General features: G+C 43.5%; 2 protein-coding genes across 35 annotated transcripts; both read left to right on the top strand.

The window, feature by feature from the left end:
- Positions 1-79,802: 79,802 nt before the first annotated feature.
- LOC101793250 (ubiquilin-1) lies at positions 79,803-109,910 on the top strand. Of its 4 annotated transcripts, none has more exons than XM_027448274.3 (11): positions 79,804-80,102; positions 91,225-91,376; positions 93,693-93,808; positions 94,636-94,898; positions 98,340-98,498; positions 98,964-99,204; positions 99,716-99,858; positions 100,837-100,920; positions 103,437-103,552; positions 103,899-104,067; positions 105,343-109,910. In XM_027448274.3, the coding sequence occupies exons 1-11, from the start codon at positions 79,944-79,946 to the stop codon at positions 105,493-105,495; spliced, it is 1,755 nt and encodes a 584-aa protein (XP_027304075.1). In that variant the 5' UTR covers positions 79,804-79,943; the 3' UTR covers positions 105,496-109,910. The 4 variants fall into 4 exon arrangements, with proteins under 4 accessions (XP_027304078.1, XP_027304076.1, XP_027304075.1 ...); XM_027448273.3 differs by having other exon boundaries at positions 105,340-109,910; XM_027448277.3 differs by lacking the exon at positions 100,837-100,920 and having other exon boundaries at positions 79,803-80,102.
- A 5,929-nt stretch (positions 109,911-115,839) lies between these two features.
- On the top strand, positions 115,840-134,227 carry LOC101791000 (heterogeneous nuclear ribonucleoprotein K). Of its 31 annotated transcripts, none has more exons than XM_038169557.2 (16): positions 116,806-116,820; positions 118,868-118,946; positions 119,053-119,132; positions 119,817-119,926; positions 121,212-121,268; positions 122,670-122,713; positions 123,613-123,685; positions 124,233-124,346; positions 126,246-126,374; positions 126,757-127,064; positions 127,423-127,477; positions 130,370-130,420; positions 132,138-132,159; positions 132,237-132,319; positions 132,781-132,950; positions 133,697-134,227. In XM_038169557.2, the coding sequence occupies exons 3-16, from the start codon at positions 119,084-119,086 to the stop codon at positions 133,728-133,730; spliced, it is 1,299 nt and encodes a 432-aa protein (XP_038025485.1). In that variant the 5' UTR covers positions 116,806-116,820; positions 118,868-118,946; positions 119,053-119,083; the 3' UTR covers positions 133,731-134,227. The 31 variants fall into 31 exon arrangements, with proteins under 31 accessions (XP_071886741.1, XP_071886733.1, XP_071886740.1 ...); XM_038169556.2 differs by lacking the exon at positions 116,806-116,820 and adding an exon at positions 117,698-117,780; XM_038169565.2 differs by lacking the exon at positions 116,806-116,820 and adding an exon at positions 117,709-117,780 and having other exon boundaries at positions 119,829-119,926.
- The last annotated feature ends 9,952 nt before the right edge of the window (positions 134,228-144,179 follow it).

Here is a 144,179-nt window from a genome sequence, read left to right as displayed (position 1 = left end):
GACACCCATCTACAAGAAGGGCCGGAGGGCAGACCCGGGGAACTATAGGCCTGTCAGTTTGACCTCAGTGCCATGGAAGATCATGGAGCAGATTGAGTGTCCTCACGCGGCACTTGCAGGGCAAGCAGGAGATCAGGCCCAGTCAGCATGGGTTTATGAAAGGCAGGTCCTGCTTGACAAACCTGATCTCCTTCTATGACAAAGTGACGCACTGGGTGGATGAGGGAAAGTCTGTGGATGTGGTCTACCTTGACTTCAGTAAGGCTTTTTGACACTGTTTCCCACAACATTCTCCTCAAGAAACTGGCTGCTTGTGGCTTGGACTGGCGCACGCTTCGTTGGGTTAAAAACTGGCTGGATAGCCGGGCCCAAAGAGTCATGGTGAATGGAGTCAAATCCAGTTGGAGCCCGGTCACTAGTGGCGTTCCCCAGGGCTCAGTACTGGGGCCAGTTCTCTTTAATATCTTTATCAATGATCTGGATGAGGGCATCGAGTGCACCCTCAGTAAGTTTGCAGATGACACCAAGTTAGGTGCGTGTGTCGATCTGCCCCAGGGTAGAAAGGCTCTGCAGGAGGATCTGGATAGGCTGGACCGATGGGCTGAGGTCAGCTGTATGAAGTTCAACAAGGCCAAGTGCCAGGTCCTGCACCTGGGGCGCAACAACCCCAAGCAGAGCTACAGGCTGGGAGATGAGTGGTTGGAAAGCTGCCAGGCAGAGAAGGACCTGGGAGTGATGGTTGATAGTCAGCTGAATATGAGCCAGCAGTGTGCTCAGGTGGCCAAGAAGGCCAACAGCATCCTGGCTTGTATAAGAAGCAGTGTGGAGAGCAGGTCTAGGGAAGTGATTGTCCCCCTGTACTTGGCTCTGGTGAGGCCGCACCTCGAGTACTGTGTTCAGTTTTGGGCCCCTCGCTACAAGAAGGACATCGAGGTGCTCGAGCGAGTCCACAGAAGGGCGACGAAGCTGGTGAGGGGTCTGGAGAACAAGGCCTACGAGGAGCGGCTGAAGGAGCTGGGTTTGCTCAGCCTGAAGAAGAGAAGGCTCAAGGGCAACCTTATCGCTCTTTATAAGAACATTAAAGGAGGCTGTAGTGAGGTGGGGGTTGTTCTGTTCTCCCACACGCCTGGTGACAGGACCAGGGGGAATGGGCTAAAGTTGCGCCAGGGCTGTTTTAAGTTGGATGTTAGGAAGAACTTCTTTACTGAAAGGGTTGTTAGGCATTGGAACGGGCTGCCCAGGGAAGTGGTTGAGTCACCATGCCTGGAAGTCTTTAAAAGACATTTAGATGTTGAACTTAGTGATATGGTTTAGTGGAGGACTTGTTAGTGTTAGATCAGAGGTTGGACTCAATGATCTTGAGGTCTCTTCCAACCTAGAAATTCTGTGATTCTGTGGTCAAAAGGAAGAGGGTGGTCTATGAAAAGTAGAAAAAGGTCCTGTCCTCTTGGGAGGAGTATAGATGTGTTGTCAGCGCCTGCAGGGATACGACGAGGAAGGCTAAAGCCCACCTAGAGATGAGGCTTGCGAAAGAGATAAAGGATAACAAGAAGTAAAGTGCCAACCCGTTCTGTGGTGTTTCCTGGGAGTCTCCCCCTTTTTGTTTACTTAGCAGTGCTTTCAAGGTGCGATGTGTGTGCTCTACAATGGCTTGACCCATTGTCCTGGTTTCAGTTAGGACAGAGTTAATTTTCTTCCTAATATCTGGTAGAATGCTATGTTTTGGCTTAGGATGAGAAGAGTGCTGATAACACGCTGATGTTTTAATTGTTGCAGAGCAGTGCTTATACCAAGCCAAGGACATCTCAGCTTCTCGCTCTGTCCTGCCAACAGGAAGACTGGGGGTGCAGTAAGAGCTGGTGGGGACAGACCCAGGACAGGTGACCCAAACTAGCCAAAGGGGTATTCCATACCATCTGACGTCATGCTAAACAGTACATAGGGGTGGCTAGCTGGGGGGAAGAGGGCCAGACTGATTGGGGTTAGGCTGGGCATCAGTCAGCTCTAGTGCGCCTATTTCCAGCGACTTTCAGTACAAGCTTCTTTCCAGCTCCAGTGCACCTATTTCCAGCGACTTTCAGTATGAGATTCTTTCCAGATCCTGTATGACTATTTCCAGGGACCTTCAGTACCAGCTTCCTTCCAGCTCCTCTGCGCTTATGTCCAGCGACTTTCAGTACAAGCTTCTTTCCAGCTCCGGTGTGACTATTTCCAGAGACTTTCACTACGAGCTTCTTTCCAGCTCCTGTATGACTATTTCCAGTGATTTTCAGCAGGACCTTCTTTCCAGCTCCGCTCTGCCTATTTCCAGCTTCTTCCAGTAAGAGCATATTTCCAGCTCTGGTGTGCCTTTTTGCAGCGACTTTCAGTACAAACTTCTTTCCAGCTCCAGTGCGCCTATTTGAAAGGTTTTCAGAACCAGCTTCTTTCCAGCTCCGGTGCTCCTATTTCCAGCAACTTTCAGTAAGAGCTTCTTTCAAGCTCCAGTGCGCCTATTTCCAGAGACGTTCACTATGAGATTCTTTCGAGGTCCGCTGCGACTATTTCCAGTCACTTTAAGCATGAGCTTCTTTCCAGATCCGGTGCACCTCTTTCCAGCAACTTTCAGTACGAGCTTCTTTCCAGCTAAGTTGTGACTATTTACAGGAACTTTCAGTATGAGCTTCTTTCCAGCTCCAGTACTCTTATTTCCAGTTACTTTCAGTATGAGCTTCTTTCCAGCTCCAATGATCCTATTTCCAGCGACTTTCAGTACGCGCTTCTTTCCAGCTCCTGTGTGCCTATTTCCAGCGACATTAGGTACAAGCTTCTTTCCAGATCCGGTGATCCTATTTCCAGCAACTTTCAGTACAAGCTTCTTTCCACTCTGGAGTTCCTATTTCCTACATTTTTCAGTATGAAATTCTTACCAGCTCCAGTGCACCTCTTTCCAGCAAATTTCACTATGAGCTTCTTTCCAGCTCAGGTGCACTTCCTTCCAGCGCCTTTCAGTACGAGCTTCTTTCCAGCTCCAGTGTGTTTCTTTCCAGCGACTTTCAGTACGAGCTTCTTTCCATCTCTGGTGAGCCTATTTCCAGCGACATTCAGTACGAGCTTCATTCTGGCTTCCGTGTGCTTATTTAAAGCTAGTTTCAATTTGAGATGCTTTTCAGCTCCGGAGGACCTATTTCCAGCGACTTTAACTATGAACTTCTTTTCAGCCTAGGTGCGTCTATTTCCAGCAACTTTCAGTACGAGCTTCTTTCCAGATCTGTTGCGTCTATTTCAAGAGTTTCAGTATGAGCTTTTTTCAGCTCTGGTGTGCCTTTTTCAAGCGAATCTCAGGACAAGATTCATTGCAGCTCCGGTGTACCTAATTCTGGCAACTTTCAGTATGAGCTTCTTTCCAGCTCCGGAGTGCCTATTTCCATTGACTTTCAGAACAATCTTCTTTCTGGCATCCATGTACTTATTTTAAGCTAGTTTCAGTATGATTTGATTTCCTGCGCTGGAGCGCCTTTTTCCAGTGACTTTCAGCACGATCTTCTTTCCTGCTTCGGTGCACCTACTTCCAGTGACTTTCAGTACGAGGTTTTGCTGAGTTCAGCCAAACTCAGCGGTTTGCTGAGTTCAGCCAAACCTATCTTTATGAGGGGATCAATGTCCCTGTTCCTGTCCTGGTCCCTGTTCTGCTAGCCTGTCCCTATTCATTCTTTTTTTGGTTTGTTTTTCTCCATGATCTTTTTGTTTCCCCCCCTTTTTTGTTTTAGAAGCATAGCTTTTAGGGTACTGTGGGCCTGTTCAATAATTGTTTGACCCATGGGGAGATTGAGGTATACCCGTCAGATGTTGAATACCCCACTGTTGAAAAAAGTGGGTTGCATGGGTCCCATATCAAGGCCGATTTAATCATTTTTGGAACTCCTAATTTCGCAAAAGCTGACAGAAGATGTTTACACACATCCTTTGCCTTTTCTCCTGCATGAACAGATGCAGCAATACAATCAGAAAAGGTATCAATTGAAACATAAACATAGCAAAGTTTTCCAAATTCTGGCGTTTAACAAGTAATCCTTTAATTATATTGTTATTAATGTAATGTTATACTTGGGGAGCATAGTTGGAGATGGTAATCCTGGTTGAAGTGCTCCCATATCTTCCATGACTTCATTAGTTTTTCTCAGATCATATGACAGTCTCCATTTCCCATTCCTTTTCTTGATTACAAACACCAGAGAGTTCCAGGGCTAGTTGTGGGAACACGACTCACTTTAAGTTGCTAAGAAACTCGGCCTTCGGGCCCTAGGTATCCTATTCCTCTCGGATCGAAGGGAAACAGATCTGGCTCCTTTTCAGGGCCTTTAGGGCCTGGATCAAAAGGCACATTCAGGTCACCAGGAGGTGTAACAGCAAAAGCCTGCATTGGCTGTAACAGCAGAGGGAACGATGGTGTAGCAGTCAGATCAGTAAATGAGCCTGCAGCTCCCTTACTGTCTGACATTTCAAACGTTCCTGATTGTGGTCCCACATGGCTCTTTAAGGCCTCAAAGACTGCTCACCAGGTGCCAAGCAATCCCGAAATAACCTTATTGTTTTTAGTTGCAGAGTCCCACACCTCAGCCTCAATTTGGACCCATGTTTCAGGATCATAAACTGTCTGATTCATAATAAAGGAAATAATCTGTAAGGTTACCAGGACATTTTTTGTTTCTAAGGACATATGATCCCCAAAGTGCGCAACTGCTTACCTTTGGCCAATGAGGGACAGCTGTGCGCACAGGTTCACTTCTCTCAGCTTGAGCTTCTTTCCATCTCGAGTTCGCCTATTTCCACCGACATTTAGTACAAGCTTCTTTCCAGCTCCAGTGCGCCTATTTCAAGTGACTTTAAGTATGAGAGTCTTTGCAGATCTGGAGCGCCTATTTCCATCAGCTTTCAGAAAAAGCTTCTATCCAGTTTACATGCGCCTGCTTTAAAGCGACTTTCTGTACGAGCTTATTTCCAGCTCCCGTTCTATTTCTAGCAACTTTCAGTGCAAGCTTTTTCAAGCTACAGTGCGCCTATTTCCAGCGACTTTCACTACAAGCGTCTTTCCAGCTCCAGTGTGCCTATTTCCAGCAAGATTATGTGCAATCTTCTTTCCAGCTCTGGTGCACCTATTTCCATAGGCTTTCAGTACAAGCATCTTTTCAGCTTCCGTGCACCTCCTTCCGGCAACTTTCAGAATGAGCTTCTTTCCATCTCTAGTGCTCTTATTTGCAGTGACGCTCAGTACGAGCCTCTTTCCAGCTCCGGTGCGCCTATTTCCAGTGACTTTCATTGCAAGCTTTTACCAGCTCTGGTGCGCCTCTTTTCAGTAACATTCAGCACGAGCTTTCCAGCTCCGGTGGGCCGATTTCCAGCAACTTTCACTACGAGCTTCTTTCCAGCTCCTCTGCACCTATTTCCAGTGACTTTCAGTATGAGCTGTTTTCCAGCACCGGTGCGCCTCTTTACAGCGACTTTCAGTGCGATCTTCATTTCAACTCCTGTGCATCAATTTTCAGTGACTTTCAGTACGATCTTCTTTCCAGCTCCAGTGCGCCTATTTACAGTGACTTTCAATACGATCTTCTTTCCAGCTCCTGTTTGCCTATTTCAAGCAACTTTAATTGTGAGTGTCTTTGCAGCTCTGGAGCGCCTATTTCCATTGGCTTTCAGAAAAAGCTTCTTTCCAGATTCCATGCGCCTCCTTAAAGCGACTTTCTGTATGAGCTTATTTCCAGCTCCCGTTCTCCTATTTCTAGGGACTTTCAGTGCAAGCTTTTTCAAGCTACAGTGTGCCTATTGCCAGTGACATTCTGTACGAGCTTATTTCCAGTCCTGCTGAGCTTCTTTCCAGCAACATTCAGCACAAGATTCTTTCCAGCTCCGGTGTACCTATTTCCAGGGACTTTCTGTGTGATCTTATTTCCAGCGACTTTCACAAGGAGCTTCTTTCCAGCTCCCTTGCGCCTATTTCCAGCAACATTCACTATGAGCTTCTTTCCATCACCGGTGTGCCTATTTCCATCGGCTTTCAGTACAAGCATCTTTTCAGCTTCCGTGCACCTCCTTCCAGCAACTTTCAGAACGAGCTTCTTTCCATCTCTAGTGCTCTTATTTGCAGTGACGCTCAGTACGAGCCTCTTTCCAGCTCCGGTGCGCCTATTTCCAGTGACTTTCATTGCAAGCTTTTTCCAGCTCCGGTGCACTTTTATACCTTTTATAAATATTCCTTTTATAAATATTACTAAATTCCAATTGAGTTGAGACTTCATTTATAACAGACACCAGGGTTCTTTTAGGATCAGTAACTGCTACTACTTTATTGATGACATAACTTCATTATCCCTTATCAAGGAAAGGCTCCCTTCTTATACCATTCACCCCACAGCAGTCCTTTTCCACTATTAGTTGGTCAACAACTTAGCAGGACAACAGCAAACACCCAGCAACTTCCATGCTTTAACAGCTGGAGAACAAGTAACCTGAGACAGCATGTTGTCTTCTTAATCACCCTTCTTTGTTCCCTCTAAACTCTTTACATTCCTGATGGCCTCATCGTTAAGAGTCTAATGTTATCACCAACCTTGGGGCTTGTGGACCCCCATGGCCACACTCCCACATAGGATTCTGTGATGGTCTGAGATGGCAACTGAAGTGCTGAACCTTATGCCACACCCCATCATGATTTTAATATTTTTTGTTGTATTATGCTAGTTGTTAATAATTGCTTTATTCATCAGTGTTTGGAGGATGTCTAGACAATTTCCGATGCTGAAAGAACCCCTTTGTTTGTACAACATTGTTTAAATTCTCAGTTTAAATAATTGGGTACATGAAAACAAAGAAATAACCATTGTCTGTTTATAGGCACAGTGGCAAGTGGTTTATAGGCACAGTGGCAAGTGACACTACCACTCTGTGGAGAGAGAGATTGATTTTATGTAGATAGGCAGTGTTATAAGTTAGACCACACAATTTACTGGTCTATTGAAATTAATTTATTAATCAAGTAAGCAGACACAAGCAAAACAGCGCTGGTTGGCTGGGGAGTCTCCGCTCCACCACGGCACGCAACTTCCCCTTTCCGGTGTTGCTGTTTTATAGCATTGACGTTCCGGCTTGTCGAGACTTGTCGACTTGTCAACTTGTCGAGACCTGTTGACCTGTCGACTTGTCGAGGCTTGTCGACTTGTCGAGACCTGTTCTGAGATTGCGCAGTCTGTTGTTGGGGGTCGTTATTCTTCCTCCTGTGATCATGCGTTGTGCTTGTGTTCAGGTGGGGGCAAAACAGGATGTCTTGCGGTGGGTGTGTGGTATCTTCCTCAGAATCTTTGTTTTAACAAGGATGTTTACCCAACCCCCCTTCCCCATTTGTCCCCATGTTACAATGCCATGAGTTGTGAAACCTTATCTCCTCAGTAGATTCTTTAAATTCTCAAGGACAATGAACAAACCCCTACTAATTTATCACAATCCCTCCTTTTTCTTTTTCTAACATATTTTGTTCATTGAATTTTTGCAATATTTGCTTGCTGAGCATCAAAGTTTCTGCGTCATCCTCCTCCTGCTCAAGAGATTCATACTTAGCACGCACAAGCATAAGATGAGCAGCTTCTAATCGACTTTTCACAATTGCGATTACTCGATTGAATATACACGGTCCAAAAGTCAGTGTTAATATAAGTAACAACAAGGGCCCCGCTATGGTTGATAGCAGGGTAGTAAGCCAAGGTGAGTAATTAAACCAGGATTCATACCAATTCTGATGAGCCTCATTTTCCCTTTTGCATTTTTCTAATCCTTCCCACAATTTAGTCCTGCACCTGCAGCCCCGAGGGCCATTAAAGTGGCTAAGGTGATGGCCGTAATAGGCTCCCTCTTTACCAGATGGTATTCAGCCACTGTGTGATGGGTATACATATACTCTTCAGTGTGGTATAGAATCCTTGGTATAATGACCACCTGTACACAAAAATCATGAGATGTGCTAAACAATTTTAAAGATAGGCAAGGAGTGACTACCAATGATGAACATACCCACCTAGTGTTATTTGCAGGAATTAACCATTTGTGTGTTTGGTCCATTTATTTATTTATTTATTTATTTATTCAGTGGCATGGCACATATTTTTATCTCTAGGAACTGTGCCGATACATCTACCTTTTCCCGTAACTTGAGTCAAAGTTATCCCGATTTCCTGACCCCAACTGCACTTGGAAGGATTTGACTCGTTTGAATATTCAGACCTCCCCATATCTCCTATAGCTTCATAATATGGGGGCTTAACACTTAACATAGCCAGCACCCTTCAGTTATCTCAGAATTAGTTCGATTTAGTACCTGGAAACTAGCATTTATAACTTTCCACATACTACTCTTGGGTACAACCCCTTTCTTTATTCACAATGCTTGGAAGCAGTGTGGGAAAGGATAACTCTGTCGACTTAGAAAACACTGTAGTAGGTTGGGCAGTCCCAGGTATCTTTACAGTCTGGACAACCAAACCTTCCCCTATTAACTCTTTATTAGTCCCGACTGCCTTGGAAGTCTTGGGTTTTTCCTTCTTTATTAGTATGAGTCCTCCCCTATCTGTTCCGTGTTCGTAAAATCTGACATTTTTCCTAGTACCCAGCTAGTATCGTCCGAGTTTGTTATATTTATATATAGAACCTTGCAAATTTCCTTATTTCTGTGGAAGGTTCCTGTATACCCTATACCATGCCTTCGCCACCTGTAATAGAGATCCAATTGTCGGTTACAACCTTGCAGCCCATATCCCACTTGTAAGAATTTATCACGACCAGCCCCGAGTGTCCAGTCTGTAGCAATGGTTTCACACCCCCGGTATGCACAATAATACAAGTTCAGGCATTTACAGTACCCCTTTCCTGGGTTAGAACTTGGGCAGAAATAAAATCCCATATATTCCCAGCACTGGGGCCTCGAGATCAGCTGACATAGTGTAGAAGTAAAGCTTGGCCCCCTCAATGTTATCTGGGTTGCAATAACCTGTTGATCTTCGAATCGACTTAAAGTCCATTTAAAAGGTTGGTGGGGGTGGTGTTGAGTCACTATGCAGGATGAAATCACTGCGAGAACCCCCAAATACCGATAGGAATGGCTGAGGCCCATTTCTTTCCCCACTTATTCACTCCTCTGCCTCACTCGTCAGTTGGGTTGCAGCCAACTACGAGGTTTTAGTTCTTCTCGGCAGCAGTAGTGTTCTTCAGGGCAGAGCCTCTACCTTAACCCACAGTACCTATCGAGTTCGTCGCAATGTGAGCTTCAGGTCTTTGTTTCCTGGAGCGATCTCCCACTTCTCGTCACAGATGGGTCCTTTAACACGGCTGGCATGTGTCCATCCTTTCTCCGCAGTCCGGACGACTGTTTCTGTAGTAAGCAAAACAACATAGGGGCCTTCCCCATCGTGGTGTTAAAAAAGTCTCTTTCCAAGTCCTAATTAGAATTGAGGGTGATCAAGTGGTAATTCCAAGTCATAGGGCATACCATATAGCATTTCAAAAGGAGAAATTCCTACATCAGTTCTGGGCTGCATCCATATGTTTAACAGTGCAAGGGGTAAACATTTTACCCAAGAAGCCTTAGTTTCCAGCATAAGTTCATAGAATCATAGAATCATAGAATATCCTGAGTTGGAAGGGACCCTTAAGGATCATCAAGTCCAACTCTTGACACCGCACAGGTCTACCCAAAAGTTCAGACCATGTGACTAAGCGCACAGTCCAATCTCTTCTTAAATTCAGACAGGCTCGGTGCAGTGACCACTTCCCTGGGGAGCCTGTTCCAGTGTGCAACCATTCTCTCTGTGAAGAACCCCCTCCTGATGTCAAGCCTAAACTTCCCCTGCCTCAGCTTAACCCCGTTCCCGTGGGTCCTGTGGCTGGTGTTAATGGAGAAAAGGTCTCCTGCCTCTCGACACCCCCTTACGAGGAAGTTGTAGACTGCGATGAGGTCTCCCCTGAGCCTCCTCTTCTCCAGGCTGAACAGGCCCAGTGCCCTCAGCCGTTCCTCGTACGTCTTCCCCTCCAGGCCTTTCACCATCTTCGTAGCCCTCCTCTGGACACTCTCCAACAGTTTCATGTCCTTTTTATACTGTGGTGCCCAGAACTGCACACAGTACTCGAGGTGAGGCCGCACCAGCGCAGAGTAGAGCGGGACAATCACCTCCCTCAACCTACTAGCGATGCCGTGCTTGATGCACCCCAGGACACGGTTGGCCCTCCTGGCTGCCAGGGCACACTGCTGGCTCATATTGAACTTGCTGTCTACCACGACCCCCAGATCCCTCTCTTCTAGGCTGCTCTCCAGCGTCTCATCGCCCAGTCTGTACGTGCAGCCAGGGTTTCCCCATCCCAGGTGCAGGACCCGGCACTTGCTCTTATTGAACTTCATGTGGTTGGCGATCGCCCAGCTCTCCAACCTGTCCAGATCCCTCTGCAAGGCCTTTCCACCCTCATTCGAGTCCACAACTCCTCCAAGTTTGGTGTCATCAGCAAACTTGCTCAAAATACCTTCTATTCCTACATCCAGATCCACAGGCAGGATCTATGTATGGAAAAAATGAAGATAGCAATACATTCCCACTCCTTTTCCTAATAAAAGTCATACTGTAATATCTTAGCTGTCATCTGACTTGTAGACATGTAGACATGTGACTTGTAGATAACATTACCTCTATTGGAATAGGTAATATGGGGAATTTGTAACAGAGTAAGCTGAGTAACAGACATACAGCTGGAAAGTAACAAGGCTGAAAACAGCAGGCAAATCTATTTAATCCCAGGTAATTCTGATAGTTTCTAATGAAAACTACAAAATTACCTGGAGACCACTGGGATACCACAGGAAATTTAGGAATGTGGAAGAAATATATACATGAAGGTTATAGATGTGAGAGGTGTGTGACTGCAATTCAAGAGGATGGCATGAATGCCAGTTTGTGGCAGGAGTTTAAATGGAAAAATGCTGCATGGGAGGATTAGTGTGAGGAAGACAGTGTGGTGTCATTTTGTAGCAGCAAAGGAGCTGATCTAACAGCTGATGGTTAGACTTGATGATCTTAAAGGTCTTTTCCAACCTAAATGATTCTAGAATTCTAAATGATTCTAAGAATTACTTTATTAAAAAAAAAATCTTTTTTACAGAAGTATTCAAAGTTTGCAAGCACCAGTTAATCTCAAAAAAACAATACATTTGCACCCAATATTTTCTCACAGTAAGCTTTGAAAATATGAGGATGGATGACCACATATGGTGCTCAGCAGCAACTAAAGGCAGAAAACAGCAGCACAGAGTCCTCACCAGTCCATATGCCTTATTAGAGCAAGGTAGACCTATGAATATTTCAGGCTGTGACACCAACCAAGGGGCTATTTTAAATAACTCCCATTTAAATAGCCCCTATTTTGAGGACAATTAGTTTGGAAACGAAGACAGTGTTTTTCAGGCCCTGGAATAAATTTAGAATAATTTGATTTGCCAAAAATAATATCCATTCAATCTTTTCTTTTCTTTTTTTTTTTTTTTTTCCCCCAAAAATGCTATTCCAGAACAGGAAGAGATATTACAGAAAAAAAAAAAAAAAGTCTGATCTTCTCCAACTTTCTATCATCTGACATGATTGCAGTTATCAACCTGGAGCAATAAGTCACTCTTCACAGCTTTTACATGTTCATTGTGTTATATATGGAGTGGTAATTCGTGTCCAGGAAATGGTTGATATTAATAAAGAAGGGGGAGATTTGGGAGTGTGGCCATGGGGATTGGAAAGCCCGGTGGTTGAGATAACATTAGACTCTTAATGATGAGGCCATCAGGAATGTAAAAGAGTTTAGAGGGAACAAAAAAGGGTGATTCAGGAGACTCCATGCAGTCTCTGGTTTCTTGTTCACCAGCTGGTTCTCTTGTTCTCCAGCCATTAAGGCATGGATGTTTCTGGGTGTTTGCTGTTGTTACATTCAAAGTTGTTTGACCAATGAAAAGTTGTTTTGAAAAGAACTGCTGTGGAGAGAAGGGTATAAGAGGGGAAACTGCCCTCAAGAGAAAAAAAAAAAAAAAGGCAACATGATAAAGTTACGTCTTCAATAAAGAAGCAGGAAAAAGAAGTGAAGAGGAACAGGCTGGCAGAATGGAGACCACGATGGGAACAGGCACTTTGATTGCCTCATGAAGATAGGTTCGGCCAGACTCAGCAAACCACTCAGAGAAGCTTGTACAAAAAGTCACTGGAAATGGGCGCACCGGATCTGGGAAGAAGCTCAAGCTGAGAGAAGCGGACCCGCTCACACAACTGCCCCTTGCTGGTAAGCAGTTGCGCATTATGGGGAATCCTTAGGAACAAAGACTGTCCTGGTAACCTTACAGCTTATTCTCCTTCTTAACAATTGGACAGTTTATGAGCCTGAAATATGGGACCAAACTGAGGTCAAGGTGTGGGACTCTGCAACTAAAAATGGCAAGGTTGCAGTGGGATTGCTCAGCACCTGGTGAGCAGTCTCTGAGGCCTTAAAGAGCCATGTGGGACCACAATCAGAAACGTGTGGCTTACCAGATAGTGAGGGAGCTGCGGGCTCCTTTACTGATCCGACTGCTAACGCCATGGGCCCCTCTGCTGCTACAGCCATCAAAGGCTTTTGCTGTTATGCCCCCTGTTGACCTGAATGTGCCTTTTGACCCAGGCCTCATTGGCCTTGAAAAGGAGATGGATATGCTTTTTTCTTCGATCTAGGAAGAATGGGATACATAAGGCCCAAAGACCGAGTTGCTTGACAACTTAAAGCAAGACATATTGTTCAAAAGGAATGGAAAACGGAGACTTGTTAGTAATCAAGAAAAGGAATGGAAAATGGAGGCTGTTAAAGGATTGTTTGTTACCTTTTCTGATTGTACGTATGTATAGGCATACTTGGGTTTAGTATGTAAAGCAATGTTCTGTTTATTTAGAATGTTTGATGTTTGTGTGTGCTTGTTGGTGGAGCGTAGACTCCTTGCACACCCAGCACTGTTTACTTGCCTTTTATACCTTTTAGAAATATTTGTTTTATAAATATTACAAAATTCAGATTGAGTTGAGACCTCATTTATAACAATTGTAAATTTGAAAAAATGAAATCTCTTATTTCCCTAGGCCATAGTGTATTAGAGTTCTACAGAAGATTAAATTCATCATAGTGTTGTTTTTTTTTAATTGAGGAGCATGTGGTATACATGGATGACAAATCATATCCAAGCAACAAAGTGACATACCCTTTTGTGGTGGTTTCACTCTGATGGTCAATTAAACTACACCACACAGCTCTCTCACTCCCCCTTCAAATTTGGTACAGTATCATGCTTTCTAAAACCAGAGCAGTGGGATTTGCCCCTTCCTCAGACTCCAGTCTTTCTGGTGCTTAAAATTTACCATTGTTTTTGTAGAAGATCCTACATATCTAAATGACGTCTTCTGCACACATAATTATCAGTCTTAACACTGTGCAACTCAAACTCATGCTCTACTCTGCGCTGGTGCGGCCTCACCTTGAGTACTGTGTGCAGTTCTGGGCACCACAGTATAAAAAGGACATGACACTGTTAGAGAGTGTCCAGAGGAGGGCTACGAAGATGGTGAAAGGCCTGGAGGGGAAGACGTACGAGGAACGGCTGAGGGCACTGGGCCTGTTCAGCCTGGAGAAGAGGAGGCTCAGGGGAGACCTCATCGCAGTCTACAACTTCCTCGTAAGGGGGTGTCGAGAGGCAGGAGACCTTTTCTCCATTAACACTAGCGACAGGACCCACGGGAACGGGGTCAAGCTGAGGCAGGGGAAGTTTAGGCTTGACATCAGGAGGAAGTTCTTCACAGAGAGAGTGGTTGCACACTGGAACAGGCTCCCCAGGGAAGTGGTCACTGCACCGAGCCTGTCTGAATTTAAGAAGAGATTGGACTGTGCGCTTAGTCACATGGTCTGAACTTTTGGGTAGACCTGTGCGGTGTCAAGAGTTGGACTTGATGATCCTTAAGGGTCCCTTCCAACTCAGGATATTCTATGATTCTATGATTCTATGATTCATATTTATCCCTCACAGCACATCCTAGAGGGAACATCCATTGGCAGCTGATGTCACCCCATCCCATCTTCCCCACCTCACATGCTCTCTTAGTCATTGTTGTGGTTTAACCTGGCTTGCAGCTAAGCACCACACAGCCGTTCGCTCACCCTCCCCCCTCCCTCTCTGGGATGGGGGAGAGAATCAGAAAAAAATGAAGTCTGTGGGTTGAGACAGAAACAGTTTAAAAGGAGAGAAAAGAAAGGAAAATAATAACAATAATGATAATAGTAGTACTACTCATAATGTGTACAAAACAAGTGATGCACAATGCAATTGCTCACTGCCCACTGACCAATGCCCAGCCTATCCCCGAGCAGCCAGTCCCCCCACCCAACCCATATTAATTGTTCAGCATGACGTCAGATAGTATGGAATACCCCTTTGGCCACTTTGGGTCAGCTGTCCTGCTTCTGTCCCCTCCCAGCTGCTGCTGCACCCCCAGTCTGCCCACTGGTAGGACAGAGTGAGAAGCTGAAATGTCCTTGGCTTAGTGTAAGCACTGCTCCACAACAACTAAAACATCAGTGTGTTATCAGCATTATTCTCATCCTAAATACCAAACACAGCACCCTACCAGCTACTAGAAGAAAAATTAACTATCCTAGCCGAAACCAGGATATGGGCAGCTTCTGGATTCTTCTCACAGAAGACATGACTGCAGCCCCCCACTACCAAAACCTGGCCACGTAAACCCAGTGCACCATGTTGGAGCCATATTCCATGTTCCTGAAGGATGTACCCCGTGGTATGGATCCATATTGGAGCATTTTTCGAAGAGCTGTTGGCTGTGGGAAGCCCACATAGGATCAGATTGGGAAGGACTACATCCCATGGGAGGGACCCCACTTTGGAGCAGGGGAAGAGAGATACTTGAAGGAGCAGCAGAGATGAAGCATTTCAGACTTACTGCAACATCCCATTCCCCGTTGACCTGCGCTGCTCGGAGGGAGGACATAGAAGAGAGTGGATGGGGGTGGGGGTTAAGGCGTTTTAAATTTGCTTTTAGTTTCTCCCTGTTCTAGTCTTTTATCGATAGGCAATTAATCACATTAATCTCCCTATGCTGGTTCTGTTTTGGCTGTGACAATAATTTTGAGTGATCTCAAAATTATTAGAATGATAACCAACCAAACAAGTATTGTCTTTGACTGTGTTCTTCATGGTGTGACTCCACTTTGTTTCAAACCCTTACCCTTACACAAATACTTTCAACACAAAATACCTGCACATTTAAAAATAACACTCCAGTTAGCATCCCTCCAGCAGCTGAAAACATACCGTTTGTCCACAGCTTCAGGACATCTTTGTCTGCTCCTGCGGTGAGCAGCTGAGAGTGGAGTCCCCTCCAAGCAAAACACTCAGGGTGCACCTAGGGACGTTCGCAATGCAGCCGATCCTGCAGCCAAGCAGAGTGTCTCCTTCCTGGCTCACCAAAATGACTCACAGAAAGCTGACTACACAATCAGTAAGATTGTAAAGTAGGTATGTTTACTCAGTTCTGGGCGGCACGGGGGGGGGGGTAGTCCCACCAAAGTTGTGGCAACTTGCTTTGTTTATATCTAGTAAAGAGTTACATATACATGAAGTTTCCGAGCACTCCTATACATATGCATAACCTGTCCCTTTGTGAACAGTCGTCCTTATCTCAGACCCCTTAATTAAAGTCCGAACCATGAGGTTGTTTTGATCTGGTTCTTGGGGTCTGAGAGGCTCCTGTTACCTGGAGGTCTAAGCACAGCACAGGCACAGTACATCACAAATGTAGCACATATTCATTCTTAATCAATTGCTCTTTAATTTCTAATTCCAATGTTTCAGCTGCAGCATACTTGCTCTCTTCCGGATCCACAGGTATTCTACTATTAACATTAATGTTCAAAGCCTGAAAGACCCAGTCCTCCGTGGACCCAAATATCGGCCAAAATACATGGGGTCTTAAGGGTTCTTTTGGTCATTCTATCATATAATACTGGACCATTTTGAATTTACTCTTTCATTTTCTGGGGACCCTATTGTTCCAATTTCTAATCATTATTCCTAATGGACTTTCTGGTAATTTGCTCCCTTTCTTCTGGTCCCTGGTCTTCAATTCTGTCTGACCCATCTAGGAATTTTACTATGGCAATTCCCACAGCCCTTGGTTACCTTAGTAAGAGTGTCTTGCAAGGGGTTTAGGACCTATCACCCACCCACGAAACCTATAGGAATCCCTTCGGTCCTTCACCGGCCAAGTCCCTCACGGGAGATTGGAACTGCGGTTAGAAGACCTCCACACTCACTTCGGAAGTCTCAGTTACACTCTTACACACACAGACAACCGAATCCCACCCAAGCTAACGGTATACTCCTTAAACACTTAGGACTCCGCCGAGCTCCACCACAACCTCTCTCTCACTCCCCCTCTCCTCAAAGAGGAAGGGGGAGAAAATATAACACAGAGAACTCAAGTTTTGAGATGAGAAAGGTTTAATTAAAAGGAAAGGGAATGGGGAGGAAAAACAGAAACAAAAGAAACAATCAGTCCGCACGGAAGCACAGAGAGAGGAAAAATTATTCTCTACTTCCCATCAGCGAGTGGTGTTCGGCCACGTCCTGTGAAGCAGGGCCTCAAACGCGTAGTGGTTGTTCAGGAGGAACAGCCCCCTCCCCCATGAGAGCCCCCCCTTTTATTGCTGAGTGTGACATCAGGTCTTATAGAATATCCCTTTGATTGGTTTAGGTCAGCTGCCCCGGCAATGTCGCCTCCCCATCACTTGCCCACCCCCAGCCTGCTGGCTCTTGGGGGCTTGGAAGGAGTCCTGATGCTGTGCCAGCACTACGCAGCAATAGACACAACACTGGAGTGATATCAGTGCTGTTCCAGCTACGAGTGCAGAGTACAGCACTGTGCGGGCTGCTGCAGGGAAAAGGTGACTCCAGCTCAGACAGACCCAACACAACCTCCACCCCTTATTCCATAACATTTGTGTCACAATCAGGTACAGTTTAGTATATAGATGTTCTCGTCACCATTGTTTTCTGTCCATTGAAGCATTTTTATGTCTGTACTTCTCTTTATTCTATAGGTCTTTTCCCAAAATGCTCATAAAAACTGTTGATGGTTTTCAGCTTCATCTGTCAAAGTGGTCACTCAGGGCAGGCAAAGTTGGTTTTCTTGACACCAGCACCAGCTTAGCTCACATCACTGTTGCACTTGCCCGGTTCCTTGCAAAGTTGACCTGTCATTGGTTCTGCAGTGTCCTCCTACAACACATAACTTGGATAACAGATTAATTTTCTCCCAGTGTTAAATCTCCTTGTGGCACACACTTGATATCCCCATCTTTCTGCATTACCCACCAGGTATACCCTGGTCCTTGTGCAAAGACAATCCCACGAGTGGGTTTGCCTTTTCCCATGGCAGGGGCAACCCACACCGCCTTCCCCATCCACTTCCCCACATGCACTACAGGGACTTTAGCTTCTCCCACAGTGTGTAGGGGTTTTGTTTTAGCAGGACCAGGACGGCTTTCAGACCTCCTGTTGTTAACTAGCCAAGTGGCCTCTGGTAGATTTATATCCCAATGTTTCCACGTCCCAGCACCCAATGCTCGCAGCATAGTTTTTAACAGTCCATTGTACCTCTCAACCTTCCCAGAGGCTTGTGGGTGATAAGGGATGTGATACACCCATTCAATGCCATGTCTCTTGGCCCAGGAAGTGATCAAATTATTTCAGAAGTGACTCCCATTGTCGGACTCTATTCTCTCTGGTGTACCATGTCGCCACAGCACTTGTCTTTCCAGGCCCAAGATAGTGTTTTGGGCTGTGGCATGGTTTACTGGCTATGTTTCCAGCCACCCAGTAGTTGCTTCTACCATGGTGAGTATGTAACGTTTACCTTGGCAGGTTTGTGGAAGTGGTCCGATGTAGTCAATCTGCCAGGCCTCACCATATCGAAATCCAAGCCATCTCCCCATATTCCAGGGAGACGTTACCCTCATGGCTCATTTGATTGCAGCACAGGTCTCACACCGATGGGTAACCTGTGTGATGGCCTCAATGGTCAGGTCCACCCCTTGATCACGAGCCCATCTGTATGTGGCATCCCTCCCCAGATGTCCTTATGTTTCATGGGCCCATCGAGCTACAAACAGCTCACCCTTACGTCCCCAGTCCAGGTCCACCTGAGCTATTTCAATTTTTGAAGCTCGATCTACTTCTTCGTTGTTCTGATGTTCTTCGGTAGCACGATTCTTAGGCATATGGGCATCTACATGACGTACCTTTACAGCCAGGTTTTCTACCCGGGCAGCAATATCTTGCCACAGGGTAGCAGCCCAGATAGGTTTACCTCTGCGCTGCCAGTTGTTCTGTTTCCATTGTCGCAGCCACCCCCACAGCGCATTTGCCACCATCCATGAGTCAGTGTAGAGATATAGTACTGGCCATTTTTCTCTTTCAGCAATTTCTAGGGCCAGTTGTATAGCTTTCACTTCTGCATACTGACTCGACTCACCTTCCCCTTCCATGGCCTCCACAACTTGTCGTGTGGGACTCCACACAGCAGCTTTCCACTTCCGATGGCTCCCTACCACACGGCAGGATCCGTCAGTAAACAACACATACTGCTTTCTGTCTTCTGGCAACTCATTGTATGGTGGTGCCTCTTCAGCACGAGTTACTTCTTCTGTTGGTGCTCCGAAATCCCTGCCCTCTGGCCAGTCCATAATCTCTTCCAGGATTCCCGGGCGGTTGGGTTTCCCCATTCGAGTCCGCTGTGTAATTAACGCTACCCATTTACTCCACGTAGCATCGGTTGCATGATGTGTAGTGGGGATTTTCTCTTTGAACATCCAATGTAACACAGGTAGCCGTGGGGCCAAGAGAAGTTGTGCTTCTGTACCAACAACTTCTGAAGCGGCTCGAATCCCCTCATATGCTGTTAATATTTCCTTTTCAGTTGGGGTGTAATTGGCTTCTGATCCTCGATAGCCCCGGATCCAGAACCCCAAAGGTCGGCCTCGAGTTTCTCCTGGGGTCTTCTGCCAGAGGCTCCAGGTGAGCCCATGCTCCCCAGCTGCAGTGTACAGTATGTTTTGCACAGCTGGTCCAGTACGGACAGGCCCAAGGGCTACTGCACGAGCTATTTCTTGTTTGAGTTGTTCAAAGGCCTGTTGTTGCTCGGGGCCCCACTCGAAAGAGTTCCTCTTTCGAAAGAGTTCCTCTTTCGAGTCACTCGATATAGAGGACTCACAAGCTGACTGTAGCCTGGCACATGCATTCTCCAAAATCCCACAAGACCTAGGAAAGCTTGTGTTTCTTTTTTGCTAGTTGGCGGAGACATAACTGTTATTTTGTTGATCACATCCGTCGGAATGTGGCGACGTCCATCCTGCCATTTTACCCCCAAGAACTGGATTTCCTGTGCTGGTCCTTTGACCTTACTCTGTTTAATGGCAAAGCCAGCTTTCAGGAGAATTTGAATTATTTTCTTCCCTTTCCCAAAAACTTCTTCTGCTGTGTTACCCCATACGATAATATCATCGATGTACTGCAGGTGTTCAGGAGCGTTCCCCTGTTCCAGTGTCGTCTGGATCAGTCCATGGCAAATGGTAGGGCTGTGTTTCCACCCCTGGGGCAGTCGATTCCAAGTGTACTGAATGCCCCTCCAAGTGAAAGCAAATTGTGGCCTGCATGCTACTGCTAGAGGGATAGAGAAAAATGCATTAGCAATATCGATTGTAGCATACCACTTGGCTGCCTTTGACTCTAGTTCGTACTGAAGTTCTAGCATGTCTGGCACTGCTGCACTTAGTGGTGGTGTGACTTCATTCAGGCCCCGATAGTCCACTGTTAGCCTCCACTCGCCATTGGACTTTCGCACTGGCCATATAGGACTGTTAAAAGGTGAATGAGTCTTGCTGATCACTCCTTGGCTCTCCAGATGGTGAACTAACTCATGGATAGGAATCAGGGAGTCTCGGTTGGTGCGATATTGCCGCCGGTGCACAGCTGTAGTTGCAATTGGCACTTGCTGTTCTTCAATCCTCAGCAATCCTACAGCAGAAGGGTCTTGTGAGAGACCAGGCAGGGTAGACAGCTGCTTAATCTTCTCTGTGCTCAAGGCAGCTAGGCCAAAAGCCCACCGGTACCCTTTTGGATCCTTGAAGTACCCTTTCCTGAGGTAGTCTATGCCGAGGATGCACGGAGCCTCTGGGCCAGTCATGATGGGGTGCTTTTGCCACTCATTCCCAGTTAGACTCACTTCAGCTTCCAATACAGTTAGCTCTTGGGATCCCCCCGTCACTCCGGAGATAGAGATGGGTTCTGCCCCTTGGTGGCCTGACGGCATTAGGGTACACTGTGCGCCTGTGTCCACTAAAGCTTTATATTTTTGTGGTTCCGGTGTGCCAGGCCATCGAATCCACACAGTCCAGTATATCCGGTTGTCCCTCTCCTCTACCTGGTCAGAGGCAGGGCCCCACTAGTCTTGGTTGGAGTATCTATCAATTAATTCTTCCAAATGTGAAGCAGAAGTCTCTTCGTCAGGGTCAGGAGTAATACTATTCCTTCTACTGCCTCTAGGGGACTGTTCAACAGAAACTGGGGCAGCAATCCTTCTAGGGGCCCTCTTTGTTGCTGCTGTATCTTTCCGTAGCTCACATACCTGAGCAGCTAGGGCCGAGGTCGGTTCACCGTCCCACTTCCTCATATCTTCCCCGTGGTCACGTAAATAAAACCACAAGGTACCTCGCGGTGTGCGTCCCGGATACTCCCTTGTTTGAGCCGGGGACTGCTGGCGTTTGATGGCCAAAAGATTTTTCCGTCTAGGTGAGGTCGAAGCTATGTGTTCATCTAGCCGTTGGGACAGTCTCTCCACAGCTGAAATGCAGCCCCATACTGGGACAGAGAGATTTTCTTCATATTTATGAAGTTGATTGGACACGTTGTCCACAGTTGTCCCCATCCCCTCCTCCCAACCCATTACTGCCAGTGTGCTGGCATGTGTTGGGGGTGCAGCCCGTACAAACTTCCGCCACATGGACGCTGTGCATTGGACTTCATTGGGGTCTTTAGGTGCCTGGGCGTTGTTTAAATCACTGTAAAGCATCTCCAGCACAGCTAATTCCTGCATCTGCTGGAGGCCCTGATCCATAGTGGTCCATTTGTTTACTTGGTAGACAATATCCTCTTTGTGGGGATACCTTTCTTTCACAGCTGTTAGGATTCGCCTCCAGAGGCTGATAACTTGTGCCTCTCTTCCAATTACTCTATCAATGAGCCTTTCTGTAGAGAGGGATCCCAGCTGCTTGGCTTCATTGCCTTCTAGCTGTTGGGTATTGGCCCCACTATCCCAGCATCGAAGCAGCCAAGTGAGGATGTGCTCACCTGGATGGCGACTGGAGTCTTTTCGTAGTTCTCGCAGCTCACTCAAGGATAGAGACCGAGTAGTTTCTGATTCATCTATGATTTCAGTCTCTTCGTGATGTTGCCGTGATAACGCTGCTTTAGAGCTGCTTGCCTTTTCCTCTTCTCCCTCATCCTTAGGAGGAGCTTCTTCCTGTACTAAACGACCTGATCTCCGTTTCCACTGTTTTGTCTTTACTACAGGGGCGACTGATACCATAGATGGTCGGTCCTCTGGGGTGGTCACAGTGTGTGCTGTCTCATCATCAAATTCAAGAACCTCCCTATCCCCTTGAGGGTGCTGGGCAATGTTAATTGACATCTGATAGGCGTAAGCCAGACCCCAGCAGAGTGCAGCAAGCTGGTGGAGTTCTCTAGTATTGCCAGGGTCAGGGCATACGTCTTTCAAACATTGTACCAGTTTTATTGGATTTTGTACTTGTTCAGGGGTGAAATTTAGAACCATTGGAGGAGAAAACCGTGATAGGTACCTGCCCAAATCCCCCCACACACCTTGCCACCCACAACTACTTTGTCTGGGGACAGGTCCTTGGATAATATTCTTAATAAATTGCTTTACCTTGGGGAAGAAGACAAACACAAGACCTAGTAATAGGAGGATAATATCTGACCAAGGGTATCCAAGATACTGAAAGGCTGCTGTAATTAGCCCACAGGGAGAAAAGTAGAAGGCACCACACCCGATATTATTCACAGACTGACTGCTAGGGGCAAAAAAGAAGGCGCTGTAATTCTTAATATTTTCAATAAGATAATCTCCATGAGACCAGGAGGATAACAATGCCAGGCCTGAATACCAAACAAAACCGAAGGCCAGTATGTTACAGCACAACATGATAAAAAAAAAAACAAGCACAGACTTCAACACTTTCTCCGATCGGATGTAAAGGAAAAAAGAAAACAGAGAGTAGGCTACATACAACATATCCACACAGAAAAGTATTACCAGAAAACCGAGCATTATGACTACCAATATGTTAGTTGTAAATACTTCAATCAATGCTATTGTTATCTCAACCCTCGAGCCCCACGTTGGGCGCCAAAAAGGACTGTTGTGGTTTTACTCAGGTGGGCAGCCGAGCTCCACCACAACCGCTCTCTCACTCCCCCTCTCCTCAAAGAGGAAGGGGGACAAAATACGACACAGAGAACTCGAGGTTTGAGAAGAGAAAGGTTTAATTAAAGGGAAAGGGAATGGGGAGGAAAAACAGAAACAAAAGAAACAATCAGTCCGCACGGAAGCACAGAGAGAGGAAAAATTATTCTCTACTTCCCATCAGCGAGTGGTGTTCGGCCACGTCCTGTGAAGCAGGGCCTCAAACGCGTAGTGGTTGTTCAGGAGGAACATCCCCCTCCCCCACGAGAGCCCCCCCTTTTATTGCTGAGTGTGACATCAGGTCTTATGGAATATCCCTTTGATTGGTTTAGGTTAGCTGCCCCGGCAATGTCCCCTCCCCATCACTTGCCCACCCCTTTGCACTTTGCACTGTGCGGGCTGCTGCAGGGAAAAGGTGACTCCAGCTCAGACAGACCCAACACAGTGCCCCATGCAATAGTCATAATAGTTAGCAGTTATTCTGAAACCCCCCCAGATATCAGAGACTTCAAGGAAAAGCCTACAAATACATTTCCCTTCAAGCTCTCTATTGACACGAATTGCTAAAACATTCCTTTGCAAGATACAAGAACTATATACAGTAACCACTCTGTTTTTCTTAGACTTGTGGTTATACAAGGGTATGTAAGACAGAAGGTCACATTCATCATACCATGCGGCCCTAGCACTGTTCCATACTGACACGAATCAGATGAACATCTCTCACATCCCTGTCTTATTTCATATTTTCTTCCCCTTTGTGAGAAACACTCTGTGGCCAATAACATAGGCTCAGGCGAAGATCTCAGTGAAGTAGCATTATTTTATTCATGATTGCAGTTGTGGGTGTCCCACAAGCAGGAGCGCACCTACCAGTTACATAGCACAATTTATATTCTTTATTTCTCGATGACCGGAACCCTCCCCGCTTTCCCCATTGACTGGGTAGTCCAGATTCACAACCTCTCCAGCACTTTACAGATAATACAAGGCTTTCAGTTGCCAGTCTGTTATCTTTCAAGTTTCTAGTGACTTTTTACTCTTTGAAGTGATAATGTTTCTTCCCTTATCTGACTTGACTTGACACCGTGATTTTCGCTTAATTGCACTACAGAGTCTGGTAGTTGTCTGCATTTTACGAGGTAGTCTGTTAAGCTTTCTTATCCTTGCAAGCATATCTCAATGCCACATTCTTTCCCTCTAAATAATGTAACTCTAAACATTGTAACATCTCTACAAAAAAACAAACAAAAAAACCCTCTTTCTTACATGGTCACATACACCCTGTAAATACTTTTTCGTTGAATATTAATTTAGTACTTGTCTTTTCTTCCCCACACACACACACATTTTGAGCATTAACTCGAGGCTAGGAATGACAAGATCGAGTCCCTTTGGGTTAGGATCGGCAGGGACAACAAGGCTAGTGTCCTGGTCGGGGTCTGCTATAGACCGCCGAACCAGGATGAGGAGATGGATGAGGAGTTCTACAGGCAGCTGACAGAAGTTGCGAAATCGTCGGCGCTTGTACTCGTGGGGGACTTCAACTTCCCTGACATATCCTGGAAGAACAACACAGCCCAGAGGAAGCAGTCTAGGAGGTTTCTGGAGAAAGTGGAAGATAGCTTCCTGACGCAGCTGATTAGTGAACCTACCAGGGGTGGTGCCCTGCTAGACCTTCTCTTCACAAACAGAGAAGGACTGGTGGAGGATGTGATTGTCGGCTGCTGTCTTGGGCAGAGTGACCAGGAAATGGTGGAGTTCACTATTCTTGGCGGGGCCAGGAAGGGAACAGTAAAACCACTGTATTGGACTTTCGGAGGGCTGACTTTGGGCTGCTCAGGACACTAGTTGGTGGAGTCCCATGGGAGGCGGTTCTGAAGGGCAGAGGGGTCCAGAAAGGCTGGGCACTCTTTAAGAGGCAAATCCTAATGGCGCAGGAGCGGTCTATTCCCATGCGCCCAAAGATGAGCCAGCGGGGAAGAAGACCAGCCTGGCTCAACAGAGAATTGTGGCTTGAGCTTAGGAGAAAAAAGAGGGTTTATAATCTTTGGAAAATTGGGCAGGCCACTAAGGAGGACTATAAGGATGTAGCGAGGCTGTGCAGGGACAAGATTAGGAAGGCCAAAGCTCATCTGGAGCTCAATCTGGCTACTGCTGTTAAAGATAACAAAAAACGCTTTTATAAATACATCAACACCAAAAGGAGGACTAGGGAGAATCTCCATCCTTTACTGGATGCAGGGGGAAACTTAGTTACAAGAGATGAGGAAAAGGCGGAGGTGCTTAATGCCTTCTTTGCCTCAGTCTATAGCGGCAAAACCGGTTGCTCTCTGGATACCCAGTACCCTGAGCTGGTGGAAGGGGATGGGGAGCAGGATGTGGCCCTCACCATCCACGAAGAACTGGTTGGTGACCTGCTACGGCACTTGGATGTCCACAAATCGATGGGGCCGGATGGGATCCACCCAAGGGTACTGAGAGAACTGGCAGAGGAGCTGGCCAAGCCCCTATCCATCATTTATCAGCAGTCCTGGCTATCGGGGGAGGTCCCAGCTGACTGGCGGCTAGCAAATGTGATGCCCATCTACAAGAAGGGCCGGAGGGCAGACCCGGGGAACTACAGGCCGGTCAGTTTGACCTCAGTACCAGGGAAGCTCATGGAGCAGATCCTCTTGGGAGTCATCATGCGGCACTTGAAGGGCAAGCAGGCGATCAGGCCCAGCCAGCATGGGTTTATGGAAGGCAGGTCCTGCTTGACGAACCTGATCTCCTTCTACGACAAAGTGACATGCTGGGTGGATGAGGGAAAGGCTGTGGATGTGGTCTACCTTGACTTCAGCAAGGCTTTTGACACCGTCTCCCACAGCATTCTCCTCAAGAAACTGGCTGCTCTTGGCTTGGACTGGCGCATGCTTCGTTGGGTTAGAAACTGGCTGGATAGCCGGGCCCAAAGAGTTGTGGTAAATGGAGCCAAGTCCAGTTGGAGGCCAGTCACTAGTGGCGTCCCCCAGGGCTTGGTGCTGGGGCCGGTCCTCTTTAACATCTTCATCAATGATCTGGATGACGGCACTGAGTGCACCCTCAGTAAGTTTGCAGATGACACCAAGCTAGGTGCGTGTGTCGATCTGCTCGAGGGTAGGAAGGCTCTGCAGGAGGATCTGGATAGGCTGCACCGATGGGCTGAGGTCAACTGTATGAAGTTCAACAAGGCCAAGTGCCGGGTCCTGCACCTGGGGCGCAATAACCCCAAGCAGAACTACAGGCTGGGAGAGGAATGGTTGGAGAGCTGCCAGGCAGAGAAGGACCTGGGAGTGATGGTGGACAGTCGGCTGAATATGAGCCAGCAGTGTGCTCAGGTGGCCAAGAAGGCCAACGGCATCCTGGCTTGTATCAGAAACACTGTGACCAGCAGGGCTAGGGAGGTGATCGTCCCCCTGTACTCGGCTCTGGTGAGGCCGCACCTCGAGTACTGTGTTCAGTTTTGGGCCCCTCGCTACAAGAAGGACATCGAGGTGCTTGAGCGGGTCCAAAGAAGGGCGACGAAGCTGGTGAGGGGCCTGGAGAGCAAGTCCTATGAGGAGCGGCTGAAGGAGCTGGGCTTGTTCAGCCTGGAGAAGAGGAGGCTCAGGGGTGACCTTATTGCTCTGTATAAGTACATTAAAGGAGGCTGTAGAGAGGTGGGGGTTGGCCTGTTCTCCCATGTGCCTGGTGACAGGACGAGGGGGAATGGGCTAAAGTTACGCCAGGGGAGTTTTAGGTTAGATGTTAGGAAGAATTTCTTTACTGAAAGGGTTGTTAGGCACTGGAACGGGCTGCCCAGGGAGGTGGTGGAGTCACCATCCCTGGAAGTCTTCAAAAGACGTTTAGATGTAGAGCTTAGGGATATGGTTTAGTGGGGACTGTTAGTGTTAGGTTAGAGGTTGGACTCGATGATCTTGAGGTCTCTTCCAACCTAGAAATTCTGTGATTCTGTGATTCTGTGATTTCCAAAAAGCAGCATGACTTGTTCTTCCTGTACTTCCTGTTACCAGTTCTCCCACAAACCCACCAGGCTGAGGTTCTTAATGCCTTCTTTACATCTGTATTTAATAGTCAGACCAGTTATCTTCGGGGTACTTGGCCTCCCAACCTGCAAGTCTGGGATACAGAGCAGAGGAATCCCCCCAGAGTTCAGGTGAAAGCAGTTAGAGAACTGCTGCTCCACCTGGACTGTCACTAGTCCATGGTGCCAGATGGGATCCACCCAAGGATGCTGGGGGAACTGGAAGACATGATTGCTGAACCACTTTCCATCATCTATCAGCAGTCATGGTCAACCGAAGAGGTCCCAGATGACTGGAGACTTGCTAATGTGATGCCCATCTATAAGAAGGGTCGTAAGGAGGACCCAGGGAACTACAGGCCTGTCAGCCTGACCTCAGTGCCAAGAAAGGTTATGGAACAAGTCATCTTCACAGAATCACAGAATTTCTAGGTTGGAAGAGACCTCAAGATCAACGAGTCCAACCTCTAACCTAACACAAACAGTCTTCCACTAAACCATATCCCTAAGCTCTACATCTAAACGTCTTTTAAAGACTTCCAGGGATGGTGACTCCACCACTTCCCTGGGCAGCCCATTCCAATGTCTAACAACCCTTTCAGTAAAGAAGTTCTTCCTAACATCCAACCTAAAACTCCCCTGGCGCAACTTTAGCCCATTCCCCCTCGTCCTGTCACCAGGCACGTGGGAGAACAGGCCAACCCCCACCTCTCTACAGCCTCCTTTAAGGTATCTGTAAAGAGCAATAAGGTCACCCCTGAGCCTCCTCTTCTCCAGGCTGAACAAGCCCAGCTCCCTCAGCCGCTCCTCGTAGGACTTGTTCTCCAGGCCCCTCACCAGCTTCGTCGCCCTTCTCTGGACCCGCTCAAGCACCTCGATGTCCTTTTAGCGAGGGGCACAAAACTGAACACAGTACTCGAGGTCTCTTGTCTCTTGTGTTTCCTCTGATGGTAGGCCTTGTTTCTCCTCTTCTGGTGGTGCTGCCTTCACACAAGTGGAGTGAATCCATGATTTGATCCCTTCCACCTTGACTGCAGTGTAGGTGTGGAGCAAGACAGTATAGGGTCCTTTCCACTTTTCCTTTAGAAGCTCGGCTTTCCACGTTTGAATTAACACCTGCTGTCCAGGTTGGAATCGGAGTATTGGAACATCCAATAGAATTGGTAGTCACTCCTGTACATATCTATGGAGAGAAGACAACACGGCAGACAAAGACAGCAAACATTATCTTACCCAACCTTCCCCTTTTACATGCATTTGACTCTCTTCTGTCACTATTTCATTTACTGGGTATGGTTTGCAATATAAAAATTCAAAGGGGGTAACTTTTTCCCTAGCTCTGGGGGTTATCTTAATTCTCATCAAAGCCATTGGTAGGGCTTCTGGCCACTTTAGATGAGCTTCCTGGCAAATTTTAGTTAACTGACTTTTTAGTGTTTGATTCATTCTTTCTGCTTATCCACTCGATTGTAGTCTCCAAGTAGTATGTAAATCCTACTTAATCTGTAACGCTCTTGTTATTTCTTAAACTACTTGTGACATAAAATGAGGTCCATTGTCTGAGGAGAGACCCTCTGGTATTCCAAAGTGTGGGATTATTTCTTTCAATAAACCCTTTACGACTTCCCTAGCATTATTAGTTTGGCATGGGAAGGCCTCTGGTCATCCATTGAACATAGAATCACAGAATCTTAGAATATCCAGAGTTGGAAGGGACCCATAAGGATCATCCAGTCCAGCTCTTGGCTCCACACAGGTCTACACAAAAATTCAGACTCTATGACTAAGTGCACAGTCCAAATGCTTTTTAAACTCCAACAGGCTTGGTGCCGTGAGTACATCCTTGGGGAGCCTGTTCCAGTGCGCAACCACTCAGTTCTCAGTGAAGAACCTCTTCCAGCCTGAACCTCCCCTGTCGCAGCTTGACACCATTCCCTCAGGTCCTATCACTTGCCGCTAAAGAGAATAGACAGAGGCCTGCCTCTCCACTCCCCCTCGTGAGGAAGCTGTAGACCGCAATGAGGTCTCCCCTCAGCTTCCTCTTTTCCAGGCTGAACAGGCCAAGTGGCCTCAGCCGCTCCTCGTACATCTTCCCCTCTAGGCCCTTCACCATCTTTGTAGCCCTTCTCTGGACACTCTCCAATAGTTTCATGTGATTTTTGTACCATGGTGTCCAGAACTGCACACAATACTTGAGATGAGGCCGCACCAGCGCAGAGTAGAGCAGGACAATCACTTCCCTTGACCGATGTGTCCACCAGTAATAGAAGATATCGATATGATCTTTGTCTGAGCAATTCAGAAAAGTCCACTTGCCAATACTCCCCAGGTTTCATCCCTTTTATTTTCTCCCCTGATGGTGGTTTTGGCTGGATCTTGGAGTTGTGGGTACAGCATACAGGACACTTTTGCACTACTTGGTTTGCAATAGTTTGCATTTTTGGTCCAATTGAAAAGCACTTTGGTCTCTCTACCATGGCATCAGCAGCAAAGTATGTTCCTTAATGAAAGTCTTTCATTAGCTGTTCAGTCATAGTTTCTGTTAACAGGATCTGTTCATTGGGGTCTCCCACCATCCATCTTTATGCTTCGTACATTTTATTTTTTCTGCTAGTTGGATCTCTTTAGCGGAATATTGTGGTGAATTAAGTGAAGTCATTTGCACAGGGGACTAACATACCTTGTAGGTCTCCCAGTGCCCTTCTAGCTGCTTCTTTGGCTGCTAAGTCAGCTTTATTGTTCCCTATTATTATATCATGATCACCTTTTTGGTGGGCCTTACAGCACGTTACTGCTACAGCTTCGGGCCTTTGCACTGCCTCCAACAACTGTAAAACTCTGGAACATGCTTGATTGGTCCTCCAGATGTTTACAATAGTCCTTGCTCTTTCCAGATGGCTCCATGAGCATGCAAAAATCCAAAGGCATATTTAGAATCTGAATAGACACAGAGTGCCTTTCCTTCTGCTAATTCCAAGGCCCTCACTTATTTAAGGCAAATAATTCAGCTTTTTGTGCTGAGGTGTTATGGGGTAGTGACTTTGCTTCTACAGTGTCCCAAAGGGTCACGAACACATCCTGCTTTACGCTGTCCCTTTTCCATGAAGCTCCTACCATCTGTAAAATACTCAAGTTCTACATTAGTGATAGGTTTATCCTTAAGGTAAGCTCGACTGGCATATGTGTGCTCAGTAATACCCACACAGTCATGATGGATTTCTCCTGCCTCATCAGCTAGAAAAGCATAGCAGGGTTCAAGGTGCTGACCACAGACAGCTTTATGTCTCCTTGGTCTACTAACACAGCTTGATATTTAGCCATTTGTCTTGGGGATAGCCAGTGGTTTCCTTTGGCTTCCATCACAGATGGGACTGCATGTGGCACAAATACTGTCAAAGGATGTCCCAGAACCAATTTACTTGCTTCTTGAACTAGGAGTGCAGTCACTGCTACTGCCCTCAGAAAAGACAGCCATCTTTTGCTCGTTTCATCTAGCTGTTTGGAAAAGTAGGCCACAGGCCTCCTCCAGCTCCCCAGCATTTGGGTCATTACCCCAGATTCCATCCCCTGTCCATTCATGAACAAACAATTTGAAAGGTTTTTCTGTTTGGCAGCCTGTGGTTTAATTGCCTGAAGTAACTAGGAAAATAAAACTAACATTCACACTTTTAAGGAAAAGGTAAAGCATTGAAGAGGCTTTCAGGGTAGGGCATAACTGCATTACCTGAGCGTTCCCTAGGCTCCCAACCTTAGATGCTATCGTGCTGGGGAAACTTGGTGTGCTAGCCCTAAGGAACAGCACGGAGCGTAGAGTGGAGTGGAGACACCACGGCTAGGCTCTGTAAACAGGTGGGGACTCGATTGTTCTTGTGCACAAAGCTGCACTTTTTGCCACCCTGAGCCAAAGACCTGTCATGTTTTGACAAATGCTGTACCCTAGTGTACTTTTTGCTCATTATAATATCATTTTAATACCAAAACACACCTCCATCCCAAAAGCTACCCACCTCCAAGGTGCGACCACCCCTCACTGAGCATGCGCCCTGAATTTCTCGGAGCCTATTACTTTAAACGGAGACAGGAGAACTTTACACCAATCATAACTAAGATATGCTTGACTAGAGCCACTCAAGCTCCACCTAAAAGATAGAAAATAATATAAATTGGCCCAAGAAAGAGGGGATGTCAGGGAAGATACCACCGTCAGGGGAGATACCATCCCGAGGGAATCCAACATCCTTAGGACCTCCTGACTCCTGGGATCAGTCGACGGGCTGAGCCTCTCTTCCCCCCCCCATTGGGACGACTTTGGGTGAGATATGAATACTTGCTTATAAATCTCTCTAGAGTCTTTGATCTTTTTAACGCGTTTATTTCTAGGCTGTGCACCTGTAACACCTGTAACACCTGTAACACCTGACTATTTCATGCATGATAACTTGCTTTTGAAGACAGTCACTATCGCCGGCAATCCAAAAGAACCTGATTATCTGTTGCTGTAATAAACCATACTTGATTGCATTGTGATAGCTCTCATTAATGCGACTAGGGTGAGGGTGGTTATCCGTGATAGTTCAGTGTTCTGAATCCAACCAGACCCCCAGACGGTTAATGCGTTTTTGGTGAATGTCTGAACGGACCCCCAGACCGTTAATGTGTTGATGGTGAATGTCTGACTGGACCTCCAGACGGTTAACGCGTTTTTGGTGAATGTCCAACTGGTTCAGTACCCTGAATCCTACTGGGCCCGTAACGGTTAATCAGCTACACCCCTTAACGCGACAGTAAAATCCTGCTGACTACGCCAATTTTACTGGCTCCCTCAGCTGCTCCTCTTAAGACTTGTTCTCCAAGCCCCTCACCAGCCTCATTGCCCTTCTCTGGACTCGATTGAGCACCTTGATGTCCTTTCTGTACTGAGGGGCCCAAAACTGAACACAGTACTCGAGGTGCGGCCTCACCAGAGCCAAGTACAGGGGGACAATCACTTCCCTAGCCCTGCTGGCCACACTGTTTCTTGTACAAGCCAGGATGCTGTTGGCCTTCTTGGCCACCTGAGCACACTGCTGGCTCATATTCAGCCAACTATCAACCAATACTCCCAGGTCCTTCTCTGCCACGCAGCTTTCCAACCACTCATCTCCCAGCCTGTAGCGCTGCTTGGGGTTGTTGTGCCCCAAGTGCAGGACCCGGCACTTGGCCTGGTTGAACTTCATACAGATGCCCTCGGCCCATCGGTCCAGCCTATCCAGATACTTCTGCAGAGCCTTCCTAACCTCGATCTTACTGAGGGTGCACTACATCCCCTCATCCAGATCATCAATAAAGATGTTAAAGAGAACTGGCCCTAACACTGAGCCCTGAGGACTCCACTAGTGACCGGACTCCAACTGGATTTGACTCCATTCACCACGATTCTTTGGGCCTGGCTACCCAGCCAGTTTTTAACCCAGTGAAGCGTACACCAGTCCAAGCCATGAGCAGCCAGTTTCTTCAGGAGAACGCTGAATACTGAAAGGACTGTTGTGGTTTAACCCGGTCGGCAGCTAAACACCACACAGCCGTTCACTCACCCACCCTCTCTGCGATGGGGGAGAGAAATGGGAAAGTGAAGCCTGTGAGTTGAGATAAAGACAGTTTATTAGGACAGGAAAATAATAATAGCAATAATAATAACAATAGCAATAATAACAATAATAATAATAGTACTAATAATAATAATGTGTACGAAACAAGCGATGTACAGTGCAATTGCTCACCACCCTCTGACCAATGCCCAGCCTATCCCCGAGCAGCTGGCCCCCCTCCCCCGGCTAGCCACCCCTATATATTGTTTAGCATGATGTCAGATGGTATGGAATACCACTTTGGCCAGTTTGGGTCAGCTGTTCTAGGTCTGTTCCCTCCCAGATCCTGCTGCACCCCTAGCCTTCCCCGCTGGCAGGACAGAGCGAGAAGCTGAGACGTCCCTGGCTTGGTGTAAGCACTGCTCTGCAACAATTAAAACATAGGGGTGTTATCAGCACTCTTCTCATCCTAAGCCAAAACATAGCATTCTACCAGCTACTAGGAGGAAAATTAACTCTGTCCTAACTGAAACCAGGCCAGTCCAAGCTATGGGCCGCCAGTTTCTTCAGGAGAAAGCTGTGGGAAACCGTGTCAAAAGCCTTGCTGAAGTCAAGGTAGACCACATCCACAGACTTTCCCTCATCCACCCAGCGCGTCACTTTGTCATAGAAGGAGATCAGGTTCGTCAAGCAGGACCTGCCTTTCATAAACCCATGCTGACTGGGCCTGATCGCCTGCTTGCCCTGCAAGTGCTGTGTGATGACTCTCAAGATAATCTGCTCCATGAGCTTCCTTGGCACTGAGGTCAAACTGACAGGCCTATAGTTCCCCGGGTCTGCCCTCTGGCCCTTCTTGTAGATGGGCGTTACATGTGCTAGCTGCCAATCAACTGGGACCTTCCCTGATAGCCAGGACTGCTGATAAATGATGGAAAGCGGCTTGGACAGCTCCTCTGCCAGTTCTCTCAGTACTCTCGGGTGGATCCCATCCGGCCCCATCTACTTGTGTACATATAAGTGCTGTACCAGGTTGCCAACCATTTCCTGGTGGATTACGAGGGCAACGTTCTGCTCCCCATCCCCTTCCACCAGCTCAGGGTGCTGCGTATCCAGAGAGCAACTGGTTTTGCCGCTAAAGACTGAGGCAAAGAAGGCATTAAGCACCTCAGCCTTTTCCTCATCTCTCGTCACTAAGTTTCCCCCCCGCATCCAGTAAAGGATGGAGATTCTCCTTAGTCCTCCTTTTCATGTTTATGTATTAATAAAAACATTTTCTGTTATCTTTAATGGCAGCAGCCAATCTGACCTCCAGATGAGCTTTGGCCTTTCTAATTTTGTCCCTTCACAGCCTCACAACATCCTTATAGTCCTCCTGAGTGACCTGCTCTCTTTTCCAAAGATTATAAACTCTCTTTTTTCTCCTAAACTCAAGCCACTATTCTCTGTTCAGCCAGGCCGGTCTTCTTCCGTACCGGCTTGTCTTTGGGCATATGTGGACAGACCTCTCCTGAGCCATTAAGATTTCCTCCTTGAAGAGTGCCCAGCCTTCCTGGACTCCTCTACCCTTCAGAACCACCTCCCAAGGGACTCTGCTAACCAGTGTCCTGAACAGCTCAAAGTGTGCCCTCCGGAAGTCCAAGACTGCGGTTTTACTGATCCCCCTCCCGACTTTGCCAAGAATGGAGAACTCTATCATTTCGTGATCACTCTGCCCAAGACAGCTCCCGACCACCACATCTCCCACCAGTCCTTCTCTGTTAGTGAACAGCAGGTCAAGCGGGGCGCCTCCCCGGTAGGTTCACTAACTAGCTGCGTCAGGAAGCTATCTTCCACGCTCTCCAGAAACCTCCTGGACTGCTTCCTCTGAGCTGTATTGCCTTTCCAGGATATGTCTAGGAAGTTGAAATCCGCCATGAGAGCAAGTGCTGGCAATTGTGGAACTTCTGTCAGCTGCCTGTAGAACTCCTCATCCATCTCCTCATCCTAGGTCTCTTCCAACCCAGATGATTCTGTGATTATGTGATTCTGAGACTCGAGGAAATGGCCATAAGTTGCACCAGGGGAGATTTAGATTAGATATCCAGAAAAAAAAAAATTCTCTCAAAGAGTGGTCAGGCACTGGAATGGCCTGCCCAGGGAGGTGGTGGAGTCACCGTCCCTGGTGGTGTTCAAGAAGCGCCTGGATGAGGTGCTACAAGATATGATTTAATAGCTTAGTGTGTAGTATTGTTCATAGGAGGACGGTTGGACTAGATGCTCTTGTAGGTCCTTTTTTTTCTATGATTCAATGAAAAAAGGGAGACTGGTAGCCTTGAGCTAGCAGAAGAAAGTAAGAGAAGGGATGAAAGGTAAAAAACAAGAAGGAGAAAAACAGCTTCAGTAAGATTCCAGACCAACCGATGGTAAACTTTTGCTCATTAAGGGTCATTAACATATTAAAAATCACACCCATCAAAATGCTAATGCATGCCCATGTGGGATTTGTCCCCTGTGTCGTTGCCGTCCCCCCCACCAGTCCTCTGTAATGTGCAAGCTCAGTCTATCAACTCGATGTAGCCAATATTATACCCATCTACAAAAAGGGATTGAGAGAAGACCCAGGAAACTACAGACCTGTTTGTACTGGTTTCAGTTAGAATTAATTTTCTTCCTAGTAGCTGATGGAATGCTGTGTTTTGGCTTAGGATGAGAAGAGTGCTGATAACACCCCGATGCTTTAATTGTTGCAGAGCAGTGCTTATACTAAGCCAAGGACATCTCAGCCTTTTGCTCTGTCCTGCCAATGGGCAGGCTGGGGGTGCAGTAAGAGCTGGGAGGGGACAGACCCAGGACAGGTGACCCAAACTAGCCAAAGGGGTATTCCATACCATCTGACGTCATGCTAAACAATATATAGGGGTGGCTAGCCGGGGGGAGGCGGCCGGACTGCTCGGGGTTAGGCTGGGCATCGGTCAGCAAGTGGTGAGCAATTGCATTGTGCATCACTTGTTTGTACATATTATTATTACTTTCCTATTATCACCATTGTATTATTATTATTATTATTATTGTTGTTGTTGTTGTTGTTGTTGTTATTTTCCTGTCTTATTAAACTGTCTTTATCTCAACTCACGGGCTTCACTTTCCATTTCTCTCCCCCGTCCCAGAGAGGGAGGGGGGAGGGTGAGCAAATGGCTGTGCATTCTCCAAAACCCCACAACACCTAGGAAAGTCTGTGTTTCTTTTTTTGTTAGTTGGTGGAGACATAGCTGTTATTTTGTTGATCACATCCATTGGGATTTGACGGCGTCCATTTTGCCATTTTATTCCTAAAAACTGGATCTCTCGTGCAGGTCCTTTGACTTTATTTTGTTTTATGGCAAAACCGGTTTATTTTGTTTTATGGCAAAACCGGCTTTCAGAAGGATTTGGACTATTTTCTTCCCTTTCTCAAAAACTTCCTCTGCTGTGTCACCCCACACAATAATGTCATCGATGTACTGCAGGTGTTCAGGAGCTCTAGCGCAGACTGGATCAGTCCATGGCAAATGGTAGGGCTGTGTTTCCACCCCTGGGGCAGCCGATTCCAAGTATATTGGACTCCCCTCCAAGTGAAGGCAAATTGTGGCCTGCACTCTGCTGCTAGAGGGATGGAGAAAAATGCATTAGCGATATCAATTGTGGCGTACCACTTGTCTGCCCTCGATTCAAGTTCGTACTGAAGTTCCAGCATGTCCGGCACTGCAGCACTCAGTGGTGGCGTGACTTCGTTCAGGCCGCGATAGTCCACTGTTAGTCTCCACTCACCATTAGACTTTCGCACTGGCCATATGGGACTATTGAAAGGTGAATGGGTCTTGCTGATCACTCCTTGGCTCTCCAATTGACGAATTAGCTTATGGATGGGAATCAGGGAGTCTCGGTTAGTGCGATATTGCTGCCGGTGCACAGTTGTGGTAGCGATTGGCACTTGCTGTTCTTCGACCCTCAGCAACCCCACAACAGAGGGGTCCTCTGAGAGACCAGGCAAGGTAGATAATTGTTTAATGCCCTCTGTCTCTAAGGCAGCTATACCAAAAGCCCACCGGAACCCTTTTGGGTCCTTGCAATATCCTCTTCTAAGATAGTCTTTGCCAAGGATACATGGAGCATCCGGGCCAGTCACAATGCGGTGCTTTTCCCACTCATTCCCAGTCAGACTCACTTCAGCCTCCAATACAGTCAACTGCTGAGATCCCCCTGTCACTCCACAAATATAGATGGGCTCTGGTCCTTTATAGCTCGATGGCATTATAGTACATTGTGCACCGGTGTCTACTAAAGCCTTATACTTCTGTGCGTCTGACGTGCCAGGCCATCGAATCCACACAGTCCAATAAACTCGATTGTCCCTTTCCTCCCCCTGGCTGGAGGCAGGGCCCCCCTAATCCTGGTCAGAATCTTCTTCGTTTCTGTGTTTGAAGGACTGTCTGCTGGAAGTTGGAGCAGGAAACTTTTCAGAGAATCCCTTTTTCCCGATTGTTTTCTTTTGCAACTCACGTACCCGTGCCTCTAGGGTCGCGGTAGATTTTCCATCCCATTTTCTCATGTCCTCTCCATGGTCTCGTAAGTAAAACCACAGGGTGGCACGGGGTGAGTACCCACCATATCCTCTTCCTTGTGTGGGTGAACGCCTACCCCTGACAGCTGAGACACTGCTTTGTACAGGTACGGAGGAGAATAATCTCTCTTCAAGTTGGTGAAACTTTTCAGAAAGTTTCTCCCAAGTGTTCTCTTTCGGTCGTTGGACACTGGTTGGTTCAGGTGGGGAGGAAGATAGATTCTCTTTGAGTTGGTGGAACTCTTCAGAAAGTTTCTCCACAGCTGAGACACAGGCCTGTAAGGAAGAGGAGAGACTTTCTTCGTACTGCCGGAGTTGTTTAGCCACTTCATCCACTGTGGGTTCCTCATCCTCTTTCCAGGCCATTATTGCCAATGAGCTGGCATATAATATGATGATGGTGCACTCCGTACAAACTTCCGCCACATGGGTCGTGTACAACTGACTTCATCTGGGTCTTTGGATGTTTGTCTGAGGTCTGGATCCTCATAAATCACTTCCCGTACAGCTAATTCCCTCAGGTACTGGATTCCCTTCTCCATAGTGGTCCACTTGCCTGGTAGACATAAAAGTTCTTCCTCGAAGGGATACCTTTCCCTCACAGCTGAGAGGAGACGCCTCCAGAGGCTGGTGGATTGTGCTCCATCTGCAATTGCTTTGTCAATGCCGGCGTCTCGAGCAAGGGATCCCAGCCGCTTGGCTTCCCTGCCGTCTAATTCCACACAATTGGCTCCAGAGTCCCAGCACCGGAGCAGCCAGGTGACAAGCTGCTCACCTATACAGCGACCAAAATCTTTTCGCACATCTCGTAGCTCGCGCTCGTTTAGGCTTCGGGTAGTTACTGTTGATTTTTCGGCATCCTCATCTTCCTCCTCCTGAATCCTTGATGGCCCAGCGTTGTCGTCATCTTCGTCATCTCTATACCTAGATTTGGCAGAAGACTTACCTGGATTGGCAGAAGACTCTCTGCGTTCTAAACGACCTGAATCTCTATACCATTTTTTCACCTTCTCTACAGGGGCAGCTTGCACTGCTACTGCTCTTTTCTCTGACTTTGTTACAGGGTCTGCCACAGAGGTTGGAATACCCTCTGCAGGGTCAACTTGCACTGCTACAGCTCGTTTCTCTGACACGGCCACAGGAGCTGGAGCAGTTGCAGGAACCGGAGCTGGAGCGGTTGCAGGAGCTGGAACTGGAGCGGCTGCAGGAGCTGGGACTGGAGCGGCTGCAGGAACCGGAGCTGGAGCGGCTGCAGAGTCCACCGTAGGGGTCACAGTGGCCGTTGGATCTGTCACAGGGCTTGGAGTGGCCGCAGGGTCTGTCACTAAGTTGATAGCAGTATCAATGGCAGCTCAATAGGCATGAGCCAGGCCCCAGCACGTTACAATGATTTGTGTTACTTTGGAACTGCCAGAATCATGACACCTTTTTTTCAAGCATTCTGCCAGTTTTTGAGGATTTTGCCATTGTTCAGGGGTGAATTTCCAAAACACTGGGGGTGCCAACTGCTCTAGATGCCTGCCCATATCCACCCATACTCCCTGCCACCCACAACTATACTGCCTCCGGGCAGATCTCCGGATGAGCTTCCTAAGTAGTTGTTTAACTTTAAGCAGAATCTGAAGTGCATTCAGGAGGCAGAACAACAAGACTATGGTGGTCTGAGTATCCCAAGAATATTCAATATCTTGGAGAGCTATTGTGACAAGCTCAGGGGATAAGAGGGTGGTGAAGGAGGAAGGCAGAGTGATCCAGGAGGATACAGGGGTAGTGAAGGAGAAAGGGAGAGTAATCAAGTAAGAAAAAATATCTTCCCCTTTCCCCTCCACAGATTGACTCCCTAATGGAGAAAAACAATAGGTATAATTGCTAATAGTTCCCAAGATACAGTTTCCAAAGTACATAGTCGACGATGTTACTGAGTATAAATACCAAGTTAGAGTCATGACCAGATATCTTATCGTCTCATAAGCCATTGCTATAATACTCAGTACCATAATGATCTGAAACCAGGGCCCGGAGAGGATAAACAACACTACAGAGAGCAAATACGGAAAATAATGTACTATAATACTCAATTTGGAAAACAGGCGCAGCAGAGTTGAGATTAAAGCAATCAGCATCATGACAAGTGACTATTAAGCAGGTCTAATGCTTACACCAATTTTAGTTTAACACACTCTGATCAGATCTGCCGTTATCTCAACCTTTCGAGCCCCACGTTGGGCGCCAAAAAGACTGTCGTGGTTTAACCCGGCCGGCAGTTAAACACCACGCAGCCGTTTGCTCACCCTCCCCCCTCCCTCTCTGGGACGGGGGAGAGAAATGGAAAGTGAAGCCCGTGAGTTGAGATAAAGACAGTTTAATAAGACAGGAAAATAATAATAACAAAAATAATAATAACAATAATAATAATAATAATAATAATAATAATAATAATAATACAATGGTGATAATAGGAAAGTAATAATAATATGTACAAACAAGTGATGCACAATGCAATTGCTCACCACCCGCTGACCGATGCCCAGCCTAACCCCGAGCAGTCCGGCCGCCTCCCCCCGGCTAGCCACCCCTATATATTGTTTAGCATGACGTCAGATGGTATGGAATACCCCTTTGGCTAGTTTGGGTCACCTGTCCTGGGTCTGTCCCCTCCCAGCTCTTACTGCACCCCCAGCCTGCCCGTTGGCAGGACAGAGCAAAAGGCTGAGATGTCCTTGGCTTAGTATAAGCACTGCTCTGCAACAATTAAAGCATCGGGGTGTTATCAGCACTCTTCTCATCCTAAGCCAAAACACAGCATTCCATCAGCTACTAGGAAGAAAATTAATTCTAACTGAAACCAGGACACTGGTAGTCTAACCTCAGTCCTTGGAAAAGTTATGGAGAAACTGTCAAACACATTCTGGAGACCTATGAATAGGAGTGTGTTGGTTACCAACAGATGTCTGAAATACTTATAAGCTACTGTATATTAGCCCATAGGGAAAGAAGGAGTAGGTACCATTCCTGATATCATTTAAAATCTGACTTGCAGAGGAGGAAAAAAAAAAAAAAAGTGTAGTTCTTAATATCCTTGGATAGTTCCCAAAGGACAGAAATGATAACAATGTAGGGTCTGAATACCAGATTAGGCTCAAGGATAGTGCTTTACAGTACAGTGTGCTGGAAAACAAACAAACACAGCCTTTAACAAACTCTCTGACCTGATATACAGTAGAAGACAGAATATGGCACAGATCACATAAAACAGGATCACATAGAAAGAATATTAACAGCAAACCAGACAACATGGTAACTAGCAGCTAAGTATGATAAATTTAAGTTCCCCCTAAAGTGCTCTGATTAAATCTATTGTCATCTTAACCCTGTGAGCCCCAGGTTGGGCACCAAAAAGGACTGTAGTATTTTTACCTTTCTGGGCAGCTAAACACCACCACAGATGTCTCACACTGTTGAGATAACAATGATTTAATTAAAGGGAAAAGGAAGAGGAGAAAAACCAAACAAGGGCCACGTGGAAACAGAGAGAGAGAAAAAAAATACTACTTCCCATCAATGAACGATGTTTGGCCATGTCCCGGGAAGCAGGGCCTCAATATATATAGTGGCTGTTTAGGAGGACAGATGTCTTCATAACGAGAGCCCCCCACTTCTCCTTCCCATTTCCCAGCTTTTATTGCTCAGTGTGACATCATATGGTATGGAATATCCCTTTGGTCGGTTTAGGTCAGCTACCCTGGTAATGTCCCCTCCCCACTTCTTGCCCACCCCCTGCCTACTGGCTCATGACAGGGTTGGAGGGAGTCTTGAGGCTGTACTAGTGTTGCTTAGCAGTAGACACAACACTGATGTGATACCAATGCTGTTCTAATGTCCTGGTTTTGGCTAGGATAGAGTTAATTTTGCTCCTAGTAGTTGGTATGGTTCTGTGTTTGGGATTTAGGATGAGAATAATTCTGATAACACACTGATGTTTTAATTGTTGCAGAGCAGTACTTACACTAAGCCAAGGACTTCTTGCTTTGTCCTGCCAGCGGGCAGGCTGGGGGTGCAGCAGGAGCTGGGAGGGGACAGAACCAGGACAGCTGACCCAAACTGGCCAGAGGGGTATTCCATACCATCTGACATCCTGCTGAACAATTAATATGGAGGGGCTGACCGGGGTGGGGGGACGGACTGCTCGGGGATAGGCTGGGCATTGGTCAGCGGGAGGTGAGCAATTGCATTGTGCATCGCTTGTTTCGTACACATTATTATTAGTAGTATTATTACCATCATTATTGTTATTATTTTCCTTTCTTTTCTGTCCTAATAAACTGTCTTTATTTCAACCCACAGGCTTTCTTTTCTTTCTAACTCTCTTCCCCATCCCAGAGAGGGAGGGGGGAGGGTGAGCGAACAGCTGTGTGGTGCTTAGATGCTGGTTGGGTTAAACCACAACGGTCTTTTTTGGCACCCAATGTGGGCCATGAATTGTTGAGATAACGACAGATCTGACCAGAGTGCGTTAAACCAAAATTGGTGTAAGTATTAGATCTGCCTAATAGTTGCTAGTCACAATGTTGATTGCTTTGATCTCAAGTCTGCTGTGCCTGTTTTCTAAATCGAGCTATATAGCACATTACTTACTGTATGTGCTCCCTGTCGTGCTGTTTATCCTTTCCGGGGCCTGGCTTAAGATCATTATTTTACAGTATCACAGAATCACAGAATTTCTAGGTTGGAAGAGACCTCAAGATCATCGAGTCCAACCTCTAACCTAACACTAACAGTCCCCACTAAACCATATCCCTAAGCTCTACATCTAAACGTCTTTTGAAGACTTCCAGGGATGGTGACTCCACCACCTCCCTGGGCAGCCCGTTCCAGTGCCTCACAACCCTTTCAGTAAAGAAATTCTTCCTAACATCTAACCTAAAACTCCCCTGGCATAACTTTAGCCCATTCCCCCTCGTCCTGTCACCAGGCACATGGGAGAACAGGCCAACCCCCACCTCTCTACAGCCTCCTTTAATGTACTTATACAGAGCAATAAGGTCACCCCTGAGCCTCCTCTTCTCTAGGCTGAACAAGCCCAGCTCCTTCAGCCGCTCCTCATAGGACTTGCTCTCCAGGCCCCTCACCAGCTTCGTCGCCCTTCTTTGGACCCGCTCAAGCACCTCGATGTCCTTCTTGTAGCGAGGGGCCCAAAACTGAACACAGTACTCGAGGTGCGGCCTCACCAGAGCCGAGTACAGGGGGACGATCACCTCCCTAGCCCTGCTGGTCACAGTGTTTCTGATACAAGCCAGGATGCCATTGGCCTTCTTGGCCACCTGAGCACACTGCTGGCTCATATTCAGCCGACAGTAAGGTATAACACTGGCTTATGATATGATGAAATTACTGGTAATGAGACTAATCTGGTATTTGTACTCAGCACTGCTGTCAACTCTATACTTTGGAAACCATATCTCAGAAACTATTAACAATTATACCTTTTAACTTTTTTCTTCAGGGAGCCAATTTGTGGAGGGGAAAGGGGGAGATATTTTTTCCTACTTTTTCACTCCCCTTTTCTCCTTCATCCCCCTCTTCTCTTCCTGGCTAGTTACAATAGCTCTTCAAGATTTTGAATACCCTTGGGATGCTCAGACCAGCATGTTCTTATTGTTACGTCTCCTGAATGTGCTTCATATTTTAAGGTTAAACAACTACTTAGGAATGCCATCCAGAGATCTGCCTTGAGGCAGAATAGTTGAGTGGCAGGGAGTGTGGGAGGATATGGACAGGCACCTAGAGCAGAGGGCACCTCCAGTGCTTTGGAAATTCACCCCTGAACAACTGCAAAATCCTAAAAAAAAATGGTAGAATGCTTGAAAAAGGGGTGTCATCACCCTGGCAATACCAGAGATACACAAATCACTGTAGCATGCTGGGGCCTGGCCTATGCCTATTGAGCTGCAATTGATGCCACTATAACCCTAGTGACAGACCCTGCGGCCACTCCATCCCCTACGGCCACTCCAGCCTCTGCGGCCACTCCAAGCCTTATAACAACCCCTGCCACCACTCCAGCCTCTGAAGCCACTCCAGCCCCTGCGGCCACTCCAGCCTCTGCAGCCGATTCAGCCTCTGCGGCCACTCCAAGCCCTGTAACAGGCCCAGCAGTCACTCCAAACCCAGTGGCCATTCCAACCCCTGTGATGGGCCTAGCGGTTGTTCCAACCCCTGTGATGGGCCCTGTTGCTGGGTCAGGGAAACAGACTGTAGCAGTGCAAGTTGCCCCTGTAACCAAGATGAAAAAATGGATGAGAAAGTCAAGTCATTTAGAATGCAGAGGACCTCCTAGTCAGACTGGGGAGGAAGATGACGACGAGATGAGCTACTCTGCAGTGGCTGAGCCATCACATGAATGGAAAGATGAAGAGGAAGATATCATAAAAGCATCAATAACTAACCCAGGCCTATACCAGCATGAGATGTGCGAAAAGACTTCTATTATTGTCCAGGTGAGCACCTTGTCTCCTGGCTGCTCTGGTGCTGGGACAGCGGAGCCAATAGTCTGGAATTAGAGGGCAGGGAAGACAGGCAACTGGTATTCTTCACTGGACGCAGGCAATGCCTGGACGCAGGCATTGACAAAGCAATTGGAGATGGAGCACAAGGCTTCAGCCTCTGGAGGGGTCTCCTGTCAGGTGTGAAGAAAGGGTATCCCTTCAAGGAAGATCTTGTATGTCAGCCAGGGAAGTGGACCACCGCGGAGAGGGGAATTCAGTACCTGCAGGAATTTGCTGTACGGGAGGTGATTTATAGGACCTAGACAACAAACAGATATGCAAATATCCAGATGAAGTCAAGTGTACACGACCCATGTGGCGAAACATTGAATGGAATGCACCATCACCGTATGCCAACTCATTGACAGTAATGACCTGGAAAGACCATGAGGAACCCACAGTGGATGAATTGGCTAAACAACTCCAGCGGTATGAAGAAAGTCTCTCCTCTTTCCTACAGGCCTACGTCTCGGCTGTGGAAAAACTTTCTCGGGAGTTCCACCAATTCAAAGATAACAAAGAGAATACACTGGAGAAACTTTCTGAAGAGGTCCACCAACTTGAAGAGAATTTATCTTCCTCCGCACCTGTACAAACCAGTGTCTCAGCTATCAGGGGTAAGTGCCCTTTTATGCAAGGAAGACAATATATTGGGTACACACCCCATACCACCCTGTGGTTTTACCTACATGACCATGGAGAGGACATGAGAAAATGGGATGGAAAATCCACCTCGACCCTAGAGCCACAGGTACGTGGCCCTTCTTATTAACTTTTATCTCTTTTGCAAACCTCATCTCTAGGTGGGCTTTAGCCTTCCTTGTCGCATCCCCGCAGGCCCTGACAACACTTCTATACTCCTCCCAAGAGGACAGGCCATTTTTCCACATTTCATAGACCTTCCTCTTCCTTTTGATCTTATCGATGAGCTCCTTGCTCATCCACGCAGGTTTCCTGCCCCCCTTCCCCGATTTCCTACTCTTAGTGATGCACCGATCCTGAGCTTGGAAGAAATGCTGTTTAAATGTAGCCCAGCTCTCACATGCACCCTTGCCTTCTAGCAACCTAGCCCATGAGATACTCCCAAGCAGGTCCCGGAAGAAGTCGAAGTTGGCTTTCTGAAAGTGCAGGGTTGCAATCCTGCTTTTAGCAGAAGTTCCATCTGGAACTCCACCATCTCATGGTCACTGCATCCCAAGCTGCCCCTGACCTTCACATCCCTAACAAGCCCATCCCTGCTGGTAAGGACAAGGTCCAGGAGAACCCCCCGCCTCGTCGGCTCCTCCACCACCTGCATCAGAAAATTGTCTTTCCTGTCTTTGACAGACTTCGGCAATCCAGCCAGTTCTTGCTGGTTCCGTTATCTATGCATACAGTCTTTTATTCCCTTATCTTTGGGTCGTTAACATACAATTGTGCTAGCTAAGACCTAGGAATCAACATCCTTTATCTTGTTCCCTGTCTCACAGGTGCTCACATTACTAAATGCATCCTTCATTTCTGATCTAATAATTTGCTTTTCATAGCCCAAAACAAGCAAAGCGTACTCCTCCATGTAGTCTCATGAAGCTGATGTTGGCCATTAATGTTGATAAATGTTCAAACTATTTGTGTTGTTCAAAGTGGCAGAGGTTACTAGATGATAAACCTCAGAATATTAGGATAAAGTATTTTAGCTTCTTATGAAAGAACCATTTGGTCAGAGCTGCAGCTCTGGCCCCTCCCCCAAGCAGGCAGGATCTGTGCTTATGCTGCAGCAGCGCTGACGTGCTGAGGGCAGAGCCAGGTGTGACAAGAGTGGCTTTAAAATGCCAGCCAAGTTTGTCATTTCTGCCATTTTAACAAGGACCTCACACGGATCAGCTGCAGCGAGGGCTCCTGGCATGGAGATGGAAAGAGCCAACCCCTAACCCCCTCCCCCCCAGCTGACTTGTGGAAAACAGACTCCACAACCTGTAAGGTTGTAAAGTAGATAAGTTTATTCAGAACTGGGCAGCACAGGGGGTCACCCCACCACAATTGTGTGCACCCACCATGGTAGTTCATCTTGTATTTATGCAGAAGGGGTTACTCAATTAAGGAAATGCCTATACATATTCATAACCTCTCCCAAAAAGGGTGGTCTTTATTACAATGAGTTCCAAGAAGTCATTTCCATTGTCTCCGCCTTTAACTCCTCCCAACTGCGCATGCACAGTGCAACCTGGTGGTTGTGGGCCGAGGTCCTCAGGATGAAGGCTGTAGGTCTTCCTCGCTATGGACTTTTCACCTCAGCTTAACTGCTTTTCATGACTATTCCTCTAATTAACTACATCCTCTATCTAAAGTCATCATGACCTCCTTGCTAACTAGTATTTACAATGTACATCTCGGTTATGGATATCCCTTACCTTCCGAGGCTATCCTGTCTCAGTACTGCTATGGTTCTACAGTTAACCCTTTAGCATCTATTTTTTACTTCAATCCCCTTTTCTATCTACTTTAGGAAATTCTTTTCCTCCATCCCTACTAACATTTTTATCCCCTGGTCCCTGAGAGAAATACTCTCCATTTTCTACTTTCTGCCTCAACCTGTTATGCTGCTATGCCTGGCTATAGGCTCTTCAGAAGGGACAGGCAGCACAGAAGGGGTGGCGGTGTGGCTCTCTATATTAGAGAGTCTTTCGATGTTGTAGAACTCGAGGCTAGGAATGACAAGATTGAGTCCCTTTGGGTTAGGATCGGCAGGGACAACAAGGCTAGTGTCCTGGTTGGGGTCTGCTATAGACCGACGAACCAGGATGAGGAGACGGATGAGGAGTTCTACAGGCAGCTGACAGAAGTTGCGAAATCTTCAGCGCTTGTACTCGTGGGGGACTTCAACTTCCCTGACATATCCTGGAAGCACAACACAGCCCAGACAAAGCAGTCTAGGAGGTTTCTGGAGAAAGTGGAAGATAGCTTCCTGACACAGCTGATTAGTGAAACTACCAGGGGTGGTGCCCCGCTAGACCTTCTCTTCACAAACAGAGAAGGACTGGTGGAGGATGTGATTGTCGGCTGCTGTCTTGGGCAGAGTGACCACGAAATGGTGGAGTTCACTATTCTTGGCGAGGCCAGGAAGGGAACCAGTAAAACCACTGTATTGGACTTTCGGAGGGCTGACTTTGGGCTGCTCAGGACACTAGTTGGTGGAATCCCTTGGGAGGCGGTTCTGAAGGGCAGAGGGGTCCAGGAAGGCTGGGCGCTCTTCAAAAGGGAAATCCTAATGGCGCAGGAGCGGTCTGTTCCCATGTGCCCAAAGATGAGCCAGCGGGGAAGAAGACCAGCCTGGCTGAACAGAGAACTGTGGCTTGATCTTAGGAGAAAAAAGAGGGTTTATAATCTTTGGAAAAGTGGACAGGCCACTAGGGAGGACTATAAGGATGTAGCGAGGCTGTGCAGGGACAAAATTAGGAAGGCCAAAGCTCATCTGGAGCTCAATCTGGCTACTGCCGTTAAAGATAACAAAAAACGCTTTTATAAATACATCAATACAAAAAGGAGGACTAAGGAGAATCTCCATCCTTTACTGGATGTGGGGGGAAACTTAGTTACAAGAGATGAGGAAAAGGCGGAGGTGCTCAATGCCTTCTTTGCCTCAGTCTTTAGCGGCAATACCGGTTGTTCTCTGGATACCCAGTACCCTGAGCTGGTGGAAGGGGATGGGGAGCAGGATGTGGCCCTCACCATCCAAGAAGAACTGATTGGTGACCTGCTACGGCACTTGGATGTGCACAAGTTGATGGGGCCGGATGGGATCCACCCAAGGGTACTGAGAGAACTAGCAGAGGTGCTGGCCAAACCACTATCCATCATTTATCAGCAGTCCTGGCTATCGGGTGAGGTCCCAGCTGACTGGCGGCTAGCGAATGTGACGCCCATCTACAAGAAGGGCCGGAGGGCTGACCCGGGGAACTACAGGCCTGTCAGTTTGACCTCAGTGCCAGGGAAGCTCATGGAGCAGATCCTCTTGGGAGTCATCATGCGGCACTTGAAGGGCAAGCAGGCGATCAGGCCCAGTCAGCATGGGTTTATGGAAGGCAGATCCTGCTTGACGAACTTGATCTCCTTCTATGACAAAGTGACGCGCTGGGTGGATGAGGGAAAGGCTGTGGATGTGGTCTACCTTGACTTCAGCAAGGCTTTTGACACCGTCTCCCACAGCATTCTCCTCAAGAAACTGGCTGCTCTTGGCTTGGACTGGCGCACGCTTCGTTGGGTTAAAAACTGGCTGGATAGCCGGGCCCAAAGAGTCGTGGTAAATGGAGCCAAGTCCAGTTGGAGGCCGGTCACTAGTGGCGTCCCCCAGGGCTCGGTGCTGGGGCCGGTCCTCTTCAACATCTTCATCAATGATCTGGACGAGGGCACTGAGTGCACCCTCAGTAAGTTTGCAGATGACACCAAGTTAGGTGCGTGTGTCGATCTGCTCGAGGGTAGGAAGGCTCTGCAGGAGGATCTGGATAGGCTGCACCAATGGGCTGAGGTCAACTGCATGAAGTTTAACAAGGCCAAGTGCCGGGTCCTGCACCTGGGGCGCAATAACCCCAAGCAGAGCTACAGGCTGGGAGATGAGTGGTTGGAGAGCTGCCAGGCAGAGAAGGACCTGGGAGTGATGGTGGACAGTCGGCTGAATATGAGCCAGCAGTGTGCTCAGGTGGCCAAGAAGGCCAACGGCATACTGGCTTGTATCAGAAACAGTGTGACCAGCAGGGCTAGGGAGGTGATCGTCCCCCTGTACTCGGCTCTGGTGAGGCCGCACCTCGAGTACTGTGTTCAGTTTTGGGCCCCTCACTACAAGAAGGACATCGAGGTGCTTGAGCGGGTCCAAAGAAGGGCGACGAAGCTGGTGAGGGGCCTGGAGAACAAGTCCTACGAGGAGCGGCTGAGGGAGCTGGGCTTGTTCAGCCTGGAGAAGAGGAGGCTCAGGGGTGACCTTATCGCTCTCTACAGATACCTTAAAGGAGGCTGTAGAGAGGTGGGGGTTGGCCTGTTCTCCCACGTGCCTGGTGACAGGACGAGGGGGAATGGGCTAAAGTTGCGCCAGGGGAGTTTTAGGTTAGATGTTAGGAAGAGCTTCTTTACTGAAAGGGTTGTGAGGCATTGGAACAGGCTGCCCAGGGAGGTGGTGGAGTCACCATCCCTGGAAGTCTTCAAAAGACATTTAGATGTAGAGCTTAGGGATATGGTTTAGTGGGGACTGTTAGTGTTAGGTTAGAGGTTGGTCTCGATGATCTTGAGGTCTCTTCCAACCTAGAAATTCTGTGATTCTGTGATTCTGTGTTTTTTCCATTTTTCATAGTCCTGTGTGGCATCCTGGCACATAAAAAGAAAACACCTAAGTATGCATGGACCCATGCAGAATATTATTACCAATAGTGCAAGTATTTGAAATCCTAATCTGAATAAACTTCTTAGCTGCTCAATTATTCCCAATCCATTAAACCAGCCAATCCCAAGTCTTTACCTGCAATTTGTTCACCCCTTCCTTCAAATGCCAGATGCTGGTATGAATTGATACTGAGTTGTCTGATAAATTCATACAACACATCTCCTCAAAGTCCTCGCAGCCATGCCCCTGTGCCAATAACAGGAAGTCTATAGAAGCTCTGTTTTGCAGTCGCATGTTGTACAGCAGCCTAATTTATTCAGGGTGGCCAATGCCTTAGCTGCAGAAACTCCTGGTGTAAAAATAGAAGCCAAAATTACCTCCTCGCTACTCCAGAATTCTACATCATCCCTACACTTTGGTAAGCATGGAGAAACCTTCACAGTCTCCCAAGCCTATGGTACTCTGTAAAATTGTGGATCTGGGAAGTATTTGGCATTAATAGTGTGAGTCTTTGTGGAGGAATTTTTGAAACAGCAAGGAGGCCATGACTTGCTGCAGCTGAGCAAACCAAGCTACCAGGACGACTATGAGAAGTTCCCATGACAATGTTCCCACATCGCCCGTTTGAGGAATTTAAAAAATATTGTTGCCAGCAGCTGGCTTCAAGGACAAGATCTATGTGACTGCTAATCACAAGGGGGTTGTTTTCTTGCAGTTGTTTTGTCTGAGTGCTTTTGACCAATAATCTTGTGTGAGACACTATCTGCCCCTGCTAAATTTGCTATAAAAGTCAGGCTATTCAGGTAATAAAGAGAGACCATGATCTAACCATATTGGTGTGTGTCGTGACTCCGGCTGTTCTTCCTACAAGTCTTCCCAAACTGCAAGGCTCTCCCTTGATGTGGGAAAGTATACCTCCCCATGCCCTGTCTCCACAGATGAAGAACATTCCTGAAGGAAGCGCTAAAGGCATGTTGCTGGAGCAGGAAAATTTTTTACTAGTATAACTGTACCAGGTTGTACCATTTTATATACTGATAAAGAGGAATTAACGTTTTCAGCCGTCGATCGGTTTCTACCTGTATAGTTAAAATATAAGCAACTGTCCATTTTAAGGGATCCTAAAAGTTCAAGTTCCTGTGGCTCTGCAGGGAGACAGGGTAGGTAAGCACTCCACCCATCCCAATTGTCCACACAGTCATTTGAACTGTCACATAATCTAGAGGGGATGTCAGCAGTGGGCCAAACTGCTACCAGAATCCTAACTAGGCAAGTAGAGAAAGGGTTCCCTGGTGTAGATAAAGAGAGGCACATAGAGTCCTGACCTGTCTTATTCACCAGGGTCACCCATATATTGGTCTTGGGCTGAGGTAGGACCCCAATTGCACTCGCCTGAATGCATGTCAGTCCTATGAACGTCACAATTGTAGCTGCAATCCCCCAGCTGGTTTTGACACCCATCCTGATGCAAGGTCTTTCTTAACTCGAGAATGGTGAATCCAGGCAGGTTGCTCTTTAATTCTGATCACAGTAAAAGTTCTCAGGAGTACCTGGAATGGTCCTTCCCATTGTGGCTCTAGGGTCTTTTCTGTAAGAGACTTTATATACACATAATCCCCAGGTTGTATATCATGTACTGGACTATCCAAACCCCTACTTCAAGTCCCAGCCACGTGTTTCTGTTTTACTGAGTTGTTTGCCTAATGCCACCATATAAGATGTCATGATTTCATCCCCAACCTGTGTGGACATTCAATTCTGTATTCCATAAGGTCATCCATACAAGATCTCAAAAGGGCTTAGTCCTTCCTTTGCTCTTGACTTAGTTCATATGCGCAAGAGAGCCAAGGGAGGGGACTGAGGTCAGGTCAAGTTAGTTTCTTGCCCCAATTTCACAATCCTCTGTTTAATTAAGTGGTTCATCTTTTCTACTCAGCCACTCTACTGAAGGCAATATGGGGTATGAAGTTGCCAGTCTATGCCCAAATGGTGGCTAATTTCTTGTACTACTTTTGAGATAAAATGCGGTCCTCTATCAGAAGACATGGTTGTTGGAACCCCAAAACGCGGTATTATCTCTTCTAATAATATCCTAACTACCTCCCAAGACTTGGCTGTCCTGGTGGGGAATGCCTCTGGCCAACCTGAAAAGGTATCAGTTAATACTAATATCAATACCCCCCCTTTTCTTGGGAGTTCTGTAAAATCAATCTGCCATTGTTTCCCAGGCCCATTGCCTTTCCCAATTTGGCCCATTTCCGGTCTGGGGCTACTCTTGGGATTAGTCTGAAGACAAAGATCACACTGTCGAGTCACTTGTTTCACAATTTCTAGCTACAATATCTCTAATCAGGTGTTTATATAGGGCCTCTGCCCCCCAATGCCTCTTCCTATGTTCTTCCCTTATCAGGAGCCATGTTAAATAGGAGGGAATAATCAGTTTCCCTTGTGGGGCATGAGCCCACCCTTCTTTATTATATGATCCTTCCAAATCTGTGATAAGCTTTTGATCTTCCTTAGTGTATTCTGGTTTATCTTCTAGAGAGATTAGCCCATCAGGGACCAAAGCCTCTTCTGTTCTTACCTTTACCTTGGCTACCTGTTTTGCCTCTCTGTCCGCCAGCTCATTTCCTCGTTCCTACTCTGAGTTCACTCTCTGGTGTGCCTTAATGTGCATAATTGCCACTTTCTCAGGGAGCTGGACTGCCTCCAATAGTTTCAGGATCTCCTCTGCATGCCTGATGTTCTTTCCTTGTGAGTTCAATAAATCTCTCTCTTTTCAGATTGCTCTATGTGCATGTACAACCCCAAAGGTATATCTCAAATTGGTATAGATATTCACAACTTTGCCTCAGGCCAATTCCAAAGCGCAGGTCAGAGCAATTTTCTCTGCCTTTTGTGTCGAGGTGTTTATGGGCAAATGTCCTGAGTCTATCACTTCCTGATAAGTGCTGACGGCATATCCAGCATGCCTTTTACCGCTTAGGACATAGCTGCTTCCAACAGTGAACCGGTTTTCCGTATTCTCCATAGGACTGTCCTTCAGGTCCGAGCGGCTCAAATATGTTGCCTTGATGGTTTCCAGATAGTCATGATGCACTGATTCTCCTAGGTTTCTGCTGAGGAAAGAGGCTGGATTGACAATGTTAGTGACTACTATCACCGCATCATCCTGTTCTACCATTTTAACCTGATATCTCACAAACCTTTGTGGGGAAAGCCAGCATCCACCTTTTGCTTCTAATACTGCAGGTACTGTATGGGACACCAACACATTCATTTTCTGTCCCAGGGTGAATTTTCAAGCTTCCTGGATGTTTAGCACTACGTCCGTGACTTCTCACAAACATCCAGGCCAACCTTTTGTAGTTGCATCCAGTTGTTTGGAAAAGCAGGCAACTGCTCATCCATACAGGCTGAGATCTTGTGCCAGTATTCCTAGAGCAATCCCCTTCTTCTCATGGGAAAAAAAGGAAAAACTGCTTACTCACATTTGGGAGTTCTAGGGCTGGGGCTGACATCAAGGCCTTTTTTAGCATCTCGAAGGCTTATGTGGTTTCCTTATCCCATTCGAGGTGTTTCTGTTCAGTGTTTGTCAGTGCATATAGGGGTCTAACAAGCAACCCATAGTTATAGATCCTTAGTCAGCACCACCCAGTCATTCCCAGGAATGTTCGTAACTCCTTTACTGTTTGCGGTCTTGGAGTTTGGCATATTGCTTCTTTCCGGGCCTGTCCTAAAGTCCTTTGTCCCACACTGATTTCATAGCCCAGATAAATCACTTTGCACTGCATCACTTGGGCCTTCCTTTTGGACACCCGGTATCCCTGGAACCCCCAAAAATTCAACAGACTCACCGTCCAAGTCATACAAGCGTCCTTTGCCTTGGTAGCAATCAGGATATCGTCCACATACTGTAACAGCTTCCCTTCCCCAAGTGGGGCTTCCCAGGACTCAAGATCCTTTGCGAGTTGATTATCAAATATGGTAGGGCTGGTTTTGAACCCCTGTGGTAAGCTGGGTTTTACGCCCACTTTTAGGATTTTCCCATTCAAATGCAAATATTTTCTGACTGGCTTTATGGAAAGGGAGGCAAAAGAAGCGATCCTTCATATCTAAAACAGTAAACCAGGTTAGATCAGGTGTCAATACAGTCAGCAAGATGCATGGATATGCCACTGCCAGGTAAATGTCTTCAGTCATTTTATTTATAGCCTGGAGGTCCTGGACCACCTGGTATGACCCATCAGGTTTACAGACACATAATGTGGGAGTGTTAAAATTGCACTCACATTCCCTTTGTAACCCCAGTTGTAAAAATTTTTCTATTAACTGTTGAATACCTTCCCTATCTTCCTTCCTCAGGGGATACTGTTTGATTCTTATTGGCTGTCATCCTTCCTTAAGTTTGACCTCGACTGATGGAGCACTTTTTGCTTTCCCTGGTACATCAGTGGCCCATACCCTGGGATATACCTGGTTCGTAATTTCTTCGCTGATTCTTCCTTCTGTAGGAACACTAGCTAAGGATAAACTCATTATTTGGATATAATGCTGATCGTTTAACTCCAGAGTGTGAGGAATGTGTTAACAATTCGTGTCCATAAAGAACAATTCTGTTTGAATCCTGTCTGCCTCTGGGTCCTGCACTGGCAATTTAATTCTTGAACCACAGATGCAGTGTGTCCCAGTCTCCCCCTCATTCTAGTCAATTTATCACGTCTTCAGAAAACACTCCTTAAATTTATGAACCTGTTTGCTTTTGTTATTCTGGACTTCTATTTCTAACAGTTACAGCCTTTTTTCCTGTCTTCTTCGAGATTAACTTAACACTGCTATAGATGTGTCTGTGAATGGCTGGGGAAGAATGTTTTAATTACTCGTGAAGCGTCAAATAAGAAAGCTGTTTGTGTTTGATGTCTGGGAGTTTCAGAACAACTGATAACAACTAGTGACTGTTATGGGATACTATGTGGATCTTTGGTATCTGGCCAAGGGGCCAAGAGATTAAGAGGAAGGAAAAAGAAGCTGAAGGACGGTTGGGAGACAAGAACTGCAGAGAATGTTCTATAAACTTGGCATGGTGCCAAGTAAGTACAAAGGGGGAGAGGAAGACTATGAGCCTTCAGCATGAAAGACCCCTAGAGACCCCCAGAGGAGACTGATGCGCATGCTCCAGTAGGAGGGACTGGACCCCGGAAGCTAATTATAATAATCTATTTTTTTAGAAGTAGTAATGAATATGTATTAGTCTAGGTGCATAAAAATCAGCTGCTTGATGTAACTGGTGTGTGTCCTGGTGGAGCGGAGACTCCCGGTGCACCCAGTGCTGTTTGCTTACCTCTATTCCTTTATATTCTTCTAATAAATCCTATTTTTTTATTTAATCCTAATTTGAATCCTGAGCCATTTATAACAAGAGTAATCTCTCCTTTTTCAAATTTAATTGTTGTACCCTATTGTTCCAATAAATCTCTCCCCAATAGTTCTTTTGGGGAGTTGGGCATGTACAGAAATTTGTGGAAGCCCCATTGTTTTCCCAATTTATATCTCAGAGGTTCACAAAAATATGCCTTCTCACTTTGGCCAGTTTCCCCTTTTACCATGATATAATAATTTCCCAGGGGCATCAAGGCTTGGTTTAAGACTGAATACGTTGCCCCTGTGTCAACCAAAAATTCTACCTCCTCTTGCTCCTTCCCTAGCTTCATTATAACCAGTGGATCCGCTAGGGTGGATTCCCCAGGTCCCCATCAGTCTTCCTTCACATAGGCCACTGTTCTTCCTTTCTGGTTGTTTCATCCCTTCTCCTTGCCTTTCCATTTTTCTGGGCCTTCATTTTTCCTGTGGCCAAATCTTCTGCATATTGTGCACTGGTCCCTGCCTAATTGAAACAGTCCTTGTCTAGATTTCCTCTCTTCATCCTCTCTAACAGCCGCCACCACCCTCCTCTGCCCTTGTCTATAATCCTCTTCTCTATTACTGAACACTCTCCATGCCTCATCTAGCAATACTTCCAGGTTTCTGCTTTCTGTGGGATGCAGCCTCTGAAGCTTGTGCCTAATATCACTTGTAGACTGTCCCCAAAACAGAGACTAACTGTTGTATTCCTACCTCTGACCCAGGATCCAGCGGTGTGTTGCAGCACATCACATCCCTTAGTCGATCTAAGAATTCTAATGGTGACTCGGAGGGACCTTGTTTGATTGTGTATAGTGCTGACCAATTTATGGTTTTGGGAATGGCCCTCTGCATTCCTTTTGAAATCTACCCCGATATGCCTGTAACCTCTCCATATCTGTGGATCAATTTGCATTCCATTTTGGATCCTGAAGGGGAAAGTATTCCTTAACATCCCCTCCAGTAGTTGCATAATGATTCTCAGCCATATCTCCTGAAGTTTTTAAAATTAATGGTTTCTCTGTCTCAGTCATGTATTCTAATAATAACTGCAAATCACTGCAATTGGGATTGTGTTGTTTTATAATAAACTGAAAATGTTTGGCTACACGTACCTTGGCAACCTTTCTCCATGCTTCTAAATCGGTGGTGGAAAATGGTACTTTAATTAGCATCGTCCCGCCATCTGACCCTACCGCCTCCTGGAAAGGTGCTTGTAAGACTGTTAGAGTTGACTTTTTCCTGGTATGGGAGGATACTGGGCTATCTGGGGGAGTGGAGGTTCCCTCCAAGTCTGCATCCTGTTCCTGCGATCGAGGGGGAGGCTTAAGCAAATCAGTTAGATCTTGTTCTGGCACCTGGCAGGCTTTATTCACAGAATCACAGAATCACAGAATTTCTAGGTTGGAAGAGACCTCAAGATCATCGAGTCCAACCTCTAACCTAACACGAACAGTCCCCACTAAACCATATCCCTAAGCTCTACATCTAAACGTCTTTTGAAGACTTCCAGGGATGGTGACTCCACCACCTCCCTGGGCAGCCTGTTCCAATGCCTCACAACCCTTTCAGTAAAGAAGCTCTTCCTAACATCTAACCTAAAACTCCCCTGGCGCAACTTTAGCCCATTCCCCCTCGTCCTGTCACCAGGCACGTGGGAGAACAGGCCAACCCCCACCTCACTACAGCCTCCTTTAAGGGATCTGTAGAGAGCGATAAGGTCGCCCCTGAGCCTCCTCTTCTCTAGGCTGAACAAGCCCAGCTCCTTCAGCCGCTCCTCATAGGACTTGCTCTCCAGGCCCCTCACCAGCTTCGTCGCCCTTCTTTGGACCCGCTCAAGCACCTCGATGTCCTTCTTGTAGTGAGGGGCCCAAAACTGAACACAGTACTCGAGGTGCGGCCTCACCAGAGCCGAGTACAGGGGGACGATCACCTCCCTAGCCCTGCTGGTCACACTGTTTCTGATACAAGCCAGTATGCCGTTGGCCTTCTTGGCCACCTGAGCACACTGCTGGCTCATATTCAGCCGACTGTCCACCATCATTCCCAGGTCCTTCTCTGCCTGGCAGCTCTCCAACCACTCATCTCCCAGCCTGTAGCTCTGCTTGGGGTTATTGCGCCCCAGGTGCAGGACCCGGCACTTGGCCTTGTTAAACTTCATGCAGTTGACCTCAGCCCATCGGTGCAGCCTATCCAGATCCTCCTGCAGAGCCTTCCTACCCTCGAGCAGATCGACACACGCACCTAGCTTGGTGTCATCTGCAAACTTACTGAGGGTGCACTCAGTGCCGTCATCCAGATCATTGATGAAGATGTTGAAGAGGACCGGCCCCAGCACCGAGCCCTGGGGGACGCCACTAGTGACTGGCCTCCAACTGGACTTGACTCCATTTACCACGACTCTTTGGGCCCGGCTATCCAGCCAGTTTCTAACCCAACGAAGCGTGCGCCAGTCCAAGCCAAGAGCAGCCAGTTTCTTGAGGAGAATGCTGTGGGAGACGGTGTCAAAAGCCTTGCTGAAGTCAAGGTAGACCACATCCACAGCCTTTCCCTCATCCACCCAGCGCGTCACTTTGTCATAGAAGGAGATCAGGTTCGTCAAGCAGGACCTGCCTTCCATAAACCCATGCTGACTGGGCCTGATCGCCTGCTTGCCCTTCAAGTGCCGCATGATGACTCCCATTCATTTTAGTACATCTTTGTCCAATGCTAAATGCTGAGCAGCACCACTTCAAATTACCTTTAAGTTCTCTAATATTTTCTTGCTTAAGGGTGAGTAACATAGGGTCGTGTGATGGCACCATTCCACAGTCCCTTTGCCACTCTGGATGATTTCGGAGGGTAGAAAACATATCTGCATATGACACTTCATCCCGTTTTCCTTCTCTCCTCAAAAACATTAATTGCAGTATAGTATTATAGTCAATTGATCCAAAGAGTGACCATTTAGCTCCATCCTCAAGCTTATATAGTGGCCATATATGAGAAGTGTAAGGGGCCTCTCTGTGTGATTGCGCGATTGTGCTGTGTGAGTGAGATGCAGCATCGCTGCGAAGCAAGTTCCGATCCGCAGTTCTGTATTCTCCAAGAGGGGAACGGCCAGAGACAAACAAAGCGCATGACAGATAGAAAGGAAGTGCTATTTTATCCAAGTGTTGACTGGTGGTGCCCAATATATGTATCTTGCAAACCTATTTTTGTACTTAAATGTTTTGAGTGTGACAAGGAGGAAGGCAGGAGCATTATCTAAGTAACAGTCTAGAAGTTTTGGTACATTCACTGTGATGTTTGGTCAGTTTCCCAAGTACTGGGGGAGGGGAGGCCTGACTGATCATCAAAGTGGTAAAACAGAGAGAGTCAGTTCTTTGGTGGTTCGGGCTTGAGTCCTGGGAATTTGGTAAGAAGGGGGGAGAGAGAATTTATCTAGGAGGAATATATTTAACACCTGATGGACACAAAATGGCCTTAGATTGGGAACAACCTATCCCCAATACCTTTTTTAACCCCCATATTGATGGATATGTAGGAATATTTTTTTTTTATGTGTGGTCTTACTAACAAAGGACATGAGAAAAATTGACACTCGGCTTGGGTCTTGCTGAAATGTAAATCTTGTGAAAAAAGGTGGTATTGTTTGTCTAGAAGATGGAAGGCTGTGTGTCCAGAGTGTTTTCCCAAAGTCCCGTGGATTTATGATTTGGACATGGCCCATCAAGAATCTGAAATAGTAAAGTTTGTATGTGGAGAGAAAAGTTTAATCCCAGAGAACTGGGACATTTGGGAAGAAGATTGGAAAAAGATGGTAAAAACCTGCAATAAAAGCTTTGCGTGGAAATTGAAACAAGGGGCAGTAACTAATAAGGAATAATAATATTTACTTTTTTTTTTTTAAAGGTGTCCTGGTTTCAGTTAGAACAGAATTTTCTTCCTAGTAGCTGGTGGAATGCTGTGTTTTGGCTTGGGATGAGAAGAGTGCTGATAACACCCTGATGTTTTAATTGTTGCAGAGCAGTGCTTATACCAAGCCAAGGACATCTCAGCCTTTTGCTCTGTCCTGCCAACAGGCAGGCTGGGGGTGCAGCAAGAGCTGGGAGGGGACAGACCCAGGACAGGTGACCCAAACTAGCCAAAGGGGTATTCCATACCATCTGATGTCATGCTAAACAATATATAGGGGTGGCTAGCCGGGGGAGGGGGCCGGACTGCTCGGGGTTAGGCTGGGCATTGGTCAGCGGGTGGTGAGCAATTGCATTGTGCATCACTTGTTTGTACATATTATTAGTGGTAGTACTATTATCACCATTGTATTATTATTATTATTATTATTATTATTATTATTATTGTTGTTGTTGTTGTTGTTGTTGTTATTTTCCTGTCTTATTAAACTGTCTTTATCTCAACTCACGGGCTTCACTTTCCATTTCTCTCCCCCGTCCCAGAGAGGGAGGGGGGAGGGTGAGCGAACGGCTGCATGGTGTTTAGCTGCCGGCCGGGTTAAACCACAACAAAAGGGGAATAGGGAATCAAGGAAATGATTAATACCCATTGGGTGCATATTGGAAGGATATTGTCAGAACTGGGGGCACAGAAAGTAAGAGGACTCTAATTAAGTATTGCAGTCAATGGTGGCCACCATATAAGCTTGAGGATGGAGTTAAATGGCCACTTTATGGATCAATCGACTATAACACTATCTTGCAATTAATGTTGTTTTTGAGGAGAGAAGGAAAATGGGATGAAATGTTGTATACTGATAAGTTGTTTCAGCATCCTGGAGGGAAAAATGTGTAGAATTAAGTTGGCCTCTGACTGAGCATTTGGTGAAAGTACAGGCTGGAGAAAGATAAAAAGAAGTCTTGAGTGGTTGTAAGTAGAGGCTCCTCCAAGGAAAATACCCGGGGCGTGCCTAGGGGTGTCTGCTCCGCAGTCCATCCTGCAGCTGAGCAGACTGTCTCAGAGTGCTATCAACTCTCTCAGAGTGCTACCTTCACAATGGCCTGGGCTATAGAAATCCCTTATCTTCCAGAGCTATCCTGTCTCAGTCCTTGCTATAATTCTATAGTTAACCCTTTAGCATACATTTCTTACCTCACCACATTCATGGACGTTAATAGTAATAGGCTTAAAGACTGTTTTTTATGTTACACATTTGCCAGAATTCAGAAAACTTTCCTATGTTCATGTTTCAATTTATAACTTTTTTGCCTGTATTTTTTGCATCTGTCCATGCAAGAGAAAAGGCAAAGGATGTGTGTAAACAACTTCTGTCAGCTTTTGTGACATTAAGAATCCCAAAAACGAGAAAACAGATAATGGGCCAGGATATGTGGCCCACACAACCCACTTTTTTCAACAATGGGGCATTCAATGTATGACGGGTAAACCTTATTCTTCCATGGGTCAAGTAATTATTGAACAGGCCCATGGTATCCTAAAAGCTATGCTTCTAAAACAAAAAAGAGGGAGTATAAGTATGACCCCCCAGGAAAGGATAGCTAAAGCATGCTATGTTCATAATTTTTTAAATGGATGGACAGAGGAAGGTCCTCCAATTCACAAACATTTTAATCATAATGCCTTAAACTCAGTTACAAGTCATGGTAAAAAAAATTAAGCACCAATCATTGGGAAGGGCCCTACTCTCCAATAACTTGGGGCCGATGTTATGCTTGCGTTTCAACAGGAGCCAGTCCAAGATGGGTGTCAGCACGGTGGGTTCATCCGTCCATCTCATCATCTACCTTAACATGATCACAGCACTCTCCTCAGTGATTTGGATTCCATCTCAACCAAAAAGCAATATATGGGAGGGTCCTGATGGCAGGACCCACAAACAGGAGCTCCAGGAGCAGGAGGGGCAGCCAGAGCCCCCTGTTGGGCAGTACTCAGTGCCTGCCTCTCCCAGGGATGTGATTACAAAGTCTGTTAAAGATAGGATTAATATGCCTGATAGTTTTTCTCTGTGTTTTAATTTGTGTTAATTGTGCTTTCTTTATTTGTGTTAATCATGCTTTCTTTTGGGGGCCATGTGGGTCGACAAGCCCCATGGTTGGTGATAACATCAGACTCCTGATGATGAAGCCATGTAAAGAAGTTAATAAGAAGTTAGAAGGAACAAAGAAAGGTGATTCAGGAGAAGCCTTGCTTTCTCAAACTGCTTGTTCTCCAACCCTTAAGACATGGAAGTTGCTAAGTGTTTGCTGTTGCCGGGCAAAGTTGTTAACCAATGAATAGTTAGTGGAAAAGCACCACTGGTAGAGCTAATGGTATAAGAAGGGAGCCTGTCCTCAATAAAGTAGTTGAAGTTATTGATCCTTAAAGAAACCCTAGTCTCCGTGTGGTCTTTATGCCACAGAGGAGGGTTCTGCCCAACCCTCATCATCTGTTCTTGTGAGGGCTGCCAGGTCATGGTGGCTCCTCCATACCAAAGAGGCTCTAATCGCTTGGCTTGCTATATTGCAGCACATTTCACAATCATGAAGAACCTGTGCTATAGTGTCCAAGGTCAAGTCCATCCTTCAATCACGAGTCCATCTATATATTATATCTCTTCCTTGGTGGTCTGAGGGATCATGGGCCCTCCGAGCTTTAAATAATTCACCCTTATGTTGCCAGTCCAGATCCACCTGAGCCACTTCAATCTCAGCAGCCTGATCCACCTGCTGGTTGTTCTGATATTCTTCTGTACTTGGTCTTGCTGGGATGGAGTTAATAAACACTAGAAATCAGACCTTTATTGTTTCCTCATGGAAAAATAAACACCTATTTAGGATAAAAAACACAGTATACAATTAATTTATATCCTCAGAATTCCCATGTAGAGTTCTGAGTTGTGTTCAAAATTTCAGATTCATAGTACATTCCTGACCACGCCATTTGTCTCAGTTGACTAAATTTTGCTAATTTTTGTTGTTGTTGTTTTTTACAAATCATGGAGGATGGCTTAGTGTGTGATCAGACTCCAGAGCAGTGCACAAAGCCCCCTTCCACTCAGTGTCACCTCTTCTGCTTTGAGGGAAGTTGCAGGGCTGGGGAAGATTGCTTTTCAGCTCTGCCTGGCCATCACTAAGATTTTGGTAGCTAAACTTGGATGCTGTGGGAAACTGCTCCACTTAAATGTTTTTGTAGGTGAGGATAGAAGAGTGGAAAGATCAAAAAGACCCAGATATCTTTTCCTGCATGCTGATAGGAATGGTGGTGGGGATGTGAAGAACTGGAGTTGCCCACCTCAAGTAAAAAGGGAAAGACTCCTGTGAAGTATCTCATTAGATGCACTGCTGCAGGGAGAAAGAAGTGGCTGGAGGAGAGAGGAGACATTAACTGTAGTTAAAGACTGAAATGTTAACCACTCTGGTTCTCTGCAAACGAATGAAGCTTTGAGTGGAAACTATCAGTGTTCCTGTCCTGCTCAATATTAGCAATGAGATGTTTGTTGCTTAATATTAGCAACGGGATGTCACATTTCTCCTAGCTGATGGTTTGAATCTCTCCTTGTACACACTTAAAATGTTTCCCTCCTTTTCTTTTTGAATTTCTGGATAGAGCTGTTGTGTCATTGACATTGCTGTTTGTTATTTGAAAGATAATTAGTATCCTCTTTTGATGACTCATAATCAGAAACTATTTTTTCATTATCAGTTGTGGATCCATTAATATAGTCATCTTTAGGTATGTACTGGATCTGGTTGGGATGGAGTATCTGTAACTTTGGTGAATCCCACGGATCTGATTTTGGTTCTCCCACGTGACTGGTGACAGAACAAGGGGGAATGGGCTTAAGTTGCGCCAGGGGAGTTTTAGGTTAGATGTTAGGAAGAACTTCTTTACTGAAAGGGTTGTTAGGCACTGGAACAGGCTGCCCAGGGAGGTGGTGGAGTCACCATCCCTGGAAGTCTTTAAAAGACATTTAGATGTAGAGCTTAGGGATATGGTTTAGTGGGGACTGTTAGTGTTAGGTCAGAGGTTGGACTCGATGATCTTGAGGTCTCTTCCAACCTAGAAATTCTGTGATTCTGTGATTCTGTGATGCCTATCCACGTAGTGTCTGACTGGGTTCTTTGGGTCAGTTTTTTTGGGTACTAGAGTGACATAACCTATATGACTACTTGGGTATCATGCTGTTGTCCATGAATTTGTTGTGAATGGTGGCATTTTGCTCCTACCATTATTTTTGCCTTCTTCTTTCTACCAGTGCCTCCCAGTGTTCATCTCATTTTTGTGACTTACAATTCTGGAACAATAGAAAAAAAATGATGGGAATTAGAATTTTTTCAGGTTCTGCCTTTAATTCTGTAGTTCTCTCAGTGCAAAACTGGAGTAAAGGTCATATCCACTTTAATTTGCCCAGCTTACTGTATGATTTTCTCAGCTAGTCTGCTGGACTAAAAGCAGTAAGGGATTTAGTTATGGGTATGAAGCAGCAATCCTTTACAAACCTACAAAATCCCTCTGAGGCCAGTTGTAATCTATTATCTCAAATTAGTTCTTTCCAACTAAGAGACTGTGTGAGAAGAACCCCTGAAGCTGCAGCAGTTCCAACAGCTATTTTGGGGGTTTTAATGATGAATATCATACATAACTCTGTAATTGGCTGTCCAGCCCTCTGCAAACTCTGGTCTATGCAGTCCTAATTTCTGTGTCCTGACATCTGTATCATAGTACCTATAACCTCCTGCTCCCATGAAATGAATTTACATTATTCCCAGTGCTGTCAGGGAGATTTCACAGAGTCAAAAATAAGATTTGTTCCAGTAAAAGTATTATGAATATATGTTTGTTGAATCTTTTTGTTTATTTGTTTGCTTGTTTTTGTTTTACCTATTAATATAAACTAAGACCTGTTCTGAGCCATTGTAATTGTTACCACTTTACTGGGTCCGACTGGGATGGAGTTAACTTTCCCTGCAGCAGCCCATACAGTGCTGTGCTCTGCACTTGTAGCTAGAACAGCCCTGATATCACACCAATGTTTTGTCTGTTGCTGAGCAGTGCTGGCACAGCATCAAGACTCCTTCCAACCCTGCCAAGAGCCAGTAGGGGACATCACCAGGGCAGCTAACCTAAACTGACCAAAGGGATATTCTGTACCACATGATGTCACACTCAGCAATAAAAGGTGGGAAATGGAAAGGAGAGGGGGGGTGCTTTTGTTATGAAGATGTCTGTCCTCCCAAACAGTCACTATGCGTATTGAGACCCTGCTTCCCAGGATATGGCCGATCATCACTCATTCGTGGGAAGTAGAGAATACTATTTTTTATCTTCTCTCTGTGCTTCCGTGTGGCCTTTGCTTGTTTTTTCTCTCTTTCTCTTCCCTTTAATTAAATTATCCAAATCTCAACATGTGACTTTTTTGTTTGTTTGCATTTTTTTTCCTCTCTAGCATATTTTCTTCTCCCACACTTCTTCTTCTGAGGAGGAGTGAGAGAGCAGTTGTGGTGGAGTTTCGCTGCCCAGCAGGGTAAAGCCACCAGTTCTTTCTGGCACCCAACTTGGGGCTTGAAGGGTTGATATAACAATAGATTTGATCAGAGCGCTTTAGAGGAAACTTGCAATTGTCATAATTAGTTAGCAGTTGCTAGTCACAGTGTTGTCTGGTTTGCTCTTAATATTTTTCTATGTGATTCTGTTTCATGTGATTCATGACACATTCTGACTTTTGCTATATATCAGATCTGAGAGCTTGCTAAAGACTGTGTTTGTTTTGTTTTGTTTTTCAGTTTGCTGTGCTGTAAAGCACTGGCCTTGATCCTAATCTGGTATTTGGGCCCTGCATTGCTATCATCTCTATCCTTTGGGAACTATCTCTTGAAGACTATTAATAACTACATTCTGTTTTCTCCTCTGGAAGTCAGTTTGTGGATGATATCAGGAATGGTACCACTGCCTTCTTTCCCTATGGGCTAATTGCAGTAGCTTCTGAGTATTTAGAACGTCCATGGGTAACCAACATACTCCTATTGCTAGGTCTCCAGAATTTATTTATTTATTTGTTTGTTTGTTTGTTTGTTTGTCCTAAGGTTAAACAGTTAGTTAAGAATACCACTCAGGTATCTGCCCAGAGACAGTGTGGTGGTGGGTGGCAAGGTGTGTGGGAGGATATGGGCAGGTACCTGTCATGGTTGTCTCCTCCAATGGTTTTGAACTTCACCCCTGAACAAGTGCAGAACACTGAAAAACAGCTTGCTGCGCTGCGCTGGGGCCTGGTCTGCGCCTATCAAACGGTAGTTAACACTATTTAGCACCTTCAAGGGGAGGAGGAGGTCTCTGAATCTGATGACCAGATAGCACACACAGTAGCTAAACCAGAGGGCCAACAATCGGTGGTATTGATTTTCCCTATAGTCAAGATGAAAAAAATTGAAGCACAAGTCAACTCATTTAGTAAGGGAAAAAGCTCCTCCTAAGAGATTTTGGGAGGGAGAAGTGGAAGGGGCAGGAAGCTCTAAAGCAGAGCCATCAAAAAACACAAGGAAGAAGAGACAGAAATCATAAAAGAGTCAGAAACCACCCAATCCCTATCCTTGAGTGAGTTGTGAGATATATGAAGGGATTTCAGCCATCACCCAGGTGAGCACACTCTCACCTGGTTGTTCAGATGCTAGGACACTGGGGCCAATAGACAGGAACTAGAAGGCAAGGAAGTCAAGCATCTGGACTATCTCTCTAGGGAAAGGGTCATTGACAGAGAAATTGTTAGAGAGTCACAGGTTCTCAGCCTTCTGAGGCAACTCCTGTCAGGTGTGAAGGAAAAGTATCCCTGCATGGAAGATATTATATATCACCTAGACAAGTGGATTACCATGGAGAAAGTTCTCCAGCACCTGAGGGAAGTAGCTGTGCTGGAGATGGTTTACAATGATTTGGACAATGACCAGACACCCAAAGATCCCGATGAAGTCCAGTGCACATGGTCCATGCGGCAGAAGTTTGTAAAGGGTGCACCATCATCACATGCCATCAAGCTGGCAGCAATGAGTTGGAAAGATGGGATGGGACTGTGGGATGAATGTTATGTCCAGCCACCTTCAGCGATATGAAGAAAATCTCTCTGCCTCACTACAGGCCTGCATCTTGGCTATGGGGAAACTGTCCCAATAAGTCCACCACCCTGAAGACCATATATCTTCCTCCTCACCCAGATGGACCAGTATATTGGCCATTAAGAGTCAGCATTTTCCTGCTCGAGAGAGAGAGTACCTAAGATGCACAGCACATGGCACCCTGTGGTTTTATCTGCATGACCACAGGGAAGATATGAGGAAGTGGGATGGCAAACTTACCTCAACCCTAGTAGCTTGGGTAGGTGAACTGTAAGGAAAAGAAGGGGTCTGAGAAGGCAAAAGGGGGTGTCCTAGGAAAACAACTGCTCCAGTTTCTGTTGGGCAGTCCCACAAAGGGAGTAGAAGGGATGACGTTACTCTTGACACTGATGAACTCTGCTTCACATTTGCAAGAATTAAGTGACAGATACTCCAAGCAGGACTAGAGGGACCCTGCCTCTGGCCAGGCAGAGGAAAGGGACAACCGGATTTACTGGACTGTGTGGATCTGATGGCCTGGCACACCGGAATCACAGGAGTACAATGCTCTAGTGGACACCAGAACACAGTGTACCCTAATACCATCAGGCTACCAAGGGGCAGAACCCATCTGTATTTCTGGAGTAACAAGGGGATCCCAATAGATAACTGTATTGGAGGCTGAATTAAGCCTAACTGGGAATGAGTGGAAAAAACATCCCATTGTGAATGGTCCAGGTGCTCTGTGCATGCTTGGCATAGACTACCTCAGGAGAGGGTACTTCAAGGACCCAAAAGGGCAACGGTAGGCTTTTCGCATAGCTGCCTTAGAGACAGAGGAAATTAAACATATGTCTACCTTGCCTGGTCTTTCAGAGGACCCTTCTGTTGTGGTGTTGCTGAGGGTCCAAGAACAGAAGGAGATGATCACTACTACACAGGTGCACTAGCAGCAATATCGCGCTAACCAAGACTCTCTGATTCCCATCCATGACTTGGTTCACCAACTGGAGAGCCAAGGAGTGATCAGCAAGACTCTCTCACCCTTTAATAGTCCTATATGGCCAGTACGAAAGTCTAATGGTGAGTGGAGGCTAACGGTGGACTATTGTGGCCTGAATGAAGTCACACCACTGCTAAGTGCTGCAGTGCCAGACATGCTAGAACTCCATTACGAACTAGAGTCAAAGGCAGCCAAGTGGTATGTCACAATTGATATCGTTAATGCATTTTTCACCATCCCTATGGCAGCAGCATGCAAGCCACAGTTTCTTTTCATGTGGAGGGGCCACCAATACACCTGGAATCAACTGCCCCATGGAAACACAGCCCTACCATTTGCCATGGACTGATCCAGTCTGCACTGGAACAAGGGGGAAGCTTCTGGACACCTGCAGCATGACAACCTTGTATGGGGCAACACAGCAGAAGAAGTTTTTGAGAAAGGGAAGAAAATAATCCAAATTCTCCTGAAAGCTGGTCTTCATAGAATCATAGAATATCCCAAGTTGGGATGGATCCATAAGGATCATCGAGTCCAACTCCTGGCTCCACACAGGTCTACACAAAAATTCAGACCATATGACTAAGAGCACAGTCCAAACGCTTCTTAAACTCCAACAGCCTTGGTGCCGTGACTACATCCCTGGGGAGCCTGTTCCAGTGTGCGACAATCCTCTCAGTGAAGAACCTCTTCCTGATATCCAGCCTGAACCTCCCCTGTTGCAGCTTGACACCATTCCCTCGGGTCCTATCGCTGGTGACTAAAGAGAATAGATCGGTTTTGCCATTAAACAGAGTAAGGTCAAAGGACCAGCACAGGAAATCCAGTTCTTGGCGGTAAAATGGCAGAATGGACGTTGCCGTATTTGGATGGATGTGATCAACAAAATAACGGCTATGTCTTCGCCAACTAGCAAAAAAGAAACGCAAGCTCTCCTAGGCCTTGTGGGATTCTGGAGAACACATGTTCCAGGCTATAGTCAGCTTGTGAGTCCTCTATATTGAGTGACTTGAAAGAGAAACTATTTCGAGTGGGGTCCCAAGCAACAACAGGCCTTTGAACAAATCAAACAAGAAATATCTCATGCGGTAGCCCTTGGGCTTCTCTGCACAGGACCAACTCTGCAAAATGTACTTTATACTGCAGCTGGGGAGCATGGGCTCACCTGGAGCCTCTGGCAGAAAATCCCAGGAAAAACTCGAGGTTGACCTGTGGGGTTCTGGATCTGGGTGTATTGAGAATCAGAAGCCCATTACACCTTGCCTAAAAAGGAGATAGTAACATCATATGAGAGGATTTGAGATGCTTCAGAAGTTGTGGGTACAGAAGCATAGCTCCTCTTGGCCCCAGAGCTACCTGTGTTATGCTGGATGATCAAAAGGAAAATCCCCACTACACACCATGCAACCGACGCTACGTGGAGTAAGTGGGTAGTGTTAAATATGCAGCAGGCTCAAATGGGGAAATCCAATTGCACAGGAAGCGATCAATGACTGTCTAGACGGCAGAGATTTTGGAGTATACCGAAGAGGTAATTCGTGTTGAAGCAGCTCAGACATAGAATTAATTGCCAGAACTCATTGAAGAGGTTAAGATTGGAGGCAGTCTGCGCTGTATTAACCACGCCCTGGTTGACTTTGTGATCTTGAGGAATATGGGCCTGGCTAAGAGGAAAGTCAGGAACCTGAACTGACCTGCTGGTCAGACTGAGGCGCAAGAAGGAAATGCACAGGCAGTAGAAGCAATGACATGCGGCTTGAGAAGAGTACAGGGATGCTGTTCAGATGTGCAGGGACGGGATGAGGAAAGCCAAGGCGCAGATGGAACTGAGCTTGGCAAGGGATGCAAAAAATAACAAGAGATTCTATAGGTACATTGCTCAGAAAAGAAAGGCCAAGGACAGTGTACCCCTCTGATGGATGAGATGGGAGAACTCTTAACGACAGACATGGAGAAGGCTGAGGTACTCAACAGCTTCTTGGCCTCAGTCTTCACTGCCAGTCAGGCTTCCCATGTCTCTTGTTTCCCTGAACCTGAAGATGAGGGCTGGCAAGCCACACAAGTCCCTCACAGAGTAAGAGAAGAGCAGGTTCGAGACCACCTGATGAAACCAAACAATTACAAGCCTATGGGGCACGATGACATGCATCCCAGGGTGCTGAGGGAACAGTCTGATGGAGTTGCCAAGCCTCTTTCCATCATAGCTGAAAAGTCCTGACAGGCGAAGTCCTGTGTGACTGGAAAAAGGGAAACATCACTCCCATTTTTAAAAAGGGTAGAAAGGAGGACCTGTGGAACTACAGACTGGTAAGCCTCACCTCTGTGACTGGAACAATCATGGAACAGATCCTCCTGGAAGCAGTGTCAAGGTACATGCAAGACAAGGAGGTGATCTGAAACAGCCAGCATGACTTTACCGAGGGTAAATTGTGCCTGACCAACCTGGTGGCCTTCTTCGAGGGAGTGACTGTATCAGTCGACAAGGGAAGACCAACCAATGTCATCTACCTGGACTTCTGTAAGGCCTTCGACACAGTCCCACATGACATCCTGGTCTCCAAATTGGAAGGATATGGATTTGAAGGGGGTACCATTCAGTGGATAAGGAGTTGGCTTGAAGGTAACATCTAGAAAATGGTGGTCAATGGCTCTATGTCCAAGTGGAGGCTGGTGACAAGTGATGTCCCTCAGGGGTCTGTCTTGGGACCAGTACTGTTTAATATCTTTATCAGTGTCAAAGACAGTGGGACTGAGTGCACCCTCAGCAAGTTTGCACGTCACCAAGACGACTGGTGAGGTTGATACCAAAGAAGGAAGAGATGCCATCCAATGGGACCTGGAAAAGGCTTAAGAAGTGGGTCCACATCAAACTTATGAGGCTCTACAAGTCCGGGATACCCCCGACATGAGTACAGACTGGGAGAAGAACTCATTGAGAGCCGCCCTGCAGAGAAGGACTTGGGGGTTCTGGTGGACGAAAGGCTCGACATGAATCAGCATTGGGTGACTGCAGTCCAGAAGGCCAACTGCATCCTGGGCTGCATCGACAGAGGTGTGGCCAGCAGGTCGAGAGATGTGATTGTCCCCCTCTATTCTGCCCTTGTGAGGCCCCACTTGAAGTACTGAATCCAGGTCTGGGACCCCCAGCACAAGAAGGATGTGGATCTGTTAGAACGGGGTCCAGAGGAGGGCTACGAAGATGATCAGAGGGCTGGAACAGCTCTCCTATGAAGAAAGGCTGAGAGAACTGGGTCTGTTCAGCCTGAAGAAGAATAGTCTCCAGGGATACCTCATTGCTACTCTTCATTTCTTATTGGTGGCTTATAAAAGGGATGGAGAGCAACTTTTAACTTGGGCATACATTGATATGACAATGAGAATGGTTTTAAAATAAAAGGGGAGATTTAGATTAGAGGTTTGGAGGAAATTCTTCACTCAGAGGGTGGTGAGGCACTGTAATATGTTTCCAGAGAGGCTGTGGTTGCCCTATCCCTGGAGGTGTTCAAGACCAGATTGGATGAGGATGGGCAACCTGATCTAGTGGGTGGCATCCCTTCCCATCGCAGAGGCGTTTGAAGTAGATGCTCTTGTGTGGCGTAATGACCACATGGAGGCCAGGGTTCTTTAAGGAATCAGTAACTTCTGTGTCCTAGTTTCAGTTAGGACAGAGTTAATTTTCCTCCTAGTAGCTGGTAGGATGCTATGTTTTGATGTTTTGGATTAGGATGAGAAGAATGCTGATAACATGATGATGTTTTAATTGTTGCAGAGTAGTGCTTACACTAAGCCAAGGACTTTTCAGTTTCTCGCTCTGTCCTGCCAGCGGGCAGGCTGGGAGTGCAGCAAGACCTGGGAGGGAACAGACCCAGCACAGCAACCCAAACTGGCCAAAGGGGTATTCTATACCATCTGACGTCATGTTAAACAATATATAGGGGTGGTACCAAATTCCGTACATGCGTTACATCCATTTGCCATACCTCAAGTGCCTTAACACCCTGTGGATTAATACCCAAACCTAACCCTGGTCCATGATGACTACAGGAAGGGCACGCTCTTACTATTCCTTTCACCTCTGTCCAAGTAAATCCAAGCATTCTCTGAAGACCCTTTGCATTCTGATGGAACATTTTGTGTGACACTCGCGCATGTGCAAAATCACTCTCAGGTCCCGCGGTGGCTATACTCACCAACTTGTCTGCTTGTGAATTACATTCTGCTAACCCAATCGAGAACTGATGACTACATATATGGATAACACAGTAAGGTGCAGTTCTCCCCTGAATGGCACCTCGCAGCTGCAGAAATAATGACAACAATCTGTCCCTCTTAGTGTGCCGTATCAAGGCATCCTCTATCCAGTTAACCACATTGACAACATACAGAGAGTCTGAGACGATATTAATCGGCTCATGCATCCAGCATTGACAAGCCCAAACAACTACAGACAATTCCAATGTTTGTAATGAATCCCCTGTCTCCCCCGGAATTATGTATTTCTCCCAGCTTCCATTCTTGTACCACACACACACAGCCTTCTTACTGCACCTGCATCAGTGTATACAGTGCGACCTACCACTGGTCCCCTTATGCAACAGGTATGAAGCTCTAGAACTTGACAGTCAAGCAAACGACGATGTAGACGAAAGCACGTGCCAGTTAGAAGGGGTGCCTAAGGCAACGCAACCTACCCACTGCATCACTACATTTTCTATCAAGAAAGAAAGAAGGGTTATCATCATAGGGGACTCACTTCTGAAAGGGAGAGAGGGTATGATTTGCTGTCCGAACCCAACCCACAGGGTAGTCTGCTGCTTCCCTGCGGCTCAGGTAGGAGACATAGCTAGGAAAGTCACTCACCTGCTATGGCCCTCTGACTACTACCCATTACTGATTTTTCAAGCTGGTAGTGATGAGTTAGCAAGAAGAAGTCCAAAGGCAATCAAAAGGGACTTTAGGGCTTTGGGGCAACTGGTTAAAGGGTCAGGGACAGAGGTTGTGTTTGCCTCTAAGAAGAAAGAAAGTGTATGGCTGCTGGAAGCAGGGTCAGACAACATGGAAGGACTACAGGGACACTGTTCACATTTGTAGGGAGAAAATTCTTGTGACCAAAGCCCAATTAGAATTGAAGATGGCCAGGACTGTGGAAGACAATAAAAAGGGTTTTTTTAAATATGTGAATAGAAAAAGGAGGACCAGAGAAAACATAGGTCCACTACTTGATGGGGATGGTCACCTCACAAACAAAGACATAGGCAAAGCAGAACCGTTTAATGCCTTCTTTGCCTCTGTCTTCAACACCGATGATGGGCTTCGAGACCCCGGGTGCCCTGAGCTGGAGGACTGTGAGGGTGGGAATGATAAACTCCCAATAGACTCTGAACGTGTGTAGGATTTGCTGCTCCACCTGGATCCATACAGTCCATGGGACCTGATGCAATTCATCCCAGGGTGCTCAGAGAGCTGGATGATGTAATCCAACTTAAACCTCCCCTGGCACAACTTAAGGCCATTTCCTCTTGTCTTTCCTCACTTGGTGCTTGGGAGAAGAGACCAATCCCCACCTCGCTACAGCCTCCTTTAAAGTAATTGTAGAGTGCGATAAAGTGTATGTGCACAAAATATATATATTTTGTGCAATAAAGACATCATACAAATTAGGGAGACAAAGCATATTATGTTTTGAGAAGCTTTATTAAATATTGAAAAATTCACCGTTTTCTCTGAAGAAAGCACAGTTTGAAAAAAGGAATTCGGTAGCATTCAGTCAGCAACTGAACTGAAGTATGAACTTGGGAGAGTTCATCTACCTCTGCATACCCAGATTTCCTAACACAGATGATGTACTCCTGTTTTTCCACCAGTCTCCCCCTTTCTTTATCATATCCTGATGCATTAATAAATGCCCTACAACTTGTAATTCTTCACCCACATACTTATAAAATAACATAAGCAAGTCATAAATGTAAGTTATTCACCTTTGACCTATACAATATTTTGTGTGTCTATAGCTTGCAAAAATGCACATACAGAACATATATTAGTTTATAGTATAATACACATACTTATGGTACCACTGAGTGCACTGAGTGCCACATAAAAATGTGGATTGGATTAATTATGTCTATTATAATCAGCAAAGATTCATAAACTATACAAGGGATGCAAGAATAGGAATTGCTGAACAACTAGATGCCACCAGCAAAATGGCTTGGGAAAACAGAATAGCATTAGATATGATGCTCATGGAGAAAGACAGTGTGTGTGATGCTGGGCAACCATTATTGTACTTTTATCCCTAACAATCCTGCCCCAGATGGCACAGTAACTAGAGCATTGCAAGGGCTTACCACCCTTGCCAATGAATTGGCAGAAAACTTAGGAGCAGACTTCCATCACAGGATGGTTGGAATCTTGGTTTGGTAAATGGAAAGGGATGGTAATGTCCATATTTACATCCTTGATTGTAGTAGCAGGCGTTTTGACAGCCATTGGTAGTTGCATTATCCCCTGTGTAAGGGGACTAGTCCAGGGGTTAATTGAAACTGCACTATTGAAACAAATGACCATGGAGCCACCACCTTACTCAGATAAGATGATGATATTAGAGGAGCTGGAAAGCAAAGAAAGTGAAGAAGAGGAAGATATCTACCAAATTAGACCTTAGAGAAAAGTTTTGAAAAAATCAACAATTTATAAAGAAGAAAAGGGGGGAATTGTGTGAACATAGATATTTTTGCACCAGAATTAATAACATAAGCACAGGAAGTACCAGACATGCTGCTTCTTGGGAATGCCCAATGGGGTGGGTGGGGGGGGGGCAGGAAGGGGGAGAAAGACAAATACAGAATCACACAGAATTTCTAGGTTGGAAGAGACCTCAAGATCATCGAGTCCAACCTCTAACCTAACACTAACAGTCCCCACTAAACCATATCCCTAAGCTCTACATCTAAACGTCTTCTGAAGACTTCCAGGGATGGTGACTCCACCACCTCCCTGGGCAGCCTGTTCCAGTGCCTAACAACCCTTTCAGTAAAGAAATTCTTCCTAACATCTAACCTAAAACTCCCCTGGCGTAACTTTAGCCCATTCCCCCTCGTCCTGTCACCAGGCACATGGGAGAACAGGCCAACCCCCACCTCTCTACAGCCTCCTTTAATGTACTTATACAGAGCAATAAGGTCACCCCTGAGCCTCCTCTTCTCTAGGCTGAACAAGCCCAGCTCCTTCAGCCGCTCCTCATAGGACTTGCTCTCCAGGCCCCTCACCAGCTTCGTCGCCCTTCTTTGGACCCGCTCAAGCACCTCGATGTCCTTCTTGTAGCGAGGGGCCCAAAACTGAACACAGTACTCGAGGTGCGGCCTCACCAGAGCCGAGTACAGGGGGACGATCACCTCCCTAGCCCTGCTGGTCACAGTGTTTCTGATACAAGCCAGGATGCCGTTGGCCTTCTTGGCCACCTGAGCACACTGCTGGCTCATATTCAGCCGACTGTCCACCATCACTCCCAGGTCCTTCTCTGCCTGGCAGCTCTCCAACCATTCCTCTCCCAGCCTGTAGTTCTGCTTGGGGTTATTGCGCCCCAGGTGCAGGACCCGGCACTTGGCCTTGTTGAACTTCATACAGTTGACCTCAGCCCATCGGTGCAGCCTATCCAGATCCTCCTGCAGAGCCTTCCTACCCTCGAGCAGATCGACACACGCACCTAGCTTGGTGTCATCTGCAAACTTACTGAGGGTGCACTCAATGCCGTCATCCAGATCATTGATGAAGATGTTAAAGAGGACCGGCCCCAGCACCAAGCCCTGGGGGACGCCACTAGTGACTGGCCTCCAACTGGACTTGGCTCCATTTACCACGACTCTTTGGGCCCGGCTATCCAGCCAGTTTCTAACCCAACGAAGCGTGCGCCAGTCCAAGCCAAGAGCAGCCAGTTTCTTGAGGAGAATGCTGTGGGAGACGGTGTCAAAAGCCTTGCTGAAGTCAAGGTAGACCACATCCACAGCCTTTCCCTCGTCCACCCAGCACGTCACTTTGTCATAGAAGGAGATCAGGTTCGTCAAGCAGGACCTGCCTTCCATAAACCCATGCTGGCTGGGCCTGATCGCCTGCTTGCCCTTCAAGTGCCGCGTGATGACTCCCAAGAGGATCTGCTCCATGAGCTTCCCTGGTACTGAGGTCAAACTGACCGGCCTGTAGTTCCCCGGGTCTGCCCTCCGGCCCTTCTTGTAGATGGGCGTCACATTTGCTAGTCGCCAGTCAGCTGGGACCTCCCCCGATAGCCAGGACTGCTGATAAATGATGGATAGGGGCTTGGCCAGCTCCTCTGCCAGTTCTCTCAGTACCCTTGGGTGGATCCCATCCGGCCCCATCGATTTGTGGACATCCAAGTGCCGTAGCAGGTCACCAACCAGTTGGTGATAGTATTTAGCAATACTAAATTGCTAAATTGATATTAAACAGAAAAGCATTTACTGGGTGTATGTGACTGTCGTGGTTTAACCCAGCTGGCAGCTAAACACCACACAGCCGCTCGCTCACCCTCCCCCCTCCCTCTCTGGGATGGGGGAGAGAGACGGGAAAGTGAAGCCCATGAGTTGAGATAAAGACAGTTTAATAAGACAGGAAAAGAATAATAACAATAATAATAATAACAATAATAATAACAATGATGATAATACTACTAATAATAATAATGTGATTGTGACCAAGGCCTCAGAGAGCATACGCAGAGATGAGGTGAAAAGTTCAGCCCTGATGAAGACATCTTACTTCATCCTCACGACCCTCAGAGCCCACCAGCACAAGGAACCGCGCAAGAGCAGACAAGAGGAATTTATGGAAATTACTTCTTGTAGCTAATTTTAATACTAAGCGGGGACGGGTTATGCATATGTATAGGTGTATTGGGAAACTTCATGCATATGTACCTCTTTACTGGATATAACCAAAGCAAGTTGCCACGTTAGGTGTGCACGACTTCAGTGGGACTACCCCCTGTGCTGCCCAGCGCTGAATAAACATACCTACTTTACAATCTTACTGATTGTGGAGTCAGCTTTCCGTGAGTCAGGAACAGCACTGATATCACTCCAGTGTCTATTGCTGCATAGTGCTGGCACAGCATCAGGACTCCTTCCAAGCCCCCAAGAGCCAGCAGGCTGGGGGTGGGCAAGTGATGGGGAGGGGACATTGCCGGGGCAGCTGACCTAAACCAACCAAAGGGATATTCCATAAGACCTGATGTCACACTCAGCAATAAAAGGGGGGGCTCTCGTGGGGGAGGGGGATGTTCCTCCTGAACAACCACTACGTGTTTGAGGCCCTGCTTCCCAGGACGTGGCCAAACACCGCTCACTGATGGGAAGTAGAGAATAATTTTTCCTCTCTCTGTGCTTCCGTGCGGACTGATTGTTTCTTTTGTTTCTGTTTTTCCTCCCCATTCCCTTTCCTTTTAATTAAACCTTTCTCATCTCAAAATTTGAGTTCTCTGTGTTATATTTTCTCCCCCTTCCTCTTTGAGGAGAGGGGGAGTGAGAGAGCGGTTGTGGTGGAGCTCGGCTGCCCACCTGAGTAAAATACCACAAAAGGCCAGAAGATTAGCAGCAAGGAAGACTTCTGTCCTTCAAGAAAAGACCACCAAAGTATGCCAGACAACCACCGGAGGACTCCAGTACGGATACGAATAGAGATGGGAACCTATGTTAATGATTCTTCAGAGACCTGATGAATATACAAAAGGCTTATGGGAAATGAAATGAATATGTACTTGTCCCACTAATATAAGCACACTGATAGTAACCGTTGGTGTGCAAGTTAGGTGGAGCTATCCCCCTTGTGCCTGGCATGTGCGCACAGCGCCAAATAAACATACCTGCTTTATAACTATTCTAAGGTTACAGAGTCTGATTTCCGCAAATCAATCCCATCTATCAACAGGTTCTCTATGAAGATCTTATGGGGGACAGTATCAAAGGCCTTCCTGAGGTCCAGGAAGACAATATCCATTGCATTCCCTTCATCCATCAGGTTGGTGTTCTCCACCCCTATATATTGTTTAGCATGACGTCAGATGGTATGGAATACCCCTTTGGCTAGTTTGGGTCACCTGTCCTGGGTCTGTCCCCTCCTAGCTCTTACTGCACCCCCAGCCTGCCCGTTGGCAGGACAGAGCAAAAGGCTGAGATGTCCTTGGCTTAGTATAAGCACTGCTCTGCAACAATTAAAGCATCGGGGTGTTATCAGCACTCTTCTCATCCTAAGCCAAAACACAGCATTCCACCAGCTACTAGGAAGAAAATTAATTCTGTGCTAACCGAAACCAGGACAACTGGGATAGAGTTAATTTTCTTCATAGCAGGTAGTATGGTGCTGTGTTTTGGCTTTAGGATGAGAATAAAGCTGATAACACACCAATGCTTTAGTTGTTTCTGAGCAGTGCTTACATAAGTCAAGGACTTTTCAACCTCTCATACCACTGTTATAAATGAAGAGATACAACTCAATCTGAATTTAGTAATATTTATAAAAGGCAAGTAAACAGTGCTGGGTGTGCAGGAAGCCTATGCTCTACCAACATGCACACTACCATCAAACTTCCTAAATATATAGAACATTGCTTTTACATATTCATAAGAAACCCAAGTACGCCTATACATATGTACAATCAGAAAAGGTATCAATTGAAACGTAAACATGGCAAAGTTTTCCAAATTCTGGCAAGTGTTTAACAAACAATCTTTAAGTCTATTACTATTAATGTCTGTGACTGGGGGAGCATAGTTGGAGTTGGTAATCCCAGTTGAAGTGCTCCCATATCTTCCATGACTTCATTAGTTTTTCTCAGATCATATAACAGTCTCCATTTCCCATTCCTTTTCTTGATTACAAACACCAGAGAGTTCCAGGGCTAGTCGTGGTAACAATACGTCTCGCTTTAAGTTGTTAAGCAACTCGGCCTTCAGCCCTATGTATCCTATTCCTCCCGGATCAAAGGGAAACATATCCATCTCCTTTTCAAGGCCAATAAGGCCTGGATCAAAAGGCACGTCCAGGTTACCAGGGGGCGTAACATCAAAGGCCTGCAATGGCAGTAGCGGCGGGGGGGGGCGATGGTGTAGCAGAAGGATCAGTGGATGAGCCCACAGCTCCCTCACTATCTGGCAAAACCACACGTTTCTGATTGTGGTCCCACATGGCTCTTTAAGGCCTCAGAGACTGCTCGCCAGGTGCCGAGCAATCCCACTGCAACCTTATTGTTTTTAGTAGCAGAGTCCCACACCTGGACCTCAATTTGGTCAGGATCATAAACTGTCTGATTGTTAATAAAGGGAATAAGCTGTAAGGTTACCAGGACAGTCTTTGTTTCTAAGGACGTATGATTCCCCATAATGCGCAACTGCTTACCTTCGGCCAGCGAGGGGCAGTTGTGTGCGTGGGTCTGCTTCTCTCAGCTTGAGCTTCTTTCCAGCTCTGGTTGAGAGAGTGAGTTAGGAGAATACAATAATTCACTAACCTTTTAGAAAAGAATTTACTAACTTTTAGAAAAGGGGGAACTGAGAGAGGGAGTTAAGGGAATCTTATCAAGTAGAGATAGAGTGCTGACAGCATGAAACTAGGATGGTGCAAATTAATTAAAGCAAGAAGCCTTGGGTCCCTTTACCAAGGTCAGTCTCTTGATAAGAGTGTGAGCCTATCTCAAACTGGCAGAAACTGGTCCTGCGGATGGACAAGAGCCAAGGAGTCTGTGCAGAGACAAGAGGTCAACTAGCAGTGACAAGGAAGAGTCATCAATCTTCATCCCCACGACCCCTGACGACCACCACCAGGAGACACTGCACAAGCGCAGATGGGAGGAGTTTATGGAAATGACTCCTTGGAACTAATTTTAATATGAAGCGGGGACAGGTTATGAATATGTATAGGCATATTGTGAAACTTCATGCATATGTAACTCTTTGCTGCATATAACCAAAGCAAGTTGCCACATCAGGTGCGCACGACTTTGGAGGGACTACCCCCCCGTGGTGCTTCCCAGTGATAAATAAACATACCTACTTTACAATCTTACTGATTGTGGAGTCCATTTTTCGCAAGTCACGGCGCCTATTTCCAGTGACTTTCTATACGAGCTTCTTTGAGCGGTTTGCTGAGTTTGGCCGAACCTATCTTCATGAGGCAATCAATGTCCCTGTTCCTGTCCTGGTCCCTGTTCTGCTGACTATCAAGATTGGGGGTTGGAACTATATGGTCTTTAAGGTCCTTTCCAACCCAAGCCATTCTATGATTCTGATGCAAACGTAGTAGTATGCAACTGGTGAAAGCTTCAAGAAACCAAATCTAAAAATGCAGCAGCTCACGCAAAGCCATTTTACTGTGGCTGAATCTGAATCTAACCAATGTCAATAGTCATTATTTCTTTTCCCTTTATAGCACATCTGTATATTTTTATTTTCATTGTGTGTATATACATGAGCTTTAGTTGCAAAATGCAGAAGCTAGCACATGCAACTACCATGTAAAAAGATCTTTTCTACTTTTTAGCTCTGAAAAATGCCATGTCCTGCCTCAGAGCATGCTCAGTAGTAAATAGTTAATCTTGTGCTGCAACAAAATTCAAATTTTTTTGCCCTGTATATACTGTCAGTAAATGTGATATGGCCATGAAAGTGCACAATTTGTACAGCACTGAATGTAGTAATAAATCCTGAGATCTTATTTATATTGAAATAGTTGTTAAAGGGAGCATTACAGAGAACAAATAGGAGCTGCCTGACTTAAAATGGAATAGCAAATCCCTATTAGTTACCTGTGCAGTCATCAGAGAACACAGAAGTAGGAAAGAAAGAAACAGAAGAGAATAAGGAAGAAACCTAGCAAGCAGCTAAGCACCACACAGACGCTTGCTCACTCACTTCTCCCCGCCTTAGTGGGATAGGGGAAAGAATTAAAAAAGGTAAAAGTGTGAGAACTTGTGGGGTGAGATAAAGACAGTTTAACAAGAAAGAAAGTGAGGGAAGAAAAAACAAACAAACAAAAAACACTAAATGATGCACAATGCAATTGCTCACCACCAGCCAATTGAAACCCAGCCAGACCCCTATCAGTGGCAGCCACCCCAGCCAACCTCTCTCAGTTTTATGGTTGAGCATGATGTCACATGGTATGAAACATCCCTTTGGCCAGCTTGAGTCAGCTGTCCTGGTTCTGCCCCCTCCCAGCTCCTTGTACACCCCCAGCCTCCTCACCGGCAGGGCAGTATGAGAAGCAAAAGGCAGTTTATGATCTGTCTTTATATAGGTTCTGAAGCTGTATATAGTTTTTCTCCCTCTTTTTTTTTTTTTTTTTTTTTAAGATGAAAGCCATACAAGGACACGACATGACTTTGTTATTTCATACAAAATCATTGTGCATTATAGTATATGCAAGCAATAATATAATTATATGTATGACATCAACACATTAATAATATTTTTAATATATCTACTTAGAATTTCAATGTACTGAAATAATTTATCTATATCAGAAAATAAATTTAATCTTCCAAGCAAACTTAAGGAACTACTTAGAAATGTCTTTTTAAGATTTAATAAATCTTCAAACTACCACCTTTGGCGCGCAAGCGCGCGGAGGGTAAGTCTACGCCTGGGGAGACAACTCCCCTTTCTAGTAACTTCCCTGATTTGGAGCGTCATCACTGCGCGCCACGACTGAGCTGAGTTGTTTTTGGTCGCCGCTTTGGGAGTGAGGCTGTGGCGCGTAGGATTCGTTTGGAAGTGCGTGGTTGAGCGAGTTAGGCCCCACCCGTCATGTCGGAGAGCGCGGAGAGCCCTGTGGGGGCCCATACTTCTCCTGAGTCCTCTGCTCAGGGTTCCACTGCTGCTGAGCCGCGGATCATCAAAGTGACAGTGAAGACCCCCAAGGAGAAGAAGGAGTTTGCTGTGCCCGAGACCAGCAACATCCAGCAGGTGAGAGGCTTAGGGGCGGCGGGGGGGGCAGGGGCGGCGGAAGAGAGGGGCGGCGGCGTGCAGTCCTGCCCTGCCCTGCCCGGGGTAAGAGCCTTCGCCTGCGGTTTCCACTTATCGCATTGTAGGGTGGAGAGGGCCCTTCGCAATGACAAAACAGCTCCAGCTTATCCGAACTGTTTTTATCGGCTCTATTGGGTGAGTACCGGGGCTGGCCCGGCCTTGTGGAGTGTGCTGCTAACTGAGGCTAGTGGGAGTGGTGAAGAAACCTGCTGCTTTGTTTCCACCACGACTCCTCTTCTTTCTGTTGCGATGCTGAGAGCTGGCCCTGGGAAGTGGACGTAGCTTCTTTTCTAAATTCTGAGTTGCCCTGCTGAGCTGACTCAGTTTGACAGTAGGAGGTTTGTTAGCTAACTAGTGCAACTGTAGAAAACATACTAATGTCATGTATATGATTGCATATAGTGACAACATATTTTTTAAAATTTAAAACTGACTAGAAACAGCGAGTAGGCTATGGCAAACATCTCAGTTTTAGAAAAGCCATGTATTCAGACTGTATATAACTTCCGCTACAAATAGCACAGCTTCTTCTCTGTTTGGTTTTTAGGGTCTGATAACTGAATTGTTAGGGTTTTTGTTCTGCGTTTTTATGGAAGTTAGTATCCAGTTATGCCTTTGGCTCAAGAGAAACAGTGGCACCTACTGAATCATTGATGCTATTTCCTGCAACGCTTATGTTTTCTTTGGAGAGGCTTTCCATGTGACTATTGACCAAGACTTAATTTGTTTAGGGGGCTACAAAACAGAAAAGGTGCAGTAAATGCTGGTATTTCTTTCAAGTTTTTATTCTTGGGGCAGTTCAAGATTCAAATATTTTTATACCAATATTTGGCTTATAAGTGTTCCAGACGTAAGTTTCATTGGTCTGCTCTCCACCTGCCAGATAGGTGAGATTACGACCAGTGAAGATGAGTTTAGCAGCTGCAGTATTGCATGGTATCTGCTACTCTGTAAACTTAATTTCTAGTCTTTTCCACCAAAGATGAAATTGTTGTCTGCTTTTGATTTTGTCCAGTGTTTTCTCAGCAATCTCAATCTGAAATGGGCCCTTTTTCACTTCTCTGTTCTTCATAGACTTGTGAATAGCTTCAATGTAGCTGTTGTAAAATTCTTTGTAGTTACTTAAAAACAAACAAACAAAAAAGAACCCCATATGCTGGATATAACTTAAGGTGGATATAACTTAAGGATCACATTTGTCCTGAAAAGCGGTTTGATCGCAATAAGATTGAGTACTGCAGGAGTTATAAACAAATTCACTTAAGATGTAAATTTTGTAATGTATCTAACCTTAATAAGACTATTTCAAATGTGAATCCCAATGGTAATTTCAGGTTTGTCTAGTAGACAGTTATCTTAAAACTGAAATAGTTAAGATAACAAAACTGTAATTCTTTATTGAAACCAGTCATAAAAATTAATGATTAATATAATGTATTGCTTTAAAACAATTATAGACGATGAAGATATCTTAAACTTTAAACACTTTATTGGTATCCATTTGAGGTAATATTAACAGGTTAGACTTGCAGTTGAATTTCCATTACTGTGAAGTAAGACTGCTGTTGTCCCTGTGGGCCCCCCATTTGCATTTCCCAGACCAAGTTACAGATAGTAGATTGCAGGACTTACAATCTCTGTAGTGTGACTAGTATTGGCTATTTTTCTTAAAATGTCAAAATAATGTGTTAATAATAAGCATCAACAATAGATGTGATATTTCTAGAGCTAGCCCAGAAAATATGTTAGCCTCAAATAAGAAACAAATTGAGTATCTGTTCAAATGCATCTGGGATCAGCAAGTGAATTGTTTTGTTGGTATAGGCAAGCCAGCAATGTCTGCCCTATTTGCAGGTGAGTTCAGGACTTTTTTTTTTTTTCCACACAACTGAATGACTTTTATTTTGCTGTATGTTCCCATAGCTAATATTATGGCTTAGTGACTTGGCTTGTTTTTGTTTACAGTCATTTCAGGATACTGCCAGAACAAAACAGTAAGATCTTAAAGTAAATATTTTAGGTTATTGAGGCTAAATTTAGGGCTACAAAAAATGTATTTTATGTTGCTTCACTGATTGTAAGTCAGGTTTGCAACTGCTCAAAGTTGATGAATTTTTTCATCTGTTTGAAGACTTCAGCAACATAATTTGTTATTGCTGTACCTCTAGAACAGGCATAGGTTAGAATGGAAAAGAACACACAAGTCAAGTACAAAGCCACTGCAGGAGGTGAGTTGATTGTGTCACCCATCTGTCTTTATTTTCTGTGGTACGGCTTGGTTCAGTATTAGGATAAGGACCAAATATTTGCTTACTTGATTTGGTAAGATACTGAACTTAGAGGCCCATACACTGTTCTGTATAAAGACTTGTATTCATGATAGGTAAGGATGAATACCTGTAAGCCTGCTGATTTGAAATACATAGGAGACTTTAGCTCAGTTAGCTCTATTTATCTTTCTTTATGTATTCATGACAATACAGTCTGTGCGATTCCTTGTGTAGTAGGTTTGACTTAAGTGTCTTTTTAGAATCATAGAGTCATTAAGGTTGGAAAAGACCTCCGAGATCATCTGGTCCAACCATCCATCTACCACCAATATCACCCACTAAACCATGTCCCTAAGTACAATGTCCAACCTTTCCTTAAACACCCCCAGGGATGGTGACTCCATCACCTCCCTAGGCAATCCGTTCCAATGCCTGACTACGCTTTCTGAGGGAAAAGAATGTCTCCTAATTTCCAACCTAAACCTCCCCTGGAGCAACTTGAGGCCATTCCCTCTACCCCTATCGCTGGTTATCTGTGAGAAGAGGCTGACTCCCCTCTCCCCACAACTTCCTTTCAGGTAGTAGTAGAAAGCAATAAGGTCTCCCCTGAGCCTCCTCTTCCCCAAACTAAACAACATCAGTTCCCTCAGCCGCTCCTCATAGGACTTGTGTTCCAGACCTTTTACCAGCTTTGTAGCCCTTCTCTGGACATGCTTCAGGGCCTCAATGTCCTTGTAGTGAGGGGCCTAAAGCTGAACACAGTACTCGAGGTGTGGCCTCACCAGAGCAGAGTACTGGGGACGATCACCTCCCTGGTCCTGCTGGCTATGCTATTGTTGATGCAAGCCAAGGTGCCATTGGCCTTCTTGGCCGCCTGGGCACGCTGCTGGCTCATGTTCAGGCGAACATTGACCAATATCCCCAGATCCTTTTCCTCTGCACAGCTTTCCAGCCACTCTGCCCCAAGCCTGTGGTGTTGCATGGGGCTGTTGTGACCAAAGTGCAGGACCCTGCACTTAGCCACGTTGAACCTCATCCCATTGGCTTCTGCCCATTGATCCAACCTGTCCAGGTCCCTCTGGAGGGCCTTCCTACCCTCTGGCAGATCGATACTTCCCCCCAACTTGGTGTTGTCTGCAATTTTACTGAGGCTGCACTCAATTCCCTTGTCCAAAATGTCAGTAAAGATGTTAAAGAGGATGGGCCACAACACTGACCACTGGTGACCAGTTGCCAGCTAGATTTCACTCCATTCACCACCACTCTCTGGGCCCAACCATTCATCCAGTTCTTAACTCGGCAAAGAGCGTGCCTGTTTAGTAAAACTCAGACGCAGAGAGAACAGTCATGTTACAGGCTACTCATACATTTCTATGTATGAATCTTTTCTTAGTGAGTGACTTGAATTGAGTGCTGAGGTGTTGGAATAGGTTATGTTAAAAGCAATTTTACTCTTCTTTTATTCTTTTTACCCGTATCTTTTAATATGAACGTATCAGCATTTGCAGAGTTGAAGATTTTGTTGTAATTGATTCAGAGTTACCATCCACCAACATGTATGCAGGCTGCAATATATCAAATTATGCGTTTTATGAATGCTGCAACTCCAAAACTGAATAACATAGCTTGTTTTATATTCCTTAATTATTAAGCCAACAGTTTGGTTATAGCAACTATGCAATATTAATTTTAGAAACTTGCCAGTTCTTGCAGAGAATTCTATGTTTATCTGAAAATTTCAGGGTAATGTCCATTTGGAAAACTTATATGAATGCAACTTGATTTTACTAAGCATAGGAAGTGTTTTTCAATTTTTTCTCTGTTTTTATTTAACTTCAACCGTTTAATGGAATCTTTCTTCAGTGAGAAATATAGTTTTCAGTAGTAGTAGATATTGTCAGTTTGTAGTATATTCTTTAATTATATACCTGAAAATTCTACTTTCTGTACTACACTGAATTATAAATAAACTTAACTACTAAATTGTGTATAAATGTATATGGAGTGTGTTGGGATTCTGTTCATTTACAAGTGGAGATCTGGTTAGAGTTGTATTCTCTGCGTAAAATTTGAAGGAAGACTATCATTTAAATCCATAAATCAGTGAACTGCTATTCCTATTAAAATATATAGTTGAAAGTTTAAGTCATTAAGGGTATGATTCTATGATTTTATGACTTAAAACAACAGTTCTGAACAAGACTTTATTTTTTCAAATGACATTGTAATAGAACAGCGATTTGAGAAACTGTGGGAACTGTGAAGTTCTGACCTCTAGATATAAACCTTTGCTTTAATGTCTCCAGCACTGTGCTCAAAAGAGAGTTTGGTTTGGGAAGAGTCAGCAACTTCACTGTTTTTTTTTTTTTTTATTGTCATCTAGATAAAGGTTATAACTGTTTTCAAAGCAGTCACAGTTTTAGAGGCCTGCTTTACGTTGTTTTCAGTGGAAGTTGGATGTTTAATTCTATGGGGACTCTTGGCCTAATGTAATCTGATTTTGAAGTGTATCATATTAAACCAAGGTTGAGAGAAATTGAGAAAAAATCTCATAATTCATTTTCTTTAACAGCATTTTGTCATGTGAATGGGCACTAATGCCATCAAAAACAGGAACTATCATAGCATACTGTGGGTCAGCAGAAAGCTTTTGAATCATATAGCAGTAACATCAAAAGATGACAGTTTGGGTTTTAAGCCTTTTTTAGGATAATTTGGCCTAGGAAGGTCCTGTAAAAAAGATAGGACCTTTATATCCATAAAAAAAAAAATCAGATATTTAAGTTAATGTTTGAAGAATGGATCTGTTCTGCAAAATGGCTGTACGAAATAGTCTCCTTTTTAGTCAGCTGTTATACTTAATGTGTATGAAAAGACGTTGGCTTTATTCAGTGACAAAATGTTTGCTAAAACTAGCTGAGCTATGAGAGTGCAAGTTGAATTCTCTCTACTTTTTTTTTTTCAGAACTGGGCATCAATAGAGTGCATCACCTAAGCTTGTCAAAACCTTCACAGATGATCTAGTTGAGCAGGTGTAATAAGTTCTAACTTAATTTGTGGAGCTTGCTCTCTTCTGTTGCTGTTGAACAAAAGAGCAGAGTTTTGTTAGAGTATTGGGTTTTGTGGATTTGAAGATATTTGGCATGGAAGTCATTGAGAGTGTAAACAAAATTGTTTGAGTGCTACTAAAAACATTCTCAAGGTGAAAAATTATTCTGTCCCGTAAAAATAAAATAGTTAATTTGTTTCTGTTAACTCTAAATGTTTTAAATTAAAAAAAAAAAAAAGTAAAATGGTAATCCAGGCAAGGCACTTCAACTTTCAACCAAAAAAAAAAAAAATAACCATGGGAAAACCAACTTGTATTGAAAATGTTTTTCAGGATTTTATTTGTACAGATACACAGATCATAGAATATCCTGAGTTGGAAGGGACCAGTAAGGATCATCAAGTCCAACTCCTGCCAATTCCTGCACTCTCTTCCTTCAGCAAAAAGCATGCTATAGATGCGTTGATCTGTTATTGGTTGTATCTTTGATAACAATAATCAGGAGATTCATTTGCAAAATATTTTAGATGGTAACCTAGATTTTTATATGGTCTTCTGTTGTGGATGAAACATAAAACGGGTGGTTTTTGTTCATATCTTCCCTTTCAGAAGCCGAAAGGTTGTGCTGAATGCAAGTGGTACTGATGAAGAGACCTGACGCTGTTTTGCAGTTCTGTTGGGCTTTTAATGTAGATATGATTCAATTATACAAAACTGTAGCTCAGCATTCACAATAGTCATTATACTGGCTGGAAAGAGATCCCTTGCACATGTGGATCATTTGCATATATTGCTATAGGAGTGTTTTGGTTTGTTTTTGTGGTCACAGTACACAGACACATTCATTTCTTACTGTAGTACTGTTTCTACAGGTCATCTAATTACCATGGCTGAATGTTACTAGAGAATGGGAAGTGTTAATATGCTTTGATACCTGTATATTGGTAACATTTAGTGTGGATAGGCTCTATGATAAGTGTCTTGTTTCCTTGACCTCATGGATAAATATCTATTTCTAAAAATGTGCAACAATGTTTAGGAGTTGAAATAGTGTGGACGTTGATTATACTACAGCATTGGCAATCTGATGGCAATTAAGTTGTTGATAGTAAATGAGTTTGGATAAACTATGTTACTTTTTGATCTGGCACAGGATGGTAGTTCTTTATTCTTATGTGTTATCTCTGTATCAGATTATTAGGATTTATGCTGTTTTTAATGTCACAGTGGTATGTGTATTCTTAAGAATAGTTAACCGGAAACATGCAGAATGGGAAGCAACTGCCTACACAATTTCTCTGCAGAAAAAGACCTAGAGATTATAGTTAGCTGTTAAATGAATCAACACTGTTAATCTGTGTTTTCCCCATATGGATTTTTTCACTTTTTTTTTTTTTTTTTTTTTTTTTTTACAAATTATAATAATAGCTTTCAAGGTGTAGATTCCTTTGGTTTGAAGTAGGGATAAGAATTCATATGGATTATTGTTGCCAGTTTTGATTCCTACATTACAGGAAAATATGGTTGGATTTAAAAATCTAGAGTGATGGGAGTGATTTGATAAGAAAACAACCCTCAAGGAAATATTAGCCTTACTGCAACCTTTTTATTCTGAGGAGAAAAACAATTGTCCGTGGTGGACAGGACAATGAAGAAATAGGATAGTGAAGCACTGAAATAGATTTCTTAGAAGAAAACTATGGAGTCTCTGTCACTGGGGACCTCTTAGAACAGGTTAGATAAACATGTCTGAATAATTTAGGTGAGTAACCCACTTCAGGCAGGAATAGATTAAATGACTTCCTAGAATAGGCTTGCAAGCCTAAATATTACTGTTATAAATGAGGTCTCAACTCAATCTGAATTTTGTAATATTTACAAAACAAATATTTCTAAAAGGTATAAAAGGCAAGTAAACAGCACTGGGTGTGCAAGGAGTCTCCACCAACAAGCACACACGAACATCAAGCATTCTAAATATACAGAACATTGCTTTACATACTAAACCCGAGTATGCCTATACATATGTACAATCAGGAAAGGTAACAAACAATCCTTTCAGTTCCATGACTTAACAGTCTCCATTTTCCATTCCTTTTGAACAGTAGGTCTCACTTTAAGTTGTCAAGCAACTCAGTCTTCAGGCCTTATGTATCCCGTTCTTCCCAGATTGAAGAAAAGCATATCCATCTACTTTTCAAGGCCAATAGGCCTGGGTCAAAAAGCACGTTCAGGTCAACAGGGGGCATAACAGCAAAAGCCTTCGATGGCTGTAGCAGCAGAGGCCGATGGCGTAGCAGTCGGATCAGTAAAGGAGCCCGCAGCTCCCTCGCTATCTGGCAAGCCACACGTTTGTGATTGTGGCCCCACATGCCTCTTTAAGGCCTCAGAGATTGCTTGCCAGGTGCCGAGCAATCCCACTGCAACCTTGTCATTTTTAGTTGCAGAGTCCCACACCTTGACCTCAGTTTGGTCCCATATTTCAGGATCATAAACTGTCCGATTGTTAATAAGGAGAATGAGCTGTAAGGTTACCAGGACAGTCTTTGTTCCTAAGGACGTATGATTCTCCATAATGCGCAGCTGCTTACCAGTGAGAGGCAGTTGTGTGCACGGGTCCGCTTCTCTCCAGCTCCAGTGCGCCTGTTTCCAGCGACTTTCTGTTTGAGCTTCTCTGAGCGGCTTGCTGAGTCTGGCCGAACCTATCTTCATGAGGCAATCAAAGTGCCTGTTCCCGTCCTGGTCTCCGTTCTGCTAGCCTGTTCCTTTTCACTTCTTTTTCCTGCTTCTTTATTGAAGACATAACTTCATCGTGTTGCCTTTTTCTCTCTTTTTTTTTTTTTTTTCCTTTTTCTTGAGGGCAGTTTCCCCTCTTATACCCTTCTCTCCACAGCAGTCCTTTTCAAAACAACTTTTCATTGGTCAAACAACTTTGAATGTAACAACAGCAAACACCCAGAAACATCCATGCCTTAACGGCTGGAGAACAAGAAAACAGAGACTGCATGGAGTCTCCTGAATCACCCTTCTTTGTTCCCTCTAAACTCTTATATTCCTGATGGCCTCGTCGTTAAGAGTCTGATGTTATCTCAACCACCGGGCTTTCCAATCCCCATGGCCACACTCCCAAATCTCCCCCTTCTTTATTAATATCAACCATTTCCTGGACAGGAATTACCACTCCATATATAACAATTACCAATGTAAAGGTTAACTTAGATGTTTCTCTAAGAACTGGAATTGTGTGATCAGACTTCTGACTGGGTGCTACCTGCTACCCAGGCGCAGACTTCTTACTTCTTGTGTCTTAGATGCATTATTTTGGTATCTCTCATCTCCTCCTACACTATAAATCCTTTCAATTAGGGACTTGCCTTCAGAGTATAATACAGTGGGGTTTTCCTTTGTTAGTCCTTCCTGTTATAAGATACTGATTTAATAATAAGTCATTTCAGGGTTAATATTTGGGGTTCCTGTATGGGAGCTGTACTGGGTTTGTGTGGCAACGTTTTGGTAGCAGGGGACTGCAGGGGTGGCCTCTGTGAGTAGAATCCACAAGTTGCCCCATGTTAGAGAAAGGGCCAAATTCAGCTAGCTCCAAAGGGACCCGTCACTGGCTAGAGTCGAGCCACACCTCTGTAAGAGCAGATTTAAGGGGGGGGGGGGGGGAGGGAACTGCTGCGCAACAGCAGCTGGGAGAGTGAGGAGTGAGAAACAGCCCTGCAGACTTCAAGGTCAGTGAAAATGGATGGGGAGGAGGTGCTCCAGGTGACGGAGCTGAAGTTCCCCTGCAGCCTGCGGAGAGGACCATGGTGGAGCAGGCTGTCCCCCTGCAGCCCATGGTGTACCCAATGGTACAGACCCATATTTGGAGCAGTTCTTGAAGAGCTGCTGCCAATGGGAAGTCCATGCAGGATCAGTTCATGAAGGACGGCATCCCATGGGAGGGATCCCATGTTGGAGCAGGGGAAGAGAGTGACCGTGAAGGAGTGGCGGAGGTGAAGTACTATAGACTGACTGCAGCCCCCGTTCCCCTGTGCCACTCGAGGGGAGGAGGTCGAAGAGGGTGGATGGGGGAAGGTGGTTTTAGCTTTTCTTTGTTTCTTGCTTCTCTAGCTTGTTAGTAATAGACAATAAATTCCTCTAATCTTCCTTTGCTGAGTCTGTTTTGCTTGTGACGGTAATTGTTGAGCGATCTCTGTCCTTGTCTCAACCCTTGAGCCCTTTTTATAATATTTTCTCCCCCTTTCCCTTTGAGGAGGGGGGGAGAGAGAGCAGTTGTGGTAGAGCTCAGATGCCCAGCTGAGTAAAACCACCACAGGAGCTCACTAGGGTGTTTGGAATGAGATTATTTTAAAATAACGTTTACCATATTAATTTTAAAATGTTAAATATGTTGAACTTCAGGAGGGTTTCCTAACTGCCTAACATGGGAATAGAAATGTTGTTTTTGCAGAGTTAAATTGTTTAGAGGAAAGGAATGTGGTATTGAGATATGCTTACAGTGATAAGAAAGCTTAGCAGGTGACCTTTGTAAAATGCAGACCACCAGACTCCTTAGAGCAATTAGGTGAAAATCACTGTGTCAAGTCAGATAAGTGAAGAAACATTACCACTTCAAGCAGTAAAAATGTCAAAAGGAATTTGAAATTTAACAGGCTGGCAACTGAAGGCCATGCATTGTCTGTGAAGCATTGGATAGGATAGATTGTGAACCTGGATTACCCACTCAGTGGGGAAACAGGGGAGGGTCCTGCCATCAAAAGGTATATAAACTGTGTTTTGGAACTAGTAGGCGCGCTCTCCTGCTTGTGGGGTGCCCGCCATTGCAATCGTGAGTAAATTACTACTTCACTGAGATCCTCGCCTGAGTCAAGTTATTGGCTATGGAGTGTTTTTAACATCCTTTCAGAAACAGTCTACTGACTAGTCACATTGAATAAAGTGATGTTTTTCTTATCAAGTTATTTCTTAATGTTTTTCTTGAATATCTGCCTTTTCATGTTTTGTGAACTAATTACTTTTTCTATGAGAGTACTTCTCTGCAGAATAGTGAATCTCAGTCAAAATTCAATTGAAGCATAACCTGGTTATATTCCTGGTTAAGAATGCAGGAAGGGATACAATAGCTTACCAGGTTCCATTGTTTTAATGAGGGTATGATTTTAGCTGTCAGCTTAAATATGTGGCTATTCACCATGCCCTGGGCTGGAAGCACATTTCATGTAGCTGTCATGAGTTGGTGGCTCCACTCTCTCACCCAAAGAAGTAACCTTTGACTGTACAGAAAGGAATACTAGTTCTGATTCATGGAAGGCAGCAATATTATGTTCAAGAAGAAAGGGTACTGTTACTTTCAGTGCTAGCACAAATGTGACAAATTGTATCCTCACTATGCCAGCAACAGATAATATGTATTATTCAATATGCCAATAAAACTGTGTTATGGGTATGTGCTTGACTGCTCCACTTAAAGACTTCACTGTGGCTTCAAATTTTTGTTATTACCATCTATATAGTTAGTACTATAGATATGAAACACTTGGCTTCCTTTGTACAGAAAAAAGAATGATTTGATTTCTCTTTTGGACAAAAAAAAGCTGAGAACTTACTGAATTATTTCTAGGTTGTGTAAAGCAGAACATATAGCACAAGTGGATTAGTATAATAAATGTGAGCAACAGTTCTGTGAATTATTAAAAATGTGATAGTTCAGTATTCAATATAATAACTTTTTCTTTAGTTCAAGGAAGAAATTTCTAAGCGTTTCAAGTCCCACGCTGATCAACTTGTTCTGATATTTGCTGGAAAAATTTTAAAAGATCAAGATACTTTGATTCAGCATGGAATTCATGATGGACTCACTGTTCACCTGGTCATCAAAACACAAAACAGGTAACCTGAATTACGAGCGGTCTATTTACCTCTAAGAAATTAAAAATGTTCTTAATTATTGGTGTAATTGCTTTCTTTTGGACAAACCTAGATTTGACTACAGTACATTCAAAAGCAGTACAAATACTCTTGTTATGGAACAAGAGAGGCAACTCAAATTCTGTAAAGTTGTGGGGATAAGGCTAAGGATTCCTAAAACAAGATAAGGATTGAGGAAACAATTCATTGGCAGGCATTCTAGGCACAGGATGAAAAAGTGGTAATAGCTGTGGTGATGCCCATCAATTTAATTTTTTGAAAGTCCTGTTCTGAAAAAGCGATGACAGGACAGATGTCTGAGAATCATAGAATGGTTGAGGTTGGAAGGGGCCCTCTGGAGGTCATCTGGTCAAACTCCCATGCTCAAGCAGGGACACCTAGAAGCAGGTTGCCCAGAACCGTGTCCATGTGGCTTTTGAAGATCTCTAAGCAGGGAGACTAAACCTCTCTGGGCAGCCTGTTTCAGTGCTCAGTCACCTGCGCAGTAAAGAAGTGCTTCTTGATATTGAGACAAAACCTCGTGTATTTCACTTTGTACCTGTTGTCTCTTATCCTGTTGCTGGGCACCACTGAAAAGAGCCTGGCTCTGTCTTCTTCATTTTACCTTCCCTTCATGTATTTATAGATATTGTTCCCCATGAGCTGCTTCTACTCCAGGTTAAACAGTCCCAGCTCTCTCTGCCCTTCCAGTCCCTTGATCAGCTTGGTAGCCTGGACTTTTTCCTGTAACTCTGTCTCTCGTGTGTTGGGGGACCCTGAATTCCATGCACTATTCCAGGTGTGGCCTCACTGGCCTTGAGTAGAGGGGAAGGATCGCCTCCCTTGACCTGCTGGCAATGCATCACTTAATATGTCCCAGGATACCATTAGCCTTCTTAGCAGCAAGGGCACATTGCAGACTCGTGTTCAACTTGTCCATCAGAACCCCGAGATCCTTTTCTGGCAGGCTGCTTTCCAGCTGGGTGGTCCCCAAGCATGTGCTGGTGCCTGGGGTTGTTCCTCCACAGGTGCAGGACTTTCAACTTCCCATTGTTGAAACTCCTGAGGTTTGTGTCAGCCTAATTCTCCAGAATGTTTGGTCCCTCTAGATGGCAGCATGACCCTTAGCATATCAGCTGCTCCCTTTGGTTTCATATCATCCTTGAGTTTACTGAGTGCATAGTCTACCCCATGGTCCAGATCATTAATGAAGATGTTGAACAGTAACAGTACTGGACCCAGTATTTACCTCTGGGATACACCACTATTTACTGACCTCCAACTAGACAAGGTTCCATTTATAACAACCCTCCGGACCTGGTGATTTGGCCAGTTTTTAACTGACTTTGCTGCCTGTCCATCAACAGCTTCTTTACGAGGATCTTATGGAAGATATTGTCAAAGACCTTCCTGAAGTCCGAGAAGGCAATATCCATTGCTCTTTCCTCATCCTACAGGCTGGTTATTTCATTACAGAAGCTTATCAAGTTGGTCAAGCAGGACTTGACTATCAAGTAGGACTTGACTTCAGTGAATTCATGCTAATTATTCCTGATGATTTTTTTTCCTCTTTCACGTGCCTGGAAATGGTTTCCAGGATGAGCTATTCTATCACCTTCCCAGGTATTGAGATGAAGCTGACTGGCCTGTAGTTCATTGGGTCCTCCTCCTTGCCTTTCTTGAAGATAGGAGCAACGTTTGCTTTCATCTAGTCCTTGGGCACTTCTCCCAATCACCACAATTGATCAAAGATGATTGACAGTAGCCTTGCAATACCATCTACCAGCTCCCTCAGCACTTATGGATGCATCCCCATGGACTTATGTCCAGTTTGCTCAATTATTCCCTGACCTGACATTTTTCCACCAACAGTACATCTTCCTTGTTCCTGACCTTTACCCCTGGTTTCTGGGACCTGGGATTCCTGAAGGCCAGTTTTGCTGAATACTTTCTCATCAGTCTATATCAATGCTTCATTCTTTTCCTTGTCTTGTCATTACATTGTTTCTCTATTAAATGGCGTTGTTTATTTTGTGTACTGGGTCTGGCTGGGATGGAGTTAACTTTCTTCATAGCAGTAGTGCTGCTTTGGATTTTTGACCAAAATAGTGTTGATAATGCACCAATTTTATTTATTTTTACTCTTGCTGAACAGTGCTTACATAGTACACGGTATCACTGTCTTCTGTTTCTCACTCTGTCCCGTGTGCCCCCCCTCCCCCCGTAGGCTAGGAGTGGACAAGAGGTAGGAATACTTACTTGTCCAACTTGTAATCTTTTAACTTCTCTCTCCCTCAGATCACAAGATCACCCAGCTCAACAAACGCATGCTACTGGAAGTACTGCTACTGCATCAATATCAAGCAGTAATACCTCAACATCAACTTCAACAAATAGTAACTCTTTTGGCTTGGGTAAGAATGTTAGGTAACATGGTGGGTATCTTGAGTACCTTGATTTCAGGTAATAATCCTGTTTACATTTGAATGTAGCTCCAGGGCTTAAATAAATAAATAAAAATTACCAGTTACAAAAATTTTTGGTATTGGCTGTAAAAGGTTTCTTACCAATAAGTTATAAGGGAAGTTGTTTCCTTATTTTTTATATACAGAACTTCAGGCTTGTGATGTTTCATCTTCAGGTGCCACTGATGATGTATTCTGATAGTAAAAGTAATTAACTCCTTCTAGTCTCCAGAATAAACAGTTTTCCAGATTTACTATTACCTTCTAAAAATGTGGAACTTCTTTGTGTGCTGAGCTCTGCAAAGGAGAACTTAAAACATTATTAGTTCTTGGTACATCGGCAAAAAGAACTCTGCTTTTTGTTTAGGATAGGAAGTATGCATCATATTATGAGATCTCTGTTGGTGGTCTGTCCCTTCTTGGTGGTCAGGCTATAAATGATTTATTAAAAATGTATTGGAAAGTGTTGGGAAATAACCCAAGGCCCTAAAACTCAAGTATCCCTTGTATCTTAGCTATAGTAAAGTAGAATAAAAGCTGTTAGATTTGTAACAACTTATATTTCAGGTGAGGTTTGGGTTTTTAGATGTCTTGTTATGTAATGAAGTAACCTCTTTGTGGATGACTCCTTAACATCATTGCAAAGATGGAATTTCCATTGGTTTTCATTATTTTAAAGTGTGGGATATGTTTACATATTTAGAAAGAACCTGGATGTGTTTAGAAGTATACTAGAAACTGAAAGCTATGATCATATTTTTTCCTTCCTCTTAAAGGTGGTCTTGGAAGTTTGGCAAGTCTGAGTAGCCTGGGTTTAAATGTATCAAACTTTTCAGAGCTGCAAAGTCAGATGCAACAACAACTGATGTCGAACCCAGAAGTGATGGTTCAGATAATGGAAAATCCATTTGTTCAGAGTATGCTTTCAAGTCCTGACCTGATGAGACAGTTAATTATGGCTAACCCTCAAATGCAGCAACTGATACAGAGAAATCCAGAAATCAGTCATATGCTAAATAATCCAGATATAATGAGGCAGGTATGTAGAAAGAACTATTAAGTTCATGACTTTGATTATACTGTAACTGTGAACAAAAGAGCAAAATTGGCTATGCTTAGATGAGTGCTGAAATATCGTTTAAGAATTTAGGCTTGTTAGTGATCTTTTACAAACTTTCTATAGGAAATGTTTTTATTTTTAGTTGCTTGTGTCTGTAATAGGCTGATAACTCAGAAGAATTACAGCATAGTTTTGAAAGATGCTAAAAACCATATAATCATATCTTTTGAGTTTAGAATTGAATGACACTTGAAATCTTCTGTTATTCATCCAACAGTGAGTTTACCAAAAGTAATAATTCTCAAAGAAAAAAAAAAGCTTATTTCCAGTTTATTTAGAAGCAGTTGGGACTACGCAGTTAAAAATCACGTAATGTAAGCTATGTCTTATGTGGCAGAGGGCATCAGGAAACAAAATGGAGGATTTTGAAAATAAAGGAATTGATTTTATCAAGTTCATGTTGTGAGAAAAATCTCAATTTTCTTCAGGCAGGATCTTCTGTGAAGCTGTTTTATTCGCGATTGCAATGGCAGGCGTCCTGTCAATCAGGAGCGAATTTTATTAAACAAATCATAACCTTATATTCCCTATTACCCAATGCTTGATCACCTCCCCTCTTTCCTCATTGGCTGAGTACTACAGATTCACAAGCTACTTGACGCTCCTCTATACCATATATGTACAATTTTTCTATTTTTTCAACCCTTTAATTTCTCCTTTCTTATATTTTGACAACTTGTGTTCATTGTTTTACTGTTCTCACGCTGCTCATCCTGTTTTTCTCAACCTACCTTATTTTAGAACAGTGAGGCCTTCTACCATCTGCTTATCTACTTAGCATTTCTCCTTATTCTGACTACACAACTACCTTGGAATACAGAAAAATAATTCTCTACTGCAAAAACACAACTTATTTTCTCACAATGTTATAAGATGAATGCTGTACCGAAGTTAGAAATGGTAAGAGTATATTGTGCTCAAACAGAGAAGAGAGAAGAAAGAACAGGATGGTACATTCAAGTTTTTTCCCTGCTTTTTTTCAATGCTCTCTGACTCAACTAGCATACTGGTAGCTGTAACAGAAGTTTGACTAAATATCAAATACCACTGACTCCCGCTAAGATGACATCTGGTTTTGGCTTCAATCCTAATTTGAAACAGTTAGAAATTAGTAACTGACATACTGTTAAATGCTGATGTCTCCACTTTAGAATGTGTGCTGGATTTGGCTGGGATAGTTAATTTTCTTCATAGTAGCTTGCATGGTGTTATGTTTTGGATTTGTAATGATTTTTTTTTTTAAAGGAAATTAAAGGTGCACAAGTCCATGGGACTTGATGAGATGCATCCATGGGTCCTGAGGGAATTGGCGGATGTAGTTGCTAAGACACTATCCATCATATGTGAGAAGTTGTGGCAGTCCAATAAATTGGAAGAGGGGAAACCCCCATTTTTAAAAAGGGGGGAAAAAAAGGAAGACCCGGGGAACTACAGGCCAGTCGGTCTCACCTCTGTGCCTTGCAAAATCGTGGAGCAGATCCGTATGGAAACTATGCTAAGGCATGTGGAAAGCAGGGAGATGATTAGTAACAGCCAACATGGCTTCACTAAGGGAAGATGGTGCCAGACAAATCTGGTGGCTTCCTACAGTGGAGTTACAGCATTGGTAGATAGGGGAAGAGCAACTGACATCGTCTACCTGGACTTGTGCAAAGCATTTGACGCTGTCCCCCATGATATCCTTGTCTCTGAATTGGAGAGACATGGATTTGATGGATGGACCGCTTGAAGTGTAAGGAATTGGCTGGATGGTCGCACTCAAACAGTTGTGGTCAGTGGTTCAGTGTCCCGGTGGAGATCAGTAATGAATGGTGTCCCTCAGGGGTCAGTGTTGGGTCTGGCACTGTTTAACATCTTTGTTGGTGACAATGGACAGTGAAATTGAGTGTACCCTTAGCAACTTTGCTGATGACACCAAGCTGTGTGGTGCAGTTGACATTCTGGAGGGAAGGGATGCCATTCAGAGGGACCTTGGTGGGCTTGAGAGGTGGACCTGTGCAAACATCATGGAGTTCAACAAGGCCAAGTGTGAGGTCCTGCATCTGGGCTGGGTCAATACCAAGCACAAATAGAGGTTGGGCAATGAGTGGATTGAGAACAACCCTGCGGAAAAGGACCTGGGGGTGTTGGTGGATGAGAAGCTCAACATGAACTGGCAATGTATGCTTGTGGGCCCAGAAAGCCAGCCGTATCCTGGGCCGCATCAAAATAAGCGTGGCCATCAAGTTGAGGGAGGTGATTCTCCTTCTCTACTCTGCTCTCGTGAGACCCCACCTGGAGTACTGTGCTCAGCTCTGGGGCCTCCAGCACAAGAAGGACATGGAAGTATTAGAATGACTCCAGAGGAGGATCATAAAGATGATCAAGGGGCGAGAACACCTCTCCTACAAAGACGGGCTGAAGGAGCTGGGGTTGTTCAGCCTGGAGAACAGAAGGCTCCAGGGAGACCTTACAAAAACCTTCCAATACCTAAAGGGGGTCTATAGGAAAGCTGGGGAGGGCTTCTTTGTCAGGGAGTGTAGTGATAGGACAAGAAGTAATGGCTTTAAACTAAAAAAGGGTAGATTTAAATTAGATGTTAGGAAGAAGTTCTTTGCTGTGAGGGTGGATGAGGTATTGGAACAGGTTGCCTAGAGAAGTTGTGGATGCCCCATCACTAGAAGTGTTCACGGCCAGTTTGGATGGGGTTTTGAGATGCCTGGTCTAGTGGGAGGTGTCCCTGCCCACGGCAGGTGGGTTGGAACTAGATCTTAAAGGTCCCTTCCAACCCAAACCATTCTGTGATTCTATGAAAACAGAGCTGATAACACACCAGTGTTTTAGCTGTTGCTGAGCAGCCATTTCACAGAGTCAAGCTCAGTTCTGTTTCTCAAACTGCGTGCTAGTGAGTAGGCCAGGGGTGCACAAGAAGCTGTGAGGGAAATGCAACCAGGACAGGTGACCCAAACTGGCCAAAGAGATATTCCATACCATATGACATCATGTTCAACTGGGGGGAGTTGGCCGGAGGGGTCTTCTGTTGCTTGGGGTGTGGCATCAGTTGGCTGGTGGTGAGCAATTGCATTGCACATTACTTGTTTGTTTTTTCCCTTTGGCTCTGTTTTTGTTTTTAACTTATTAAATTGTCTTTATCTCAACCCACAAGATTTTTGTTTTTTTGTTTTGTGTGTGGGTGTGTGTTTTCTTTTGTTTGTTTTTTTTTTTTTTTAAACTTTTGCACTTCAGATTCTGTTCCCCTCTATCCTGCTGCAGGGGGGAAGTGAGTGAGCAGCTATGTGGTGCTTAGCTGCCTTCCAGGGTTAAAACACAAAAGAATGAATTTTCTTGTATTGATACAAGTTAAATGTTCTACTTCCTTAGACACTAGAACTTGCTAGAAACCCTGCAATGATGCAGGAAATGATGCGAAATCAAGACCGAGCCTTGAGCAACCTCGAAAGTATACCAGGTGGCTACAATGCCTTGCGACGTATGTACACGGATATTCAAGAGCCAATGTTGAATGCAGCACAGGAACAGGTGAGAAATGATTGCAAGGACCATTGAAGGATTTTTATTTTTTTAATATTTATTTTAATTTATTTTTTATTTTTAATTCTTGGAATTATAAAATTCTGAGGTCTATGAAGGGTGTGTTTAGTAACTTGCAACTTAAGGTAGGAAGAAAAAGGCTTAGAAACAAATTTCCAAGTTGGAAACCACTATGCAAGATATAATCTTGCTGTGATCTAAGTACTAACATAGTAACTGCTGCTTTTAAAATTAAGTGTGATTAACTTTTTTGCTGGAGTTGATATCTCTTTCTATGTTGGCATTTTTTCAGAATATTTACACTGGCTTATTTTAGGATGGTGAGTATAGTTGATCAAGAGCCATCAACATTTGTTTTCATATGTAATTTTGGAAAGGTAACTTGCTGTTTCTAGCAGTATTACAAGTAGGTGACTTTAATAGTTTATATGTTTGTTTCTCCTTTCTCTGTAGTTTGGAGGTAACCCATTTGCTTCCTTAGTAAGCAATGTATCATCTGGAGGGGACATTCAGCCATCTCGTACAGAAAATAGAGATCCTTTACCAAATCCCTGGGCTCCTCAGTCCAGCTCTCAGAGTTCCACGACTGCCAGCACCAGTGGTGAGAGCAGTGGCGGTAGTAACGTTGGAAATAGCACCTCTGCCAGTATGAGACAGAGCTCAACCATACCAAATTTGGGACCTGGACTAGGAGGTGTGTCTGTTAATGCAATTCTATGTGTTTGTACATATTAAGGAGTTTGCTGAAATGATTGCTTTATTAGAGATGTTTTGATTTAAAGTTTGTATTGATATTTATTTTCACAAAACATTTGATTAATGTCAAAGTCTTCTGTAGAAAAGCAAACATGAGAAATAAATGAAGAGTATTAACAATACTCGTGTACTCTTAAGTAGGGAATCTGTAGATGAATGCTATTATTTTTCCTGGATGGAGACAAACAGGAAAACAACTAATAATGTAGATACTTAGTGGAACTGCTTGTTGGATACAGCCTCTGGCTTCAATTTGTTTCTAGGGCAAATGCATCTGCATAAGGAAAACCACATTGAAATGTATTTAATGGGCTAAAGCTCATAATAAAAAACAAAAAAAAACAAAAACAAACAAAAAAAAACAGTTGTATCTCGGTTTTAGGCAGTCTGATTCATTTGATTATAGTCAGGATGTTTATTAAATTGACCTTCTGCTTTTTTTTTTAAAGTTGGTATGTTCAACACACCAGGAATACAGAGTTTGTTACAGCAGATAACAGAAAATCCACAACTTATGCAAAATATGTTGTCTGCACCCTATATGAGAAGCATGATGCAGTCATTAAGCCAGAATCCTGATCTTGCAGCACAGGTAAATGCTTCTGGTGTAGCAGTGTGTTGTGTGCATTGAAGCAAAAAAAAAAAAAAGTAATTGACTTTTTGATACAGTTTTATTTTCACAAGAGTGATAGTGTAAACTTCCCAATGATTACTTGTCTGTTGTGAATGGCCCAGTCAATGCCAGACTAATTGAAATTATTACCTGGTTACCTTTAACAATCTGTTGTACTAAACTTCTTCATTTGTAGTTGGACATCATGCCAAACACTCTTCTGAAACAGCTTGTAAATTTGTGTATGTTTCATACAGCCCTAAACTTCTGTGGCCTAGCATGAAACCTAGTTATACAAAACAAATGCTTTGATCATAAATTAAGGTAGATCTGTTAGTAAATAAATACCCACCCTAGCTTGGGAGGACAGAAATGGAGGGGAAGGAGTTGTTGCCATATCTAGTTGTTATTCTGATTTTCATTTCTCATCTGTGACCCTTGCTCACTATAAAAGTGGTGATACTTACTGCTGTTTTATGAATGGTATTGTGCTTTCAAATTTTATAGTGCTTTCAAATTTTCCTTAGAGCAGTAAAAGTCAAATCTTGAACTAAGATTAAAAAAAAAAAATAAATCTCTTTTGTATATTACACACTAGGAAAAATCCCTTGCTTTTTGCAGATGATGTTTACAGGGAAAACATTGTCTGTACTGGGGCCTGACCAGAGAAGGCTTTCCTTGTAGCTTAAATGAGGTTGCTTTGGCAAGGATCTAGCATTCACTTTAAAAATCTTAAAAAAAAAAAAAAAATCTGATGATTTCAGTTAGTCTTCAAGCTTGTGGTTCATTGTTTCATAACAAGTTTTGACCAAAGAAGTAGTAGGAGATAATGAGATTATTTTCATAGACTATTATCTTGTTCTCTGATTCATGTGTAGTAAATACTTGTCTTAAAATCCACTCTAGTACTTACTCTTTGATCTACTGTTTGAAAAGTTAAATATTTTTGTACTGTAGATGATGTTGAATAATCCTTTATTTGCTGGAAATCCTCAACTTCAGGAACAAATGAGACAACAACTTCATACTTACCTACAACAAGTAAGATGAAATACTACCTGTTGTTAGTAAATGTCTGCAATTCACAAGCAATTTTTGCAGTAAACTGGTGCCTTTCCTTGATTTCACTCAAAGCTAGATTGTTGCATATGGTTCTCATTAGCTTTAGACGCTAAGTTGCATTGTCCCCTGATAATTAAATGCTTGATTTATTTCCTCATCCCTTTCAAGTTAAGCCTGACTTTTTTAGTGGATGATTTTCTGTGATTAGCACAACTACTTTGATCTGCTCTTGTGCCTTTGCTTAAAAAGACTTGTTCTTACTGCACACCAGCTAGAGAATACTTCTGTTTGCTACATAATTTGTTTTGCTACTAAGGTAAGTCTTACCTGTGCTTTTCTCATGCCTTCTCCATCCTGACCTAAAAATTTTGGGGTAAAAAAGACCTTATGGCATGCCTTGAAAGAGACAAATTGTGAGTTAATTCAAAAGAAGCAGAGTGGGTTCTGAAGATATTTGCCTGTAAAGATTGTCCTACCACCAGCTTCTCCTCTTACATCATTGTGGTTTCAGCCCCAGTATCTGCTTGACTTCAGTTGTCACAGTGTATATGAGGGCTGTGTCCTCTAAATAAGAGTTAACAACATTTTTTAGGAATTGAAAATGTAACTCTGCATGAGTTCCATCATTAGGCAGTCCTTGCAAATCAAAGTAAATGTGTGTTGACAGGATCTTATTGCAGGTAGGCAGTGTTATGAGTAAAATAAATAATAATAACATAAATTACAGTAGCAAGTTCAGTGTTAAGAAGCAACTGTTTACGTTGCTTTAATGACATGAATGGCTGTAGCATTTCATAGTGCTACTGCTTTGTGATGACTCAGTAGTGCCTGAAGAGCTAATATCACATTTATATTTCGAAATATGTGAATAAATGCTGATTAATATATCATGAAGAGGCAGCAGGAATTCTTTGTTTCTTTTTGGTAAATCTTTACATCAATATCGCCTTGGGATTTATCTGCACAGCTAGTATTCTTTGGTGTCTTCTCCATGTTATATCAGATGATCAACAACATTAATAGAGGAAGTAAACTAGAGAACTACCTGTGTGTTCTCCGAATGCTGACAGCATTGCAGCCCATACTTCCATCACTCATCTGTTTGTATTATATTATGGGATTGGGTGACGGAAGCCATGAAATGTTCCTCTGTATAATTGAAAGCACTTATTGCAATAAAGGTTGCTCGGCACAACTAGGAAAATGCATATGAGCTACTCAGTCTACTCCTTTTACATGATTTTTAGATAGATTAATAACATTAATAGAGATCCAAGTCACCTAAGTGCTCAAAGAATCATTGGGTCACGATTTTCTTTAAAGCAACTCCACATATCAGACAGTAAGTCATGGCTTAACGGTTATTTTCGTGAATAAGGTAACCACAGCAGCTTGCTTCAGCAAACCTAAAGTGTATTCTTCCTTTAAAGGTTTGGATTAACTTTACTAGCTATACGTTTATTTATTATCCTCTGACTTTTAGCTATCAGGAAGAGACAGGAAGAATCTGAAAGACAAGTTGTTTAAAAACTTGCTGTGCTCTGGTCTCATTACATACCCATATTTCAGGATGGAATCAGTGTTTGATCTCTGTACCCTATTCTACTATTCTGTTTTGAGAAAAATTAACATTAATCTGTGCAGTTCATTGTGAATCAAAAAATTTTTTTGCAGCAGAAGGAATTTGGTTTAGTTACTAAGTGAAGGCTGATGAAATTAATCAGCCTGTCTGGTATTTGAAGCAGGTCTGGCTACTAAGACTGCCTCACTTATGACTGAAACAAATAACTTTTCACTGCAAGTGGCATCTCTAAGCAGAGGTGAGCGTAACCCAGTAGTTTTGGTTTTGTATCTAAAATAGTCCAATTTTGGGACATCTAATTTCAGATGTCAGAAGGATTTGTCTTTTAGATCATCTGTGGATGCGAAAGATGGTTTTTAGCTGAATTTTTAGTAGAGTGAAGGTCTTAGAACATTATATGTTTGCTAGTATGTTTTGCAGAGTGTTCGCGTGTCTGTAGGCAGTAATGCTGCTACAAATATGAACAGGTGCACAAATTATCATGGTCAAACTGTTGTGGTCTAAATTTAGCTAGAAAAAGATGTTTTATAACTTTGTATTAGATACCTACTAGTCAAGTTTTGTTGTATTCATCCTTGTTGCTTATCGGTATTATGATATGAAAACCAATTTTAAAATTATGTTGGACTAATACACTCCTATAGCTTTAGAAGATGGTAAAGTCTACTAGAAGGGGTAATGAGAAATACTTCTGTTTATGTACTCCTTATTTCAAAGGAGTCTGGAGAGCTCATCGATCATTTCCTGTGAAAATTTTCTCAAAAAAGAAAAATATCTGAAGGACTTCATGTAACTAAAGTTGAGAAACAGCAAGTTCTGAAAGGATGTCAAATTCTATATAACGTCTAGTGATAAAGATTAACTTTGAACGTCTATATATTTTTAAATTTGTGAGTTTCTCTCTTGTTCTTAGATGCAGAGTCCTGACACATTATCAGCTATGTCAAACTCTAGAGCAATGCAAGCTTTGCTACAGATTCAGCAGGGCTTGCAGACGCTAGCAACAGAAGCACCAGGACTTATACCAGGGTAAGAATTGATCATACAAATTTATACAAGAACTTTTTTCTTGTGGTTTTTTTTTTTCATTTTTTTTATCTTTTTTATAAAATGTGTAGAGGTTTATCCAGTTTTAGAGACTATTCCTCTTGCATTTTTTTAGTTTCGTTAAACTTGTTTTAGAATCTGTCACACTTCTGTTTGCAATGCGCTTTCTAGCAATGATGGCCATGGTCTTTGTCTTGGTGCTTTACTTCAGTTGTCATCCACTCTTTATTTGACAAGATTTTTACTCAGTAATTGGATACAATGGGAAGAAACATTACAAGTAAGCTATTCTCTATATTTTTGATGTATTTCTCTGTCACTTGTGCAGATTTAATCCTGGTTTAGGTGGATTTGGAAGCACTGGAGTTCCTACAGGCTCCACTGTACCTAGTTCTATTCCCAGTGAAAACACTAGTCTAGCATCAGGGGCCATTGAACCTGGTCACCAACAGTTTGTCCAGCAAATGTTGCAGGCGCTTGCTGGTGCAAATGTTCAGGTAAGTAGATTTACTATATTCTAGTGTGTGTGTTTTTGGGGGTGTGGGATGTTTTTTTGTTGTTGTTTGGTTGGTTTTGCTTTTAATCCCTCCCCTGTGTGCGCCACCATAATACTTCTGGTCAAAGGAGAACAGAGGAAGTTTAAAAGTGGTGTTGTAGCTGTGCAAATAAATGCTGGAAAAAATATCAAATTTGAGTAAAAACGTCCTCTGAACGGTTGATTGTTGTACACTTATCTTCATACCCTTGAGTTTCTGAAATGCCTGGAAAGAAGCAAATTAAGGTGTTAAGGGAAGACTGGTTCACTGGTGAGTGAAACATGGGCTCAGACAAGAAAATAATGTAAGTGTACTGAACTCCATTATCTCTGTGCTTTATATCTGTGTTTCTGGTTGTTACTCTGTAGCTGTGACAGACTCTGTCCCACTCTTCAGAATAGCCACACTCAGGTTATTTGGGGTCTGAATTTGTAGCTTGCTTCCCTGACATCCTGCAGGTCAAGACTGCACAGTGTGTACATTGTGTTAATGTACCAAGTGGAGTTCAGGCTTTCCAGAGGACTCCAGAAGTTGACTAAAGGTGACAGCTTTGCAGGTAGCTGTAAGGTGGTAAGACTAGTTTTAAAGAGGGCATTCCCATAACAATGAAGTAGTATCTTAAGAGTGCTGTCTGTGTGAAACAGCATCCTTAGTTACACTGTGGTACATATCCAGTGTAATGGTAGACTGCTGGTGAAAGAAACGTTCCTGCTCTTGCCTCTTCTGTTGCCTTAGGCTGAAGTTTTTCTAACTAGAATTTTGGTAAATTTAGTCAATAAATAATTGGAGCATTAAAGAGGTATTTTTTATGTCAAGAAAAATAAAATAGCATACAGCATTCACTGTTGCCAACGCTGAAATCACCAAAATCCTACTGTCACTAGATGGGACTGGTTTAATTTTAAAACAAACAAAACCTGCACACGTCTTTAAGAAACCGTTCTCAGGATATACTTTTACCAGACCTAATTTTTGTTCCTCTTTTGTCAAACAAGTAGATGTCCTTATAGTTCAAAAATGTCATGTAAGTATAGATACTCTTAAAATTTGAAGCTAGTCTGATTTGTTCAATCAATAATTCAGTTGTGAATTGAATTTGTCATGGTCTAGTTTGGGGATCTTGAGAAAGATGCATTCAGAAATTGTTATTAAAGATGAGGAGTGGTTCAGAACCAACTATGTACTTTGTCAAATGTGTATTATACTTTTATAGCTTTAAATTTTTCTTCTTAGCAGTTACAAAATCCAGAAGTTAGATTTCAGCAACAACTGGAGCAGCTGAATGCAATGGGCTTTTTGAACCATGAAGCAAATTTACAAGCTCTAATAGCAACAGGAGGAGATATCAGTGCAGCTATTGAAAGGCTGCTTGGCTCTCAGCCTTCATAGCAGCATTTCTTTAATTTGAAAAAAATAATAATAATTTATTTTTGATAACTGCTCTTAAATCTTTAAAATAGTTGCTTTATTTCATTCTGACTCTTGGGATTTTCTTGTTATAACTAAAATCAGTTATGTATTTTTAAGGTAAAATACAGTAGTTTTCTTCAAATGGGGAATTGATGTGTTTTCACTTGATTGTTGCATGCATCACTTTGTTCTGCATTACTGTTAATTTTTCAAACTATCAGCTTTCATGGTTGGTTGAGCAGGTTTTGTTTGACTTGCATCTGTCCAATTTTTTTTAGTACTAAACCATTAGCCTTCAGTAGTAATTTATGCAAGATACAAATTAAAAAGGAAACAATTGAAGCTATAATTTGTGGATACCAATGCTGCTTATGATTATTTCAGCATGTATTTTTTTCTAGCAAAATTCTGCAAGATTTATACCACTTGAGTACCATTTTTGCTTTTATTTGTGTAAAGTATAAATATAACATACAATGGATACAGCTCATTTCTAGAAATTTACATGTTACAATAGAATGGAATTATAAATAACCAAACAAGGACAGGAGAAAAAAAAAGTATGACATGGTTTTTAGAGTAGAATCTTCCAGCATCTTGGTAAACATCTCAGAAAAAATGCTTGGGCAAGTTTGTTTAAAATATACTAGAATTGCTGTTCTAGTGGTATCTTATGTTCTAGTGGTATCTTTACATCTAACTGTAAAGAAACTTGCATTGTAACATTCTCATTGAAAAAATGTTACGGATTACATTACCTTTCTGCAAATTAACAGAGAACTGCCTTTTGCTCTGAAACTGCTTCTAAGGTTGTTTTTTTTTATTTTTTCCACTGAGATTCTAAAGTATTATGATTTGTAACTGGAAACATTACTTTCAGTACTGTCATGCTGTCATGTGATATTCTAATTACTTCTAACCACCATATGAAAAATACTGTACATCTTATTTTTTATTGGTAGTTACCTCTTGCGCACAGGTAATAAATGAATTTAAAAGTATTTAAGCATATTGTTTTGATGTGTGCAATTGGTGATTATCTGGCATTCAAGGTGACTGATGAGCTTAATATAGTTGTCATTTGAGTGTTAGCTCTGGGAATATTTACAGACTGGGTTGAGATTAGCAAGCAGTACTTGGAGTATGAAGTGGAGGGCAGAGAAGAATATGATATTGAAGACTTTTTTTTTTAGGTAAAGTGGAGGTAGTGAAATAAAGCATTCTGTTGTGTGTTACTGAATGGGATTTGCTTTTTATTGGTCTTTGGTGTCAGTGTAATTGTGATCATTCTGATTTATTTCCTGTATTGCATTAAACACTTAATCTGAACAAACTTTTCTTTTGGTACAAATATAAATCCAGTTTGCTCTAAAAAACATTGTCTGCAAATTGTTTACTGGTCTTTGGCTCAAAGTTGTTAATAAGTGAAATGAAGTATTAGTTTTAACTAATAACTGAAGTATTACAATAGTAAATTATTGTTTCTTTATATTCTAATGGAATATAAAGGAGGGTGTTAAGCATGCTTTCTTCTCCATACAGTTAAGTTATTAAAACTCTTGGCAAAGCCAAGCATGCAGATTTTTCAGGAAGCAATTGTGCTGCATTCTTCTCTCAGAAGTTTGTCTGTCCAGTAACCTTGTTTCTTCAGCAATAATTGATCAAATGCTGCTGATGTTTTTTGGGTAAAGTTTAAAAAAAAAACAAACAAAAAAAAACACTCAGTTGTCAGGTGTCTGGATCAAAGTCTCATACATACAGCAACAAAGAATATTAAACACAACTGAATTAAAATAGAATCTCCTGGTGATTTGAGTTTTATATAGTCAAAACCTTTTAAAATACTTAGTTCGGGTGGGAAATTATTACTTTTGTTTCTTAGCCAATGATAGTAAACGTGCAAGGACCTTCACAGTGCCTTCTTTTTGGGTAGGTAGCTTTCATTGTACTGGGTACAAAGGCTGTGATAGGGAAGTAATAGCAAGTATCTGTAGATAAATCACAATTTTTTCACAGTTACTTTCATAGTTACACTTAAGATCTTTGAAGTAACTAATCTGACTTGACCTTATAGTATGCCTTATAGGAACTTTGCTTTAAAACAGTAAGATCTCCAGTCATTCAGAAGGCATATCCTTCTAAAAATATAATCTGTAACTTGTGAAAAGGCCGCTGTCAAATTGAAAGGGCAAGGCTGAGATATGGAAGGGAGTGATTTTTGCCAAGCTTTACTATGATACTAAAGCACTTAATCTGTTTTACATGAGCATTCTTTTGAGACAATATCTAGTTCATCTATGTAATTAAAACAGAGATATGCTATTTTAAGTCAAATTGTTACAATTTAAGAAAAAAGTGGTTTAACCTAAATTGTACGATGAACCCTTGAGCTAAGCTTACTTCTTGTACAATCAATGTTTAACTATGTCACTAATTTAACTATGTACTTATTGTCAACTAGTAATGACAATTAGTAATTGAGTAGCGGTAAAACATTGAAACATCGTTAGTGTGGGAGGAATTTTGGTTTTGTTGGAAAAGACTTTCACTGTTAAAAGTGGCAGTAGGTGGAATATGGTTTGTAGTAGGAGTAAAATTTTATTAAGTCTTTAATAATAAATGATGCATCACACTTGTTGGTTTAATGGCATAATAGAGTAAGCAATCATCAAGATTCTACCTCCTGCCCCATCACACTAGGCTTTTAGGCGCTCACTTTTGAAAATGTCTGATTTCTTTTTGGGTATGAGGGCTTGAAATTTAATATTACTGCTTGATAATCTCTCATGCAGCTGCTTTCCTATCACTGTGTAGTTTCCTGAATTATTTAGTTTTCTTGTGTCTGAAAAAAAAAAAAAAGCAAGCATAAATCTGCATTTAATAGTGGACATTTTAGAAAAGCTCTTTGTAAAATTGTGTATTGGGAAAATTATGAAGATTTCATTAAAAGCAAAGGTACCACAAGAGGGTGCCATTTCTTTAATTTTCATAGTGACTAAACTAGCATGGCAACAATAATAAAAAAAAATCTATATACAGCTGTACATGGGGACAATTCTATTCATGTAGAATCTTTCTTACACAAATCATTTGCAGCTTTTTCATAAAGTTAGGCTGAAGAGGCATCTATTGTGTATTAGGGAATAAAGAGCTTTTTAAAGAAGATATTAACGTTAAATTCTGTGAGTTGTGTAACTGACTATATTCAGGATTCTGATCACAGAAAGCAAAATATGTATTCAAAATAGTTTGATCTTGTGTTTTAAAGCGTGAATGATGTGTTGGTCAGCTGATTTAAATCTCTAAAAATAAACATTCCTAAAAAAAGAATCCAGTCATACTGTCCAAGATGTTTAGGCATTTGGTAATTATTGAAACTAATAATCTAGAAAATCTTATACTGTAATCATTATCAGTATATTCTGTGGTTATGCTGTCTGGAAGAAGCTAATGTCAGGTTCATTATTGAACTGGATTCTTGAAATTTATCTTTATACAGATAGTAGAAAAACAACCATAATTTGAAACAATTTTCCCAACTCTATTATTCGGGGCTTAGTTTACCCATAGCGATTATTATAATACCTTAGATTAGTGAAAGCATAATGTTTTTACTAGCTGCAGAATATTTTATACTACTACATAGGTTACTGTTTTGGAATACAATGGGGAAAACGCTTAAGGTAGTGATGCAAATCTTTTTTCCCTCTTTAACTAGAACTTATTAATGATGGCAGTTCTCTTACGTCTTCAATATATCATGCAATGCACAAAACCAGGGAATCTTGTCTTAGAAACTAAAGAAGTTAATTCAAAATTGTTTATAAAGTTTATTTGAAATAGTTGAGAGAGGGAGTTAGGAGAATCTTAATAAGTATAGAGCGCTGACGGCATTAAACTAGGATGCTACTTAGTGTCTTTGCTAACTATGGTGCATTGTGCAAATTAATTAAAGCAAGAAGCCTTGGGCCCCTTACCAAGGTCAGTCTCCTAATAAGAGTGTGAGCCTATCTCAAACTGGCAGAAACTGGTCCTGCAGATGGAAAAGGGCCAAGGAGCAACTGAGTCTGCGCAGAGACAAGAGGTCAAGGAGCGGTGACGAGGAAGAGTCATCAATCTTCATCCCCACAACCCCTGACGACCACCACCAGGAGACACTGCACAAGTGCGGATGGGAGGAGTTTATGGAAATAACTCCTTGGAACTAATTTTAATATGAAGCGGGGACAGGTTATGAATATGTATAGGCGTAGTGTGAAACTTCATGCATATGTAACTCTTTGCTGCATATAACCAAAGCAAGTTGCCACATCAGGTGCGCATGACTTTGGAGGGACTACCCCCCCCCGTGGTGCTTCCCAGTGATAAATAAACATACCTACTTTACAATCTTACTGATTGTGGAGTCTGTTTTACACAAGTCAGTTTGGTGAGCCAGCCAGGAGACACTGCTCAGCTGCAGGATCAACTGTGGAGCAGACGCCCTTAAGTGCACCCTGAGTATTTTCCTCAAAGCAGCCTCTGCTCTCAGCTGCTCACTGCGGGAGCAGACAGACCTCCTGAAGCCACGGACAAACGGTATGTTTTACAGTACAGGAAGGGCCTGTAAGTTGTACGCGTGGCCGGGGTAGCTGGTAAATCGCGCAGAGACGTCTGGCATGAAGCATAGTCCCCATATGGGAGGAGAGCGCATGACAGCACATGACAGACCGAAAAGAAGTGCTGTTTTATCCAAGTGTTGAGTGGTGGTGCCCAATATACGGTCCCAACGGTGCACCTTGTAATCCTATTTTGTTCCTAAATGTTTTGAGTGTGACAAGGAGGAAGGTGGGAGCATTATCTAGATAACAGTTTAGAAGTTTTGGTATATTCACAGTGGTGTTTGGTCAGTTTCCCATGTATTGGGGAGGGGGACTGACTGATTATCAGAGCGGTAGAACGGAGAGTCACTTCTTTGATAGTTTGGGCTTGAGCCCTGGAAATTTTGGTAAGAAGGGGGAGAGCGAATTTATTTAAGACCCCCATATTGACTGATACGCAGGAGTAATTCCTTGCTTTGTGTGTGCTTACTAACAAAGTGCATGAGAAAAATTGGCATTCGGCTTGAAATTCGGTCCTGTTGAAATGCCACCTTTTTCACAAAATTTACATTTTTTGTCTAGAAGACGAAAGCCTGAGTGCTTCAGGTGTTTTCCCAAAGTCTTGTGGATTTATGATTGGAACGGGGCTCCAATTGTGGTTTAACGGGGTCAGCAGCTAAACACAACACAGCCATTCACTCACCCTCCCCCCTCCCTCTCTGCGATGGGGGAGAGAAATGGGAAAGTGAAGCCTGTCAGTTGAGATAAAGACAGTTTATTAAGGAAGAAAAATGCTAATAACATAATAACAATAATGATGATAATAGTACTACTGCTAATAATGTGTACAAAACAAGTGATGCACAATGCAATTGCTTACCACCTGCTGACCAATGCCCAGCCTAACCCCGAGCAGTCCACCCCACCCCAGCTAGCCACCCCTATATATTGTTTAGCATGACGTCAGATGGTATGGAATACCCCTTTGGCCAGTTTGGGTCACCTGTCCTCGGTCTGTCCCCTCCCAGCTCTTACTGCACCCCCAGCCTGCCCGTTGGCAGGACGGAGCAAGAAGCTGAGACGTCCCTGGCTTGGTGTAAGCACTGCTCTGCAACAATTAAAACATCAGCATGTTATCCGCACTCTTCTCATCCGAAGCCAAAACATAACACCCTACCAGCTACTAGGAAGAAAATTAACTCTGTCCTAACTGAAACCAGGCAGGACATCTATCCACCCCTTATTCCATACCATTTACGTCATGCTCAGGTTACACTCTTTCCCATACATTCTAATTAATCACCATTTTCATCTAGGTTTTATAGTGATCATGGTAGTGATGACATAGAGTATTATACATGTATAACAATTAACATGATACAATTCAACTCATGGGCTATTCTCACCCAGTATTAAATCCCCTTGAGGTACACAGTGGACCTCTCTGTTCTTTTGCATTACCCACCAAGTGCATCCAGGTCCCTGAGCAAAAACAATCCTACGGATGGGCTTGCCTTTTCCTGAGGCAGGAGTAGCCCAGACTGTCTTACCCAGCATGTTCCTTACATACACTACAGGAACTTTATCCCCTTCTACAGTACATAACAGGTTTGATTGAGCAGGTCCAGCTCGGTTGGCAGATCCCCTAGTATTGACTAACCAGGTGGCCTTTGCCAAATGCGTATCCCAATTTTTGAATGTCCCAGCACCCATTGCTTTCAACAATTTGTCTTTAACAATCCATTGTATTGCTTGACTTTCCCGGAGGCTGGTGCATGATAGGGGATGTGATACACCCACTCAATACCATGCTCTTTGGCCCAAGCGTCTTTAAGGTTGTTTCAGAAATGAGTCCCATTGTCTGACTATTCTTTCTGGGGTGCCATGTCGCCATAAGACTTGCTTTTCAAGGCCCAGGATAGTGTTCCGGGCAGTGGCATGGGGCACAGGATATGTTTCCAGCCATCTGGTGGTTACTTCCACCATTGTAAGTACATGGCACTTGCTGTTGTGAGTTTGAGGGAGTGTGATGTAATCTGCCAGGCCTCTCCATATTTATATTTCAGCCATCGTCCTCCATACCAAAGAGGCTTTGACCGTTTGGCTTGCTTGATTGCAGCACATGTTTCACAGTCATGAATAACCTGTGCTATGGCATCCATGGTCAGGTCCACCCCTCGATCACGAGCCCATCTGTATGTTGCATCTCTGCCTTGATGACTTGAGGTGTCATGGGCCCATCGAGCTATAAATAATTCACCCTTATGTTGCCAGTCCAGGTCCACCTGAGCCACTTCAGTCTTAGCAGCCTGATCCACCTGCTGGTTGTTTTGATGTTCTTCAGTAGCCCGATTCTTGGGCACATGAGCATCTACGCAGCGTACCTTTACAACCAGGTTCTCCACCCGGGCATCAATTTCCTTGCCACAATGCAGCAGCCCAGATGGGTTTGCCTCTGCGCTGCCAGTTGTTTTGCTTCCATTGCTGTAACCACCCCCACAGGGCATTTGCTACCATCCATGAATCAGTGTAGAGACAGAGAACTGGCCACTTTTCTCGTTCAGCAATGTCTAAAGCCAGCTGAATGGCCTTCACTTCTGCAAACTGACTCGATTCACCTTCTCCCTCAGCAGCTTCTGCAACTCATCGTGTAGGACTCCATACAGCAGCCTTCCATCTCCGATGCTTTCCCACAATACAACAGGACCCATCAGTGAACAGGGCATATTTCTTCTCATTCTCTGGTAGCTTGTTGTACGGTGGGCCTTCTTCAGCATGGACCACCTCCTCCTCTGATGATATCCCCAAGTATTTGCCTTCTGGCCAGTCCACAATCACTTCCAAGATTCCTGGGCGACTGGGGTTTCCTATTTGAGCCTGCTGAGTAATCAGTGCAACCCACTTGCTCCATGTACCATCAGTTGCATGATGTGTAGAGGGGACCCTTCCTTTGAACATCCAGCCTAGTACTGGCAGTTGGGGTGCCAGGAGGAGCTGCGCTTCAGTACAGACCACCTCTGAAGCAGATCGAACTCCTTCATATGCTGCCAATATCTCCTTTTCAGGTGGAGTGTAGCGGGCCTCAGATCCTCTGTATCCCCAACTCCAAAACCCCAGGGGTCAACCTCAAGTTTCCCCAGACTCTTTCTGCCAGAGGCTCCAGGTGGGGCCATTCTCCCTGGCTTCGGTATAGAGCACATTCTTTACTTCTGGTCCTGTTCAGAGTGGCCCAAGGGCTACTGCATGAACTATTTCCTGCTTGATTTGTTCAAAGGCTTGTCTTTGCTCAGGGCCCCATTCAAACTCATTCTTCTTACGGGTTACTTGGTAGAGCGGGTTTACAATCAGACTGTAATTTGGAATGTACATTCTCCAAAACCCCACAACACCTAGGAAAGTTTGTGTTTCTTTTTTGCTAGTTGGTGGAGACATAGCTGTTATTTTGTTGATCACATCCATTGGGATTTGATGACGTCCATCTTGTCATTTTATTCCTAAAAACTGGATCTCTCGTGCAGGTCCTTTGACTTTATTTTGTTTTATGGCAAAACCGGCCTTCAGAAGGATTTGGTCTATTTTCTTCCCTTTCTCAAAACTTCCTCTGCTGTGTCACCCCACACAAAGATGTCATTGATGTACTGCAGGTGTTCAGGAGTTTCCCCCTGCTCTAGCGCAGACTGGATCAGTCCATGGCAAATGGTAGGGCTGTGTTTCCACCCCCTGGGGCATTCAATTCCATGTATATTGAACTCCCCTCCAAGTGAAAGCAAACTGTGGCCTGCACTCTGCTGCTAGAGGGATGGAGAAAAATGCATTAGCGATATCAATTGTGGCATATCACTTGGCTGCCTTTGATTCCAGTTCGTACTGGAGTTCTAGCATGTCTGGCACTGCAGCACTCAGTGGTGGCGTGACTTAGTTGTGTGCGCGGTTCTGCTTCTCTCAGCTTGAGCTTCCTACCAGCTCCGGTGCGCCTATTTCCAGCAACTTTCTGTACGAGCTTCTTTGAGCGTTTTGCTGAGTTTGGCTGAACCTATCTTCATGAGGCGATTAATGTCCCTGTACCTGTCCTGGTCTCCGTTCTGCTAGCCTGTCCCTATTCATTCCTTTTTCCCACTTCTTTATTGATGACATAACTTCATTATCTCGTGTTGCATTTCCATGTTGAGGACAGGCTCCCCTCTTATACCCTTGCCCCACAGCAGTCCTTTTCAAAAACAAGTTTTCATTGGTCAAACAGCTTTGCCTGGCAACAGCAAACACCCAGCAACTTCCATGCCTTAAGGGCTGGAGAATAAGCAACCCAAGAAGGTAAGGTGTCTCCTGAATCACCCTTCTTTATTCCCTCTAAACTCTTTTACATTCCTGATGGCCTCATCATTAAGAGTCTGATGTTATCACCAACCATGGGGCTTGTCGACCCCCATGGCCACACTCCCACATCTCCCCCTTCTTTATTAATATCAACCATCTTCTTGACATGAATTACCACTCCATATATCACAGAATGGTATTATATTTATTAATAACCTCACAAGGAGGAGCGTGCACTGTAATTAATGCTAGTTGCTGTATATATGTAGATCAAATGGGACGAATTTGACTGATCTCAAAAATATTTAAGAAAAAAACAACATGGCCCTACATAGAGTTGCTCAAGATGACACTTCCTGAGGATTTAGAAACATTTGGGAGAGACTAACTTCGTGGTTACCTGCATAGAATTGACTCAAACAACTATTTGTTGATATCATAATAATAATGGCATTGTATATCTGTCATTCCCCGTGACATCCGAAGAAGAATATTGTACCTTAATGTTGGAAAAACTCGAGTGCGGTATGTGAAGAGGTGCAAAAGCAACAATAGAAATAAGAAAAGAAGAAGGGGAAATTGTGACAAAGTTGTGTTTTTGCAGTCAAACATGTTTTTGAAGTAGAGTGTGTTTTTGCAGTAGAAAACTAACCTTCTGTATTCAAAGGCAGTTGTGTAGTCATAACAAAGAGAAATGCTAAGTAGATAAGTGGACAGTAGCAGGCCTCACTGTTCCAAAATAAGGTGGAAGACTGAGAAAAACAGGATGAGAAGTGTGAGAACAGTAAAAAAAACAAAGATCACAAGTTCTCTAAACATACGAAAGGAGGAAAAAAAAAGGAAAAAGGTGAAATTAAAAGGTTGATCCAAAAAAAAGTACATATACGGTATAGAGGAGCATCGAGTAGCTTGTGAACCTGTAGTACTCAGTCAATGAGGAAACAGGGGAGGTGATCAGGTGTCGGGTAATAGTGAATAAAAGGTTGTGATATGTTTACTATAACGCGCTCCTAATTGGCAGGATGCCCACCATTGCAATCACAAATAAAACAGCTTCAGAGAAGATCCTGTCTGAGGAAAATTATTGAGATTTTTCTCACACTGTGAAAATTAAGTGTACTATCTTCATCTTTCCCATCCTCAATACATCAGGGACAGTGTCCTGGTTTTGGCTGGGACAGAATTACTTTTCTTCATAGGGGCTAGTATGTGCCATGTTTTGGATTTAGGAGAAAAATAAGGCTGATAGCACACTGATGTTTTAGTTGTTGCAGAGCAGTACTCGCACTAAGCCAAGGACTTTTTAGCTTCTCATACTGTCCTGCTAGCGAGGAGGCTGGGGGTGCACAAGAAGTTGGGAGGGGACAGACCCAGGACAGCTGACCCGAACTGGCCAAAGGGATAGTCCACAACATAATGACATCACACGGAACAATAAAAACTGGGAGGGCTGACCGGGGAAGCGGCCGCTGCTTGGGACTGGGATAGGCATCTGTCAGTCGGTGGTGAGCAATTGCATTGTGCATCACTTGCTTTGTATGTATATATAGTTATTATTTTACCTTCCTTTTCTGTCCTATTAAACTATCTTTATTTCAACCCACGAGTTCTACTTTTTTCCTCCGATTCTCTTCCCCATCCCACCGTGAGGGGGCGGGGTGAATGAACAACTATGTGATACTTAGCTGTTTGCCACGTTAAACCGCAACAGACAAGAAGGATAACTCCCTGATCCCGAGAGAGGCTAAGCCCATCCCCCTTCACCCTATCCTCAACTGAGCCACTCAATTGAATTATCCAGGGCAGGGGTAGAGGCTAACGAGCAGGCAGTACTAGCAAGGCAACCCCACCTCTCAAGTTACAGGTGGGCGAAAGAGGATAGAAGAGAATATAGCTGCCCTTTGTGCACAACTCCAAAAAGCCCGCGCGCCTCGACAGCCAATAGGAGGCATGGAGCCACGCGCGCCTTTAAATAGTCGCAAGAAGCCAGCCCCACCCTCCTAGCGCTAGGGGACGACTACAAGGTGGAGTTTTCACAGACGCCATTTTTCCCCCCACAACTGAGATCGGTCTCACTCTTCTTTAGCGCTTTCTGTTGATCTCCGCCATTGTTGCTGCGTTTATTGTGGTTCCTGTCAGGCAGGTAATAATAACCTAGGCATGCTGCAGCGGTACGGGGTGAAGTGCGCCCATCTCCTCATGATACCCAGGTCTGTGTCACTGTGGTCCACACGGAGGGTGGGGCCAAGTGGAGGCCACCCTCCACCGTGACGGACAGTTGTCTTACCTAATGGGACCGCGGAGAGTCCTCATCGATGGGGGCGGAGGGGGAGAAAGGCGACTGGGTTAGTTGTCTGCGCAGTGCTTTTGGATGCGTGTATGTTAGTGGTGAAGGCTGCTCACCTTTCAAGTACGTGGTGGGCACAGATATGCGTGACTCGTGCATGTAGCTGATGAAGGTGGGGAGGGGGTGTTCGCGCGCTAGGGGGAGGGGCGGCTGAACGGAGTGGGGCTCTGATCGCTCACCTCAACGTTGCTATGTGACGCAACGATGTGGGAGGCCTGAGTCGCCGCCGGGCCTCGGAATTTTTGTCCGTTCCTGTAAGGAGAGCGACAAGACAGTGCTGTTTGGCAGGGTAGTGGATTTGGGTAGGCCTGGGGACTGCAGCGTGAAGGAGGGAGTCGGGAGTAATGGTTCTTTAGGAAATAAGGAGTGGCTTGGACTACCTGTGAACCCACAGGGATCCACCTATCCTGAGGGAAGGGCGAGAAGGGTGATCTCTCGCTGCAGGCAGCTGCCGCGCTTCAGTGGCCTTGGCGTAGGCACAGCGGCCTAGCAGGTGCGGCTCCCGGAGTGCCTGTACGGTGGAGGCCGGCAGCACTAGCGGGTGCGCGCTAAGGCTAGCGGAGCGGCTTTGGTCTTCCTACGCCTACCTTAGGTAGCTCTGCCTGGGGCAAACTGTTGGGGATTATGGTGGACAGATGGGAAGGGGGGGAGGGCGTTCTCGGCTGCGGCCTGTACGGAAGCGACTGCAAGATCGGTTGGGGGGCGCTCTGCAGCGGGGACGGCTTCTTTCGGGTGTGATCACGGCAGTGGTGTGGAGCTTCTCTCGTGGCCGAGCTGCTACGCAATGTCGGCCCCGCTTGGGTTCGAGCCTCTGGGTGCCTCCTTTGTGTATCTCCCTGGGTAGAGTAGTAGAAGTCTTGTGACCACGTGGTGAGGGTTTATCGGGTTCTGGCTCCGCCTAATACTGGGTAGGCGCCATTACAGCGGCCGCCATTTCTGCTTATCCCCGCCACTGGGGAAGTGGGGTTCGGGCTGCGGGGGTTATGTGACGCTGCCTCTTCCCCCCGCCTGGGAGCAAGCTGGGTTCGTGAGTGCTCCTTGGCGGGCGGGCTGTGCGAAGGCGACCACTGGCCCGAGCAGACTGTAGAGCAGTCTGTAGAGCGCGGTTCCTTCCCGGACTACAGAAGGGAGGGGGGAGGGTCTGGCAAGATCGTCCCTCCCGGAGGGTGTGGGATAGAGACGCACTGGCATCTTCCAGCTCTTTTCTCGTGTCTGTTGGCGATGGTGATGCCTTTCTCCTTTAGTAACCATTTTATCCTCTCGATATCTTACAAAATAAAATAAAAATAAATTTATATTAGTCAATTTCTCCAGATAGTTAACATTAAGTGTCTGGAAATACTAGCATGTGCTGGGAAGGTGGTCTCAGCCCTGGTTGGTTGTAGAAGAGCGCGTCTGCTGTTAATCTGCACAAACAGGATAACTGTTACAAGGATGTTCTTAAGTGAAATGTATTGGTTCTTCTTTGTGGATGTGGGAGTTGAGTGTCAACTATTTGTTCAGGCCATGGAAATTGATAACTAAAGTCCAGAAGGGGGGAAAAATAGCATTTTTTTGTTTGGCTGCATGAATGCCTTTTTAAAGAGAATATGTTGTCAAATTGTTCTGTGTGGGCTTCTGATGTGTCTCACACGTATTCTCATGTGGACTTAACAAAAATAAATCACAAATGAAGTACCTGTTTCACAAAATCAAGAGTTTAGCTACTTTGAGATTCTTGGTGCATGCTTGCAGAGTCTTGTACATAACTGCAGTATTTTTTAAAAAAAAAAAGTAATATACTGGCAATAGCAACTGAATACTTATTGATGATTGAATACTTATTGATACTGAATACTTAATAATGATCTGAAAATCATTATCAGTAAATGTTATTTCTTAAAACTAGCAAATGCCTGGAAACTGAGCGAGTCCAGAATTGTTCAGTCTGAGTTTACAGACTTCAGTATTGTTTCTTCTCTTAGTGATGTGTTTGACCTTGTTATGTTTTCCTCGCTCATAGAGAAAAGCTTTGCAGCAAAAAATTCAGGCCAAACCCCTGCTTTTGGCTGTAGTGGGAATCAGAGCTGTAAGTGAACTGAGCTATGGTTGGTCTATGCTGTTTTCATAGGCTTTTGAAGCAGTAGGTTGTTGGGTTTTGATCCTGTCCAGAACGCTTGCATTTTGCTCTACGAACATATATAAAACCAGTAAGTTCTAAAAGCAGATATCTTGTGTTTTGTTTTTCATTTTAATACAATATATGTTTTGATTTTTTTTACAGAATAGATGTATTAGTTTTTTATTCTACAACAGGTTTTATTTGATCATCTAAGAGTAAAAGGTAATGGAGACTGAACAGCAGGAAGAGACCTTTACCAACACAGAGACAAATGGTAATTTTTTAATGGTCTGTTCACTTATTTATTTTGGAGTAAGAAAAACTTTTTAAATCTGTGTTTCCACTTAGTTTGGAATGTTTTAACTATATCAAATGTGTTTGTATCAGTAGTATTTTTGCATTTAATCTTTTAAGTATTCAATATAGCTATACATAGTTCTTGTATTATGAAAGTATAATTTTTCTTTGGGGTTTCTTTAGGCATGGTATAAGTAACTAAAAGTTATAGCTAAAGAGTTGAAAACACTTAGAGTTGGCGTGATTACTGAATATTTAGCTAAAATATTTAAAATACTGCTTTTCTATTGTTATACCAATATTTCAGTATTGGACAAACTGTTTCTAACTTTCTTCTGTTAAGATTTTCACACTTGCCAATTTTAAAATAAATACTTGGTAGTTGATGCAGTACTGCTTTAAACAAAGTGCTGTAAATTTGTCAATAAGACTGAAATTCTCATTTCAACTGTAGCTCATAGATCTAGAATGGGTCTTCAGTAATTAATTCATATGTAGGCTGATGAAGTAAAAACCTGTTTCTTTGAGTGTGTAGATGTTTGAAGTTAGAGTTGGGCTAATAGGAAAAGAATGCTTCATTAAGAATATAGTGTATAAGCTTGATGTACGTACCATGGTATTGTGAGTTAGAAAGTTAAATATATATTTGTGGTGTTTCTGGACCTGTCTATAGGAAAACGTCCTGCAGAAGATATGGAAGAAGAACAGGCCTTCAAAAGATCTCGGAATACAGATGAGATGGTTGAATTGCGCATCCTGCTTCAAAGCAAAGTATGTTTTTTTTTTTCAGTATTGCTATATATTATAGCATTGCTTAAGACAGTGGTGTATGTTTAGTAAGAATGTGTGATTCATTTAATGTAACTTATTAGGAATATTTGTAAGTGTGCACAAATGATAGCAGAAGGTTATTGCAATGGAATTATCTTCAATACATTTTTTTCAAGGATAAGTCTTTTTTAATCTATGGGACTTCTTTTGAATAAAAAAGTATTGAAAAATAGAGCAATAGAAATAAGCCATTTTTTCTTATGCTAAAGGGAATACCATTGTTTTGAGGGGAATGACTGTTCATTAGACTTTAGAAAGCAAGCAGTTTAGAGAATGTTCAGCTAATGATTGTAAATCAACCAAATGAGGCAGAGTGAGGACTTCATCAGGATTTCAGTAACTTACTCAAACAGACTTAGTAAATCTGTATATATCAATAGGAAAAAAGATGGGAGTAATGCTTCAGGGATTGCAGTTGCCTCATTGGCTAGTATAAATTGTGACACTGAAGTTATTTATGAATCTTCTCTAGTTTTTCCAGTCATCACAGATGTTTGCATGGTCTGAAGTAACTCAGTGTCTTGTGTTGGTGTGGGGGAATGTCACCTTAACTCTGCATGGCATTTATGATAGTGCTCCATGCAACTTGCAAAATATTTCTGTGCTGTTAGCATTGTGTATGAACTGTTTTTTTAATAAAAAAAGGCAGGCTTTGCAACTACCCTTGAATATATGCCAGTTTATTCCTGTTGATGTTGATTTTTAGCAACTGGAGGTTAACAATTGTTTCTATTGGTTTTATGTTCTTCACACCATACTTGTGTGAGCTGTCCGAGTTAAGTAAATAACTATGCATTTGGAGTGTGAAAGTGAAATTTGTAAACGCTTCTTTAAAAAAAAAAAAAAGAAACTTTGAATAAAATAGGAAAACCACTAACTTGCATAAGATGCATAAAACACAATAAGGTATCTTTTTCAGTCGTACTCTTTAACTATGAGATTATTTCAATTACAAGCTTAAGGATTTAAGCAATTCTGCTTGTGTTAAAATAATATTACTTGCAAAATTTGAATATTTTTCTTTCCGAAGTTCAGTCATCAGAGCTGTTCTCGTGCATATACACAAACTGTCAGTATGTTTCAATTTAATTTGAATTTATCAAAAGCAAAGCAAGCCCTATCCCACGGGATAATGCAGAAATAGATGCATTGTTGTTAATCTTTGGTTCAAAAACATACTCTATGCAGTGCTGGCATAACATAATTTCTGAAAACTACTTTTCAGAATGCTGGAGCAGTGATTGGAAAAGGTGGCAAAAATATTAAGGCACTTCGTACAGACGTGAGTATGTATGAGTTTGAATTAATTTAGCACCAATTCTTTCAGAGCACTACACTGAAAACTTGATTATTTGCATTTTTAGAAATTGAGCTCTAGTCATTGATAGGCTAATTATAAACTGTTTGAATGTTAGAGGAGATAACAAGCTTTTTGGTTTGTATTGTCATTAAAACCCAGCTTGAGTCATGTGGGAAGAGAGGTTTACATTAAACTTTGCTTTCAGTCAGGTTTCCTCTAAGTTATGCATTTCAAGTGAATTAATCTTAATTTCCAGTTAAAGATGTTAAAATTCTTAACTTTACCTTTTCCATATGTGCGAGTAAATTGTAAAACTATGGAGAACCATTGCAGGTGTCTGGCTTAACCCAATGATAGAGGAATGCTTTAACTTCCTTGGGGAGTGGGAAAACTAATGGTCCATCTGTTCTTATTTTAACAGCTTGGATGTGAAGCGCAAAAACATGAATATTAAACTTGCATGATTTAAATATGGGAATAAGATAATAATGAAACACTTCATGCTGTTTGAAGCATTTTTAAATGGTCGTGACTTATTTACCTATTCACATTTTATAGTGGGGTGATTTGTGATTAAATATGTTTAGTGTTAGTGTATTTATAAGACTTGGCAATGTTTCTTGAATTCTGTTTATGCTCCTGTGTACTTAGCATAAGCTACAATTCCAGCAATTTTTTTTCAAGCAAGACTGTGTTCAACACAATATTTGGTAGTATATCATTGCAGAATCAGTTTCAACTAAGTTCATGACTTATAGCAATGAGAATTGAGGATTAAATTGAAGTGGTCAGGCATTATACACACGCTCACTAACTTTAGCAGCTGGTGTTCTTATTTCTTTGCTTTAAATAATTACATCAAATAAGTCAAGATAGCATTTCAGACCAATCTAAGTTAACTTTCCCCATTTGCCCATGGTTTTAGCAATACAGAGCTCAAGTTTTGTCTACCCTCATGAGCCAGCCTGCTACTGAAACCTTATATGTAAAAAGTAGTCAGGTAAGATAGCTCATTAAGATCCATGCTGTTAAGCTGCAGTCAGTGTAGCAATCCGTTATTGTGTTAGTCTTCAGAACAACTTAAATTTGTTTCATTAATTGAGAATAAGTATAGTTTGTATTAAATTAAAATGTATTGCTTTTCCCCCTTTTCCCTCTCCTTGTTTTTTTGGCCATATATCTCCGTTGCCCATGTACTGGATCGTCTTGCCCCTGCGTTGCCCACCATGACATTGGCCCATCCGCCCCTGAACGCCCATGTGAAAACCCTGGTTGGCTATGCCCAAAAATGTGCTCGTTGCCAAACGGGTACTATACTTGACAACTTCTGATTGAATACCCGTGCCCAATGCCAACGTCCACGAACGCCAATGACCAATGCAGTACAATGCAAGTGTTTCAGTCCCAGACAGCAGTGGCCCTGAGCGGTATGTCCCAACAGTTTATGCCTCACTGCCTGATTAGAAAGAGAGAAATGTATTTTTTTACTTGCCTTTTATATAATTAAATAGTATCCCCTTAGAGATGGTGTATTGTTTTTAAGTTTTGTCTTATTTTCCCCATCAAGTCTTCTTGTCACTGAACTTTTACATGAGTTGCCCACCCAAGCAATATGCTAATTTTATTTTGATGGAAGGAGCATAGTTTCAGGTGTTGCATAATCACTGCATTATAAATCAAAATGCTTCAAGAGTCTCTTGCTCTTTGTGGCCCACCTTGCTCCCCCCAACGTTGTCTGTTTATAATTACTTACAATGAAATGCTAACTCTGGTTCACTTTTCTTCAATTCTTGTTTGTTACATTTTTGTTTGTTTTGGTTTTGTCTTTTATTTGTATTTCTATTCTTGCAGAGCCCCTTAGTAAACTAACTTCTAACTGGTCTCTCAACCTCACTCCAGATATAACATTGACCACTTGCACATCCACACCTTTTTCTACAAGAAGGTGTGCCAGTTTTAACAACGTAATAGTGAGGGTAACCTAAATTAGTGGTGGTGGGGAACGTGAGCATTCACTTCTACTTTTATGTTCTGTGGGGATTTCTTGCCTGCTTAATCTGAGCTCTGCCAAAAGTTTTCACTTGCTCATTCTCACTTACTCTGAGACCTACCTACTCTTAAATTTATTATGCATATATATTGGGCATAAACCAAGATGCTTGTGTTGTAAATTTAGTGAACAGGTTTACTTTAAATGGGAAATATAATTGTATGTTCTTCTGTGTAGTCAGTCTTATTAGAGTTTTGTGTAATTATGAATATGAAACTTATATCTACTACTTGTTTTTACACCCTCTCTGTATTTTCTAACACTGGCTTCTGACAGCATCTTGAGTATAAGTGCAGATACAGAAACAATTGGAGAAATCTTGAAGAAGATTATCCCTACTTTAGAAGAGGTATGTCTCTTAGATTTGTTTCTTCATATGTATAAGTTTAGATTTTAAAACAATATGATTCTAGATAATTGTGCTAGTTTTTATTAAATTAAATTTTAAAAAGCCTTTTTTTGAGAGGAGACCTGTAGCTCTCAAGCTATGTTGGCTTTTTTTTTTTTTTAAGAGGACAGTCTCTTACAAAATTGATATTTAGAACAGCCTCCTCCCCTTCAAAACACCGGTCTCCTGATTTCAGTCTCCTGATTTGTTTAGCCCCTAGTTTCAAGTAGTTGTATTGTAATTTCCATCCTGCTTTGGCTTTGTAAGTGTGTTGTGCTGTTTGTTTATTACACTTCTATAAAAATGTTAAGATATCAAAGTGATGTCAAATAAGTTTTCCTCATCCATTTCTCTCATTCTGCTTTGCCTCAACATAGGTGTGATTCTATCATGGCAAATACATCCTCACAGTTGAGCAACAAATTAAGTTATGGTATTTGTAGGGGAAAAAAAAATATTTTCCCCTATGACTAATATTTTATTCTTTCCTTGTATGTGTCTGTTACAGTATCAACACTACAAAGGTAGCGACTTTGACTGTGAATTAAGACTTCTAATTCACCAAAGTCTGGCAGGAGGAATCATTGGTGTCAAGGGTGCTAAAATCAAAGAACTCAGAGAGGTACTGTTATCTATTCAGATTTTGTTTTTAGAATAAAAACAGTGTTTTATGCTCATAAACAGAAAGTATCTTTTGTGCAGTAATTAATTCAAACATATTCAATGTGTGATCTCTGTGATCCAAGATCAATCTGGGTAACTTCTGGAAATTTCTTGCAAATCATCAGAAATGAAGTAGCTGTTGGTGATAGAGCATAGGACTTCTTCTCAAGCTTTTAGGCATGTTAGCAGAAGAGTAACCTTTATAAAATAAAAATAGCATTCATCACTCCTTTCTGTAATGAACTGTTGGATAGATTATATTTATTGGTGGTGTTAGACATGCAAAATGGCTTATTGTAGATGCATCTCCACAAAAAAAAATGTTTGAGTATTACTATAAAAGGACAGTACGAGATGTGGTTTATTTTAAGTTCTACTTCCTTGAAGACTACTGTTTCCTTTGTGAAGGACCATACCTTGTGAAGGAATGGGGTTTTGTTCTAAAAAGCTAGTGGTCCCTATGAACCTAGAGAATTGCCTTTTGTCCTTTCCTGGCATTGTGTCAAAGGCAATTCCAGGTCAGTTCAAGAGTAAGCTGCTATCTGTTTGTGTGGATTGAAGGACAGCAAGATAACTAGACATAATCATGGCAACAACACTGTCTGGTGTCCAAAGCATGTTTTTTTTATGATGGTTATTATAACCTGTAAGCTTACAATAGATCACAGAATCACAGAATTGTCTAGGTTGGAAGAGACCTCAAGATTGAGTCCAACCTCTGACCTAACACTAACAAGTCCTCCACTAAACCATATTGCTAAGCTCTACATCTAAACGTCTTTTAAAGACCTCCAGGGATGGTGACTCCACCACTTCCCTGGGCAGCCTGTTCCAATGCCTCACAACCCTCTCAGTAAAGTTCTTCCTAATATCCAACCTAAAACTCCCCTGGCGCAACTTTAGCCCATTCCCCCTCGTCCTGTCACCAGGCACATGGGAGAATAGACCAACCCCCACCTCACTACAGCCTCCTTTAAGGTACCTGTAGAGAGCGATAAGGTCACCCCTGAGCCTCCTCTTCTCCAGGCTGAACAAGCTCAGCTCCCTCAGCTGCTCCTCATAGGACTTGTTCTCCAGACCCCTCACCAGCTTCGTCGCCCTTCTCTGGACTCTTTTGAGCACCTCGATGTCCTTCTTGTAGTGAGGGGCTTTATCCTTAGGGAGGATATATAGTCCTTTTGCTAATAGTCAATTAAATGACTGTGGATGAGCTATAATTGGAAGATTTAAACTGCTTTCTTCTTCACTAGAATTTCATACAAAATGATGTCGTTGCAGGTCTTAAAAAAATATATCGTAGAAGGGCTTGGGTTGGAAGGGGCCTTAAAGACCATGTAACTCCAACCCCCCTACCACAGAGAGGGATGCCACTCACTAGATCAGGCTGGCTGAGGGCCCCATCCAGCCTAGTCTTAAACACCTCCAGGAATGGGGCATCCACTACTTCTCTGGGCAACCTGTTTCAGTGCCTCACTACCATTACAGTGAAGAATTTTCTTCTGTCTCTTTTAGTTTAAGACCATTCCTCCCTTGTCTCTTATTATCTACCTGAGTAAAGAGTCCTCCATCTTTTTTTATAAGATCCCTTTAAGTATTGAAAGGCTGCAATGAGAGGTCTCCCTGAAGCTGCCTCTTCCAGGCTGAACCTCTCCAGCTGTCAACCCAAAGATTAATATTCTAAGATTAAATTTGTTGTAAGAACTTGGAAGCAAGCATGCACTTCATTACTGGGAGTTTAATATTCTGGTTTGAGTCTTTCTTTAAAACTGTTTTAGTGTATTACCCTTTTTTTCAATATTTTCATAAAATTGTTCAAAACGCTTCCATTTGAAGATTTTTTTTTTCTTGTCTTCAACAGAATACTCAGACCACCATTAAGCTCTTCCAAGAGTGTTGTCCTCATTCCACTGATAGAGTGGTGCTTATTGGTGGAAAACCTGATAGAGTTGTGGAATGTATCAAGATTATCTTGGATCTTATTTCTGAGGTGATGTCTTCTTTTATTCTTACGCTGGTATTCATGAACGTTAGGATGGAGAATTGTATCTTCCCATTTATTTTGAATTCAGTAACTTTTCTTCATTAGTAAAAGTGTTGGACTATTTGCACAGTTGGAAATTATTCCTGTTTTTTAGACTGGGGTGTATCTTAGGGAAAAAGAAGCAATTTTGATAACAATGGACTATTTGTCATGATTTGCATATTATTAAAAGAAAATTTCAATTGGGGAGGAAGGGAGACAAATGGATGTGCTACCTATCATTAACAGCAATTTCTCTGCCTTTCTCTTCAGCACTGTGCAATCAACAATACATTCAGAATGTATAAATGTAACAGTCAGTGCTAACTGGTGTGTGTGTTTGTCTTAGTCTCCAATTAAAGGACGGGCCCAGCCTTATGATCCCAATTTCTATGATGAAACATATGACTATGGTGGCTTCACAATGATGTTTGATGATAGAAGAGGGCGTCCAGTAGGCTTTCCAGTGCGTGGAAGAGGAGGCTTTGATCGAATGCCTCCTGGTCGTGGTGGACGACCTATGCCTCCATCAAGAAGAGATTATGATGATATGAGCCCTCGCAGAGGACCTCCACCACCTCCACCAGGTCGTGGTGGCAGAGGTGGCAGCAGAGCTCGTAATCTTCCTCTTCCTCCTCCACCACCTCCTCGTGGCGGGTGAGTTGTATAAATACATTCTTAAAAAAAAACTCAGGTTGTTGAGTACATTTTGCTGAATTATGTTAATATTTCCAGGAATTGTTTCAGACTTTCATGTTGGCAATGATTATGCAGGATTTAGTATATTGCACCAGAATTTTTTATTTATTAATTTATTAAGTATTTGGATTTAATTATTTTTGTAATAGAGCAGTCTATCAGGACTGTAGTTGGTATTTCTATAACTTTAGTTTGTCATTTGGAACTTGGCTAAAGCAGTGAAACTGAGTTGCGTGCAAATCATGAAAATGAAAATTTGAAAATATATAAACTAGTTTTTAACATGAGTTATGTGCTTCTGCTTTTCTCATTTTAGAGATCTTATGCCTTATGACAGAAGGGGTAGACCTGGAGACCGTTATGATGGAATGGTAGGAATTTAAAGTTAATATTGTTCTGTGAAGTGTAAATAGTTAACACTATCTGAAGAAACTGTTCTTGAATCCATAAATGTAAGTGTGGAGCTGTGAGAAACAATCTGTAGTCAATAACACAGGCTCAGGTGAGGATCTCGGTGAAGTAATATTTTTATTTGTGATTGCAATGGTGGGTGTCCTGCAAGCACGAGCGCGCAGCAGAAGTATATTGTAACCCTATATCCCCAATTACCCAATGTTTGATTCCTCCCATTTCCTCATTGGCTGAGTACTATAGTTACGCAACCTACCTGACACTTGTTACTATGCCCTGTATTATATACAGCTCTATTTGACCAATCTTTAGTTTTATTTAGAACTGGAGGGGTCTATGATTTCATAGCTTCTTGTTTTGCTGAATCTGCAACTGCTTCTCTCAATTTTCTTAGCTATCTTTTTTTGGGGGACACAATGGACAGTGGGATCTCCTACTGTCCCCTTATCTGCTTAACGTACTCCCCGCTGTTAATGCCTGTACAATCACTTTTGAATATGCAAGGTTAGTGCAATTTTCCTCTGCAAAAAACACAACTTTAATTCTTACAGGGCATGCATACTTCTGAAATTTTGTTATTAACTAAATGTTTTGTCTATACAAATGGTTCCTCCAGAATAAGTTTTGGGGTGTAAGGGGTATCTCGTGATCTGCTGTATGCATTTTCCTACCTATTGTTAACAGTGGTATAGGAAGTCAGTAGAGCACAGTCCCTGCAGGTTTTATTACACTAACCTTTTAGATTTTTTTTTTTATTGGGATGTCAGAAATAAGAATTGTAGGCTGTAATTCAAAACAGGAAATGTCAGAAAAATGTTCTTAATATTTGTATAAACCAGACTTTTTTTTAACAAATTTTAATATGTCTGTTGGGAAATATAAATAATACTTAAAGGGTTCTAGTTGGTCTGGCAGATAATTGCTTTTTCAAATCATTTTGTCTACTTGCCAATTTCTATATTGGGGGAAAAAAACTAGTGTAATTTCAAATGCTTGGGAGCCAGGAGTACTGCTAAGTTGAATTTTAAATCAAGTTGGATATGTTTGGCACCTTCTTAAGAAAAGTTTCTTATTTAGATGAAGAAAAAAATAAAAATGAATGGAAGAGAGCCTATTTCATGTCTCCTCTCCACTCCTGTCTAAAGGTGCTTTTTAAGCATTGCCTCCTTCTGGGAGGAAGAGGCAGTTACTTCCAGTTTGTATTATGGGAAGTATGTATTACAAGAATGTCAAAATTGGGGCACCAGAAGCCTATCAGAAGTATTTCTCAGCACTTAGAGTAGTTCAGTTGGAAGGGACCGTCAGATCATCTAGTCCAACTGACTGACCTCTTCAGGGCTAGTGAAAAGTTAAAAGCATGTTATTGAATGCATTGTCCAAATGTTTCTTGAACACTGAAAAGAATGGGGCATCAACCACTTCTAGTGTTTGACCACCCTCAAATAAGGTGGGTAAGCTATATATAAGTCATTTAATCCCTCCCCCAGTCACTTCCTAACTTTTCCTAAATTATTTCCTAATTCCTGAAGTATTTTTAAATTGAAGTTAATTGAGAAGTAAATCAGAATGTTTCTTTAAAAGTGATCTATACGTTCAGATATCTAATCTGGTTTTGCTCACTCAAATGATTCCTACTCCTTGATTTTTATTTTTCAAAACATTTCAGATATGTATTACATCCATATGTTTGTGTAAGCGTTTCAATAAAGGTACATATGCTTACAAAAAAAACATGGAGGTATGTCATGTTTAAGAGGTTTGACATTAAGGAACATATGGAAAAATTGGTGAAGAGGTTGACAGTCCTCATTTATCCATATAAATACCAGAAGAAACTAATGGCATTTCACTCTTTTTCTGGGCCAATCCTTTAAAAGTATGGGAAAGTTAAGAATTTGCCATTCATTAAAATTGTCATCTAAATGACAATACATATGCAAAAGTAAATTCTTGTTAATGCTATGTTCTGTCTTATCCAGCCAGTGTTTCATCTGGTTTCTATTTCATTTCTCTTGGTTAAAAGTAATAGCTAGCACAAATGAGTCTATAGAGAAGAAAATTATGTGTAACATAACAATACATGTATGTTGTGTATATATACAGTTACACATATTATGTGTAATTATGTATATGACATACTGTACCTAATACTTGCACAAATGTTTATATTTTAATCTGCTGTTCGTTTAAACTGAATTCTATACACTTTCATAATTTTGCTGATTTCTGTTTTTTCAGCTTTTGTTGTAAAATTCTCACATAAATGCTATATATCACTAATTGGCGATTACATTTCTTTAGGTTAGATAGCAGTAGATTGTTAGTTTAGTTAGTGGCTATATGAGATATCTGGAAATGAATTAAAATATTAGAAGCCATGTCCTTCCTACTTGACCTGCTATTGACATAGTTATATCAATGACAGTTAATTGTTTTAGTCTTAAATGCTTTTTTAATGCATGAGATGAATAGAAGGTTTTGGTATTTGAGAGTAACATCTTTTAGTATATAGTACAGCTATAACACTCAAGTGTTTTTAAAGCAAACAAAAAATGTTCAAAGTAGTTTTACTCTCCCCTTAGGTGTCTGACATTTTGTAAGAGCAAAATCTGTTTACACCACAAAAACAGGGAAGAAACAAGTGTGACCAGTTACAGTTCCCTTTTAGCGAAAGAAAAACTGAGTGAGTCTTGTAACTGGTCTGTATCATGTATTTTTGAATCTTTGTAGTAAAGTGGTTAATAAAAATGTTTCTCTATCAGTATGTATGTATTTGCTTGTGAAGTTACTTGTAAGCCTCTGTGACATGGACTTAATTTGGAATAATTTATTCTTTTCCTTCTGTCTGGAAGATGATGCAGTGTCATGTGGATGCCTGTGAGGACATGCAGCCACCAGAGCTGGTGAGTGCATTTGTGCTTTTGACTGGCTTAATAGTTGATTTTTTGAGAAAACCAATTAAAGTGGTTAAGTGGTAACTACAGTTTCTTGTATGAATGTAGTCAGTGGCAGCTTGCCCATATTGAAAATCTCTAAAGCTGTCTTTCTAACAGGTTATTGGCAGTTTGTTCTTAACAATTTGTTCTGTACAGTCAGTGTTCCATGATAGAAGTGTGCAGCAGCACAGCTAAAAGAGTTTTTCTATTGTGTTGCTGCTTTGTACCCTATTTTAGTGTTTTAAGTTCTAGCTTTCGCTGTAACTCCTGCTTTTCAACACCCTGTAGATGCATGTATTTAGGGATATGTTTTGTGTTAACTTTGTTTTTGTTTTTTTTTTTTTTGTTTCAAACAAGGAATAGTTCTTTGTTTATAGTTGTGGATAAACTATTAGGCATTATCAAATGTAATATTTTAAAATGTATTGAGAGATTTGTGTTTATCAAACAACTTCTTGCTCTCAGGGGTTTTAGAAAGGAGAGGGGTCAGTAAGTGTTTATGCTGTCTAGAAGATGGTGGTGCTGTCAAATATTAAGCGTTAGTTCCTAGCTTACATAAACACTGCAGATAGCAAATGAATTTGACAGATGAGCAATTCTGTTCTGTAGTCTGGAGAGGAAAAGAGAGGCAGAAAGGACTATTCAATAAAACATCTTAACCCAAAGAAAGGGGTTCCCTGTGTAAAATATCAGCAGAAATGGGGGTGGTGGGGAGATAATTATGCAGCTCTGATCAGCCTCAGAAACATGTCCTTCATTCTGTTCTTCATTTTTTTCTATTTTGCATTCCCCTACAAGCTCTATTATGCTTTATTATGACTTGTATTGCTAAGCAACATGATTAGACAACGTGAGTTGCTTAGAAACAGTTCTTCAGATGAACAGTTTTTTTTCTGAATACTTACACTTTTGATGTAGCTCCAAAAAAGGTAGTAAGTAAGGGAAAAAAACCCACCCAAACAAAGTTAAGTTGTAATGCAAGAACTCTTTCTAAACAAATAATTCACACAAGTTTCCTACATTTCTGTAGTTCAGTGATATAAGTTTAATTCTAGAGAAGCATGCATATCTGTACTCTGCTTTTACAGAAAGATTAAAATAGGTTTATGCATTTAGAAAGCATTTGGTCAAATAAGCATTTGATATCAAGTACCAGTCTACAAATCCTCAAAAATAAAAGCAGTTAGGAGTGCTGCATTGCAATGATTTGGATTTGGTGTATATAGTAGTTTTAGCAGAACAGAAGTAGTTAGTGTCATGGCTGTCCCTTCTAATAAACAAAAGATTGTAGCATAGTTTTAATGGAGGGACCAATTATAAAGCTATTCTAGAGTTGACTTGTTTTTTTTTTTTTTTCTTCAAGATGTAGATGGAATAGGAGGGTTGACAGTTATCAGGTAAACTTGTCACAAATGGAGACTTTATCCTGAGATCCTTAGCTGACAGGATAAGCTTAAGATGTTCTCATGAGATAGTCTTCTCTCTTCACCACACCCCCCTTTTGTTACTGGTCTGCCCTCTTCCTCAGTTTGTCTTCAGTGATATTTAGATTTAAGATGTAGGTTAGGATTTTTGCATAAAATAGGCTCGAAGTTAACAGTATAAAACTTAAGATGAAAGCATGTTAATGAAGTATGGTTATTTGCTATTTAAGGGTTTGCTTTCTTTTTTTTTTTTTTAACAGTTTGAGGGTGGCTCTGGATATGGTAAGTTTTTATAGAGAACTTTAACATGAACTTTATTATTTAGTCAGTAAAAGGCTTGATGCATTTGTTTAAATTAGACTACTCTTATGCAGGGGGCCGTGGTTCATATGGAGATCTTGGTGGACCCATCATCACAACACAAGTAACAATTCCCAAAGATGTGAGTGAAGTTGACTTGCTTTCCACTTGTCTTTTTTTTTTTTTTTTTTTTTAAGTCACAGCCTTTTCTCAGACTGTAAGTCAGTCAAGTATTTGGGATCCTTGATGAGTACTACTTAATATAAAGTAACTTCCTAAATTGCCAAAAGTCAATTCTTAAGGATGTTTTATTTTATCTTCACTTCAGAGATGCACTGAACTATTTTGTCTTCTGGATAGCCAGTAATAGAGAGTCTACATAACTTGTTTTTGCAAACAGGTATCTGGTTCTTCCAATTTTCTCACCTGTGTTTATATAATAAATCTTGCAGAGGATGTTCTCAGGCTGTAAAAAAAAAAAAAAAAAAAAAGTAAGCTTCCATTGCAACTCTTAAAACTAAATTGATGGAAGCTTTTCAAATAATAGTACTGTGTTTTTGCAGAGAAATTTAGACCGATAAATGAATGCTTTTTGTCTCCTAGTTGGCAGGATCTATTATTGGAAAGGGAGGCCAGAGAATCAAACAAATACGTCATGAGTCAGGAGCTTCAATCAAAATTGATGAACCACTAGAAGGCTCAGAAGATCGAATAATAACTATTACAGGAACACAGGACCAGATACAAAATGCACAGTATTTGTTGCAAAACAGGCAAGTTGAAGCTTAATGCTGTCCTTATTGTCAATTTTATGACAACTTACTTCCTACTACTCTAAAGCTCTTCTGTGCTATAGTTTTTGGAAGGGCAGGATTTAAATAACTATCGGACTTTTCTAGTGGTAGTTCTGCCTTTCTTTTCTGTTCTTCTAACTAAAAAGATTAAAAATTCCTTAACCAAGCACTCCTTTAATTTCTCTGGTGGAAATTGCTGCAAAAAAAAAAAGCCTACTTGTAATAAATTGTATACAACCTGTAGAAAACAGAAGGCTTCAGTGGACGTTGGTCTAGTTCTGTGTGGAAGACTAGTGATTTTGTTGTTTTTAGATAACTAAATTGACAACAAATCACAGTCTACCATATGGCACAGACTATGCCTCTACAGGACAAGTTAAAATTAATTGGTGCTGTTATGCAGCATTTTACACCTTACTAGCATTATTTTGTCTTCTCTGGTAAATATTAACAGCTTCAGGTTTAATTTGCTTAATTTTGCTTTATTAACATATTGGTTATCATAGCATTTGTTAATGTTCAACTTGAATGTTTGGCTTTAGATTATTAGTATTTAAATGTTTAATCATAGACCTATAATTATTAGTCATTAATCTTATTAAATTGTTTACTTCAAAATGCATTACAAGTTTGTAGTTTAATCTTTAAGAATATCATTGTGAATATCAATGCAAGATGTATGGTCCATCATTCTAATTCGTGCTTTTTTCTTTTTTCTTTTATAGTGTGAAGCAGTATGCAGATGTTGAAGGATTCTAATGCAAGATTATTTTTTCTTTTTTATAGTGTGAAGCAGTATTCTGGAAAGTTTTTCTAAGACTATTGAAGAACTGAAGGAGTCCTGCACCTTTTTTAATTTTTTTTTTAATACCTGCTTCTGTTTAAAAAGCCAACATTCCTCTGCTTCATAGGTGTTCTGCATTTGAGGTGTAATGAAATCTGCTGTTCACCAAACATGTTTTAGTTCCTTGCAAATATTTGGGGGGAGGGAAAGGGCACATGAGATTAACTTTGAAATTTTGAAACAGCAGCAGACTGGATTTTTTTTGTTCATTGCTGGTGGTAAAATGTAATCTTACAGAAAAGAACTGTTGTGAATGCCCTGCTTTATGTAGGCTTTTTTGTTGTTGTGGTTGTTTTTGAAGGGGAGGAAGAAGACTGGTAGTCAACATGTCCCTGGCATCCTTTTGAGAGCAGCGTGCAGAATGTAATGCTCTTTTGTAAGAAATGTTTTTTAAATAAACTTAGTGAACCTATTCTTGGTGGACATTTTTATGTACATAATGTAACACCTAAAATGGATGTACTCTTCCACTCACCCCCCCAGAGAATGCGTAAATAGTAGTTGCTCTTAAGCTTTTTCTTCTGCTTCTTTTATATATAGAGTTGCATGTTTTTGTTTTATTCAGATTAAAGAAACTGAAAACAGTGGTTCATCTTTATTATTTGGGAAAAAGTGCAAAAATATTCATGCAGGCATTGTGTAAAATCTGCCTTTTGAGTGTTTAGCCCTGTGTACAGTACATATTTTAAAATATGTTGGTGACAATATAAGTTTGTGATGCCACTGAGTTAAGTGGGTTAAATACATCTGGTTCTAGACAGTTTTCTTAATGCAAATAAGTGTTAGACATGGTGGTTGGTGTACCATTAGTGAATGAATCATAGTTGTTTTCAGAACTTTCATCTGTGTGAGGTGTAGAAACTCTTACGAATTGGCAGTATCTAACTTTTTCATTGTTTACAGAACTTGTTTGGTTTCTCTGTTGTATGTTGAATTCCATAGGAAGTACTTGTGAGGAATTAAAAAAAAAAACACCTGGGTATTTAATGTAATATCTTGACATTTTTATTTATAGCTTACAAGTTTTGGTTTCACTTCCTAAATAAAAACAATTTAAAAAATGCAAAAGAACTTGGTAAATACGGAAGGGGGTATGTGGTTCTAGAACTTACTGCTTTTTGAACTATGTGGGGTAACTGCTGTGATAACAAGGAGCTACACTTAACATTTAATGGGAAAGAGCAAGGAGGTAAAAGGTGACCTTAGCAGAGCTCTAATCAATCATTTAAAAAAAAAAAATACGCTCCTTTTGTGTAGGGGATTGAGTGTGACAGTTCTTCCAGTAAATATGCGTGTAGAATTGACACTTCCATTGAAAAGGATGAACGTAAGTTATATGGAGAAATCAACCTAAGAAAAAGGTGTCAGGTAATGTAAATGATCTGAGGTGCAGGATTTTTTTATGTACTTTAAAATTGTTTATGTGCAGGTTGTTGGTGTGTTTATTTTAAATAGATTGGAGGGAGGGAAGCTGCATGGGTGTCAACATACTGTGTTTTTTCTTTTTAATGATTGGCATCTTTTGAGAAGCTAGCTTAGTCTAATGAAGTTGAGCGCTGCTCTAGCTTCAGTAGGTATTTTTAAGGTTTCATTTGAACCGAACATGTATGATTTGAGATGAGCTTAAGGGTTTCCTGCTGTAAAAGGACCTGTAAGTTTTGGGTTCTTTTTATAACTAGAGCTTGTTGGTGGGTCATCTCTCTGCTTTCCTCCCTGCCTGTTTCCCTTGCTAACCTGATTATGAAAACTAACATGATGGTAAAAAGCTACCTTTCTCCTGAGGAGTATTGTGCTAGAGTTCTGGGAGGGAGGAATGTGGGGGAGTACTCATAGTACTTACACTTGTACTTCAAAAAATAGTTCAGCAATACAGATTTAGGAAAAAAAAAAAACCTGCAACCATTTATAGAGGCCTTCTTTAAATGCTGACTTCTGCATAGAAACTGCTGGCTTAAAAATGTAGCACTCACAGCATGGGTTCTGCAGCAGCTTTCACTGCTAGGTGTTTCTGTATATTATGTCTGAAATAAAGGCATCTGGAAATCATGATTTTTCTTTTTGGTTGCTTGGTGCATGATATGGGTGTCATGTTTAAGGGGAATTAGAGTTCAGCATTTACCTGTTTCAGAGCCCTGCTAAGGGCTTTTGCTGAGACAGTCTCACAAAGTTGAAAGTATTCAACATATGAAAGTATTCAACATATACTTACTATTTGCTGGAACTGCATGGAAACTATCTTTCAGAGAATATTCAGAACTACACTGCCTTCCTTTTCTCATCTGGACACCAGTTTATTAATAATATTAGGAATGGTACCTTTCCCTTCTTTCCCAGTGGGCTAATTACAACAGTTTGGGAGTATTTTGAAGATCCATCTGTAACCCATGTATTGCTATTTCTAATTCTGAATAACAGGTTTCATTTTCTCTCTAAGATTAGTCGATTGTTTAGAAAACTTACTTGGGAATCTGTCCCGAAACAGTCTTGTGGTGAGTGGCTAGGTGTGTGGGATGATGTTAGCAGATACCTGTCACGAGTGTCTCCTCCAATAGTTTTGAACTTCACCCCTGAGCAAGTGCTAAATCCTAAAAACTTGGTAGAATGTTTGAGAGTTGTATGTCCTGACCCTGATAATGCTGGAGAACGACAGCTTGCAGCATTGTGCTGGGTCCTGGCTTATTCCTATCAAACACTGTTTAACATCATCCAGCAACTTAAAGAGAGGGAGGAAGTCTCTGAATCTGATGACCAAGTAACACATGCTGTGGCTGACCCAGAGGACCAACCAACTATGGTATCAGTCGCCCCCATAGTCAAGTCAAAACAATGGAAACGGAGGTCAGCTCGTTTAGTAAGGGAAGAAGCCTCTCCTAAGAAGGAGGGAGAAGGGGAAATGGCAGGCACCTCTAAAGCAGAGCCATCACAAAAACAGCAGGAAGACGAGACAGAAATCATAAAGGAATCAGAAATCACTCGATCCTTATCCCTGAGTGAGATGCAAGAAATACGAAAGGATTATGGTCGACACCCAGGTGAACACATCCTCACCTGGCTGCTCCGATGCTGGGATGCTGGGGCCAATAGTCTACAATTAGAAGGCAATGAAGCCAAGCAGCTGGGATCCCTCTCTAGAGAAAGGGTAATTGACAAAGTAATCGGGAGAGGAGCACAGGCCCTCAGCCTCTGGAGACGACTCCTGGCAGCTATGAGAGAAAGATATCCCCATAAGGAAGATATTGTATATCACATAGGCAAGTGGACCACTATGGATAAAGGTCTCCAGCATCTGCGGGAATTAGCTGTGTGGGAGATGATTTATAGTGATTTGGACAATGCCCAGACACCTCAAGACCCCGATGAAGTCCAGTGCACAACATCCATGTGGCGTAAATTTGTGCGGAGTGCACCACCAGCACATGCCAGTACCCTGGCAGCAATTAACTGGGATGAGGGGATGGGACCAACAATGTATGATGTGTCCTGCCAGCTTCAAAAATATGAAGACAATCTCTCTGCTCCGCTACAGTCCTGTGTCTCAGCTGTGGAGAAACTGTCTAAAGCACTTGACAAGCTCGTGGAACGAGTATATTCCCCCTCATTTAGACAGAGTGATACTTCAGCCACTAAGAATCAGCATTCGCCTGCTCAAGAGAGAGAGTACCCAAGACGTACACCACGTGGCACCTTGTGGTTTTATCTGCGTGACCATGGGGAAGATATGAGGAAATGGGATGGTGTACCTACTTCAACCCTAGCTGCTCGGGTATGTGAACTGAAAGGAAATACAGCAGCAAGAAGAGGGGCTCCTAAGAGAAATGCTGCTCCAGTTTCTATTGGGCAGTACCCCAGAGGCAGTAGAAGAGCTGATGTTATTCTTGACCCTGATGAAGAGACCTCTACCTCTCATTTGCAAGAATTAAGTGGCAGACGCTCCAGCCAGGGCTAGAGGGGCCCTGCCTCTGGCCAGGTAGAGGAGAGGGATAACCGGATTTATTGGACTGTGTGGATCCGATGGCCTGGCACATCAGAACCACAAGAATACAAAGCTTTAGTGGACACTGGCGCACAATGTACCTTAATGCCATCAGGCTACCAAGGGACAGAACTCACCTGTATCTCCGGAGTGACAGGGGGATCCCAACAACTATCTGTACTGGAAGCTGAAGTGAGTCTAACTGGGAATGAGTGGCAAAAGCATCCCATTGTGACTGGCCCAGAGGCTCCATGTATCCTTGGCATAGACTATCTCAAGAGAGGGTATTTCAAGGATCCAAAAGGATACCGGTGGGCTTTTGGCATAGCTGCTTTGAGCACAGAGAAGATTAGGCAGCTGTCTACCCTGCCTGGCCTTTCAGAAGACCCTTCTGTTGTAGGATTGCTGAAGGTTGAAGAACAACAGGTACCAATTGCTACTACAACGGTGCACCGACGGCAATATCGCACCAACCGAGACTCCCTGATTCCCATCCATGAGTTGATTCACCGACTGGAGAGTCAGGGAGTAATCAGCAAGACTCGCTCACCCTTTAATAGTCCTATATGGCCAGTACGAAAGTCTAATGGCGAGTGGAGGCTAACAGTGGACTACCGCGGCCTGAATGAAGTCACGCCACCACTGAGTGCTGCAGTGCCGGACATGCTAGAACTTCAGTACGAACTAGAGTCAAAGGCAGCCAAGTGGTATGCCACAATTGATATTGCTAATGCATTTTTCTCCATCCCTTTGGCAGCAGCATGCAGGCCGCAGTTTGCTTTCACTTGGAGGGGCATCCAATACACCTGGAATCGGCTGCCCCAGGGGTGGAAACACAGCCCTACCATTTGCCATGGACTGATCCAGTCTGCACTGGAGCAAGGGGGAGCCCCTGAGCACCTTCAGTACATTGACGACATCCTCGTGTGGGGCAACACAGCAGAAGAAGTTTTCGAGAAAGGGAAGAAAATAATCCAAATTCTCCTGAAAGCTGGTTTTGCCATTAAACAGAGCAAGGTCAAGGGGCCTGCACAGGAAATCCAGTTCTTGGGGGTAAAATGGCAGGATGGACGTCGCCATATTCCAGTGGATGTGATCAATAAAATAACAGCAATGTCTCCACCAACTAGCAAAAAAGAAACGCAAGCTTTCCTAGGCCTCGTGGGATTCTGGAGAATGCATGTGCCAGGCTATAGTCAGCTTGTGAATCCTCTATATCGAGTGACTCGAAAGAGAAACTATTTTGAGTGGGGCCCTGAGCAACAACAGGCATTTGAACAAATCAAACAAGAAATAGCTCGTGCAGTAGCCCTTGGGCCTGTCCGTACTGGACCAGCTGTGCAAAATATACCGTACACTGCAGCTGGGGACCATGGCCTCACCTGGAGCCTTTGGCAGAAAACCCCAGGAGAAACTCGAGGCCGACCTCTGGGCTTCTGGAGTCGGGGCTATCGAGGATCAGAAGCCAATTACACCCCAACTGAAAAAGAAATACTCACAGCATATGAGGGTGTTCGAGCTGCTTCAGAAGTTGTGGGTACAGAGGCACAGCTCCTCTTGGCACTGCGGCTACCTGTGCTACATTGGATGTTCAAAGAGAAAATTCCCACTACACACCATGCAACTGATGCTACATGGAGTAAGTGGATAGCATTAATTACACAGCGGGCTCGAATGGGAAAACCCAATCGCCCAGGAATCCTGGAAGAGATTATGGACTGGCCGGAAGGCAGGGATTTCGGAGTACCAACAGAAGAGGTAACCCGTGCTGAAGAGGCACCACCATACAATGAGTTGCCAGAAGACAGAAAGCGGTATGCGTTGTTTACTGATGGATCCTGCCGTGTGATAGGGAGTCATCGGAAATGGAAAGCTGCTGTGTGGAATCCCATATGACGAGTTGTGGAGGCCATGGAAGGGGAAGGTGAGTCGAGTCAGTATGCAGAAGTAAAAGCCATACAACTAGCCCTAGATATCGCCAAAAGAGAAAATTGGCCAGTATTGTATCTTTATACTGACTCATGGATGGTGGCAAATGCTCTGTGGGGGTGGCTGCAGCAATGGAAAGAGAGCAACTGGCAGCGCAGAGGTAAACCTATCTGGGCTGCTACCCTGTGGCAAGATATTGCTGCCCGGGTAGGAAACCTGGATGTTAAAGTACGTCATGTAGATGCCCACATGCCCAAGAGTCGTGCTACTGTAGAACATCGGAACAACGAAGAAGTGGAACAACAAGCTTCGAAAATTGAAGTGGCTCAGATGGACCTAGACTGGGAACATAAGGGTGAGCTGTTTGTAGCTCGATGGGCCCATGAAACATCAGGACATCTGGGGAGGGATGCCACTTACAGATGGGCTCTTGATCGAGGGGTGGACTTGACCATTGAAGCCATCACACAGGTTACCCATGAGTGTGAGACCTGTGCTGCAATCAAGAAAGCCATGAAGGTAAAAATCTCCCTGGAACAGGGGGAGATGGCTAGGGTTTCAATATGGTGAGGCCTGGCAAATTGACTATATTGGACCACTTCCAAAAACCCGCCAAGGCAAACGGTACATACTCACCATGGTAGAAGCAACTACTGGGTGGCTGGAAACATACCCCGTAAACCATGCCACAGCCCGAAACACTATCTTGGGCCTGGAAAGACAAGTATTGTGGCGTCATGGTACACCAGAGAGAATTGAGTCTGACAATGGGAGTCATTTCCGAAACAATCTTGTTACCTCCTGGGCAAAGAGGCATGGTATTGAGTGGGTGTACCACATCCCTTATCACCCACAAGCCTCTGGGAAGGTTGAGAGGTACAATGGACTGTTAAAGACTATGTTACGAGCATTAGGTGCTGGGACGTGGAAACAATGGGACATAAATCTACCAGAAGTCACTTGGCTAGTTAACAATAGGGGGTCTGACAGCCGTGCTGGTCCTGCCGAAACAAAACCCCTACACACTGTGAAAGGAGCTAAAGTCCCCGTAGTGCATGTAGGGAAGTGGATGGGGAAGGCAGTGTGGGTTGCTCCTGCCTCGGGAAAAGGCAAACCCACTCGTGGGATTGTCTTTGCCCAAGGACCAGGGTATACCTGGTGGGCCATGCAAAAGAATGGGGATATCAAGTGTGTGCCTCAAGGAGATTTGACACTGAGAGAAAACTAATCTGTAATCTAAGTTATATGTTGTAGGAAGATGCTGTAGGATCAACGACAGGTCAACGTTGCAAGGAGCCGGGCAGTGCAACAAGGACTTGAGCTAAGCTGGTGCTGGCGTCCAGACATCCAACTCCACCTGCCTTGAGTGGCCACTTTGGCAGATGAAGACCTAATCATCAACAGTTCTTATGAACATTTTCCAAGAAAGACCTATGGAATGAGAAGATACACCTGCCTATTAATCCTGTCCTGTTAAATCCTTGTCCTGTTAAAGGACAAGGAATAATGATGAGAATGCTTGTATGCTAAAGTATGGGGATCTGAGTGTGACACAAATGTTATGGAATAAGGGGTGGAGGTTGTACTGGGTCTGGCTGGAATGTTAACTTTCCCGGCAGCAGCCCATACAGTGCCGTACTCTGCACTTGTAGTTGGAACAGCAGTGTTATCACACCAGTGTTGTGTCTACTGCTGAGCAGTGCTGGCCCAGCATCAGGCCTCTCTCTAACCCTCCTAGGGGGTGGGCAAAAAGTGAGAAGAGAAACATCACCAGGGCAGCTGACCTAAACCAACCAAAGGGATGTTCCATACCATGTGATGTCACACTCAGCAATAAAAGGTGGAAACAGGAAGAAGAGGGGAGGGGTGGGCTCTCATTGTGAAGATGTTGGTCCTCCTCCCGAACACCGGCTGCGTGTGTTGAGGCCCTGCTTCAAGGACGTGGTCAATCATCGCTCATTTGTGGGAAGTAGAGAGTAATTTCTTTCCTCTGCACTTCCACATAGCCTTCATTTGTTTTATTTGTTTGTTTTCCTCCCTTTTTTTTTTTATTTTCCCTTTCCCCCTCCCTTTCCCCCTTTCCCTTTTTATTTCCCTTCAGTTCATAATAATCTTTATTTAATTATTATTATTATTTCCCTTTAATTAAATTATCCTTATCTCAACCCGTGAGTTGTTCTTTGCTTTACTTCTCCCCCTCCTCATCTAAAGGAGGGGGAGTGAGAGAGCGGTTGTGGGGTTTAGCTGCCCAGCACAGTAAAACCACCACAACACCCTATTCATTTGAATGCTTTGTTAAAAGCATTGAGTGATATTCTCTAACTTCAGACACATGGGGAACTCGTGTGTCTTGCTAGCTGTTCCTGAGTTTCTCCTAATAATTGTTTTAGCATTGCAGTTAGAAGACTATGCAGTTGCCACCTCATTAATCCTTTATCTATGCATTTTTTTCCAAACACAACTGAACTAGTCAAACGCACTGTCTGGAGGATTTTTGCCTTTAGTATTTCTTGAATGGAATCAAGGCTGCATGGTATTGTTGCTAGGTGTTATAAATGAAGTCTCAACTCAATCTGAATTTTGTAATATTTATACTTATAAAAGGTAAAAAAGGTATAAAAGGTATAAAAGGCAAGTAAACAGCGCTGGGTGTGCGGGGAGTCTACGCTCCACCAACAAGCACACACAAACATCAAACATTCTAAATATATAGAACATCGCTTTTACATACTAAACCCAAGTATGCCTATACATACGTACAATCAGGAAAGGTAACAAACAATCCTCTAAGTTCCATGACTTAACAGTCTCCATTTTCCATTCCCTTTGAACAATATGTCTTGCTTTAAGTTGTCAAGCAACTCGGTCTTTGGGCCTTATGTATCCCGTTCTTCCCAGATTGAAGAAAAGCATATCCATCTCCTTTTCAAGGCCAATAAGCCTGGGTCAAAAGGCACGTCCAGGTCAGCAGGGGGCGTAACAGCAAAAGCCTTTGATGGCTGTAGCAGCAGAGGGGCCCATGGCGTTAGCAGTCGGATCAGTAAAGGAGCCCGCAGCTCCCTCACTATCTGGCAAACCACACGTTTCTGACCGTGGTCCCACATGGCTCTTTAAGGCCTCAGAGATTGCTCGCCAGGTGCCGAGCAATCCCGCTGCAACCTTGTCATTTTTAGTTGCAGAGTCCCACACCTTGACATCAGTTTGGTCCCATATTTCAGGATCATAAACTGTCCGATTGTTAATAAGGAGAATGAGCTGTAAGGTTACCAGGACAGTCTTTGTTTCTAAGGACGTATGATTCCCCATAATGCGCAGCTGCTTACCAGCGAGGGGCAGTTGTGTGCGCAGGTCCGCTTCTCTCAGCTTGAGCTTCTCTCTAGCTCCAGTGCGCCTATTTCCAGTGACTTTCTCTATGAGCTTCTCTGAGCGGCTTGCTGAGTCTGGCCGAACCTATCTTCATGAGGTGATCAATGTGCCTGTTCCCGTCGTGGTCTCCGTTCTGCCAGCCTGTTCCTTTTAATTCCTTCTTTCTGCTTCTTTATTGATGACATAACTTCATCAAATCATGTTGCCTTTTTTTTTTTTTTTTTTAATCTTGAGGAGAGGCTCCCCTCTTATACCCTTGTCTCCAGAGCAGTTCTTTTCAAAACAACTTTTCATTGGTCAAACAACTTTGAATATAACAACAGCAAACACCCAGAAGCTTCCATGCCTTAATGGCTGCAGAACAAGCAACCCCAGACTGCATGGAGTCTCCTGAATCACCCTTCTTTGTTCCCTCTAAACTATTTATATTCCTGATGGCCTCATCACTAAGAGTCTAATGTTGTCTCAACCACGGGGCTTTCCAACCCCCATGGCCACACTCCCAAATCTCCCCCTTCTTTATTAATATCAACCATTTTCTCGACAAAAATTACCACTCCATATATAACACTAGGTTTAATCGTGTCTCTTGCATGGTCTTTCTCTCTCTACTTCTCTCCCCCTCTGCTTCCGTGTCTCCATCTGTCTTTTTCCCCAACTCCCAGCCCCCACTATGCATCATTGCCTCTTTCCCCATCTCTCTTTCCCCATCACTCCCCCTTGTTATATATGGAGTGGTAATTGGTGTCAGAAAAATGGTTGATATTAATAAAGAAGGGGGAGATTTGGGAATGTGGCAATGGGGGTTGGAAAGCCTCGTGGTTAACAATGAGGTCATCAGGAATGTAAAGAGTTTAGAGGAAACAAAGAAGGGTGATTGAGGCAACGCCCTGCCGTCTGGGGTTGCTTATTTTCCCCTCTGTTAAGGCGCAGAAGTTGCTGGGGGGGTTGCTGATTAGAACTGTAAACATTTATTGTTTAATGTTATATGATAATATTATTAGTGTGGTTTCAAGGGTTAAAGAAACGCCGGAAAAGCAATCACATTTTGTTGCTTTTGGGAACCTTGTGGTGGGCAGAGCATGTGCAGAAGAAG

This window comes from Anas platyrhynchos, chromosome W (genome assembly GCF_047663525.1).
Source record: "Anas platyrhynchos isolate ZD024472 breed Pekin duck chromosome W, IASCAAS_PekinDuck_T2T, whole genome shotgun sequence".
NCBI classification, from domain to species: Eukaryota; Metazoa; Chordata; class Aves; order Anseriformes; family Anatidae; genus Anas; species Anas platyrhynchos.
The sequence above is the reverse complement of the archived record's forward strand: the minus strand, read 5'-3'. Positions and strand labels throughout refer to the sequence as shown.

Coding starts and splice junctions, on each gene's coding strand:
- LOC101791000 (XM_072030632.1), top strand. CDS start 119,084: ATGGAGACTGAACAGCAGGAAGAGACCTTTACCAACACAGAGACAAAT. Junction 122,714..123,612: donor GACAGCAGTGGCCCTGAGCG/GTATGTCCCAAC, acceptor GGCTTCTGACAG/CATCTTGAGTATAAGTGCAG. Junction 127,478..130,369: donor GAGACCGTTATGATGGAATG/GTAGGAATTTAA, acceptor TCTGTCTGGAAG/ATGATGCAGTGTCATGTGGA.
- LOC101793250 (XM_027448273.3), top strand. CDS start 79,944: ATGTCGGAGAGCGCGGAGAGCCCTGTGGGGGCCCATACTTCTCCTGAG. Junction 91,377..93,692: donor GTCATCAAAACACAAAACAG/GTAACCTGAATT, acceptor TCTCTCCCTCAG/ATCACAAGATCACCCAGCTC. Junction 100,921..103,436: donor TTCATACTTACCTACAACAA/GTAAGATGAAAT, acceptor TCTTGTTCTTAG/ATGCAGAGTCCTGACACATT.